The sequence below is a fragment of the Protomyctophum parallelum genome, assembly GCF_964188405.1.
Source record: "Protomyctophum parallelum genome assembly, chromosome: 5".
NCBI classification, from domain to species: Eukaryota; Metazoa; Chordata; class Actinopteri; order Myctophiformes; family Myctophidae; genus Protomyctophum; species Protomyctophum parallelum.
This window is the reverse complement of record NC_139702.1, coordinates 41,299,405-41,443,583: the sequence shown is the minus strand read 5'-3', so window position 1 is coordinate 41,443,583 and position 144,179 is coordinate 41,299,405. Positions and strand designations below refer to the sequence as shown.

Below are 144,179 nucleotides of genomic sequence, written 5' to 3'. Positions count from 1 at the left end.
CAAACATTGGTTTTTCAGAAGAACATCCAAACGGGAAGCACGCACATCTCAAAAATGTCGACGGGTGCAGGACAAAAATATACATACAGGAAGAAGGTAGGAAGTCCGCACACCGTTCTTTAAGCTCCCATCTATTTTATTAAGGGATCAGGAATTCCTGATCCCTTAATAAAATACTAAGAGTTACTTCCACCGTAGCTATAAAATCAAAGACAAAGACCAATCGAAAACTACATGCAAATCTCGGAACTGCTCCTCTCCGCCCCCAAAACAGTGGTAAAGTTTCAGAAAAAACAAGCCTACTTTGACTAAATGTATACATTTAATTTGCCCAAATGAATAATCTGTTGGAATGAAAACCTTCTTCAACATTCAAACTGTGTTAATATGAAAAAAACGAAAATCACACAAAAAAAGTTTATTTTGTGATTTTCTGCCATTTCATTCTAGGCGAGATGAGGACCATTTTGCCAGAGGCGGTCACATTTGTAGAATCGACCTCAGGTCTAAATGCGTTAAAAGTCCATAGACTTGGCTGCCTGGTGCCATATGACGTAATTTCAAAAGCCAGACAATGCGGCAATTGCACTGTAAGAAATGCTGGGATGACTGCACTGCACAGTTACATGGAAACAGCACGTACTCCATCAGTGAGAGGCCGCAGGTGTTGAGGTCCTATTCCATTAGTCACCTCCTACCATCCACGCACGCACACACGCACGCCCACAAACACACACGCACGTGCGCAAACGTTTCCTTTGAGTCACTCTAGCTGAGATCACTTCCCCTTGATGATCACGGTGATGAATGATTGATTGATGTTGGATGATGTCACCTCCATTGAGAAAAGCTGTCAGCTCTGGTCTGAACCAGCAGGTCTTGGGCCGTTGAACTGTGATGTAGACATAAACACATTATATATTAATCTTACTGAATATTTACAGAGTTAGTGTACTATACAGCCTCTCTTTTAGTTTTGGCATTATTTAAAGCACCACTGCTTCCCAACTCAAAGAGTGACCTCCACTCTTTGATTTATGTTTTTTTTTTTACTCGACTTCGCCTCATTCTCTCTCTCTCTCTCTCCGGTTTATGGCCCAGAAAACATCATTTCAAACATAAATAGCATTCACCATCACTTTTTCTTCATTCAGAAAAATCCATTCGCACAATGATAAACTTTCCACAGATTAACCAATTTGGCCGAAACAATTGCCGAAATACAAACTCACAACACGCCACATTGAATGCGTTTTAGATCAGCTAAATGTGCACTATTTAAAAAAATAATGTTGAACATTTTAATGTTTTGATATCTTTTCAACATTTTATTAGTATTATTTAAAATGTTTTGTCTATAATGTGCTAATGGAATGCCCAAAATAAGGGTTAGGGTAATGCCCCAAATTCCTTAATCAGTTTTACAAACACAGGATATGATGTTATTATCCAAAGTGCCTTGGACTCTGCATGGCAGGGGCGTCCTCCTCCCTGAGCCAAGCTTGCGCCTAACTCCATATGGTGATGTTGTTTTGGAATGGTCTTGGCCAAAGCAATAGGATTTATATTGATGTCTTGTTGGATTGCCACTGCCGGCTTAGTGGCTTGGCCCTCTGACAGTGTTCCAAATGAAAACGTGGTGAATCTGGGCAAGGACTTTGTTTTGAGTTTGTTTGAAGAAGGGAGCACCAACTGTCAATTCATGTTTCATCAGCTTTTAATTGCATGATGCTTGTTTACCTCCACTGAAATAGATGTGAGAGAGAGAGATGAAAAGAAAGACAAATAGAGTTGGAATTCAGTACCGCAAGCCTTAGCTGCGAAATCCAATTATATCCTTTCTTTCATCAGATTGTTCCTCTCTTGTCTTGGTGCCGTGTTCTACTCTCTTCATTTCCTCTCAGTCTGCAGCCATGTTCTTGTATCGTGAAAGCTTGAGTAAACCAAAACAAATGACGGCAGTTGGTCTTTCAAAAATAACTTCATAAGTGCCTCTGGACAGGCTGACTATAGAAACCAGTGGTAACCCGATCTTACCTGAGACCATGTTAAGGGGTATCAAATTGGGAATTCATGCCCAACAAGCAGAATAATTGTTTGTGAGATCAATCCCAATGGATCTTAATTATATTAGACTCCTTGCTGCTTTGGCCCAATTTCATAAACTTGACAGAAGCCATTTTAAATCCACTCTGGCTCCACTCAGCTCCAATGCCTCCATGGGGTAAAGTATAGTTGTCTGAGAGCTGGCAAGAGATGTGTTGTCCCATGATGTCCCTCAATCTTAACCCGATCCATTACAGGTCAATGGAAACAGTAAAATATGTATTTAGTATATAGAGAACTAAAAGAAAATCACGTTTCATCGAATTTTTCCTTTTTTGTTCTATGTGCCCTACTACAGGGGGCCCTCAGGGGGGTCCCAAAATTATAAAAAAATAAAAAAATATCTGTTTTAAGTATTTATTTATGATGTATTTTCTCTATTATTAAGGTTATTGTAGCGGTCAATTTGTATTGGTGTTGGGGAGGAGGGGGGGGGGAGGGGGTTGCAAGACATGGCCAAAGCATTTTCGGGGGTCCCCAGCCAAAAACGTTGAGAACCCCTGCCCTACTACTACTATAATATAAAGATAATAACAATAAGTGTCCTGCGACTGTTTGTTGATTTTATAATTTGCTGTTCTTGGTCGGCCGGCACATCAATAATGACAATTGTGGGTTGCATCTATTTGAACTGTGCTTAACTGCAAAAGGAGCAATCATGAATGAATATCATCCCCATTGCTTCTCAAAACAAATATATGGAGATAGAGAGATAGTTTTTGCCCAACACCAACGAAATGCTGAGTTATAGTCACTGCACGCACATTCTGGCAATTCATGAAAAGAAATCTATTCGTGCAAATACACAATCTGTCTTGAGAGATTACTGCATGCACAACACAAATGAAAGTGCAGTGATTTGTCCCGAAACGGATTCTATCTGTAAGACATTGTGTAATGTGAAAAACTGATCTAATCTGTCTGGTCTCACCTTTTCCCCTTTATTTGTCTCCCCTTCTCTCTATCCGCAGAAGGATCTGCCCCTGCCCCGCAAAAGTAGTGGGTGAGTTAACATTTTATATATTCTGTGTGTGTGTGTGTGTGTGTTTCAGTTATTTTTGAAAAATCGTGTCGCAAATCTTTGAATATTTATTCTTTCACAGCGTTTTTAACTCAAATCTTTGCTTCCGGGGGGTCCCTGGAACAACATATTTTCAGATGGGGGTCCACGACCAAATTTAGATCATTCTGGGGGTCCTTGACATGAAAAAGGTTGAGCACCACTGACATAGAAACATAGGTTTTTCAGAATTTATTTTTTTAGAAGACATTTTTTGAATCTGATCTCAGGTTTAAATGGGTTAAGGTGTCTCAGTACAGCACATTAACATTTATGAAATTGACTTGCAGCGTCACTGTCCATGGTGCTGAACGGCAGTGGTTGTTTTTCTCTCGCTTCTTTCTTTCTTTCTTTCTTTCTTTCTTTCTTTCTTTCTTTCTTTCTTTCTGTCTTTCTTTCTTTCTTTCTTTCTTTCTGTCTTTCTTTCTTTCTTTCTTCCTTCCTTCCTGCAAGATTGTTTTCAAGCAGTATAATTTATTCTTATTTATTCATAGTGCTAGATTTAAAAGAAATATGTTTTCCTGATTGTTGGCGCAAACACCTTCTTTAATCAGGCTGAATCCAGGTGCCTTTGAGCGTACTGGGAGATGAAATCATTCACAAAATACTCATAGATGCTGCTGTCATCGTTGAGCATTGCAATTTTCTCCCTGAAATTGCTGTAGCTGTCCACAGCCATCTATTTGTAGCTTGCGTGCCTGCCTTCACACCGTGTGAACTGAATGCCAACCACTATTTCTATGATATGTCCCCCAATCCCATATCATTTAATGCCTTATTGTTGCAACAGAAGGCCCTGCTATTGTTGTTCAGGGTAATTTGAAAGTGAAGAATTTGCATATAATCCCTCTAAATAGACTGAGGTATTGGTATTTTGTTGGCAGTAACCATATGTATGTGCCTGAGCAAGAGGGGGGAGGTGTGGCGGTGGAGAGAATATAGACAACGCATGTGCTTTCCTGCACGTGTGTAGGCTGCAGAATTTGTTGGAAATAATCGAAAAATCATGATTTTATGTTTCACAACTAGTTAATTGCAATTTGTTAACATTTCTTTGAACAATTTCAAAGCATAAAATATACTTTAACTTGATTAAAACTAGGAAAAGACAACGCGTATATGACCGTATGCAAAATCTAAGACAACGACATTTAGTCTCATATCATGATTATCAATATGGATATATTGCGCAGCCCTACTGTGTGTGTGTGTGTGTGTGTGTGTGTGTGTGTGTGTGTGTGCATGTGCGTGCGTGTGCGTAATGTATTCCAGCGTGCATATGGTGTGGGTGCCCACATCTAGAGGGGACTGTCCCCTGTGTGTGTTCTGCCCATGACCTTGGTCCTGTACCTCAGGGCAGCAGATGTCCCAGGCTGTCTGGACAGTCTGTAGGGAGGGGCTGCCCTTCTGTCTGCTCTGTTCTTTCATTACACATAATCTGTTACTTACATTACACATACTCTGTTACTTACATTACACATACTCTGTTACTTCCATTACACATACTCTGTTACTTCCATTACACATACTCTGTTACTTCCATTACACATACTGTTACTTCCATTACACATACTCTGTTACTTCCATTACACATAATCTGTTACTTCCATTACACATACTCTGTTACTTCCATTACACATACTCTGTTACTTCCATTACACATACTCTGTTACTTCCATTACACATACTCTGTTACTGCCATTACACATACTCTGTTACTTCCATTACACATACTCTGTTACTTCCATTACACATACACTGTTACTGCCATTACACATAATCTGTTACTTCCATTACACATACTCTGTTACTTCCATTACACATACTCTGTTACTTCCATTACACATACTCTGTTACTTCCATTACACATACTCTGTTACTTCCATTACACATACTCTGTTACTTCCATTACACATGTACTATCTATCTATAGCGCACTGGTGGTACCAAGATTTGGGACTTTAAAGTAAAAGTAGAAATACTACGATATAGAAAATACTCCGTTACAAGTAGGGACGCAAAAAACCTGATCGGTATCAGGTTTTTTGGGACCGATCCCAATCACTGATTGTTTTTCTCATGATCGGCCGATACTGATCGTAAGGGGAACATTTGAATATTTCCAAAATTATGTCAAAAACCCACGTCAAAACTGTTCCTGTGTGTGTGTGTGGAGAAAGGGGAGAATGTTTAGGCCTGTCACAAAGATGCAAAAATAATCTTATACTATATATCTGATTTTCTGACTTTTATACCACTTAAATGGTATAAGACGGTTTCTCCAGTAAATTTCCGATCACAGATAAGGTACATTTCCGATCACAGATAAGGTAAATTGCCGATCACCAATCGAGTGGCCGATTGATCGGAGCATCTCTAGTTACAAGTAAAAGGCCTGCATTCATAAGTTTAACTTAGCAACATGAATTGCTTCTGACGGAATTCTCCGTAATTTAAAATCCAACCGCACTCCAACTGACCCGGTTGCTTGGCAACGCCTCCGTCACTCCCAGCACAAGGACGAGTGTGCGTGCAGGCCATAGCGACCCATAGAAAGCAGAATCAGGGTTAAATTAACATTGATTTTACAATATAAATTGGGGCTCCCAGAGTCCCGGAGATAGAAATGCCATAAAATGGGGGTCCTTAGACTAATGCATGTCAAACTGGGGGTTCTTGAAATTAAACGGGTCCCTGGCATATATTTTCAAATGGGGGCTGATACGTGTGAATTTGGGGGTTCTTGACATGAAAAAGTTTGGGAACCACTGTTGTAGATGGTCTGACTGGTGTGATGAAGACAGTGGTTGAATGGGCCGTGACAGACAGAGGTATAAATGATACACTCTAGAAATGTAACTAGGGCATGTCACACTGTGTGCCCACGGGCTGACTATTACTGACTGCTCAGAAGAGACTGACTGGCAGCCAGGGGGTAAGAACACCTACTCTCTCTCTCTCTCTCTCTCTCTCTCTCTGCCTCTGCCTCTCTCTCTGCCTCTGTCTCTGCCTCTCTCTCTCTCTCTCTCTCTCTCTCTCTCTCTAAAAGAGAGAGAGATTCCCTAAAGCGACACATGCAAACTTATTCACAGTCAACATTGGTCACTTCAGTCTGACACACACACACACACACACACACACACACACACACACACACACACACACACACACACACACACACACACACACACACACACACACACACACACACACACTACTATACTTATATACCATAATAAATCAAACCTCTAAATGTCTAATCCTAACCCTAAATCCCCATCTAGAGATATCTTTTAACCATATATAGAACAACGATTTATATTGCGGAGAGCCTGAAAATAGTGTCTATTAGTCAAATTCCACTATGCTTGTTGGGTACATGTACATGTACACGCATGCACGCACGCACGTACGCACGCACGCACACATTGTCCCTAATCATATCAGCCTATCATGCCTCCTATGCCTGTTGAAGACCCCCCGCCGTATCTCGGTGATATATCTCCCCTTCCTCTCTCTCTCCTCTTCCTCCTCCATGTATATTTCATCCAGCCAGACTCCCCCATTAGAGACGGCATCCATTATTGAATTCCTAGCTCCTCTGCACCGCTGTGCAACTGTCACCTCGTGTCAGCTGTAACATTTGGTGGACTTGTCTCGCAGGGAGGGAGCAGAGCGTGTGCGCATGCATGCGTGCTCACACACATACGCACGCGCGCACACACACGCACCGCACACACACATGGACGGACGGACGGATGTGTGATGTGGACGTGCGCTGTTTGTGTGGCGATGCCGCACAGTTCTAGTGAAATAGCGATATGTAGGGCAACAGCAGGACACATTGAAATTGGACGTAAATTGAAAGGAGAGAGAGAAGGTGGAGAGCTAAATGATAGTTTGGAACCAAATGGACCCTTATGGGTCTGTAACTCTGAGAGTGTACAAATCAGAGTTAAACTAGAAAACGTGCCCTTCTGCACAGGTCTCCACCAGCCACCAGGAGGATAAGACTGTGTGTGATGTTTGAGTAATAAATATGTTTTTGAAAACTGTCAAGTGGCATTTCTTCCTCCTAGTGGGAATATGCATGCACAGTTTCAGTCTTTTCCAACAAGTTCCCCTGTCCTCCTGCTGGTCATATAGTGTCCCCCCTCCCCTCCCCCAGGGTGGGGGGTGTCATCACCATGTCTCACATTTATGCTGTGTAAAACACACACACACACACACACACACACACACACACACACACACACACATGCACAAGCACGCGCGCTCGCACACACAGACACGCAGACCAACTGTCCGTGGCTCTGCACCCCCCGCCGCCTCCTCTCTTGTCTTGTCATTCACACATACATCAGTCTACACTTCACTGATCTCCCATCTCTGCCTTTCACCCAGCCACCCTCACACCGTCTGTTTTTACACTCTGGAGTTAAATGAACACTCCGGATTCCACTGTGTGCAGATAGGCTTTCTCCACCCCCCTCCCCCTGTGCACCCTCCTCCCCCTCCCCTCTTTCCATCTCTCTCCCCCTCTCACTCTCTTGCTTGCTTTCTCTGCTTACACACGCACGCACGCAGGCACACACACACACACACACACACACACACACACACACACACACACACCCCCCTAGCCGTCTCTCTCTCTCTCCTCTCGCTCTGTCGCTCTACACTTCCTGGCTTGGCACAGTACCCTTGAGAGCAGCCCCAGAATCCTCTCTCTCCTTCCGAAAGGAAAGCTAAGCAGTCTGTTCATTCTGTCCTCTCCTCTCTCTGTCTCTGTCTGTCCTCTCTGTCTCTGTCTGTCCTCTCTCTGTCTCTCTCACTCACCTCCTTATCTCTACATTTCTCCCTGTCTTGTGTCACAGCTGACACCTTCTAATCTTCACAAGAATTTATTCTTCTCTCTCTCTCTCTTGCACACCGCTTCAAGCTGCGCGCAAACAGACTCACGGACAAACGCGTGCACCCGGACCCAGTGACGTATCGGGTGGGGGGGTGGGCGATGGGGGGCAGTGGGTCGCATGAGTGTGTGTGTGTGTTGTTTAAGTAACTCACCAGAAGAAGCTGTCATGCTGGCGTGGAGCGTGTTTGCTCCCTCTTGACTGCTTGGCTGACTGTGCGTGTGTGTGTGTGTGTGTGTGTGTGTGGGGGGGGGGGGGGGCACTCAGAGGTCTCGCGTCCATCTGCCAAGTCAGCCAACATGTTTCGACGAACCAAAAGGTAATTGCAGCGATCGATTGCTCTGTGTTTCTCGTCCTGATCGATGCGGACAGTGTTTATTGTTAATAGTAACAATGCTGTTTGATTCATTGTGTGACTCATTGCCGCTGTCGTGCAATGACAATTGATCTACACACTACACAGTACAAGCTCACAAGCTTGAGTGTGATGGTAGATCTGCTGTTCTTGGGCGAGTGCCACCTCAACTAAGTATATCAAGCCCTTAACAAGGTGCTGTTTTTGTGTAGTAGTAGTAGTGTTGTTGTTGTGTGGAAGGTGTTTTTCCACTGTGATGTACCGTCATTCCTGCCAGCGACCATGCTGTTCACACCATGCTGTCCCCATTTGGCAATTTGGCACTGATGGGCAATATATGGAATGTGTGCATGTGTTCTTTTGCATGATATGACAAATGCATTCACGTGTTTGTTGTGTTTCTTTTATACCATGGTTTGCTTTTCCTAAATACATATCTCTGTTTGTGAGCGATATATTCCAGCAATGCCTGCATGTAACAGCAATTTGGTCGAATGTGGCTTGTAAGCAGGTGATGTCAGGTTAGCTTACCCTAGTCAAGTGGAACGAATGGGAGCCTGTCATTGGATTATTATTCATTTTTGTTTTTTCATGTCATGTGAAAGCAGGGAATCATAGCTTCAAATTGACATATTGGTTGTTCAGTTTGACCCACCAGTTTTGGAGATATGGCTTGCCTTATAGAGTAATGTCTTGCAGAGAAACAGCGAGTTGAGAAAACAGGCTTGAAAGGTTCACTTCTGTGGACTCTAACATTACACCTAGCTACATGTTTAAGCATTTCTTTCGTATTTACATGTCGATTTCAGCTCTGAAACTTATTTCAGACATGCTCTAGTATGTGAAGAGTCTGCCTGTGCTATTACTGTAACTCATTTTGGACTAAAAAAAGCTGGAGGTTGCACCATGACAGGCTCTCAGTCAACTCCGGTCACATATGGCCGTCATGGGGTTGGTTGAAGGTTCAAGTGTTTTCCCACAGATAGCCGAAATGGTTACAAAAATCCCAAACTCCAAAACATATGACCTATAACGCAGGGATCCTTCAGGGAGTTCCAGGGGGTCCCCAGCTAAATAATAGTTTGGGACCAAATGGACCCTTATGGGTCTGTAACTCTGAGAGTGTACAAATGGAACCAAATGGACCCTAACGGTTAACTTTGATTTTACAATATAAATGTAGTGTCAATTTGGGGGTCTTTGACATGAACCACTGTTAGATATTAGACCTTTTTCGTGTGGGTTGAGTATCAGGATATAAATTAGTGGATGTTTTCGGGGGAGATGTCCTCCTAACAGAAAAATGGATCAGAGCTAATGTCAGGTCTGCACTCACTTTAGTTTACACCATATCCCCACGCATCTCTCCTCTCCTCTCCTCTCCTCTCCTCTCCTCTCCTCTCCTCTCCTCTCCTCTCCTCTCCTCTCCTCTCCTCTCCTCTCCTCTCCTCTCCTCTCCTCTCCTCTCCTCTCCTCTCCTCTCCTCTCCTCTCCTCTCCCTTGCACAAGCCCAGTGGTCTTCATTCCAGAGGACTTGATCTCCTGTGCTCACAAGAGGATTAGACTGAGTTTAAGGAATCAGCAGGGTATGTGATCAAGGATAATGCTTCCGTCACTGTTTGCCGTGTGTGTGTGTGTGTGTGTGTGTGTGTGTGTGTGTGTGTGTGTGTGTGCGTGTGTGCGTGCGTGCGTGCGTGCGTGCGTGCGTGCGTGCGTGCGTGCGTGCGTGCGTGTGTGCGTGAGTGTGTGCTTTCAAGCTGTGTTTTCTTGGATGCTTCCTGGGAATTATAGAGATGTTGCTTTTATCCTCCACCTAAGATATCGAAAATATATGTGTGTGTTCCCGCGTGCGTGTGTGTGTGTGTGTGTGGCTGAGGTAGTCTTCCAGCCTTATTTGGCACTCTCTTCTCTGAAGAATGTCCTGTGAGCCAGAAGTGATTTCAGAGAGAGAGAGAGAGAGAGAGAGAGAGATAACAATAAAGTGATATGCACGCATACAGTACATGTACTCTTGTGAACTCATATGAGGCCATTGAGTTGATCGTGAGGTTAAGTGAAGCAAAAGATCCTCAAGTTTAGGTATTATTAGACAGTCCGGTCATCATTGCTAAAGAAAAGTAATCATCATCATCATCAGATGTCCAGCTCAGTGGCGTGCAGCCACGCAGTGTTGATTTCGTCGGCTAAAACTTAGACGAAAAATGTACATTTTGTCAACAAATAAAAACTAGACTAAAATGTTAGGAAGGGACTAGTGGACAAGAGATCCAGTATAAGTCATTTTACAATTTGTTGCATGCTGAAAATAGCCGATCTACAAGCTCACAACGCATCACGCTGCGACGCGTTGTGAGCTTGTAGATCGGCTATTTTCAGCAAGTGAAAAAAACTGTCGTCAGTTTTGATACGACGTCATCAAGGCCCGCCAAAATACATTTTGTTCGGCTAAATCAACTGATATTTAGTCGACTAACAATAAAACATTCCAGGTGACTAAAATGTGACTAAAACTATTCAAGAGACTATGACTACAACTAAAATCAAATGTGACTAAAACTAAATTAAAACTATTCAAGAGACTATGACTAAAACTAAAATCAAATCTGACTAAAACTAAATTAAAACTATTCAAGAGACTATGACTAAAACTAAAATCAAATGTGACTAAAACTAAATTAAAACTATTCAAGAGACTATGACTAAAACTAAAATCAAATGTGACAATGTCTTTGTACACAACATCAAAGTTACTACAGTGCACAGTAAAATCCTCCTCTGGGTTCATTTCAAGCAGCACGACCTCTCTCCATAGCAACCGATTCAAGTGTGCAGTTTGTGGGCCAGTAAAGCATTGTAGGAAACGTCCAAACCAGTCATATTGCTTAGTCGGGGGGGCCACTTGTGCAGGGGTACATTTTGTAACTCTTGAAAGTGTACAAAAATGAATGTAACCCCTTACGGGGTCCATTTGGTTTAATAAACAGTGAGGATTTGATGGTGCATAGAGAAACAGCCAACGTAGGCACTGATCTCAAGGCTGTACTCATGTTGTGTGCCATCTGTTATTGGCTGCCGTTCAGGTTCTCCTCAGCAATAGCACAAAAGACTGTTTGTTGTTTATCTTTGATGTTGGGAGATGTAAGGCTGCAAGATACAGTATATAGATAATGTACCTTCATGGAGGCATCATCATGCGAGGTATATGTATCGCGAGAGACGGCATTTATCGAGGTAAATACATGGCATATTATTATGTCTATTGGCCAGATTGAGCACCGTGGAGTGGAGATCAAAGTATTGAGCACAGCTGCTCCTCCCCTGCCCCTCTCAACTGAACGTTTTCTGCATGTTTATATCCTACCAGTAGCCTCTCATAATAATAATATCACACACACACACACACACACACACACACACACACACACACACACACACACACACACACACACACACAGCGCTTTTCAAGGTACTCAAAGTTGTTTACAGGACAAATACATTTGCTTTATTAGAAAAAGGAACTAGTTCAAAGTTAAAAAGGTTAATAACTAATGGAAGGGTAGACTAACACAGAGGCGGGGGGGGGGGGGGTTGAAACTACTTCTCCCCAAATCCAAAAGGACCTAGTATTATTATTGCATTTAGGCTATATGTGCATTAATGCAACTGAAAGTCAATGTTCGCAGACGTATTTTTCATGTTGAATTAATGTCTTTAGTTTGCTAAACCTAACCTGAAGCAGTTTTCCTTGACTTAACGTGAGTCATATCGGTATCGAGGTATACAACAATATTATCGAATATTATATAAAAGCATGCAGCTTTTCTAATATTGTGCAGCCTTATAGTTTTGTTTTGGTTTATGTACAGTAATTACCAAGAGGCCTGGCTGTCTTTCGGATTTGGACATTGTGGATTTGTATGGATATCAAATGGATTATTGTTAGTGTTAGTGGTCGGGTGTCAATCCCTTGCTATAAGGCAGTGGTTTTCAACCCTTTTCAATTCATTTCAAGGCTCATTATTTGAGCCACGGACCACCATTTGATGACATTTAGCCTCTCAGACCCAAAACTAAAGAATATTTTGTTGTCGTTGGAACAAGATTTGGTCCACAATTCCATGCTGTACTGATGTTGGTAGTTGGTTCCATAGGAGAGATAACAGGCAAACGTTGAATTGTGTAGACTTCTTGTAAATGAAGCAATGCAGATGTTTAACAATAATGTAACTCTTGAGAGCGTAAAATGAAACAAAATGGAGGAGGGTCCCCGGACCACTGGTTGAAAACCACTGCTATAAGAGGAACATTGACAAACTAACCGCTAAATTGATTCCTAAGATAATAGCCTTTGCATTATTAGTTAAAGATGTAATGGAGAAAACCATGTAGAATGCTGGCTCATCATTGAGTACGCCTGCTGCTGATTCATATCCGTGGATATTAAATAAAAAGTAATTAATAAATCAATAAATAATGTATTAGGACCAACGATTTTCTTGACTCAAAGTTGCAAGGCTCAGCTACATTTTTTATTCATGTTGTAAGTAATCACTACTAGTCACAGTTTTTGTAGATGGGTTTTACATTGAGATGTACACAGTGACTATCTAATTTAAGTTATGTTAATGTACAGTCTATTTCTATTTCTATTTTTTCAAATCCAGATGGTTACATTGGGGGCTTGTCCGGGATGGGGTGGAGGGATACCTCTTTTCTTGGACGGAAGGTGGGGGAGGAGTTAGGTTTCTTTTAACCCATTTTGGGCGGGAACCCCTTTTGGTGTTTAAGCATTGTGTTATACTTTAGCTATTGAAAAATAGCAGATCTAGGTCTGCTATTTTTTAAAAATAGTGCAAATGTGGCGCAAATCTTTGAATACATTCTTTCAGAGCGAGCGTTTTGAACTCAAATCTTTGCTTCTGGGTGGTCACTGGAATAACATATTTCCAGATGGGGGTCGACGGCCAAATTACATACATCTTTGGGGGTCCTTGACATGAAAATGTTTGAGAACGATTGACATAGAAACATGGGTTTTTCAGAAACCTGTCAGGATTTAGAAGACATTTGTAGAATAGTTCCCAGGTCAAAATAGGTAGGTATAGCTGTGGGCGTGGTTTCTCCTCCATAAACACATTAACCAACCACAATCATAATAAATCATTTTAATGTCTGCTGGACATGCACTGATGAAAATGAGTATTACTCATCGAAGCGTAGACTCGTTTTGATCTTTATGAGGTGATACAGTATCTATGCTGTGAATACTGTAAGATAATTGTGGAATCACCATTCGCAGTCATTTCCATGTGTTACGATGGTTAACCTCTTTCAACCTGACATCCCGGGAAAAGAAGTGTTTTTAAAGTAGTATTAACAAAGTATAAAATATGAATTAACTGGTTAACAGTCCATAGACGGCAGATAGAAGGATTGATTATGTTGCTGTGTCATTCATCCTGGGGATACACTTTCACACCTTCAGTTGGAGAGCAGAGATGCACACACAGCAGTCTAATTTATATTTTATAACACCATCATTTGTCAAAGTGTAAATTGGCTTAAAATAGTGTTCTAGAATTTCAGTCAGGTTCTGATTGTGTTTTGTTTGAGACAAATATTTGTGACTGCCTTGTTGTTAGTGAAGATGAATATCTAGTATGGATGCTCCGATCAGGCTTTTTGGGGCCGATCCCGATCACCGGTTGTTTTTCTCATGATCGGCCGATACCGATATGGCCGATACCGGTCTTGTGCGTAAGAGGAATTTCCAAAATTATTATAATTATGTCAAAACCCACATCAAAACTGTTCCTGTGTGTGGGGAGGAAGGGGAGAATGTTTAGGTATGTCTTTGCTTGCGTGGTGCGCACAGTGCGCGCCACCTTTGCCTAACCCCTCCCTGTAGATCCGTCAGCGCACCCATTGGTGGGGAGCATTACCGTCGCTCAGCTGTTGGTCGCCCGCTCCGCACCTCGCTCCTCCAACCGGCTTCTGCACCTGCACCCACCTGACGGCATAAAGCCGTCCTGCAGCCTTCACTCACGGCCGCTGTCCAAACAGTCACTCCAGAGTGGAGCAAACTAGAGGCAGCGCGCCCTCCGTGCAGTGACAGAATGCACGGAGTAGTATTATGGAAACCTCACTACAGCAAGAGTTGCTATATGTGTGTGAACCGTTTATTGTGTAGTATTCCTACGTTCTGAGCACCGGGCCACGGAAGCCTGCTTTTTGTACAGTTTGTTAGAGTAGAGTAGGCAATAGTAGGGCACTGTTGTCACTTTATTTTCGGTTGTTAGGTTAGTGTGTCTAAAACTCAAGAGGTTAGTTTTAGTATGCTTTTGATTATTTCCTTAGTTGCTCCGTGTGTCATTTATGTGTTTGTAAAAGAGATGTATAGTAATTCATATTGAATACTTATGTATATTGTTTTCCACCATTTGTATGCCACAGCTGAGTAATAAAGAACTCTGGCATTTTACCACCTAGCCTTCTTTAACCGTCCTAGACTCGGTGAGTCGTAACAGCCTGTCACAAAAATGCAAAATTATATTATACTATATATCTGATTGACATTTATACCACTTAAATAGTATAAAAGATGGGTTTCTCTAGATAGGGTAAATTGTCGATCACCGATCGGAGTGAATATCGGCCGATATGGCCAATCTCTGATCGGTGGCAGATTATCGGAGCATCTCTAATATATAGGTTTAAAGAATATCTAGGGTGCCGTGATTTTTCCGATGATTATACTAAAAGGAAGATTTTTTGTATAATAATTAATGTTAACTCCATAGACACATACAAAACAGAAAATCACGGCACTCCATCTTTAATAATGCCATGACTTTTGTGACCCAGACAATTCTATGAAAAGGTTTCCAAGAAAATCGTATTTCTTATGGTGAGATGGTTCTCAAATGTATTATTTGCCACCAGTCTCATTGGATATCATGATGAGAAAAATAATTGAATAATCACACTCGTGTGAAGTGTGAAGCCTCACTCCTTCAAACATCGTACTCTAAACAAACATTAAAAGTCCATAGACTTGACTGCCACGTGACTCCACGTTCAGTGCTTTAGTCTAAACAAACATTAAAAGTCCATACACTTGGCTGCCACTCTGTTTAAAGTGCTCTAATCAAACATTTAAAAAGTCAATAGACTAGGCTGCCATATGAAGTCATTTCTGAAAGCCCGACGTTGACGGGGATAGAGCCCCTCAAACATCACACTGGGCCCATAAGCCTATACAACAGATAGGAAAATCAATGCTAAATAACCTGATCCTAGCTAAAATGGTGCATGTCAAGGTGGCAGATGGCATGCCAGATGTGAAGCCTAGCTGTCAGTGGGGTGTCTCTCCGAGCTTAGCTCCCCTGGGAGTCTATTGAGACAACCGCCCCAGGCCCAGAAAGACCCCAGTAACCAAGAATCAAGGGTTTATCTGTCACTCACACATACAGGTACAAGCAGTGATATGTTGGTGGGAGATCATGTTCCGCAGAATAACAATACAGAATAACAAGATGATAATGATACATAATAATACTTGATCTAATGAAGTAAATATAAAAATGAAACGAAAATAAGAATTACTATAGCGTAGATAAGATACAGATTAGTTAATGGTGTGAGCAGAATGGCAGGTATGCAATGGGGGATGTGCAAGAAGAAAATACTGTTAATCAAAATCACTTGTCTTGTCTAAGTATATTGTGCAAGTAACATTTTGAGCAGTTTTTTTGCTTGAGACTTACAGGTTTTGTTTATAGGGTTTTTCTACCAGTCAGGTATTGTGTTAGCTAGCCTCTTAGTCAGTTCTCCAGCCAATTACCCAGTGAGTCGGCCAAGTAATCAGTGTCACCTGCACACACCTTGCTGTCTAGTATCTAGTATCCATTCAACTTGTCGTCCTAACCAGCCCGACTATGACAAGCTCACCAGGCAGGCATGCAGGAAGCCACTTTCACTTTCACCAGCTACAGCATTGTGTAAACAGAGCTATGTCCCATTGCGTCGTTATATTCATACTTATCAATGGCTATAAAACCTCCCCTGTGAGCAGCAGACGGTTGCCACTGACGGAGCAGCGATGGCATGAGTCAGCAAAAATACATGATATTGATGATGTCTTTTCCATAAGAAAAACTTTTGTTAAACTCTGCAACTCTGTGTTTTTGTTTTTGAGGGGCCTATGCCCAGCTTTGTGTGTCTGTGTGTGCGGCCCATAGCGATGATTTGATTGGCCGAGGGCATAAAAAGTGAGGAAAGAAAATTGAGGACGCCAAAAGTGATTGGCCGGAATGTGATAATGTATGTATGATAAGAGCGCCCCTCACTTCACTCTTTACAATCTCTCATAGGCCAACATTCAGCCAAAATAGCCGATCTACAAACTGCATTGCGAGCTTAAAGGTCGGCTATTCTCTGCAAAGATATTTGCTGTGTGTGTGTGTGTGTGTGTGTGTGTGTGTGTGTGGGGGGGGGGGGGGGGGGGGGGGAGGGAACCAATTATAGAGGAAGCATTGCGTTGATTAGAGGGAAACTTTAATCAACTGCCATTGTTCTCCCACAAAATGTGGAAGTGTACGCCCGATGACGTGAAACGACACGTCAAACATCGTGGACGTGCAGTTCAGTCTCTGTGACACATCTAGGGGCCGCAATAAAAGGTCATTAAAATGTTGACATATTATTGCTTATAGCTGCTTTAAGGGCCGATTCATACTCCGAATAAAAGTCGGTTCGGCTCTGTAGAGCCTACAATGGGACGTCATTTGAGATTTGGGGGGGCGGGTACCGTCCTAAAGTCGGCTCTTCGGTGCTACTGAAAATTTCTGACGAGCCGAAATCATTTCGACACTACAGCGCCGAAACAGCGGTAAAATAGGAGTATGAATCGGCCCTAAGAAGTGACACGCATTGTGTGCTTGTGGTATGGATCTGCTATTTTCACTACTTTGGGTCCCAGACAAACGTCTAATCTCTCTTTTGGGTCTCGGCCTGAAAAGTTCGGGAACCACTGGTTTGTATGATCTCCTCACATCAGAACAGAACACCCGCCCAGCGAAGGTTCCCTTGAATGTATAAATGATACGTAGCTTGCGGAGTTAGTTCAGTCAGATATACTCGAGTGGTTTCATGCTGTGCTCAAGGGCGCATACATATACTCAAGGGGTTAATATGCTGCATTACTGTGTGGGTGTATTCAGTGTGTGCATGTCATTCGCTGATGTGGAAGTCAGCTGACCAATTGGGTGGAGTATTTAAGCTCACTAGACTGCATGCTTCTTCCTGTCTTCCTTCTGCTTATGTTATGGTTCCTGGTTGTTGTCTAGAAACATTAGGTTGTTGTCATGTGATGTTTGTTCCCACCGCCACCCCAGCACCACCGGTGGGCTCTGTTATTTCTGCTTGTTATTGTATATCTATCTCCCTGCTCTTAATGTTTAATGACGGTGTTTAATTGTGCCGAACAGGGAGAAAAATGTAGCAGAGCCGAACGCCAAGATAAAATATTATATTCATTATGCACACTTGTATTCTCATTCTATAATAAATATTGGTAAAATCTATTTGTGAGTTATCTGACTGAATTGTATATAACGAATGTCTGCCAGTCTTTCTATTGTCTGATCCCCGTAAACATCTGCCGCTTTGCCTTAAGTTGTATTTAATGTTGCGCCACCATGCCAGATAAAACGGTTTAATCAGCATAACAGTATGGCTCTATTTAGTAGAGTTAATGTGTCCAACTGAGGAAGAGATCAGAATCCCAACGGACGGTTTTGAAACGGGGGAGAAGAAATTAGATTTGTCCCACAATAACATGCACTCAAAGGCCTGCATGATACACTGTACAGTACAGTACCATGGCTGTTCCTTTTAAAGGCGCAGTGGCTCTTCACGCTGCCTCAGAAAAACTGTGTGCGTTTGCCTTTTGAGTCGAGGGAGTGGGAGTGGTCACGTGACAGGAAGTGAGGCCGGGCGGATCGATGGTGTAAACGATCAGAATGGCCCGGTGTCCTGTCTGACCTGTGAGTCAGCACTTAGAGACGAAGATGACACTGCACGCACGCACGCACGCACGCACGCACACACACACACACACACACACACACACACACACACACACACACACACACACACACACACACACACACACACACACACACGCACACTCAGTGTCACGAATCACTTTATCCATTTGTAACTCAGAGAGTGTACAAAATGTAACCAAATGCACCCTTACGGGTCCATTTGGTTTCATTTGTACAGTATACTCCCAGAGTTATACATTTACAGTGCAGGCTTGCCCAGTCATGAGGAAACATTGTACATGCAGAGGCACTCATGCACACCTGTCATACTGTAGGTGTAGGCATGCAGGCAAATATGGTGTCCCCGGCTTCCTTATCATTCCAGAATTTCCAGTGCTATACTGCTACACTGTGTCATGTGACCATGTATGTGAGTGTTCCAGTGCTATACTGCTACACTGTGTCATGTGACCATGTATGTGAGTGTTGTCAACTTGTCAAGCATTGCTGGTTTGGCTCTTCACTCTGTTATGTCTCTTGTTCCTTTAAGTGGTTTTCAACCTTTTTCATATCAAGGCCCATTGTGTATTTGGCATTTGAGCCACGGACCACCATTTGATGAGATTTAGCCTCTCAGACCCAAAACTTACAATATTTAGTTGTCCTTGAATAACACGTGGCTAGGGTGACTCTAACAAACTGGGGTAGATTTACGCATGCAAATTCTGATTTGAAATTCGGCTGTTTTTGTGGAATGTTCTTGCCAGAATAGGGAGGCTAGGCCGGGAGTGTTCATGTTTTTAATTGATGGTGCATGCTGTAACCTGGAGCCACCGCGCACTGTATGCCTACTTACCGACGTACTCGGCACATCATTTTGTGCTTGCCAGGTTCTTATGCCGTTCATTATGTTGAGTCTGCTCAGCTGTCTGGCCATAATGGAAACCGTCGGGGGCCTCTTTGTTGTGCGCATAGAGCTTCACAGGAGAGGACGGCCCCCGTTGACAAGTCATTTAGAGCATAATTGGGGAAGGCAGTAAAACACAACTCATTTAAAACACTATCTCAATGGTAAGGTAAAGTTTTTTCGATGTATTTAAAAGAACAAAGGGAGCACATAATACATACATATGCATATACATACAGTATATACATACATACATAAATCTACATACATGTACGTAGTTGGATCCACTTATAAAAGTGGCACCGAAAAGGTGTATGCTGAAGCTAAGGCTTATGCTGCCTACCCTTTATGAACGTGGCTAGGTTTTTTATAACAATACGTTTTTTTTCTCGTTTCTTTCTCCAGACATTGGTTTAAATAATAATAATAATAATAATAATGATAATGATAATGATAGCAATAATAAGCAATGCTGTATGCCTGTAGTTTCCCAAACAATGGTCCGGGTATACCCATTTAATTAGTGAAAATACTTAGATCTACAAGCTCACAATGTGTCGATTCGCTACATATTGTGAGCTTGTAGATCAGCTGTTTTATATTTTATTTTCTCAATTCCTTTATCCCGGGATTTTGTAACCGTTTTTTCACCCCGTGCTAATTGCCTGTAATCCTGGGCGCTACTCTCCCTCTGCCAACCTGAGGAGAGCCCCGAACTGAGCTCATGCTTCCTTCTATGCATGAGGAGTGAGCGGGTCGCTTCTTATCACCTGACAGGGGGAGTTTCCCCTGTTGGACGTATAGCATAATTATGTGGAAGGAACACGTTATCCCAATCAGTTCCTTCCCCCTCCATCAGGCACTCCGGCTGACCACAGGAGGCAGTATAGAGACCACGATTACTGCATGTTTTTTGTGAGGGTACCTGTTGTGTGTATGCTTATGCATGTGTGTGTGTGTGTGTGTGTGTGTGTGTGTGTGTGTGTGTGTGTGTGTGTGTGTGTGTGTGTCGGGGGTCAGTATTGTATAAAACAGAGAGGCTTGTAAATTGATGTTATTATGATGTGAATGAAGATAATGACAGATGGTGTGCAATTGAGTGATTACTGATTATGTAAAGAAAGAATCAAATTTGAACAGATTAGTAGCACGGCCACGGTGTGACATCATCGCAGATACTGTGGTCTAGTTTCACTGTTTCCCAAACAGTGGTTCGGGACCCATTTGTGCAGTGGCGTGCACAGACACTTTGAGGGGCAGGTGCTCAAGTGAAACAAAAGGGCACCTTAAATGTTTAAAAAAAACACTTCTCTAACACACACACACACACACACACACACACACACACACACACACACACACACACACACACACAGAGAGAGCCGTATCCAGTACTTCACAGATGGAGGGGTCCAATTGCTGCTCACATGCTTGGGCGCTAATTTCCGATTATAAAGTCGTTATTTTTGGGTCAAAAACGGGTCTGCACAGCAGAAATAGCCTAGTGCAAATCTTACATTTTTCTTAACTTTTTTCAATATTGGCATATTGCCAAATACCATAATAACATAAACACATCAATTTAACTTGAACAACCAATGTCAATTTGAAGCATTCCCTGCTGAGAGAGAGAGAGAGAGAGAGAGAGAGAGACGCGTCTCTATCACACGTTAAAGAGAGAGAGGGGGGGGGGGGTCGCGTTAGAATCAAGCTAAGCAACATCAACCGCCTCCGCCCTTCACTCACCCCCAACAACACTGCCATCCTAGTCCTTTCTCTGGTCATCTCCCGCCTCGATTACTGTAACTCCCTTCTCTTCGGTCTCCCCCACAAACTCCTCCATAAAATCCAACTGGTCCAGAACGCTGCAGCCCGCATCATCACCAAAACCCCTGCCATCTCCCACATCACCCCCGTTCTTCACCAACTCCACTGGCTACCCATCAAATACCGCATTGATTACAAGATCCTCCTCAACACATTCAATGCCATCCATAACTCCCCCCCATACCTGTCCCCCATACCTGTCTGATCTCATCCATATCAACACTCCCACCCAGTCACTCAGGTCTGCCTCCTCCACCAACCTCACTGTTCCCCCAGCTCGTTTGTCCACCATGGGGGTAGAGCTTTCAGCCGCTCTGCCCCTCGCCTTTGGAACAGCCTTCCCCCCGACATTCGCAACATGGACTCACTCCCCACCTTCAAATCCCACCTCAAAACTCACCTATTCAGACAAGCCTACTCCCACCTTGAGTAGAAGTCTGCTGCAGGCCTTTGTGTGTATTTTAAACTTGCTGTATTTTAAACTTGCTTTATTGTATTGTATTTCTTTTCTGTTTTGTTAGGCGACCTTGAGTGACCTGAAAGGCGCCATATAAATAAAATGTATTATTATTATTATTAAGCGTACTTTCGTTCCATATAAATGATAGATCCACATCGCTCATGGGGCTGCCAATGCCCCATGCGCCTAGTAGATCTCTCGTTTCGCTCACTTTCCCCTCCGAGTCAGCGGCCGCATGGACATGGTCCAAGTGCCTGGGTCATTTTATTTATTGTTACCTGGCTGGCTGCTTGTGGTCACGACCGTCCAACTTTTTGGACCGGGTCCGTCATTCGTGAGAATGTAAGAAGTCAGAAGCCCTTTCTGCGAAATGCTGCCCTGTGCAGAGTGTACGCGCGTTCACGTTGAGTGAGAGTGAACGGAGGCGGAGGGAGGGGCACGATGCCTCCGTGTGGGGGTGTGTGTGCGTGTGCACAGTCTCACACACAAATGTATAAATAAATATATTATAAGCTTTTAATCCAGAATTGATCGATGTCACCATGGGCCACATACTATACAGTATAATACACGTACAAATAATACAAAACAAGAAAAAAAGTGTACCAAATGCCTCTTGAAATGGACGTGACAAAAGGGCATGTTGGTCCAGAGAGGGCCACTAGGGGGTGCTCAAGCACCCCTTGGCGTCTACGTATGCACGCCCCTGCATTTGTGCACCGCAGAGCAATTCTTATGGGTCACGACTCGAGTAAAAATCCAGATAAAAATGCTTTTTATCTAGCAACGCGGAATGTGCGGGTGCTAATAGCGACCCAGGAAGATTCTACCACCCCTGTGGCACCTTTGGGTGAGCTTTATATTTGAAATATGAGCGTTTATGCACACGTTTGCTCTGTAAATGTAGCGGTCCCAAAAGGACCATGGCTACTGTACTGTAGTGTGTGTGTGTGTGTGTGTGTGTGTGTGACGCCAACTCTGCTTGTTCTTTAACATCTAACAACCGCACCCGTTCTAACTACGATCGTTAATGTAGTGGGTACAGCATTTGGAACTTCTGCAACTCCTGTGGCGGTGGCTGTGTGTCAGGATATCACGTCAAGATGTACCCAGCGACGTAGTCTACTACGCTGCCTGTTGGTCCCTCCCGTGAACAACAGGTGCCGGGAGGAGAGGCAGTGGCAGTGTGTCGGTCCGCCATCGGGGCAGCGGTGTGTGGACTTCCAGGCCCATGAGAGCGGCTAGGGAGTATGGGGGGTGCAGCGTCACCGGGAGAGACCCGGTGAGTCGGCAACTTCCCTACGGCAAGCGGACGCCGCGTGTTGTCACCAGGCGGCGGTGTGAGACGGCTCCGTTCTCTCTGATGGTCCAGCCTGGGACATGCCCACAGCGTGGGAGCGTTTGTGGGAGCGTTTCGAACTCTCGACAGCTTGGAGTGTCCATAGGATGAGGCAGAAGGACTTGCGAGGTGTTGTACTGTCCCTGTTGTACTGTCTATGCCACCATATGAGACTAAGCCTAGTCCTGAGCACCGTCGTGTGAACGAATATGGCTATCAGAGACGCTGCTGAGTGACATTCTTGCATGCTGTATCATGATTCCAAACATGTGTCATAGGCTTGTGATTGTAACATAACTGCACCCATACTGTTTGTGTCCTTATGCATTTTCCTTTTAAAGTGTGGACCAAATAAAATAATTCAAATGTGTGTGTGTGTGTGTGTGTGTGTGTATGCAGAGTAGACAGCTTGATGTTGTTGTTGTTGTTTTATGGTGTGTGTGTGTGTGTGTGTGTGTGTGTGTGTGTGTGTGGGTGTGTGTGTGTGTGTGTGTGTGTGTGCAGAGTAGACAGCTTGATGATGTTGTTGTTTTATGGTGTGTGTGTGTGTGTGTGTCTAAATAGAGACACAGAGAGAGAGTGACACATGGCTGTGCGCCAGCAGATGACCTGCAGGTATAATTGCTTGTCATTACGACAGATTTAACCCCTGATCTCCCCTCTGCCTCTCAGCAGGCAGACTGAAGCCTCGTAGCCACTGACAGAGACACAGACAGGCCAGGGATGTTTGTGTGTGTGTGTGTGTGTGTGTGTCATATATACAGTACAGTAGTATAAGCATTAACACATTGGATCCTAAGGACAGGTACAGTCGTCATATAAATTAATTATGCGGTGCACGCATCAGGAGTAGACTCGTCTTGAGGCGTTTGATATCGTTGTAAGATTGCCTCGCTGTGTTTCATTTTTGGAACCGTTCCGGTTGATATATGCACGGTAAGGTTGCTAGGGCCCCGCCCACACTGTTTCTTTCACCTTTGCAACGCTCTTTTCTCTGAAAACTAATGTGCTGTCCGTGGTTTTGAACAGATCGCAGATGTTCGGAGGTCTTTTCTGATTGTCCGGTGATCGCGATTGGAACATTGGCGTTTCCTAGAGCAAGGATGGCCTTATTTTAGCTCGCTAGCATTAACACACTGTGTGTACACACTGTGTATACAGAATTCACTGCAGGATTGGTTATTGTCGTGGACAGAAGTGATTCTTTCCTTTGTTTTCTTGTTTTCGATGGAACCAGCACCCTGCAGGCATCAGAGTTCAGTCTCATTAATTAACAAGCTCTGTGCAGCTATGACTCTGCCTTTGATGTCTGGCAAGATCCCCCCCGTCCCCCCCTGTCCCAGTCAATTTGATGACGTCATCGAATGAGTATCGACTCAACTTCAACTTTTACTGCCAGCAAGTCGACTTGCAAAAATCACAAACACTGGTGCGTGTGTGCGTGCGTGCCTGCCTGCCTGCCTGCCTGCCTGCCTGCGTGCCGGTTCGTCTTTTTGTCGATGGGTCCATGTATCTGCCTTTTTCTCTCCGTCTGAACCATGTGCATCCATGTTTGTATCTTGGCTGTCTCTCATCATCATCATCATCATCATCAGATGGAGCCCTGCATGGCAGTAGCAGGCAGCCAGCCAGCATGCCCCATCCATCGATCCCCATGGAGGATCACACTGTGTCTGAGGCATGTGGTTCTCAAACCTTTTCATGTCAAGGACCCCCAAAATGATTCTCATTAGCCTGCAGACCCCCATTTGAAAAGATATGCCATGCAGGGACCCTCCATAAGAGAAGATGTTTTACGGCTTTTTACGGTGATTTTCAACCATTTTCATTTCAAGGACCTCCAGTTTGACATGCATTAGGGCTACGGACCCCCATTTAATGGCATTTCTATCTCTGGGACCCACCATTTATATTGTAAAATGAATGTTAATTTAACTCTGATAGTGTACAAATGTAACCAGTGTACAAATGGTTCCATTTGTACACTCTCAGAGTTACAGACCCATATGGGTCCATTTGGTTCCATACTATCATTTAGCTGGGGACCCCCTGGATCTCTCTGAAGGACCACTGTGTCTGAGGGACAACATCACCCAGCTGCCCCGCGGCTGCTCTGTGGCACACAGTGCCACACGCACACACACACACACACACACACACACACACACACACAGATCTAATGAACGTGCACGATCAGAGTATTACACCGTGGAATGGATCATGACGGATTACCGAGCACACTTCATGTGCACACAACAGCAGCATGCTCATAAATACAGTACACAACAACCTCTCTCTCTCTCTCTCTCTCGCTCTCTCTCTCTCATATTTCATTTGCAGTTTGACATCATATCTTTCAGTTTCATGGCCATAGATCAGAGTCGATGCCCTCTGTTATGTTTAATCCCCCCCCCCCCTGTTTTTGTTTCCAGTAGTTATCAGTAATCATCCTGACAGGTTGTGGTGGTGTGCGTGCGGGGGTGACTCTGAATGCGTTGCCTTGGTAACACTCAAAATTCCTCTCCTCGTCTGCCTTCGTATACGCGTACCACCTCACGTCACTTCATTATGGACGGACGTATTCCATCAGGAAGCAATTCCTTCATGATTACTCTACCGTTTTGGAGATCTCTGGCTGTGCTTGGCTTTTTTTAAGTTTTTAAAGCTGAAACCCTGCCTCACCATAGTTACTTGAGCAATAAATAAAAATCACACTAGTGTGAAGTGAGGGGCGCCCACTGTGGCTGCCACACGATTGCAGATTCCCTGCCACTATATATGTTAAGAGACATGAATGCAGTGTGTTATTATTGTATATAAAACGAAATCAGTGTATGTTGTATTGGCCGTCTGGGACCTACAGGCTGCTGAGCCAGCCTGACAGCATGCCGCGGGCTCTATCCTGATCCCGACGGCCTTTGCCGTGTGTCACTCCCCATCTCTCTCTCCATTTCCTGTCAGTCCACTGTGAATCTGTCAATAAAGGCATATAAATAGCTTTTTGTGTATGAGGTTTTCAGTTTTGTGTGTGCAATTTTGAGAATGCTGTTAGGTTGTGAAAAACGTGTGTTAACAATCGTGAAAAACTGTAAACAGATCAACTTTAGGCATGTATGCGGGTAGCAGAGCTCTCATTAATATGTGCTCTGACACAGCATTATGGGACCTGGAGCAGGACTATATTATACACTATAAAGAACAGCACTTTTTATCACTGCAAAAAAGCTCCGGGCCAGATGCCCTCCTTGAGCATTTTGTTAAAAGTGTTGTGAAACATATAGTAGCTGACAGACCACGTCGTTATCATCGTTGTTTCTCTGTTTGTTACCACCCCTAACCCACAGGGTGTGTGTGTGTGTGTGTGTGTGTGTGTGTGTGTGTGTGTGTGTGTGTGTGTGTGGTCTTTTTTTGAAAGCCTGAATTTGTGAAAGTGGCCAAGAGTTGAAGGATAATTGAGCAGGATTTGAGAGGCAAACAGGGAGGAAGACAAGCCAGCCAGGAATGATTCAAGAGAGATCAAGTTGTTGCAAATGACTAAATTTTATTGCATGAAAGATTAGGCGATTAGACTCCATTTGCATTTATTGCATAAGATTAGCTTTTAATATGGAGAACCCTAGTGGAGTCTAGACGCTGGTGGTGGCAGAGCAGATGCACCTCCTTCCTTCTCAACACAAGGTGGAGTTGGGGATGGAGGTGGGTTGCAAACTGAAAAGAGGCAGTGACAGAGGCAGTGACATTTAAAGACGGATTCCAGTCGCCTGATTGGCTGACTGCAGATTGGCTAGATGTGCCGGCCTCTCAAGCTGTATGACAACAGAGATCTTCCTTATTGAAACTTCGCTAAAAGCTACATTTAATAGAAAGGCGGAGGAGGGGGATTAGTAGTAGGGATGCAAGCAGTTCTATGAGAAATATAGTACCGGAGTCTGACGTCAAAACATTAGCGCTTCATAATAAGAAGGAAAAAAAAGAAAAGAAAACAAGTCCAGGCTCTGTTCTGGCTCTCTGTATTGTTTATGAAAACTCAATTTATTCTGCCGTGGTACCCGGAGGAAGCATAATAGTTATTACCCAACAGGAAGTCACGGTCTACTTGTGATGCACGTCACTCACCACTAACCACCTACCATTCATCTGCAGGGACGTGCACACATAGACATCAGAGGGGGCTTCAGCCCCTGCCCTTTTACCCGTCTGTAAAACAACCGCCCTTTCCAGACCACGAATATATAACATTTACTACATGGTGAAAGAAATGCAAATGCCACTCCTTTCCATGCCATACCGGAAGGCAGCATTCAGGAGAATTGCTTTTGAAATCCATGTCGTTACACCGCATCTACACTAGCTCTGCTAAAGAGTGCTGGGTTGCGCCCCGAAAATAGCTGATCTACAAGCGCTGTGACGCGTTGTGAGCTTGTAGATCTGCTATTTTCGCTATTTTTGTCCAAAAGTTAATCTCTGCATGTCCCTGCTCCACTGAGTCCACTCCCTCATCTAACTGTAGTTCTTTCTCTCCTCACCTCACCTCACCCCCCCTCCCTCTCTCCCTCTCTGTGGAGTCTGTTCCTCACTTGTCGTGTGGGAGACTGCTGGAAGGAAGGGACGGCGTTAATCCGCTTCCAACCCTAATGCGTTTTCCCTGAATATTTCAGCATTCCCGCGTCTTCTTATGTTCCACAAGGCTGAGTACTCGTATACTCTGCACTCACTCCTCAGCGGGAGCTCACAGTAGAGGCTCCATGCATGCTGGACGTAGCCTCCGTCACCGATAGTGTTTTGGAACGACTGCTGCTGGAGACTGAGAGTGAGCAGGAGGAAAGAAACGGTGGGGGAGAGGGGATTAAGAGGAAGAGAAGATAGCGGGGATGTTGTTGAGCATGGAAAAGATTTGAACATGATGGGTTTTTGTACACAATAACAGTGGTGGAGAGCAGTGGCGTGCACAGACATTTAGAGGGGCAGGTGTTCAAGTGAAAAAAAAGGGCACCTTGTGCAGCGCGTGGAACCGGCCGGTTGCCTTAACCCATTCCTGGCGGGAACCCCTTTTGGTGAAGAACCACTGACATAGAAACAGCTTTTTCAGAAAACTGTCAGGATGTAGAAGACATTTTTTTAATCTGATCTCAGGTCAAAATGGGTTAATAGTGTGAGATTTATAGATTTTGGGGCATAAATAATATATTAGAAGCTTTTTATCAATAATTGATCAATGTCACCATGGTCCACATACTGTACACTGTACACTGTACAAAAAATAATAATAATAAAAAAAAATCTAAAGGGCACATTGCTGTCCAGAGGGCAAAGGGCAGGTGCTCTAGCACCACCTAGTGTATATCTGTGCACGGCACTGGTGGAGAGTAACTATTTACATTTGCTTTACATTTAACTTTACTTTACATTTTACTTTTTACTGTACATTTACATGTACTGTACTTAAGTACAATTTTGAGGTATTTGCACTTTATTCCAATTTCCAATACTTACTTACAATACTTCTACTCCACTACATCTCAGACGCAAATATTGTACTTTTACTAATTTATTTGAAAACGTTTGCTACTAGTTTTTTGTAGATTTGGATTATTATTACAAAACATGCATCACCCATTTCAGCCCTATACACATTTCGGCCATTTGAAATGAACCGATCTAGGCTATTGTCTTGTCTTGACTCCGAGAACTCGAGAAGGTACAAATCGCACACCAAATGGACCCCTGGCAGTGACCGCTCGGGACTTGCCAGCGTGGACCTATCGTTTACGTCTGTCTGCACAGCGCGTGGTTGGCTGATGCAACATGGAGAAAAGCTTTGCAGTGCCGGTTCATCAGGGCGCTCTTCATTACTCTGCTGTGACAGGAGCTCCTCTGTAGAGATGATGATGACACTCAGCCTGTAGGCTACTCAACCCTTTTCATATCAAGGCCCATTATTTTTCAGCATTTGAGCCACTTGAACCATTTGATGACATTTAGCCTCTCAGACCCAGAACTTCGAATATTTTGTTGATGTTGTCCACAATTAAATGCTGTTGACAAACGTTGATCAAAATAACATTATTGCTACATTCTCACATTTTGTAGACTACTTGTAAATTAAGTAATGCAGATGTTTAACAATAATGTAACTCTTGAGAGCGTAAAATGAAACCAAATGGACCCTTCATTTTACGCTCTCAAGAGTTAGAGATCTATAAGGGTCCTTTGGTTACCGACTCTCCATGATTCAGCTGGGGACCACTGTTTGAAAACCCCTGTAGGCTACTCCATTCAGAGATGGTTCACTGGCGCACATGCTTTAAAAGGACTGCACTGCACTGTCAGTGCACGTCATTATCGTCATTATTCACAGCTTTGGATATTATATTGTACTACTTTAAACCATTTGCTAATGGCTTTATTATTTTGGACTTTGTGTTTGTTTGCATTTTGTCCGAAAACGAAAAATGGCATTGGCAGATTTCTGGCCGACAGTATAAAGTATGTGAGCCACACTGCCAGAATGCGACACTCTGCACGCCTCTCTTGCAAACCTCAGTCCACGTATGAAAATCTTCCTCTTCACAATATTCTGACAACATGGGGCATGCCAATATGATCTGTGCTATAGGATCTGTGCTCAGATCGCCTTTTGATGCCTTTTTGAGTGGTGCAACCACTCCCTTATGGAGCGTGTGTGTGTCTCTGGCTGGCTGGCTGGCTGGCTAGGTCCATCCCTGGCTGCCTGCCTGGGTCTGTCCGAGCACGAAAATAGCATGGTTGTTTTTCACCACCAAGTCTCACTGTTGTGCAACCTAACACACGCACACATATTAAGTGTATATATGATGATTTTGGGTGTGCCAATACAGTACAGTGACAGTACAGTAGAGGGACCCCCACACTCTGTCATTTCTCAACCGTTTCGGACGTGGGGCGGCTCGCCAGAACCGGCCGACACCCTGGCACACCCACCCGACGTTCCTGTGGGTCTGGAACTTCCGGGAACCCCTCGGGGACCCCCACATGGAGTTGCACCACTCACTTCACACAGGTGTGATTTTTTAATATAAACTGTGTTCTCTACGCGCTCATAACACTCCAAACAAAAAACGAGAAAAAAACAAAACAAACGGAAGTGAAAATTCCGCTGGCTTATGCTGTCTATGGGAACACACTTTTTAGAATCGTAATATCTCAGATTCTTCTTTTTGGATCAAAACAAGTACACAATTCAGACACCAGATGGGGGTGTTGGCGGTAAAAGATTTAAATTGTCTACCATGATGGACAGGGTTATGCCTTTACGATTTATAGAGTTATAAAGGATAGAGGGCGGATGAATAGTCCCCTGCTATTCATTTCGATGGAAGTTGCTCAGTGGCGTTTTGAAGCACCCGGAATAACGCTCTACTTCCGCATTTTTCCGATTTGGGCACCAAAATTTGGTTTCCAAAATGCAGAAGTGATCATTCTTTCACTTGGTTTCCCTATCTTAGGTGTTTATGAGGAGTACTTCATTAGACCCCTTGGTGTGGTTGTTATGTGCAATGATGTCTTCCCTTTGTATTTTGGGGTTTCTTCCTGGAGGGAGAAACCTTGACCCACATAAAAACAACATTTGGCTTTTTGCTTTTATTGATAGGGTACAGTAGACACTAGACAGGCTCGGCAGCCTAGGTGCCCAGACGGTTGAGCTAACCGTTCTGCCAATTCAGCACACTTTTTGTGTGGTGCAGCCACTCCAATGACCAGCAATGTCTGTCCCTACTCCCTATGTCTCTATGTCCCTATGTTTAGGGTACCAACAACAGGTGACAAAGTGGCGCTGATGAGCTTCACACTGTGCACAGGTGCATGATGCAAAGCTGAGTTTTAGTGTAACAGTACAGAACAGACTACCAGACGCAATAGCATTTGTTGTTTGAAATAAATCTTCCTCCTAATATAATAATAATACCTGATGATCATGTTTTAGGGTGGAAAGAAATCACACTACATCTTTAAAAGGCTTTTTGCTGCCATTTGTCTCCTACTTGGGCGTCCGGTCTTCAATAAAGCCTTACATTGTGGCCTGTTGCAGACATCCTAATACGTGCACTACATGTCCCCTAGTTGTCGGACCTTTAACCGGAAAAGCATCATCCTGACCAGCACATCCCCTACTCTGCACGCACGCGCCCACGCACGCGCCCACACACACACACACACACACACACACACACACACACACACACACACACACACACACACACACACACACAAACAATGGCCTGAGAGTAGTGTCTGCCAGATGTCTTCTCTTTGATATTGATGGAGCTTTAAAGGTAGACGGATAATGATGTTTTCTTTTCTTTTCTTTGTGTGTGTGTGTGTGTGTGTGTGTGTGTGTGTGCGCTAGTTGTCGGACCAGTAACCGGAAAAGCCTCATTCTGACCAGCACATCTCCTACTCTGCCACGACCACACTCCCCACTGCCGGGACACATAGGTACGTAAATATGCATTGTGTTAATATATGGTATGTTGCAATATATTGTATCATAGGTAACTACAAATGCATTGTGATATTATATTGTATCATCTAATCTAACTATACTGTAAATGCACCAAGTCTCTGTGTGTGTGTGTGTGTGTGTGTGTGTGTGTGTCTGTGTACATACGCCTGTACGTCTGTAATCCACGTAACTCGAGAACCGCTCGCCCCACCGACTTCAAATTTGACACACACGTTCCGGGTGCAGTGCCCGGTGTCAAGTCGGTCGGACCCACGGTTGTCCAGAACCGCCCCAAAAAGGCCTCTGTGCTGGCCTGTTCTTACGTCACAAACACTTAATATTTGGGCATGCCTGACACAGAACTCCATAAAGGGACACAGAGAGACAGATACATTCATCTCCATAAATTATGGTCATAAAAGGGACACAGCCAGATGGGTGGAGCGGGCACTCTGACACGGGTACAACGGGTATTACATTCTGTAGCCGGGTGGGGCATGGATCTCCAACTTCCATCGTTATCGACTCGGTGCTCTACGGCCGGACACTGGTCTAGTGGATAACTAAAGACACATTGTGATATTATATTGTATCATACAGTAGGTGAGTAAAGATACATTGTAACATTGTATTGTTTCATAGGAAAACTAACCGGTTTCGTCAGTAGTGAAGTATAGGTTACTGAGAAGAATGACTTGTCTTTTAGTTTTCCTGGATGATCTCTTCTGCACTCATCCCTCCCCAACATTTTGGGGTCGTTTTTATTTGTTGGCAAAATTATCAACATATTTAGTCTTAGTTTTAGTCATCATAGCTTAGTTTTTATTTATGTAGTTATCGTCAGTGAAAAAGGGTAGTCGACGAACATTTTTCATCGTAATTTTAGTCGACGAACTCAACACTACTACGCTGTGCCTTTGATGTATTTGTTTTATTGTGTCTCAATAGGAAGCAGTCCTTTGGATAGTCCACGCAACTTCTCACCCAGCGGACCAGCTCATTTTTCCTTCGCTTCCTCTAGAAGGTCATTGTTTTCTCTTTATTCACACCCACATGCACACACTGAGAAGCACGTATGTAACAATGCAAGTACAACATTAGGGACCTAACAATAAAGTCTGTTTTTTGACAGAACACAATGCACAGTCAAATGTATGTTCATCCGAAATATATACTTTCAATGTTGTTTGTGTCTTGTGTACATTCACACAGAATGCAAATATTACACACTAACACACCGATAAAGCAACTTTTTTTGTTGTTGTTCAGAACGTTGATTTTCCTAAGCTTCCACATCGCGAATGAAGGCATCAACCTGTATGAATGAGTCATCAGCTATATATATTTATAGTTTTTGGTATGAAATATTTATATGAATATTTATTTATAATTTATAATATTTATAATTTATAATATGTGACCATACCATTAACACCAATCAAATCAAGTAGCATGTAAGTAGCATCACATGTGGCTATGGCCATTTTTAGCCCAACTTTTTTGCAAAACTAATGCTTGGAATGGATTCAGCATCATGAAAACCCCCTAGTTTGACACGTCACATGCTACATAAAGCATGATGAATTTTCATTACATATGCAAGTTAGCATCCGGCAGTTTCTACATTTCTAAAATAAAACCTTGGTATACTCAACATGTCCGGATTCACAATGGGACTCTATGGGCCCGGAAAAGTAGACTATAAGTAAAACATCCTAGTACTTCTTCTGCCACAGACATAGATGTCTGGAGATGCCCCGAGGAAAGGCAGGAGACAAGAGGAGCCAAGGCATAATCGCCTTGATGGAAGTGAAGAAGTGGAATTGCTGCCCTGACTGCCGCCACTGTCTCTGTTACGCAGAGAGTCTGTAATAGAGACTTAAAATAGGAGTCATTCTCACCGCAGAAAGTGATAGAGAGGAATAACCTTCAGGTCAACGTAATAAAACTTCCACCGTTATTTTTCATTTCTTTCCTTTTACAGGGCCGATGGTCGGAGGTGGTCCTTGGCCTCTCTGCCTTCTTCTGGATATGGCACCAACACACCTAGTTCAACGGTAGGTGTGTGTGTGTGTATACTCTAGAACAGGGGGTATTCAACTAGATTAGGCAGAGGGCCACAATTGTAGAATGATTGTGTGTGTGTGTGTGTGTGTGTGTGTTTGTGGGGGGGGGGGGAGGGGGGGCTCTTAGCTCTCCAAAAAATTAAAAAGATGTTAATTGTTTCAGGGACCACAAAGGGGTAGCCCCGCGGGCCACCAGTTGAATACCCCTACACTAGATGGTTGCACTCACGTATAACGCCACAAGGTTGTGTTTTTGTTTTGTTTGTGAATAGTCAGAGTGTGACACACACACACACACACACAAAGCGTACATTCTGAACGAAGGCAGACAGCGACGTTTCTTTCATGGCCACTGGCCGTGTTTTTTCTGTGCGTTCATTACGGTCCAGCGCATCAACGGGAACTCAAAAAGCTGAGTTGAAAACGCAGAGGCAAAACTATTTTTTGTGGCTTTCGCCTTTATTTTATATATTTTTTATAGAGGGATAGATAGTAGGCTGACAGGAAATGGGAAGAGAGATGGAGGGGTGACATGGAGTAAAGGCCGTCGGGATCGGGAGTCGAACCTGCGGCACACTGCCAGACTGGAGCACCAGCCAGGGTGCCTGGACCGCTGAGCCACGGCCCAGGCAGAAGTAAAGTCTGTGACGTATCACGGCACAGGTGTAAACGACACTTCCGCATACCTCACGGGCCACGGTCTATGACTTGGCTAACTGAAACCTGCACAAAGCTGTGCGCACACAAAGTGTGCTCTTCTTCTCAATTGTATATATAGATGACATGTGCAGTGTGCATTCGTTATTATTGGTTATTGTATGAACACAATACTTTAAAAAGGCAGTTGACTTAGTTGATCCTAGTCTCAATAAACATGCTGTAATGGACCAATTCTTGCTGTGCTGACAATTCTGACCAAATTCACAGACTAAAAGATGTTTTTTTTGTATATTTTTGTTATCTGTCTATAAATGCAGTCTCTGTACATGTGTGTGTACGTCTGTAATCCACGTAACTGGAGAACCGTTCGCCCCGCCGACTTCAAATTCGACAGTTCACGCCTTCACCATTAATTTCCCAGCATGTGACAAGTGAAAACGCATTAGTGTATGTTGAAAGCATCTGTTAATTAATGAATTATTCTTATGGGAAGGGAGATAAGTAATCTGGAATAGGCTTTTATCCTCCCTCGTGAATCTACTTAATAAATCTGCAGTCGCTGCATTAGTCATGAGAATGAAACACCAAATTTAATTTGAGATATTTGTGATTTGTCATTCATTTCTTCATACTATCCTGCACATGAATATGCATTTCGTTTTATGGATATATGTGCATATATTACCGTGTGTAGAATTAGTACGCATTGTGATATTAGGGAATTTGTTCTCCTCTTGTTTCATTCTGCTTTAAAATGATTAAATGGCACACTAGCAGCAAAATGTGATGCACATTGTACAGTTCACACATTAATTGTTTGTACATACACATACACATACACACACACACACACGTGCACTCACACTCTTCTGTTCTTTGTTCTTTATACTTTGCGCTATACTCAGTCTCAGTGGAATAGTTAAAGCACCCCAGTGCTTCTTAATCTATCCCATGGAAAGCAGACCTAAAAATAACCAGTTGGTTGCTAAGATATTCTCTTATCTGCGGCTGATGACTTGGCCTTTCTGAAGCAGAGAACGCAGTGAGAGAGTGGGTAATAGAGAATCTGCGTAACCAATTTGCAACGCTGCCCTGCAGTCACAATCTCTTATCTATTCCTCCAGACAGAGATGGATGATAGAAGCAAGGGATTAGAGCGTAGAAGACAGACAAACACATAGACGAGCGGAGGAGGACTAAACCACAGTGTGTTCTGTAGGTGCTCGGCTCCAAACTATCTCCCTCTCTCTTCTTCTTCCAGTGATGGAAAGTATTTACTAAGTATTGCACTTAAGTCCAGTTTAGAGGTACATAATACTTTATTTGAGTATTTAAAGAGGCACATTTTTTACTTTTGACTCCACTACAATTATATATCAGCACTAGTTTATTTGTTTCTTTATTAATACGGAACATGTATCAACCACTTAAGCCCTGTTTTTATACTTTGGCTATTTGAAAATAGCTGATCTACAAGCTAGCTCACAACACAGCACGATGCGTTTTGAACTTGAAGATCAGCTATTTGTGACAAAGTATTTAACGACAAGACTTCTTCCCCCTTTTCCTCCTGCGCTTTCCCCTCGTTGTCCGTGCTCTCTCTCTCTCTCTCTCAGCTCTAGCAACGGGCCATTACTCGCATGATTAGTTACGGCAGGACTGTCGCATGTGAGGCAGAACAGATGAAACGAGGAGCGGGGTGGAGGAAGTCGAGAGGGGGTTGGACATAATTTATGCACACAAAAAAAATAAGTTGCATAAAGGTTGTGAGGCAGGGCGCCGGTGCTGTGAAAATGGACAGACACAAAGTTAGGCAAAAGGTGCACTGCACACCGGTCCTTGTGAGGTGTCAGCCAACGGGAAAGATACTGAATGAAAAAAGAAAGTATCGCCACACGCTCGTAGCTTATTGAGGACTTTACAAGAACAGACATTTGCAGGCAGTGATTGCACTGTAAGTGACAATCCAGTGAAATATTTTGGCGATGAAGGCACATTCCTCCTCAGTAAACAGTGCACACGTTAAGAGAACCTCTCCCTGCTTTCTTTCTCTCTGTCTCTCTCTCTTCCCTCTTTTCTTGAAGTGTTTAATTGATGCCGTGGACTGGAATCAATGCTTTCGCAACAGTCAGTTCAGTGCATTTGTGGTGACTGTGACCTCCATTGGAAATATGGTGCGGCGTACTGTAGGCCAGCCCCAGTGCCTCCCCTTGAGATGACATTTTCATTGATCTGGGCTGGTTTCTTTCTTGTCCTGCTGTGATGAAGAAAAGGCTTGTTTAAAAGCACAGCCATAAACCTGCCCAAGGCGACACACGCACGCATGCACACGCGCACGCGCACACACACACACACACACACACACACACACACACACACACACACACACACACACACCCTCACACACACACACACACACACACACACACACACACACACACACACACACACACACACACACACACACACACACAAAAACATTTGTTGTAGTCTGGCAGCCGATAGGCTTCTTTTGTTTAAAGTGCTAAATTTGTTATGTAGTCTTTTTTATTGGCCTAAAATATTGTCTATATACATACATTCTAACCGGCTGTCGGCATTAGTTTTATAGGGGTTTATATGTGACTTACCATTCACATCCTATATAAGGCACAAATGTCAAACGTTCTGAATCCATTGCAAGCATTAGTTAGTTTTGCACAAAAAACACTCCTTGGGCTAAAAACGGCCATACACAACGACATACCAACGTCATCACAAATGTGATGAGGTCAGCACATTTTGGGCACATTTGGGCAAGTGGATATGGTCGTTTTTAGCCCAAGGAGTGTTTTTAGTGCAAAAATAATGCTTGGAATGGATTCAGAATCATGAAAACCCCCTAGTTTGCAGCAAGGGTGAAATCCAAAAGACCCCATCCTCTCACTTATTTATTCTTGTTCTTTCTCACACACACTTTCCTCCTTTCTCCTTCCTCCCCTTCCGTCTCTCTCTCTCTCGCCTGCTTCCCTGTCCTTTCCTCCTATCACCCCTTCACCCCCTTCACCCCGATTCGGCACAAACAAGGGACTAAATTAATTTCGCTCCTATGCCACCAAAATGTGGAACGCCCTACAGTACCAACAGTCATTAAGACATGGGAATCCCTTGACTCCTTCAAAACTGCTCTCAAAGGGCACGACGGCTGCAATTTGAAACTGCCCCCCGTAAAATCTGAATCCCCCCCCCACCCCTTTTTCCCCTCACTGTTTAGGCTCCATCTCGCGCCAGGAGCCCTATCTCCTTCATTTAATTTAATTAATTAATTAAATAGACTTGCACTGAACTATGGCGAAATCACATTGGAAATGACACCCATCTAGCATTTAATTGCTTTTCATTTGGTATCAGCACGTGTTACTGATTATGGGGAATTTTACATTATTTTAAATCCATTACATATTAGCTGCGTAATGGGGTGATGAGGTGATGAAACTGAACGAGGGAATGGCGCACAGTGCGCCTTGGTGCAAATCTAATAACTTATTTGACTAGACAATTAAACACGTGCACAAGGAATTGACACTCTGCTGATTAGAGGGAAATTACAATCACAGATTTGTGAAGAGACAGAACGAGACCTCTGAGCTGTGAATGTTTTGCAAAATGCATACATCAAGCCGAGGCAGCTCCAACTCAGGTCGCACCATCTGAGGAGCGCATTCCTTTATCAAAGGGATTGGCATTACGGGTGGTTTGAATAGGCACTTTCCGTTGTCCTAAACCTGTGTGCATATTGCATAAGATAGCAAATAATAGGGAAAGCACATCGACACGCCTGCAGACACACCTCCACCCGCAAATACAGGTGTCAGCAAAATGAATAGTGGGTTGTGTGGCCGCAAGATACTGTTTACGCACAGTGGAAGCTCCTAAATGCATAATTCACGGAAAATGTTTATTACTTGCGGATAAAGAATGGTGTACGATGGAGCCCTGTTTATGTTTTCTCCCTTTTTACCGCCTTTTATGATGATTTCCTGTTTTTGGCTATATAGAAGTGTCTCTAAATGTTCTGATGAATTGAAAATTGTGGACCCTGTTGTAAACAAGTGTACTGCTTTATGGTGTCGTCCAACAGTTTTTGTATTGAGTTGTGCTTGAAATGTACTGTAATTCTGCAAACTGTTAATCAATCAATCAATCAATCAATCAATCAATCAATCAATCCTTCTATCTCTCTCTGTCTCTCCTCAGTCGTCCAGCTCCTCACAGGAGCGGCTGCACCAGCTGCCCTTCCAGCCCACCATGGACGAACTCCACTTCCTGTCCAAGCACTTCGGCAGCACCGAGAGCATCACGGACGACGACGGGGGCCGCCGCTCGCCCCACGTCCGCCCTCGCTCTCGGAGTCTCAGGTCAGAGGGCGCGGTGTCAGGAGAGGAAAAACAATGGTGTATAAAGTAACTTTACTTAACACGTTTTTTGCCGCGGAATTCTTCAAAATAAAGGCGCTAGAGTGCCAGCAGATATGGTAGATTTTACTCTGAAGAGATTTTACTCTAGAGAGACGGAGTGTTCCAGCAGAGGTGCTAGATAGAAAGCTCAAACCTTGTAATGTAAATAATGAGATCCAGAACAGTTGAGAATTAAACAGCAACCCTTTTCCTTCCCTTTTCAAATGTTTTATATCATCCACAGCATTTGAATGAACAGTATCCATGTTCCTTTGTCATTTCGCAAGAATAAAAGTTTAACACATGTACAATCAAAGCGAGCATCAAAAGAAAAATATACAAAAACATTAACATTTAGTAAATGTACTTACTCTTTCAGTCTTATACACAAAAACAAATCCCACACAGTTATGAAATTGATATACTTTTAAAAATAAAAACAAAATCAACATTGTACTATTCTCTTTTTTTATATCCTTTTTATTATTTCAGTTCAGGGTCAGCAACTCTCATGCACCTCTAGCACCTCTGCTGGAACACTCAATCATCGCAGTTCCTGTTTACACTGAGCATGTGCAAACCTCCCGCAGGAGACTGGACTACACCTCTGTGCTTCCTCTTTATTTTTCCTAGCCGTAAACAAGGAAGTGAACGGCTGCGTGCATGTGCGAAACACAATGAGTACGGTGCAGAAGGAGAGGCCAACCAAAAAATAAAAATATCGAATTTATTTTGTATTTTTTGTATCAATAAAAAAGCTCTAAAGACACGTCCAACGTACTTTTACTCCACTGCATTTATTTGAAAACTTTAGTTACTATTTTGATTATTATTACAAAACATATAACCACTTCAGTCCTATATTCATTTTGGCCATTTGAGTTCACAATGCGCCGTGATGCTACACATTGTGAACTTGTAGATCTGCTATTTTTACTGTCCTTCCTGAGGGGAGGACAGTGCCTGGATGCCCTCTCAGCTCTTCTACTGTACCTCACTAGGTTTCAAAGTGGGGTCCCGGGACCCCCAGGGATCCTTGAGGGGATTCCAGCGACTATTCGAAAATCAGTTTTGTGAGGCATTGTTGTGAGCTTCTAGATCTGCTATTTAATTTTTTAATGTTGGCAAATCTTGGCAAAAACATTGCTCTACCTTTAGTTAGGGAATTTTAGCAATATAGTTGACCATCTGTGAAAAAAATTACCGCCAATAGCTTTCTTCACCAATGTGTTCTTATAGGTGTCTAGAATCACCTCTCAATTTTTTCAAACCCAATTCCTCGTGGAAAATTCTGGGGAGCCAATCAAAGTTGAGGAGTTAAGGAGGCTTGGGTGAAAAATATGAAAGTCTAAAATTAACTTGTGAGGTGTCTAACTAGGGGTTTTCAGGGGTGCTGAATCCATTCCAACCATTCTTTATTTTTTAGTAAAAATGTCTCCCTGGCCATATAATATTGGTATATTGGTTATTAAGCTGTAATGTACAGCACACAGTGTATAATCAATGGTAGGGGATTGGGGTGTTGTTGAATTGATTCTATTCTGAAAATAAAAGAAGAAAATATTGCTAAACACTTGATTAGAGTGTACACCTACTGTGCACATGCTCAGTGGATACACTGTCTGCTTAAGGAGCCCCGAGGGCTTGTTAAAACTCATTCCCTGCCAATTATGTCTTTTGACGACTGTTTTTAGTAAGCCCACAGCGCCAATGACGTCTTTTGACGTCTCTTTAAACAAATAAAATAAAAAAGATAAATACATATATAAATAATATATGATAATATATAAATAATAATATATAGATAATAATATAGATAATATATAAATTCGAATTCACAAAAAAACAGGAGATAATGCGATCCAAAGATTTACTGCTCCAGTCACTTCAATGTTAAATAATAAACGGAGAAAATAATCCCTGTTTTCCTCTGTTTTACCAAGTGTTTTTGAGTGAAACATGCTATTTTCAAACATCAAACAACAAATGTCAACGAGGTCGTGATGACCTCGTTGACATTTGTGAAACCACATCTGAAAAACCTCAGTGATTAGCGAAATGTACACCTACTGTGCACATGCTCAGTGGGATACACTGTCTGCATGTGGGGAAGGAGCAGGAGTGTTGCATCCTGGAAAACAACATGGAACAGGATTCTGTAGCTTGTGGCTTAAGGTGCTTCATCTGTGGTGGTCCTGATATTCAAAAGCTCTTAAAAGTCACCCATAAAGGCTATGCACATATTGCGTCTCTTTCTGAGAGTCTGGATGATGCAGCATTAATCAAAAGACTACATGAGGACTGGAACAACGGAGATGACCCCAAATTAAGATACCATTTGGAATGCAGAACCAAGCTATCCAATCCTGTAAGAAGCATATCTATATATAACTCTGCAAGACGGACCAAGCCGAGACAGCCATAGACGTTTTTCTTGACATCCAAGCCCAGAAAGATGCCATCATCACAGCCGGCTGTGAAATCTTCAAAATCATGTACCACGGGAAACCACCAAAGGACTTGGGGGACTTGAGATTTGAGACCTTCAGCAAGCATGCTGCTGCTGGGAAGATCATACCAGAGAAACTGCAGCTGCAGCACAACATTCTCTCCGGGCATATCTCCAAACCAGAGACTGGCTACTGCTACATAGTCCATCACTGGATGTCCTTGACTACGGGTGGAAACTGGGAGGAGAAGGCTATGCACCAGTCCTTACCACAGACCCCATTGCCCCAGACTATATACTGAAATTCATCAGCTGCAACTGTGAGGGAGACTGTAGTACACGCAGGTGCTGCTGTAAAAACCAGGGGGTCAAGTGTATATCTGCTTGTGGCAAGTGTAATGGAGGATGCAAGAACATCAACCAGGAAGACGAGATAAGGAGTGAGGAAGATGAGGAGTTGGCTGAGTAACACCCGGTTGACACCAGGTTTCATCAATACTGCACATTTCTGATTTACATTTTTCTTGCAGTATGTAATAAAATATGTTCTTATGGAAAATGAGTTGTTTTTTTTACTCAAAAATAATGGTTGCAATAGATTCAGCACCCCTGAAACCCCCTAGTTAGTCACAAGTAATCTTTAGACCCAAGCCGGGCTCCTTAAGTCCCCACATGCAGACAGTGTATCCACTGAGCATGTGCACAGTAGGTGTACACTCTTATCAAGTGTTTAGCAATATTTTCTTCTTTTATTTTCAGAATAGAATCAATTCAACAACACCCCAATCCCCTACCATTGATTATACACTGTGTGCTGTACATTACAGCTTAATAACCAATATACCAATATTATATGGCCAGGGAGAAATTTTTACTAAAAAATAATGGTTGGAATGGATTCAGCACCCCTGAAAACCCCTAGTTAGACACCTCACAAGTTAATTTTATACTTTCATATTTTTCACCCAAGCCTCCTTAACTCCTCAACTTTGATTGGCTCCCCAGAATTTTCCACGAGGAATTGGGTTTGAAAAAATTGAGAGGTGATTCTAGACACCTATAAGAACACATTGGTGAAGAAAGCTATTGGCGGTAAAATTTTTCACAGATGGTCCAACTATATTGCTAAAATTCCCTATGTACTTACAGGCATTTAGCAGACGCTCTTAATGCAGAATGCCTTAGTAAGCAAGAACAACACATGGTGTGTGCGTGCATGTGCGTGCGTGTGCGTGCGTGTGTGTGTTTGTGTGTGTTCCTCTCCCAGGCCCCTGACACACATTCAGTATCATACTCAGTACCCTCTTATACCTTCAGTGCTCGAGGTGTCTCCAGAGTGCAACTGTTTCTCCATTAGCAAACATCTCTGGGGCACTCTGCTCTCCACAAAGTTCCTCCTGCACTGCTTATTACAGCCACCCTGCTATCATAGGCACCCCCTCTGGATGCAGCACGCCCTGCCTTACAGGCTGCTATACCCACTGCACACTCTGTGCTCGTTAATATTCACTTCTCACATTGAGTGCATAAGAATGAGCTGGCCTACATATAGTACTCTCGCCTGTTACAGCGAGCTACTGAGTACTATAATCAACTCACTTCAGCAGCACTATATTCAACATGTCCTATTGTACCAGAGACGGCTCCATGTACAGTATGGAGGCGACACTGCAATCTATATGCGGTTCAAGGTTCTTGTATTTGTCTTCCGTAGGAAGCTGAAAGCTGCAGTACAATCACACAACGCAGTTCAAATACAATAAACTGTGGCAATAGATACATATACAATAGAATAGAATAGGAAAACCTTAATGCTAAAGACATTCGAATCTCACCAATTCAAGACGCAGTCCACCAGTGACATCACCGATGGGGAATCAAAGCTAATAGAAACTGCAGGCTTTCTATTCCTGTAAAGTTGCTGAAAATGGAAGCCAATGATGGCTTCCATTTTTCTCACGATAATTCAAATCTAAATATATTAAAAATAAATCTGCCTAGCGACGAAGTCACTGGTGGATGGGTTTCTGAACTGCCCACAGCCCTCCTATGAGACACAGACAGAGTAGAAACAAATTGTGGTATTTTATCATGAACATTAGAGAGGACCAATTATATGAAAATAGGTTGAAACGTGGCCTCTTAAACCCTCTATTCTTCATTGATGGGGTCCCCTCTATTTTCCCCTAGGAACGGTACAGTTCATGCTGTTAAGGATCATTTAGTTCTACAACTGTAGGCAAAAGAATTGCTGGCCCAGAAAGTATCCCCTAATAGCAGTGATTCCCAAAGTTTTATGACTTTTAGACCCTAAAGAGAATTCTGTCTCCCTGGACCCAAACGTACAAAAATACATTATGAATTAATAACTCATAACCTATTTGTTTATTTTATTGTGAAAATATCCAATCTACAAGCCCACAACACGTTGCACATTATTCTGTTCTTTGATGGAATCAAAACAAGGCAGCTTAGCTAGGGGTTGTATTCGCTCTGTTATGTAAAATATCTGTATTTAAATGTAATGTTTTTCTGCTCAGAATGTTTTTCTTTATGTTTTTCACTTTTTCTTCTTTACATCCTGACGTCTAGGTTTGTGGAATGATTGATCAAAGTCTGTGTATGGGAATCGTGGGTGCGTGCGTGCGTGCGTGCGTGCATGCATGCCTGCGTGCGTGCGTGCATACAGGTGTGCACAGCTTTACTGCTAGTGTCTGATGTCTCCATACCGACTCTTGTGACAAATGTGGTGCACTGAAACGCCAGCGGATCCATTAGGGATCGACGCAGGGCGCTGAATTTCTGATTGGTGAATCAGCATTTTTAAAGATAGTACAGCGGGGCTGCTGCGGGGCTGATGCCCTGCATGCATCCAAGTGAAAAATACTAAATTGACTCTTGTCTTACTTACTTTCTCGCGGCGCAAAGCGTCGCAAAGCGACGTGTTGTGAGCTTGTAGAGCTGCTATTTTACTACTACTATACTTCTTCGACATTGCTTTATTTATTAATTCCTGGAATTTCTTCGTTTTGTTTGTTTGTTTTAAAATGTATGTTAAGAAAAGAAAAAAAAAGTAGAAAAAAAAATGGGATTTTTACTCGAGTCGTGACCCCCCAAAAATTGGTCCGTGACCCACAAATGGGTCCCACGACTCCGAGCCACTGTTTGGGAACCGGTGCTCTGCAGCCTTCCAATGTATTCATCAGTCTATGACTCTTCTATACTTCTTTGTAACATATATTCCATGTTTTCCCTATGTCTCTCTAGCCCGGGGCGCTCTCCCTCCTGCTATGACAATGAAATAGTCATGATGAATCATGTCTACAAGGAGCGCTTCCCCAAGGTCAGTGTGACTTACACAAACTTACACGTATATGTATGTGTAGTGTCATCACATAACTATTGTACACACATTATGCACGCACGGCACGCACGCACACACACACGCACACACACATACACACACACACACACACACACACACACACACACACACACACACACACACACACACACACACACACTACCGACAACAATACCATGTATCCCATTAAAATCGAATCGGGAAAGCATCTGTGTAATTTTTTATTTTTGCCTTGGCTATTCAAAAATAGCAGATATACAAGCTTGTACATCTGCTATTTATTTTTCTATGTGTTTGGGGGTCCTTGGCACGAAAACATTTGAGAGCGATTCGTGGAATCGGCCTCAGCGGTCTAAATGGGTTAAGACATAGTGAAACAGAGCTAACCCCAGATTATTCCTCACACAACAAGACTGCTCCCAGCACTGCAAATGCAGACGCAGCACGACTGAGTCTTTATCATCATCACAATGAGAACGATTTGCTACAGCAGACCCGAAAATGGCACAATAAACACTTGAGTACTGAGCCTTGTATACTTTCTCCCAGACAAACATGTCTCGCCAATAACAGTGGCTTGTAACTATACTGCACACTACAAAGTAAAGTCCTCAGTGTTCATTTAACTGAGATGAGTTTACGAAATGGAACCCTTGCCATTTAATTTGTACTCCCTTTGGAGTTATTATGGGTCCATTTGGTTCCACTTTCTTACTGTGTTGTTGTGTAAAGCAGACAGGTAAACCCATGCAGACAAAGAGAAGGAAGAAACATCCGCACACTAGTTTAGAGCTTCCAGGACTTCTATCTATAAATGCACCAAGTTTCTGTGCGTGTGTACGTGTGTATGTCTGTAATCCACGTAACTCGAGAACCGTTCGCCCCACCGACTTCAAATTTGACACACGCGTTCCACAACCCCGCAGGGAGTGCAGTGCCCGGTGTCGATTCCGTCGGATAGACCTGATCACCCCTAGATCTCCATATAAGGAGCTGGCCTGTTCTGATATCACAATGATGTTCTGACATGAGATATATATATATATATATATATATATACTGTGTATATACTGTATATATATATTATATTTTTTTATGAAGTAAGTCTGTGGAGTTCGGATGTTTCTTCCTTCCTCTGGATTCTCGCCTTGATGCCTTGACGTCCAGCACCTGGCCTAAATACAGGCATAAGATGTGTGCACAATCCTCTGTAAACACTTGCAGACAAACAGAACAAAAACTCCGTACGGATACATACAGATTTCTGATAATGTCACACAGTGCACGTGTCATTCCGCAGGGCCGGTGTGCATTGCAGCACTCATATTGATCGTAAATAAACCTCTTGTCAGCAGGCCTGTGTCACATGGTCTCTAACAGAAAGCACATACTTGACAACATTTTACACATTTTACACATGGCTGAAGCAACACTCCAGAAATGATTAGGTTGCTAGTGGAAAGTAACTAAGTACATTTGCTTACAGTAAGTACTTTACTCTGAGGTGCTTGTATACTTTACTTGAGATCTCCAATTTCCAATACTTTTACTTCTACTCCACTACATCTCGGATCCAAATATTGTACATTCTTCTCCACTACATCTATTTGAAAACTTTAGTTGCTATAGTTACTTTTGTACTAGATTTAGATTATTATTACAAAACATACATCATCCACTCACAATGCGTTTTGGGTTTTGGGAATGTGTTTTGAATTTTATTTTTTAAATAATAATAATAATAATAAAATGTGTTTGGGAAACAGTGCTCTAGTCTATACTGTAGCAATGATTGCTATGGGAATATTTATTTATTTATCCATTTAACACGGGTATACAGGATCAGTCCATTAACCACCATCTGATCCCTGTGTCTCTACCCTATAGGCCACGGCGCAGATGGAGGAGAGGCTGGCGGAGTTCATCCACAGCTACACCCCGGAGAGCGTGCTGCCGCTGGGCGACGGCGTGCTCAGCTTCATCCACCACCAGATCGCAGAGCTGTCCCGCGACTGCCTGAGCAAGTCGCGCGAGGGCCTCATCACCTCCGTCTACTTCCTGGAGCTGCAGGAGAACCTGGAGAAACTGCTGCACGAAGTGAGTGAACCTCGTGTTGTTATTGGGTTCCCTCACACACCCCTCCACGTATGAGTGAACCACGTGTTGTTATTGGGTTCCCTCACACACACCCCTCCACGTATGAGTGAACCACGTGTTGTTATTGGGTTCCCTCACACACCCCGTCCACGTATGAGTGAACCACGTGTTGTTATTGGGTTCCCTCACACACCCCTCCACGTATGAGTGAACCACGTGTTGTTATTGGGTTCCCTCACACACACCCCTCCACGTATGAGTGAACCTCGTGTTGTTATTGGGTTCCCTCACACACCCCTCCACGTATGAGTGAACCTCGTGTTGTTATTGGGTTCCCTCACACACCCCTCCACGTATGAGTGAACCACGTGTTGTTATTGGGTTCCCTCACACACCCGTCCACGTATGAGTGAACCACGTGTTGTTATTGGGTTCCCTCACACACCCCTCCACGTATGAGTGAACCACGTGTTGTTATTGGGTTCCCTCACACACCCCTCCACGTATGAGTGAACCACGTGTTGTTATTGGGTTCCCTCACACACCCCTCCACGTATGAGTGAACCTCGTGTTGTTATTGGGTTCCCTCACACACCCCTCCACGTATGAGTGAACCACGTGTTGTTATTGGGTTCCCTCACACCCCTCTCCACATATGGAGGAATGTGCTCTGCTGAAAAACACAGCGGAAAAATAACAACACACATGCGTATGTAGGGCTGCGACTATCGATCTCAAGATCGATCTTCAATCGATCTTTCAATTCATCAGATGATCTTGAAGCTCTTATTTCCCAATAACGTACTACTGTACATAGGGAGTTAAGGGCGGTCCTTAAAGTTACTGGTGTTTCCCAAACACACCTGATTGCCTCTCTCAACACAGCGCTACGTCATACTTAACCTGTCGGAAGCTGACCAAACGACTGTTCCACACAACTTCCTTCAGTACAGTACATACTATATGCTCGCAAATGAAGTTTGGCTGTAACAAGTGCGATTGCACTCGCATTTTAATGATGAAAATTAACAAGCTTTAAGCGCCGTTGGTAACTGTGACTGCACGATACCCAGTTCAATTCCACACACTAATTTAATTTCTTGACTGGCAGTGACATTTGGTTTTTTGACTGACATCTCTGTCTGTCTGTGTCTGTCTCTCTCTCTCTCTCTCTCTCTCTCTCTCTCTCTCAGGCCCATGAGCGCTCAGAGAGTTCAGAGCTCACCTTCGTCACTGAGCTGGTGAAGAAGCTGTTCATCATCATATCTCGCCCAGCCAGGCTGCTAGAGTGCTTGGTGAGTTCCATCAGTGGTGGAAAGTACATTTATTACATGTCTTAGTTGAATGCTTGATTCTGATTGATCAATCGCTGAATTCAGAGGTGAGTTATGTGTTGATAACAGACCGCTCCGCTCTATAACAGACCTCTGCCTAATCAAACCCTCTGAGCACCAGCTGCGCGGCTGCGCCCGCTTGATTTACTGTTGTTTCCAACATGACAGCCATGTAAACACACACACACACTAGCTATACACAGTGTCATTTACAGCTAAACATTGCTTTCAAAATTGTTTTTGAAAACAATTGAGTGAGAAATAGACGAAGCAGTACCCAAAAATCAACTCACTTCCTTGTTTCCCGACAATGCAGCCCTGCAACTGGCCAGACGCAGTCAGCCCGAACTTATGGAATACCTTTTTTGTTGTGTGGGATTCGCCTCGGTGGTTAAACTCCCGGTGAATTATCTCCCGACAATGACCACCTAGCCAGATATTATCCCTTACTTACTCAACTACTTTCCATAATGTGATCATATGATTGTTTTCATTGAGTAAATCAAAATTATATATTTTCTTAAATTACAGTAGAATAATATTAAAATTGGCATAGCAAATAGTGGAAATAACAGATCTACAATTACAAACTCACAATGCGCCACACATTGTGCGGTGACATTTGGTTAATCAGACTAATCATCGTCTGTTATTAAAAAAATATATCCAGGTTGATTTGTTGAAAACACTCTTCTCGATCATTCGATTAATCGAAAAAGTTATCAATAGAATAATCAATTTGATTATTGACCCTGTTTTACCCTGTATTTCCCCAATTTAGTCGTGCCAATTGATATCTCCCCACACTGCTGTTGTCTCCTACTGAGCCCCCACTGGGAGGACGTAGTGCCTTCGTCCCACCCCTCCCGCCCCACTGGGAGGATGTAGTGCCTTCGTCCTACCCCTCCCGCCCCACTGGGAGGACGTAGTGCCTTCGTCCTACCCCTCCCGCCCCTCTGGGAGGATGTAGTGCCTTCGTCCCACCCCTCCCGCCCCACTGGGAGGACGTAGTGCCTTCGTCCTACCCCTCCCGCCCCTCTGGGAGGATGTAGTGCCTTCGTCCCACCCCTCCCGCCCCTCTGGGAGGATGTAGTGCCTTCGTCCCACCCCTCCCGCCCCACTGGGAGGACGTAGTGCCTTCGTCCCACCCCTCCCGCCCCTCTGGGAGGATGTAGTGCCTTCGTCCCACCCCTCCCGCCCCTCTGGGAGGATGTAGTGCCTTCGTCCCACCCCTCCCGCCCCACTGGGAGGACGTAGTGCCTTCGTCCCACCCCTCCCGCCCCTCTGGGAGGATGTAGTGCCTTCGTCCCACCCCTCCCCCCCCACTGGGAGGATGTAGTGCCTTCGTCCCACCCCTCCCCCCCCACTGGGAGGATGTAGTGCCTTCGTCCCACCCCTCCCCCCCCCACTGGGAGGATGTAGTGCCTTCGTCCCACCCCTCCCCCCCACTGGGAGGATGTAGTGCCTTCGTCCCACCCCTCCCCCCCCACTGGGAGGATGTAGTGCCTTCGTCCCACCCCTCCCCCCCCCACTGGGAGGATGTAGTGCCTTCGTCCCACCCCTCCCCCCCACTGGGAGGATGTAGTGCCTTCGTCCCACCCCTCCCCCCCACTGGGAGGATGTAGTGCCTTCGTCCCACCCCTCCCGCCCACTGGGAGGATGTAGTGCCTTCGTCCCACCCCTCCCCCCCACTGGGAGGATGTAGTGCCTTCGTCCCACCCCTCCCCCCCCCACTAGGAGGATGTAGTGCCTTCGTCCCACCCCTCCCCCCCCCACTAGGAGGATGTAGTGCCTTCGTCCCACCCCTCCCCCCCCACTGGGAGGATGTAGTGCCTTCGTCCCACCCCTCCCCCCCCCACTAGGAGGATGTAGTGCCTTCGTCCCACCCCTCCCCCCCCCCACTGGGAGGATGTAGTGCCTTCGTCCCACCCCTCCCCCCCCACTGGGAGGATGTAGTGCCTTCGTCCCACCCCTCCCGCCCAACATGCAGTGACAATATTATCATCTTCCGCATCCGACTTGCCTCCACTGAACACGGGCCAATTATCGTGTTCTTGTAATGTAGACGCTTGACAAAGCCGGTTGCACCACGGTGGATTTGCTCCCCGGTGGTTGGCAAGACACTTTGTTTCTGTCGAGTTGCAGCCTGTTGTAGATCAGCTGTTTTCAGTACGCCCGTGCACAACCAAGTATGAATCAGGCACAACACACTGTCTGACACACGCTCCAAATGTAATCAGGGAGACACAACACAGACACGGAGGAATTAAATGGCCATTTATTGAGTGAAAAGGTTTTTCAAAGCCTTTGCCAGCCTGGAAGATTATAGTCCTCTCTTTCTTCATCTTGTGGATATGAGGACACTCCTCTCTGCCCTCAAGGAGGAGGTGGAGGTATAGTGGTGGTGGTGTGGGTGGAGGTTGCAGGGGTGAAATTAGATTCCGTACTCCAACTGTGGCTGCTGCGGTGCTGAATTGAGCCTTCCTGCTCAACTTGTTATTGCTCTCAAAAAGGAGCATAAGAGTACCAGACCTGTAACTCATTTCATTCCCAGCTACAGTATCAATCCTTTACACGGGGGCAGGCACCCTTGTAAACCAGTGGTTTTCAACCATTTTCACATCAAGTTCCATTGTTTATTCGGCATTTGAGGCATGCAGCCACGGCCCAAAATTTGGTGAGATTTAGCCTCTCAGATCCAAAACAGAATATTTTAGTTGTCGTTGGATAAGATTTTGTCCACATTTCCATGCTGTATTGATGTTGGTACCATTAGGAGAGACAACAGGCAAACATTGATCAAAAATAACAATTCTTCTACATTCTCTAATTGTGTAGACTTCTTGTAAATTAAGTAATGCAGATGTTTAACAATAATTTAACTCTTGAGAGTGTAAAATGAAACCATGAAACCCCCAAAATGTTTACCCAAGAGTTAAAGATCTATAAGGGTCCATGTGGTTACCAACTCTCCATCATTTAGCTGGGGACCACCTGGAACCCCTCAAGGACCACTGGTGGTCCCCAGACCACAGTAGATTTTTGGGAACTTTCCGCTTGTGTTGGAAAATGACTACACACAAACTACTGAGTAGTAAATAAAAGAATAATAATTGCATGTGATTCCATACAGGTGTACTGCATTATATCTGTGGAATAATATAAATCAAGATGGCAAGAGGAGAAGATGTATGTTACGATGAAACAGGGTTTGTTATTGGGGGCACGAATGGTAGGAGCTTCACACAACGGTTGCTAACAACCAGTGTTTTCAGATCTATGAATTTATAATACCTCCGCGCTTGTCTATAGTATGACAGCATACTGTATGGGCTGCATAACGGATGCATGCCGTACTGCACCGCACATGAAACATAGGTTGTTGGAATCCTTTGAAGCTGCGACTGAATTAGCACATTCTGGACGGGAACCTCTTTTGGTGTTTGAAGCCTTATGTTATACTTTAGCTGATCTACATAGCGCGGAAAGTCTGGTGCAAATCTTTTAATATATTCTTATACGTTTTTAACTCAAATCGGCGGCCAATTACATATATTTTTGGGGGTCCTTCACATGAAACTGTTTGAGAACGACTGACATAGAAACATGGGATTTTCAGAAAACTGTCAGCATTTAGAAGGCATTTGTAGCATCGTCCTCAGATCCAAATGGGTTAGAATCCATCTTCTACACATACTGTACAGTAAACTACCGTGCGCTTTTCTGCTCTCTGCGGTGAAATATATGCAGGACCATTTTCCCCGAGTAAACATGTGGCAGTGAAAGATTCCTCTTCTCTCCCACACTGCTTGTCAGTCTGCACGGCCGTACATCAAGCCACTCGGGAGATGCATGCAGTTGCGTGTCCTTGCTCTGTTGATGCGTACATAACTCAACCGCTGCTCACTTAGTGGTAATAGCTTCTCTCCATACACGGGGCTGCAATGCTAGGCTTATGCCTGAGTTTGCGCTCCCTGATTGACAGTGATGTAAAGTAACGAAGTACATTTACTCCAAATACTGGTACTTTTAGTTTCACGGTACTTTATAGTTTACTTGTATTGCCTGAAAACCACACGAATCTGTCAGAGTATAAAAAAAACCCTGGGCAGTGATATTAACCCTTATTTCGGTGTCTTTTAATCGTTACCTTGTGTTTTTATTGAGAGAATAAATGAAACAAAACAAAAAGCAAGCTTAACCCATTCAGGCCTGACCTCAAAATTTAAACAAATTATTCTAAATCCTCCAGTTTTCTGAAATAAATATTTTCACAGCAGACCTAGCAGACCTACAAGCTCGTAGATCTGCTATTTTTCAATAGCTAAATTATAAGTTATAACATAACTAAATAATAACAAAAGGGGTTCCCGCCCAAAATGGGTTAAGTGGTTAATGATCAATAAATTAAATATGACATATTATTCTGAAGTGGCTAATACTTTGAATACAGGACTTCTACAAACTCACGCCCCCCCCCTCTCACGCAATAGAAGGACATTCTAATGCGTGAGGGAGGCGCGATTTTTCCATTGGAAAGTGAAATATCCCTTTAAGTACAAAAAACAAACAAAAAAACAAAGAAATCTGAATACTTCTTCCACCACTGCTGATTGATGGACTGTCTGTCACCGGCACAGCCCTGAGCCCCGCCCCCTACTTGCCTGCTCGTCTTTCCATTGCTATGGCGACCAGGAGGAGAGGTTGATAGGGTCAGGCAGAATGTACTGTAGACAGAGGGGACTTAACATCTTCATCTCGGACTACAACTAACTTAAGAGCCATCATTCTAGCGTTTGCTTTTTCAATGTATTGATGAATCGAGAAGCAGGCTGTTTTGAATACATAGATATTTATTTATATATATATATAGTATATGAATCAGTTACCAACTTAAGCCTATTTTATACTGCCGCTCATGTTGTGCAAAAATAGCCAATCTACTACTATTTTGGAAAGTTTTTCAAGTTTTAGAAAATGCTTGCCTATAATGACTGTGGCTAGAGCAGCCGGATGGGAACGATGAGGTTCCCAGTTCGATCCCTGTGGGCTCCCCCAGAGTTAGTGTCAAAGTGTCCTTGAGCAATTGGTGTATGAATGGTTGAATGTAAGGCACAATCTACTAGCGCTTTGGATTAAAGCACTATAATAAATGCACCATTTATGGCCAAAATAGGTATTGATTATTAATAGATTATTTTTTTAATATGATCGATTAACAGACAATTAAATTGTCTGTCGCACCGACTAACACACAGAAACACAACATGCTGTTATGTGGGAAGTCTGTGGACATTACTTAGCATTCATGTCTGATCTGGTCGGGATTGGGAGGCAGAGCAGAGAATGTTATCAGAGAGGGAAGGTTATTTCACCTCTGTATTCTCTCTCTATATATATCTCTTTCTGTCTCTTCCTCTCTCGTCTCGCTTTCTCTCTCTCCCTTTCTCTCTCGTCTCCCTCTGCCTCTCCACCCCCCCTCTCTTCCTCTGTCTCTCCATCTCCCCCCTCCCCCCCCCCCCCCTCTCTCTCTGTCTCTATCTGTCTCTCTGTCTGTCTCTCTCTCGCTTTCTCTCTCTCCCTCTCCAGGCGAGCAGATACGAGAGAGTAAACGTGTAGGAAGAAAATGACCCTGGCTGCTTGGGGCTCTGCTTTCTAATCAAAATGTTATTCCCCACCACCTCACTAGCGACACAGCGATGAGATGGAAACCCACAGGACAGCACTAAAGGGCAGCTTCATCAGGCAGAATGATGTTTTCAGGGGATCAATTTAATGTTAGCTGTGTGTTAGCGGGGATGGTGTTTATGTGGCAACCCCATAACTATAGTGGATTAAGCCGTGCCATACCATGGTAGGGAACACGATGAAATGTGGTTTCATGATGGAACGTTATCGGATTACGTGCCTTAAATGTACATACCTTTCTAGTTTGTCCAACCTTATTTGAATACATTTATGTCACAGCTTTATGTGAAAAATGAAAAATGAAATAAAAAAGGGTTATTAAAAAAAGAAGAAAGAAAGAACATGATGGGATTAGTGGGATTCCATTATGTTATGTTATGTACAAATGGTAAATGGTGCATTTATATAGCGCTTTTATCCAAAGCGCTTTACATAGATTGTATAGATTACATTCACCCATTCACACACATTCATACTGTACACGATGGCGGAGGAAACCATGCAAGGCACCAACCTGCACATCGGGAGCAATTAGAGGTTCAAGAGTCAAAGACACTTCGGGATCGAACAGGGAACCTCGTGGTACCCATCCGGCCACTCTACCCCTGAGCCACCGCCCCACCCCTTCCTGCTGTGAAGCGACAGTGCTAATCAGTGAACCACCATTAACAGTTTGACTGTTTTAAAACGTGTAACCCGCATTTTAATCAACCCCCCTTCACTGCCGAGATTGTTGTATTACCTTTAGAGCATACGCTGAATTATTTGGGCTTTTGATCCGTGAAAATCCGTCGAAAAAAGGTTGCTCCGCTTGTTATGAACGATCGCACCACCCGCCATCTTGGTGCGCCGCAAGACTGCCCCACAAGACCCTCCTCCATGAGGCGTTGTACCCCGTTCATTTGCATTGGCCTCAATTTCCCAGAAGCCCTAGCAGCCCACAACATGTGTTGATTTCCGGTTTCGTCATCAAAACGAAACCATCTCGTCTCCAGCTCCGCAGGAAAGACGGAGTTTCTTTTTAATTATTACAATACGGCGGATTAAACACATAAAACAAAAGGCGGGTATGTCGTATATCGCAGCGACAGTAACCTACAATTTACAATTTACAATTTAGGCATTTAGCAGACGCTCTTAATCCAGAGCGATTTACATTTAAGCAAGAACAAAAGCATGGGAATACATCACATAAAAGCATTTATCATGAAACATGCGTAAGCTAAGAAAGTAACAGTGGAATATCTATATAATGAAACTATACATACACTATACATATAAACTATACATATTTACTACTATGCTATACATATGTACTATGGCGTGCTATGACTATATACAATACAATTATAGTGCTGTCTACATAACATGCTATAAGTCTGTGTCAAATGCTATCTAAGCCAACAGAAATGCTATCTAAGGGGTTAGGGTAAGTGCTATGGGCCATGATGGAGTCTGAAAAGGTGGGTTTTCAGGCTACGGCGGAAGATTGGGAGTGATGCTGCAGTTCTGACTGCAATGGGAAGTGCATTCCACAGTTTTGGAGCCAGAAGGGAGAAGAGTTTGGGACGTGTGGAGCGTTGTCCCGGCGTTTTTAGTGAGGGTACTTCCAGTTTCCCTGCGTTGGCTGATCTGAGTGCGCGGGAGGGTTTGTAGGGTTCAATCATACTTGCAAGATATGGGGGAGCCATACCTTTGGTTGCTTTGAATGCCAGCATCAGAGTTTTGTATTCTGTGCGGGCAGCGACCGGGAGCCAGTGGAGGGAGCGGAGCAGGGGGAGACATGTGAGAATTTTGGCTGGTTGAAGACCAAGCGAGCTGCTGCATTTTGGATCAGCTGGAGAGGCTTAAGTGCACATGCTGGTAGGCCAGTAAGGAGGGAGTAATAGTAATAGTAGTAATAGTAATAGTCGAGTTTTGACAAGACTGTTGTCTGGATTAGGAGCTGGGCTGATTCCTGGGTGAGGAACGGTCTAATTCGTCGTATGTTATAGAGTGTGAACCTACATGATCGAGTGACAGCTGTGATGTGAGCTTTGAACGAGAGCTGACTGTCCAGGACAACACCAAGATTCCTGGCTGTAGGGACAGACGTTACCAGGGCGTTGTCTACGGAAATAGTTAGCTCCCGCATAGGGCAGGACTTAGCTGGGAAGAAGAGAAGCTCAGTCTTGTCTGGGTTCAGCTTGAGGTGGTTGGAGGACATCCACTGTGAGATGTCAGCCAGGCATGCGCTCTTCCACCTGAGTGGCAGAGGGGGGGAAGGATAGGAACAGTTGTGTGTCATCGGCGTAGCAGTGATAGGATATATTGTGAGCAGAGATGATAGTGCCAAGGGATTTAGTGTACAGTGAGAAAAGGAGGGGACCAAGTACAGATCCCTGTGGGACCCCAGTTTGGAGGGTTCGGGGGGATGATAACAGACCTTTCCAGGAAACCTGGAGTAAACCACACTTCAGTGCCTTGATTATCACTTGTTCCCTGCCAAGTGATTGCCCATACAATGTTATGTGAGTCAGTATGACCATTAAAGGTCGTTGTTATGTAGGTCACTGGTTCTCAAAGTAGGGTCCAGGGAACCCCAGGGGTCCTTGAGGGAGTTCCACTGGGTCCCCAGCAAAATTAATTATTAAGTAACTATTTTAAGACTTCGAAAATAGCCGATCTACAAGTCACAATGCATCGTATCATGATGTGTTCATGCGCTTGTAGATCTTCTTTTTTTTCTTTTTTTTATATCTTGGCACATTTTCTCTCATGGGAGTCCCTGGCACAAAATCAATTTGGGGGTCCTTGACATTAAATAGTTTGAAGTAGAACACAGCCAGTAAGTCTTCATTCCAATTCTGTGTCAACCTTTCCTTGTAACCTTTTGTTGACCTACCGAACATTTAGCCATTCTGTAAGTTACATGAGAGAGGGGGAAAGTTTCATCCTTCCATTCTACAGTACTAGCTCAACCAATGCTCATTGTCTCATTCCCTTTCTTTCCTATGGCCATCCATTTGTACACTCTCAGCGTTTCCGGGAATCTGGCCGTCGCAGCATTCAGCCGCGTGTGTGGAGCTTCATTTCCATCCACCAGCTGTCTAAAAAACAGGAAGAGACGCCTGCTCTGAGCGGAAAACTGCCGCGCCTAGATGCCTAAGTGTGGAAACAGCTTTAAGGAGTTTGTCTCATTGCCTTTGTTTCCTATGTGGCCATGCTAGGAGTTCAACCCAGAAGAGTTCTACCACCTCCTGGAGGCAGCAGAAGATCACGCCAAGGAGGGACAGCTGATGAAGACGGACATCCCTCGCTACATCATCAACCAGCTGGGACTGACCAGGGACCTACTGGAGGGTGAGAGGGATGGAGGGAATTGGGAATACGAAATAAATACATTTGAATCACCCGATATGCTTGGTTGACCGCGGGTCTGCTAGGGGCCTGTACTTGGTCCACTCCTTTTTCCAAAAATAGCCAATCTACAAAGAAAATGACCAAAAATACAAGCTCGCAACGTGTCGCAACACACCACATTGTGAGCTGTATATTACACCTACTGTATGTTTGCATTTTATGACATGCCCAGAATGGGGATTGTCACGAGACATGATGGCCAAAGGTTGAGAACCCCTGATGTATTGGATGAGCAACCATTGCAGATTCACCCAGACTAGACTGTCTGGCTGTGCAGTGGTGATCACTGTGTCTTTCATTAATCATCATGGCTCTAATTCACTCCCCCTCCCCACTCTAATCCATTCAGAGCTGTCCATTAGGTGATGGGCTAAATGGCATGGAATGACTGTTCACAAGAAACCCTTGCAGTTATTTTCCTCCCAGCTCGTTGACAGCTCACGGATGTGCACGCACGCACGCACGCACGCAAGCACGAACGAACGCACGCACACACACACACACACACACACACACACACACACACACACACACACACACACACACACACACACACACAGTTGTACTTGTTTCCCCGACGACAATGCTGATAATACCAGTTTTGTTCCTATTATTCAATGTAATGTCACGTTCAAAGCAAGCAAGATGTCTCTGCTAATTTCTCGGTTCAGCACCATCTGGTTCTTTATCCACTGAGGCTTTCAAGTGAACTCACTGCGATTGGCTAAACAACACTGCTCTCCGAAGATAATTAATATTCGATTGTCCTTGTGGAGAACAGAAATGTAATCAGTGCATTTCATAATAGCTGCTGTCACACCAATAAAGCTCTAGCTCACACCGAATTTCAAGACTTCAAGGATTTCTCAGAGAGGGAGGACATATGAAGCAAAGCAGATGGCAGAAAGAGACTCGAACAATTAACAGGGGGGAAGACAACTCAAACAGTCAGGACAACTCAAAAATGGATGGAATATATATTTATTGAACATAAAATGAGCAATAGGCTATATTTATTATGGTTTGGCAATGAATTGGATCTGCTTTTTAGGTACTCAGATCAAGCGCATCAGTCCCAACCATAGGAACTCCCCCATACCTAAACAGCAGATCCAAAACGACAGGTGGTAGCTGGGGTGGAGGAGGGTGAGCAGCAAAAGTTTAGGCAGACAGCAGCGCAGCAGTATTAGTGTATGGAGCAGCAAGCAAGCAAGCAGATTGAGCAGTGAAAACTTCCAGTTTAAATAGCCGGTATGAAGATGGAATGAGTCTGTGATTGGATGAAGTTAATCAAGTGAATGATAACGTGATGCTGAGGCGGCCCAATGAACGGCCGGCAGCAACGTTGCACTGAGTTTCCTGACTGAACTTGCTCTGTGCATGTCTGTGACAGGCGCCATGCTCATTCCTTTGTTTTTCTTTATCTGTTATTTGACATAATATTTGGCCCTTTGGCTGTTTTGAAATTTGAACGGTTGTTTTGCAAAGGATGTTTCCGCCGGTGCAAATTAAATTATATCTCACTGTAGCAGCTGTTGTGCTGCAAAGCATTTTATTGTGGAAAAAGTGAGAAAAATGTTTTAATCTGTTGTTTTCACCATGTTTTCATTCCAGATCTCGTGAGCCTTGAAGGCTATGATAGCGAAGGACCACATACCCCAGAGACCGACGACTCAGCAGAGGTAACACACACACTCACACACACACGCACACCAAAGTCAACCGATAAATAATCCACAAAACGTTCAAAAGTTCAAGCTAAAACGACTAAACTACTTTCATTTTTAACATATTTTAACGTTTGTTTTCTTCTTTTGGTTATTTGACCAGGGAAAGGGGAAAGCCATCAAGCCACCAAGTGAAGAAGACTTCCAGACCATCAAGTTGATTAGCAATGGAGCATATGGGTAAGACATGTGGGGCTGCCATATCTATACCCCTTATCCCTAAACCTATTTGGCATTTTTTACTATTTTGAACACTTTTTTTAAATAGTTCAAATAGCCGATCTACAAGCTCACTACGTGTCAATGTAGATCGGCTAGTTGAACTATCTTAAAATGTCAATGTTTCTACTGTACGATGAAAGAGTGTGTGTGTGAATGGGTGAATGTAATGCACATCTATGTAAAGCGCCTTGGATAAAGGCGCTATATAAATGCACCATAAATGCACCATTTACAGCCATTGCTAATGCAGCAATCTGAGACCCCTCTGCAAAGAATAAAGGAAAAACAGGACCCTCTTTTCCTTTGAATGTCAACAGCCAAATGGCCAAATGGAGTCAACTTGAATTACCCCTGTGTCACCCAGATGCGCCTTCTCTCTGGTTCTTGGTCTCTACATAACCTCTTTCTATCTGCATTTTATTTCTCTCTCTCTCTCTCTCTCTCTCTCTCTCTCGTCTGTCTCTGTCTCTCTATCTCTCCCTCCATGCAGGGCTGTCTACTTGGTGCGGCACCGGGAGACGCGTCAGCGTTTTGCCATGAAGAAGATCAACAAGCAGAACCTGATCCTCAGGAACCAGATCCAGCAGGCGTTCGTGGAGAGGGACATCCTCACCTTCGCCGAGAACCCCTTCGTTGTCTCCATGTTCTGCTCCTTTGAGACTCGCCGGCACCTCTGCATGGTCATGGAGTATGTGGAGGGTAAGTGGTTTGAAGGGGATTGCTATTTGGCGGATGCCCTCCGGCTTGGACTGAGATCTTATTTTTAGAGCGTTTGGTTTTCTTGATTTATTATTGTTATTTGTTTGCGGCATATATCTTGAGTCTTTTCGGTCTCATTTTCTTTCTGCTCTCCTTTGGTTGTAACGGATATTGTTGGATAGTCGTACTGGGTGTGCTTGGCACCCCATTCTGAAGATTCTTCTATGTATTACAATTAGACGGAGACTTTATTTTGTGGCGTTTCCTGTGTCCTTGCTCTGCTGTAACAGATTTGGCTTGTGATAACAGTCTAAAGATCTTTAGGTAAATTATTATTATTATTATCATTAATGGAATCACAACATCGTATCCCCCTTCATAACGCCGTACTTGATCATGCTGTTGTCGCAGGAAAATGACAAGAGATCCGTTTCACCTTTTTCATCAATCAAGTGTCTGTCACTGGTTCTCAAGGTGGGGTCCGGGGAGTCGGGACTCTCAGGGGTCCTTGGCGGGATTCCAGTGGTTCCCCAGCAATTTATTTATTTTTTATTTAACCTTTATTTAACCAGTAAAAACCACATTGAGACTGAAGTCTCTTTTACAAGTGTGAACTGGCCAAGAGAAGAGACACAGCTCTGCCAGTAACAATAAATACACGACAAAAAACAGGATTATTGATAAATTATTGATAATTTGGAACAAAATGGACCCTTTCAGGTCTGTGACTCAGAGAGATGGAACCATGTACCCAATGTATTGTACAAATTAGTTCTTCATGATCTGCCTGCATGGTTAAATAAGGGCTCAAATGAAATCATATGATTGCAAATTCATTGAGCCCTTACTATGGAAGCCAGGCAGAACATGTCTGTCTGTGTCTGTGTGTCACGGTGTGACACCACCCGCCGCCACCAGAGGGCGAAGTTACTATGGAATGTTAGGGATTCTATGCAGATTCTACTTTTGTGCTTTTTGAAGTGTCTTAAATATCCTTGTCCTTGTTTGACCCTCAGTATGATGGATGTCAGAGTATCAGATACATGAATGAAATCAATAGGGTGAAATATAGGGAGAGCAATTGCTCAGACTATCTTTGATCTTCAGAAGGTGACAGTTTGAACAACTCCTATTTCACTGAGAAAGTCAGTGTAGGAAGTCAAACCTCCTGTGGTCATAGTATTTCATGGCCGAAATAAGCTCAGTTGTTTCATCCACATCCTCTTCTCTGGTTGAACTCTATTTCCTCCAGGGCAGTTCCATGTAGCTACATGACTCCAAACTGCAGCCGCAACTCTGCTATTAGCTGCTACAGTATAGCTTAAAGACGCACTCAGGCATGAAGGGTGCCGTTTGTAACGTATGTGACTCATTCATGATGACACCGCCAGACGTGTGGGGGCCCTGGGGGGTATAGGAGCAGCCAGTCACTGAGGATAACAGGCCAGAACAAACAGACGTGTGGGGGTATAGGAGCAGCCAGTCACTGAGGAACAAACTGGAATAAACATTCACAAATGCCCTGAAATTCTTTTTAACTGCAATCTGTAAGATTTGAGCCCAGGTTTCCTGCGCATTAAACAAAATATCTATGTCGCTTGGGCATAGATATTGAGGTCTAGATTTGTCAGTTGCATTGCCAAAGCCAGTGTCAAAATATAACAAAAACTGTTGAAAATGGTGAAAGTATACAGTTGGAGGGGGTACAGCATTGTGTAGTAGTCCTTAGGGTCGTTGTATTTCATTAGCTAACCTTCTTTTATCGCAACTGTTCACAAATCTTGCTGCTGTGTTTGCACATTGTTGTATTTCTCCCAATAGGTATGGGAGTTTTTTGTCGTTGGTCATAGTTTATAGGTCACTTTCATCAATGGAAGGGCATGGGAGACCATGCACCTCCAACCACTGCACACGTGGTAGTTCTATAAACACACATACAGAATGGTTAAAGTAACGATTTACCCACAAAATAAGTTTGGGATTGCTGCGTTAACTCATGGGAGGGCCAGGTGTGCTTGATGTTGATGTAAATGTGCGTCACATCATCACCTATCATTCATTATACTGTAGCAGCGTTGTGACAGTCCAGTCCAGTCTTTCTGTACTGCAATCCATCTGTTCTTTCTTTACACAGTAAAAATCCTCACTGTTCATTTGCATAAACAAAAACGTACTCACATGTTTCACCACAGTTTATTTGAACTCTGAGAGTTACATTCAGGATGTACTGTGTATTCATGCTATCAAATAATGTCGCACAGAAGGATGCTTGCTGCCCAGTCTCCTGAAAGCAACTCAAATAACCTAAGGCTCTGACTTGGCAAAAGACCAGTTTAATGTTCTTTCATTTTCTCTTCTCTCAGGAGGTGATTGTGCCACTCTATTGAAGAACATTGGGGCACTACCTGTGGAGCTCACAAGGATGTACTTTGCTGAAACTGTTCTAGCTTTGGAGTACCTGCACAACTATGGCATCGTCCACAGAGACCTCAAACCTGACAAGTACGTATTATTTGCTATCAAGTCTCCACCGCCCTTTAGGGCAAGGTCGCCTCTCGCCCTCAGGGTGTCTTACTGGTGGTATCACTCTGGGTTCGATGAGCATAACCAGCCACATATACTTATTCGTATGACAAATTGTGAAAATCTGCTTTGTGAGCTTATAGATCTGCTACTTTCCCTATTTTTTAATTAAAAATGGAAAATAAAATAAATATTGAAATGGTGTGGTTAAGAGAATAATTAGACAGATCAGGAATATTGCGACAGACATTACATCTAAACCACTGAAGCTCGTTTGGAGCCGTTTTGGGGCAGTTTTATGCCGTTATATTGGCCTATTTCCGGTCGCCTACCCACCAGTAGTTGTAGTTTTGTAGTCTTTTTTAGTACTTTAATGTATTCCACATTTCCGGTTACAACTCTGTGAAGTTTCTCAGAAAGAGCTCAGGTTTTAGGGTGTCTTTAATAAAACTGCCGTAGGTTTTAGAAGGCCTTATAGGTCTAAATGAGTTAAAGTGCACCAGCATAATGATGTTGGTTTAGGAATGGTATGTTGGGCCTCATTCACACGTATCAAACACCAATCAAGCAAATGTTTGGTTGTTTTTTAGTTTTTTTAGGCCACCACAATGCTTTTCCAATGGGAGTCACATGGTTTGACCAAACATTTGTGTTTGATTGCTGATTGCTGGTGGTGTTCTGCCCCTCCACCCCCATCAAACAAAAAGGTTGATGAAGTATTTGGGTTCATATATATCTTCTTACCAAAAGGACTTTCAAACTCAGCCTGCAATAACATGCATAAGATCTGGTCAACCCAGCTTAGTAAGATGTTAAAAGTAAAAATATTTAGGACGACCGTTGAGCCGATTCTGATCTATGGCTCCGAGACATGGACACTTTCAAAGAAACGGTTGGATGGCACTTACACCCGCCTTCTAATGAGAGCGCAAAATCTGTCTTGGAAGAGCCACCCATCGACTAATCTAATATACAGCAACCTTCCCCGTGTTTCTTCACTAGTCCGATCCAGAAGAACACAGTTTGCCGGCCACTGCTACAGAGCTGACAATGAGGTTATATCTTCCCTTCTTCTCTGGAGTCCTGCCTCAAAGCAGACCAGAGGTAGAAAACTGTCGTTCCCTGATGTCATCGCTAGGGACACAGGCATCAGTAAGCAGGAACTGGGGTTGGCAATGAAGGACCGGGAAGTCTGGCGTGATATTGTGAAATCCACGGTCTCGACCGCGGTCGAAAGATGATGATGAGGCCTTGGTAACGTGTGTAAGTGTTGTGTCTGTCTTCTATCCAGTCTACTGATCACCTCCATGGGGCACATCAAGCTGACAGATTTTGGCCTGTCTAAGATGGGCCTTATGAGTCTCACCACCAACCTGTATGAGGGACACATAGAGAAAGATGCCAGGGAATTCCTGGACAAACAGGTAACGATCACAACAACACCACCAGAGTGAGTTCCACTAATCACGTTCAACCCAGATTCTGCTCAAACAAGGGTTTGCTCCTATATGCCACAAATGTGTGGATTGTGTGGAACACCCCTTTTTCCTCTCCACACCAAATGTCTTTGTTGTCTATTTTCGCAGGATCTACGCCTATTATGACATAATCGGTTAGTAGGGATACTAAGATGCATGCGGTTTACATAGATTATGAAAATACAGTATCATAATGTTTCCTGTAATTGATTAGTAAATCGTTATAATGTTCATTACGCCCCTCACACATTTTGCAATCACACTTTAGGATGTACGCACCGAAATTAATCTAGTCATAATTAATCAGGTCAACACATGTGTCCCCTCTGCCATCCAGCAGCGTCTGTTTGGCTTGTTTGTAAATCCGCTCACATCTGCGGTTGAAACAGTCCATGGCTTTGCTTTCATCATCATGTGAAATTAATGTTTGATTTGGGTCTCATTCAGACGATGTAGCCACACCAGCAGCCAGCAGGCACGCACATGCACGTCGCACTCACAGCACTTCAGTGATGATAATCAGTGAGCAGAATTTCTGATTATGGGAATAATCATCTTGGGACCCTGCATTATTTGTGAATGAAATGTAGGCATAAGGCATGAGCCTTAATGGAGAAGTGTTCATTCACTTCATTGCAAATTCAGAAACTCTAAAAACCCATTATTCAACCCAGTTGAATAATTAATATGGATATGCTTCGCCTTTGTAATCAGTTCTTAAACCCTATACTTAGTTGACCAGATTCACAACGGCTATTGTATGTACAAGGACCGCTCCCAGGGGCGTCAACTGGGTATGGCAAGGTATGGCAAGCTGCAGGAGGGGAAAAATAAATAAAATGAAGGGAAAAATGGAGGAAAATATGCCAAAAAGAGGCAAATAACTCCATATAACCACAAAAATGGAGGAAAATAGGCCTATAAAGAGGCAAATTACCACACCCCCTAACGCACGCATGCACACACGCTGTGCGTTGTGAACTTGCCATACCTTAGCTTTTGCTGAAATGATGCCACTGACCACTGTTTTCGCTCAACACTGAATATCTCAAATGTTAGCTCCACAATAGAGATGCCATGGTTCAAGTGGTTTTAAGGAGTTACTTTTACACTACCGATATTTATACATTGACATGCCTATACTGTAGTGATATAGCAGATCTTCTTTCCTACTTTGTCCAACACTCTGTAGGTGTGTGGCACTCCGGAGTACATTGCCCCGGAGGTGATCCTTCGTCAGGGCTACGGGAAGCCTGTGGACTGGTGGGCCATGGGCATCATCCTCTACGAGTTCCTGGTGGGCTGCGTGCCCTTTTTCGGTGACACTCCAGAAGAACTGTTTGGACAGGTCATCACAGGTTAGGAGATCAACTCAGTAATACATGTACATCATTTAGAATGATAATACATTGTTAAAAGGTCCTAAAAAAACAGTGTTAACAGGGAGACGCTTTGTACACTCAGATCAATTGACCATGTTCACGGCAGCTATCTCGCTCTGTTCTGTGTTGTTGTTTCGCATCGCGGCAGTGGAATATTTTTCGACTCTGCGCAGCGCCCTGTATATATATATTTTGTTCCCGCCACTAACAGGAGTTCATGTATACGTTATCATCAGAATTCAGTAAAAACTCGGTTGCGCAGAACTTTACTTTATTATCAGCAAAGAAGATGGTTGCTATGCGGTGGAAACCTCCTCATACTTTAACATTTCACCAATGGGCTCTAACCTTTTTAGATATAGTATATCTGGAAATGTCAACGGCGAGATTACAGTAGACATGGAGCGAGTGAGGAAAATGTTAACGTATGGTCTAGCATTGCTGATAATCTTAAGATTTAGGCTGTCCTTAGGTGACATCATTGGTGTGTTTGCTTTTTCTTCATCCTTTGTTGTGTTCGTTTTACGTGTATATATGTACATGTTGTATCTTGTTTCAGTTTATTTTATTTTATTTGTATTGGGATTGGGATTTCTTTTTTTTTTGTACAGTGTACAGTATGTGGACCATGGTGACATGATCATCGACCAATTCTTGATATAAAAAAGCTTCTAATATATTATTTATGCCCCAACATCTATAAATCTCACACTATTAAGGCAACCGGCCGGTTCCACGTGCTGCACAAGAGCACCTGCCCCTCTAAATGTCCGTTGCACGCCACTGCTCTCAAGGACTCCGAGTTCTGGAGGTCCCTGGACCCCTACATTACATTGAGAACCACTGCATTGCTCTATACATTGAACTGAGAAGGGCTTCATCCTTTTCACTCTGATCCTCTGCCCTCTTTTCTTCTATTTTCACCAGATGATATCGTTTGGCCAGATGGAGACGATGCGTTGCCTGCAGATGCTCAGGCCCTTATTTCCACTTTACTGCAGACCAACCCGCTCATGAGGCTGGGCACAGGTACAGTACGACTACAGTACAGTACTGGGCACAGGTACAGTACTACTACAGTACAGTACTGGGCACAGGTACAGTACTACACTCTGGAAACACAGACACAGTCTCATGAGGCTGGGCACAGGTACAGTACGAGACACAGACACAGACCAACCCGCTCATGAGGCTGGGCACAGGTACAGTACTACTCTCTGGAAACACAGGTGGCAGCAATGTCCCATTTTACTGCCCCCACACATTTTGTGTGTTCACTGCATGTTGTATGCTATTGATTCACCTGCCAGTGAGGAGGAGCCCCCGCCGGAATGACAGAGACTCCGTCCTACTCCAACTCCGCCCGAGACTCCCTGCTGACAGGTGCCGCCCCCCCAGCCCGTATAGTACCACCACCTGCAGTGACAAATATCACCCTCTCGTCCCGGCTTCCCTCCCCCAAACATGGGCCAATTGTGCTCACAAAAACGTTCGAGAAAGCCGGATGCACCGTGGTCGGTGGATTCGAACCCCCAGCCTTCGCAGTGGTGGGCAGGCACTTTACCACTGCGCCACCCCGAGCGCCCCACTTGTGTTCATTTTAACCACTTACACCCAGTTGTGTAGTGTAGTCCGCCGTTATACGCTATACGTATAGTATGCCGTGGCGAAGTTTTAGGGGGGAAAAGCGTATACCGTCTGCTAATCATTTCGCATGTCACGCAGGGAGTAATTATGGTATACCGTCTGAAAAGAACCTAGGCTACAGCACTGCTTACAGCCTATACTCTGTTGCCCGGGGACTCCTACCCGGGGAGCCTACATGTAGTACATGCCTTAACTACTCAGACATTGGCGCCCCAAGCTCACAATGCATTGCGTCACTCATGATGCATTGTGAGCTTGTACAGAGGACTGCAATTTTCACCCAATGTTTTCCTATTTTCACCGAACGTTCACCCATTATGATATGACCAGAAAATAGGGAATATTATAGAATATATATATATATAGAATATTTTTTTCTTTATTGAGACAGATCAGTGGGAAAGCATAGAGGGGCATAATGTATAGCCTAGGAGAGAAAACTCAGGGAGAATTGAATCATAGTAGCTCCAGGGACGAATGGCACAGCCACTATTCATTCATGAAAATGTATTAATGTATTTGCTTTGCCCAGATGTGTAATTATCATAGCATAATATACACAGTATGAGACATTGAAACCGTGTTTAAATGTTACCAGGGGGAGCGTTTGAGGTGAAGCAGCATCCGTTCTTCAGCGACTTGGACTGGAACAGCCTGCTGAGACAGAAAGCAGAGTTCATTCCGCACCTGGAGTCAGAAGAGGACACTAGCTACTTTGACAGTAAGTGACAGTGACGTGCGTGCGTGTGTGTGTTTATTTGAAATATCTTTAGAGGATAAGCCCCTTGAGATGCATCATCTCGTTTTTGAGGGGGTCCACTCCTGCAGGCACAACAGTGTGTGTGTGTGTGTGTGTGTGTGTCGTGCGTGCGTGCGTGCGTGCGTGCGTGCGTGCGCGGAGTCAGACAACGTACATTTCGTTCAACATTGTGCCGTCCAATGTCTGGCTTTCGGAAATTACGTCATATGGCAGCCTATGGACTGTTTAGAGAACTAAACGTGACATCATGTGGTAGTCAAGTCTATGGACATTTTAAATGTTTGTTTCACGGAGTGTCCCTCACTTTCAATTTCAATAGTGTTTAATACTGTCTGTCTGTCTGTCTGCCTGCCTGTCTGTCTGTCTGTCTGTCTGTCTGTCTGTCTGTCTGTCTGCCTGCCTGCCTGCCTGTCTGTCTGTCTGTCTGTCTGTCTGTCTGTCTGTCTGTCTGTCTGTCTGTCTGTCTGTCTGTCTGTCTGTCTGTCTGTCTGTGTGTGTGTCTCCTATACCATGGCAGCCCGTTCGGAGCGTTACCGCCACATCAACGTGTACGACGAGGATGACACGAACGACGACGAGCCAGTGGAGATCAGACAGTTCTCCTCCTGTTCTCCTCGCTTCAGTAAGGTCAGTCATTTTGTCTTCCTGACACCCTCTTCTTTGTTGTGTATACAGTACGTCACTCTTGCCCTTTCGCCTCTCTGCTTTTTCATCACGTTGGCAACCTGTTGTCTATGCTGTTTTTATTTGGTAATGGTTTGCCTTCTTCGCCTTATGAGTAAAGGGCAAAGCAGTCTTCACAACACATGTCAGGTTGTTTTGACAGTAGGAAGGAAGTAAAGCCTTGTAAAAGAAATAAGAAACTAGAAACTAATTAATCCTACTTTTTTTTTGTCTGCGGGCTCTCATTGTTTTCTTTAATGATTGGAGCACCTGAAGTGGTCAAACTAGCAATATGTTCAGAAGCATCTTCCATAAAATCTTAACAGTCTCGGATATTTCCTAAAAGCAAAGGTTAAAGCCTCAGTCTGTGATTTGATTTCCTCAGATTGTTGATCATATGTAGAAAACAACACAGCAGGAACCATATTACTAAAACATCATCATTTTATAAATTGTGTTAATTGTTTAGGAACGCTAGTGTGGGAACTTTGTGTGTGAACTACTAAAGTCACACACACTGAGAAGAGAGCATGACGACCTCCATGGCATTTCCTCTAGCACCACTTTTAGGCCAGAATGTCCACTCACACACAAACTATCTCAAAATTGAATGGGTGGATTGTGAGGATTGTCCTGAAATTTGAAATGACCTTTGAATATAATAGAAGATAATAGAAACATTCAGAAAACTTTTTCAGAAAACTCAGGATTTGGAAGACATTTGTAGAATCGTCCTCGTCCAGTCTAAATGGGTTAAGTGTCTTGCTCAGGGACACTTTGACGCGTCATCCCAAACCCTACACCACTTGTGCAAGACAATGCTGGCGTTGGACGGTGGCGTTGACTGTTTGCCGCTTCACCTCCCAATGTATGAATGAATAAACCACTGTAAGCGCTTTGAGTAAGCACTCTGTGCATAGAAAAGCGCTATAAAATGCAAACCATTATTGTTATTCTTATTATTATAATGCAAACCATTATTGTTATTCTTATTATTATAATGCAAACCATTATTGTTATTCTTATTATTATTACTGTGATACAGTTCTGTGTAACACATATATTTGTGTCTTTAAGACAGTTATTGCCCTCGTTGTTTGCTCTGTCTGGAAAAGCACTTGTAGGAAATGAATAATGAAATGATACCTACCCGTTCAAACATGGATGGCTGTTACAGTATGTAATCTAAATGCAATCTACCTGATCAAACATGGCTGTTATGTCTGTTGAATGGTTGACACGATGCCAGTGCCCTACCGTAGTGGAGCAAAACAAACACCCTAAAATCAACGTTTTATTGAGTAAAAGCCATAAAGTGCTTATTATGACCGCTATGAGGGCATCACTATCATTTAGGATTTTCAATTTAGGCATTTAGCAGACACTCTTTCTCCAGAGCGACTTGCAGTAAGCAAGGTAAATGCATACATCAATCACTGCTGTAAAGAATTAGGCACAGATGGACATTATCACAACAAGACCATGGCAGACACAGGACCATACGCATTGAGGGAGAAAGTTCTTATGTATTGTATTGTCTGATGCTATAGAACAGTGGTTTTCAACCTTTTCCATATCAAGCCTTGATATAAATAAATAATAAATAAATAATGGACCTTGATAATCAAGGTCCATTATTTATTCAGCATTTAGTCACCACCTTGATGATAAGATTTTGTCCACAATTCCATGCTGTATTGATGTTGGTACCATTAGGAGAGATAACAGTCAAACGTTGATCAAAATGACAATTCTTCTACATTCTCTATTTGTGTAGACCTCTTGTAAATTAAGCAATGCAGATGTTCAACAACAAAAAAGTACTCTTGAGAGTGTGGACCCGTACTGGTCCATTTGGTTTCATTTTACGGCCACCAGCTGGTGACCGTAACACTGAAGGCACGTGCACACATAGACTTCAAAGGGGGCTTGAGCCCCTGCCCTTTTACCTGTCTGTAAAAGGGCAGGGTCTGTACCTGCGTGGTCTCTCCAGACCACAAACACAGCATTTACTATGGTGAAAGAAATGCCCCCCCCTTTCTGCATGCCATATATACAGTAAGTTACGTTTGAAAGAATGTGTCCCCTGTGTAGAAATCCATGTTGTACACTGCGTCTTCCGAAAATCGCTGATCTACAAGCTCTCAACGCACCGCAGCGCGACCCTTTGAGAGCTTGTATATCAGCTATTTTCAGGAAGGGAATTTTATCTCCTGCCTCTCTAACATTCTCTGTGTGGTTAAGCTAAGCTTTAGTCTCAGTGCGACAGCAGAACACTTGTCTCAGGCAGGCCACCAGGGGGCAGGGACAGCAGAACACTTGTCTCAGGCAGGCCACCAGGGGGCAGGGACAGCAGAACACTTGTCTCAGGCAGGCCACCAGGGGGCAGGGACAGCAGAACACTTGTCTCAGGCAGGCCACCAGGGGGCAGGGACAGCAGAACACTTGTCTCAGGCAGGCCACCAGGGGGCAGGGACAGCAGAACACTTGTCTCAGGCAGGCCACCAGGGGGCGGCGACAATGGAACACTTGTGTGGCGCACGCCGCCAGCTCCTGTCGGAAGCGGCTCTGCGTGCAGACGTACAGCAGCATGTTGACCGCCGCGTTGCTCAGGCTCAGCATGCTGCCCACGTCCGCCGCCACGTTGATCGGCATGGCATAGTCGTAGCGGTCCGGGGCGCTGTCGTGCGGTCCCGTGGTCGCGGCGGTGCGCAGCACGATCTGCGTGACCGCACGGGTCACCGACAGCAGCACGAAGGTCATGGACACGGTGACCAGGAGGAGCGCGGACTTCCTCTTCCTGGACCGCAGCAGAGGCGTGATGATGACCCTGTGACCTCTGGAGGTGACCCCGACGTGACCTCTGGAGGCGGTGCTCCTCGCAGGCTGCACTCGGTTGTTGCTGAGAGAGATCTGCCGTAGGGTCAGCCTGTCCACAGGGGGGCGCCATGGCACTTTACTTCATGATTAACTGCGTTCACACTGGCATAATGTAAAAATCACACCTGTGTGAACCGAGTGGTGCAACTCCCCTCTCTCCCCCCCTCCTCTCTCTCTCTCTCTCTCTCTCTCTCTGCTCGTCAGATTAGCTTTATTATATGGATATCAATGAACCTAGACAGTCAGTAGTTGGATTTGCGTCCAGCAGGTGGCAGCCATGTCACATACTTCTCTCTTTCCAATTTCCGCATGCGCACACCACTCGTGCTCATGACGACGGTTGACGGATACCCACGGACATTCCTGATTGTAGGAGTGGTTGCACCACTCAAAAATTGTAGCTTTGTATCTTTGCTGAAGTTGAAACCACCTCAACATTTTGGTAGCTTTGTAGCTGCTTTTGCAGCAGCTACGAACGTCGGATGTATCTTTGTATCTCTGCTATCTTTGCATCTCGATGTCGCTGGCTGCCATTGAACATGAATGGTAGACTGTATCTTTGCATCTGCCTGTGTGAACGCAGCGTTACACAAATAATTGATGATTTAAAGGATTTTCAAACATGTTTGCAGTCATTTCATCGTCTACTCTGGCTTTTGTTAACACCCTGGACAGTTTTTAAGTTGCTTGATTGGGGTCATCCCTATGTTCCCCAGGTTCTATGTTCCCCAGGTTCTATGTTCCCCACTTACCTTAGGGTTTAGGGTTAGCGTAGGTTTCTGGTTTAAGGACTTCAGTGTTTTGTATACATACAATTGTATGTATAGGTACAGAACAAAGAACAACAAACTATTTAGATATTAATTGTAACAGACACGCCCCCTTCCTACACAAACACATTGTAACTTCAAAGGTCTGGTGACATGAAAAAAATGTTTTAGTAAATGTTCTTTCTTTTTGTTGTAGATTTTCTTACCTTGATTGCATCCACAAAACATTTGGACATTCAGTGGATTTTGTGTTCTGGGTTTTTTTTATCATTACGGTCAAGCAAGTGCTCTGATCTGCCTGTGGACGGTGATGTCACCATCCACAAATCCCGCCCCCTCTCCTCCCTCTCATGGGGGTCCTTGGCATATGTTTTCAAAAGGGGGTCCGTGGGCTAATTAGTGTCAATTTGGGGTCCTTGACATGAAAAGGTTTGGGAACCACTGGCCTACAGTAGTGACCAGATTTGACTGAGAGCCTGCCATCCAGCAACCTCCAGCTTTTCACCAGAGGAGTAAAACTGAATTTATTTATATTTTATCCACAATGAGTTAATAGCACAGGCAGACTCTTCACATACTGTACTAGAGCATGTCTGAAATAAATATCAGAGCAGAAATCGACATGTAAATATGAAATAAATGCTTAAACATGTAGCTTGGTGTAATGTTAGAAACCGCAGAAGTGAACCTTGAAGTTTTCTCAACTCAAACTGAACAACCAATATGTCAATTTGAAGCTATGATTCCCTGCTTTCATATGACAAAAATTAAAAAGAAATCCAATGGCAGTCCCTCAGTCAAATTTGGGCGCAATTTTATTTACCTGTTGAGCAGGAGGATGATGGTGAAGGGTAGGATGTAGGCCTGTATGGTCTGGGCCCACACCAGGCCGTGGATGAAACGGTCGTAGGGTCTGTCCTGGGCGTACACGCAGCTGCTCCGGTTGTTGACGACCACGGAGACGTTGGCCCAGTAATGAGGGACGGCCAACAAGACGCTGAGCAGGAAGACCGCAGCGATGGTCCGCGCCGCACATCTGGCCGTGCACACCCTGCTCTTCATCCTCCAGTTGTGGATGGCCACGAAACGCTCTGCTGTTAAACACACACATGGGGTGCAACCATGGAGTTATACAGGTATAAACTAGAGAGTGCTGGGCCATGGCTCAGCGGTCCAGGCACCTTGGCTGGTAATCCAGTTATAACGATTACAATAATAACAATTAAATAAATCAATTATAGCAAAAATGAGGGAGGTGGTGGGTCAGTTCAGAATAAAAATCACTATCGGAATCAGAAAATAAGCTTAACTGTGATTTAATAAACTTAAAACAAAATGAAAATTTCAATAACAATAGTCAACTTAAATGAAATCGGACAAAGCCAACTCGGATCGTGACAAATCATGACAATGAACACAACGTTTTGGGCCGATCAAATAATTTATAAGAAGAAAAACGAAACAAATAGTGTTGTCTCCTGCCTTTATTTTCTTCTTTCTAATGATTTGATCGGCCCAAAATATTGTGTTCATTGTCATGATTTGTCACGATCCGAGTTGGCTTTGTCCGCGGCGTAACCGTCTTTAAATAAATACTTAAAGAAAGTCCTATGGTCAGAATGCATTGCATTTCATTTCCTGGGCCGTTCGTTGTTCTGAAAGGGGGAGGGACTGCGCCGCTCTATAGCAAGACTTGGGATAAATCCTCTTGCTTCTCAGTATAGCCTGTGTGTCTGTCTCTCTCCACCTCCACCCTCGACTGCCAGACTCAATCTCTCCAGGTGGCCCAAACAATGTGATTGCCCTTTCACCCCATCAGCCAGGTGAGCTGTGGGCGGGGCTTCACAATCACTGCCTGTTCTGTTACCATAGCAACACATGTATCTAGCTGGTTTCTCATGGCATAGTCCAGCAGATAAGTAGAAAAACGCATAGCGTGGCAGATAGGTGGAAAATAATAACATACATGAAAATAGTGCATAGCAAACGAAAAAATGCATATAAACAATGTGACTCTGGGCACAGATGTTACACAGTCTGGCAGTGTGCCGTGGGTTCGAGTCCCGATCCCGACGGCCTTTTCTGCATGTCACCCCCCCCATCTATCTCCACATTTCCTGTCAGCCTACTGTCTATCCCTCTATAAGAACGCTCTACTAACGCATTTTCTCGATTTGGACGACAACATTTGGTGTGCGTCAGGGGACCACAGACGTGAATGTTGTAGACTATAGAGACCCGACTCCGGATAAGCGTTTGCAGATGGATGGATTAAAAAAAAATCAGCTGATTTGTTGATATATAGAAAAAGTAATTTCAAAAGATTTTTTTTTAACCGCTTCCCGATTAAATTGAATAACCTCTAAGAAGAAGACGGATGAGTATAGCAGTAGGCCTTATGGCGTAATACCTGTAAACGCCACCACCGGCCAGGCGGAGGTGTTGAGTATAGCAGCAGGCCTTATGGCGTAATACCTGTAAACGCCACTACCGGCCAGGCGGAGGTGTTGAGTATAGCAGCAGGCCTCACGGTATATACCTGTAAACGCCACCACCAGCCAGGTGGAGGCGTTGGCGGCTCCGTAGTTGGCCACGTCCCGGAGGCTGCACCAGGGGGCGTGGCTCCAGAAGGGCTCCGCCTGGAGGAACTTGAGGGAGAACTCCAGCACGACGATGGAGACCAGCACGGCGGTGTCGGCCACGGCCATGGCCATCAGGTACAACCTGCTGGACCTGGAGAGCGCGCAGGTCCTCCTCCAGATGACCAGGAAGGTCACCACGTTGGCTGGAACAAAGGATTTGTTTAAAAGGTCTATAGACCATTATTCACACGTTGGCCATGTTGGCATTGAAAAAGGAGGGTGGCAACGGCATAGACTTAGCTCGGATTCACATCAGGATGTTTTACTGCGATTAAAAGGAATCCTGCTGGGGGCCACTGGCCAAGTGGTCCAGGCTCATGCCACATAATAGCTCTTGCCTGACAGCGTGTCGTGTGTTCGAGTCGACCTTTGCTGCATGTCTCTCCCCTTCTCTCTCTCCCTCTTTCCTGTCTGTCTTCACTGTAACTATCAATAAAGTCACAAAAAAGCCATAAACAAATCTTAAAAAAAATGAATCCTGCTGCAAATTGTCGGAAAGTGCGCTTCGTGTGAAGGCTCATTGGAATTCTGGTGCGGATCAAACAAACGCTTCGCTTCCAGGCACACGAGAGGGCGGATTCATTTATTTGGTTTATTTATGTATGTAGGCTAGCCGCTACTTTTCAAAACACACATACTTTACAAGCGCAGCAAATAAAAAATGCAACGACAATGATGCAACTTCAAACCCCAATCATACTGAGTCTACCGGACTACAGGTGTATTCACACACACACACACACACACACACACACGTGACACACACACACACACACACACCCCTACTCACAGGGGATCCCCACGGTAGCCAGAGTGGGGTAGAAGACCTTTTGCAGGGTGACCATCCAGTGGTTGTTGGGGCTCATCTCCTCAGCCAGCGTAGATGTGGTGGTCCTCCTCCTCCTCATCATTATCATCATCATTGAGGACCGCCCTGAAAACAAGTTTCTGCATCTCAAGGGGCTTTGTCTTCTAGTGAAATTTATAATAAATAAGTCATCATCATTGTCTCTCAGAATCTAGGCAGAGTTAAGTTTCCTCCCTTTGATTTCCTCCTTTATCTTAATAATACGCCCACTGGAGCAAACCAAGTCTCGCACCGTGTTGACCAGTTGTATGTGGTGTATCTGCTGTGTGTCAAAATAAACAAAAGAGATAGAACAATATTTGGAGTTCATAAAAAATTAGATAAGGCAGTCGAGACCTACAGTAGAGGGAAAGTAGTTACAGCCCGAAAAATACAATGGACTGGACACGCTATAGACGGCAACAAGATCAAAGCAAAGACATCAAACAACAGCTATTTAAAATAAATGAACACAAACAGATAAGCTACCTAATCAACCTCATTAAGATTAGTTGATCAATCAGATTAGTAATTAGGCTTTGCACTTGCGGTATTAAAAGTGTGGTTTATAGCCGGTATAAACAAACACGGATATAGCAACACTTTAATGGTATACAACATAGCTGTGAGTTCACTGCAATCATAATGTGAGCCAGCAGATCAACAGAGAAAACACTGTCTCTGTTTATTATACTGTATTATACTTTGAACGGGCATAACTCATGCCTCGTATGGCCAAAATCCATGGACCTTGTTTACATGTGCCTAACTCATGCCTCGTCTGTCTGTCTGTCTGTCGGCCTATCTGTCTGTCTGTATGTTTGGGGTATGAACAGTTGCAATACCGCTGGGTGACCTAAAGTGGCACTGTTGAGCAGCCTAAAAGGGCCATTCACACTGAGCACAATATAAACTGCAGCCAGCCAGCGGTGTTGTTGAGCAGCCTGCACCACTCGGTTCACAGGGGTGTGATTTTTATACATCATCATGTCGATCCTATTTATTTAAGATTGTCATTGTCCACATATATCATATACTGTAAAATAAGTAGATGCACAGGGTTTCTCTCTTCCTTTAAGAATTGATTTATTATATATTAATTTGTTTTGTCAACGGTTTGCTACATATGCATTTCATCAGAAGTGATCCTGCAGGATTGCCTGCAATGCAGGTCCTCTTGGGTAGTCTTGTGTTTCAGTTTCAGTACCTTAGTCAAGGGCACTTTGACAGTGCCATGCCTGATGTATACTTGGCTGCACGCCGCGCCACGCCACAGATATGTATTATTAATTAATTGATTCTTCCAAAACCACCAGTGTTTTTCAGTGAAACCCTTATTTTGAAGGTCCACCGGAACCCGAGATGTGAATCGTATGTAGGAAAACGCTGTGTGTTGTGACAGACGATCGTCTTTTCTTTCACCCGGGAACATACATTTGTGCCCGTGATCGTCGGTGCTTTGGTTATGTGCCAGCAGGCAAATGTTTCACTCTGGTTCATTTCCTGTTGTATCCGTTGCCTAGCAACTTAGAACCATTCATACGTTGGCGAAGATCACAATCTAACGTAAACATCAATGAAAACATGGTTCTGACGTCTGGAGGCGTCAATGTGTTAATGAGTAGTATACTGTTGGGTGGTATCTGGCCACCCCACAGTACTCAACTGAAATATGCATTGCTGTTAGAATCTACTAGAACTAGTAACCTTCTCAACAATAGCTACCCTCTTTACGTCCAATCCAACCTTCCACCTCCAGATGAAAGATGCAAAGGTGTTGACATTTCAACGTGGTATATTTTCACTTTTTAACCACGTAAACGCCTACTTTATTATTCACCAGGGTCTATACTTGGTCCCCCTCTACACCAAATCTATATTTGCCGAAAAATGGGTCCCGAGTCCCAGTGTTTGGGAAACAGTGGGCTAAAATGACCATCTTTGTTTGTGTCTGTGTCCTCCTCTCTGTCTCCCCTTGTAGGTGTACAGCAGTATGGAGCAGTTGTCTCAGCTGGAACAGAAAGCTCCGTCCTCTGTGAACCGAAGGGAACACAAAGGACCCAGCAGGGAGGACAAGATGACCAAGAGGGAGAGTCTGGGAAGCCTCGGCATGAGAGATAAGAGCTGGAGGACTGGCTCACCTGAAATGTGAGTGCTGTTATTATGTGTTGAAAGGGTATGGTGTCATTGGCGCGTGTGCGTTAAAGATAATTATGTGCAGCAGAGTGTTTAGAAGAGTTACCATAATGGATTTCCTACAGAATCTCACCTCTAGAAATAAGCTGATGAGTGAGATTTCTCACTGTGAATCAAGCCAGGTATCACACACCATTATAGAATATGTATACGGTATCTCTGCTGTTGGGGTGAAACCAGCTAACCCCAAAATGTACATTTTTACAGGAAGTGAAAAATAGAAAATAAATGGAGTTGGGTGGTTTCCCCCCGACAATGACGATGTGAGAGTATATTAGTCAAATCCAGTGAGTAAAGGCCTATTATGATTAGTAGGAGGAGAGGTACTGTATTAGCTTACATGATGATGTGTCTCTTTAGTATTCTCCTTTTGGGAAACACTGGTTCTCATGGATAATGGATTATGGAAATTAGGATTTTACAGGAGCGTGCTTTAGTTTCGGGAAAATAATTTCATTAGTAACTGTAGGAGCTTTGAATGTACAGTAGATAGAACAATGTTACTTAAACTGTACCATACATAATGCCATAATACACCATTCCATGGGTTAAGATTAGTTGTTGTCATCTAGTTTTTAAATAGCAGGGATATCATTTGGCAAGAAGCACAATATTTTTGTTACAGCCACATTTGAATGCATCAACTAAATTATTTACAAAAATATTTTTTCCTTGGACCAAATAGGACACCCCAAGTCCTCTCTCAAAATATTATTAGAAAGAAAGAAACAAGAGTAGCAAATAAAAGTAAAATAAATAAATAACAAAGAAACATATATTTTAAAAAACAAATCTGAATGCATGGCCTGGGAAAACTAAAGCAATGGTATGGTGTTGCTGTCCCCTGTCCCTTGTAGAAAGCGTCTGCAGATGTCTGTTCTCGGTAAATTAATTTACCGGAATAATATGAAGTATTAATAAGAAATAAAAGATGTATCGTTAAACTTTCTTATCCCCAAACCTAAATAAGCATGCCTACTGTAGGTATAGCTAGTGTTTGACAGGTTTGTATAGTGTGTACATAAGGTGCTGCACATAAGGAATGCAGACAGTTCATTGCAAAGTGCAGATTGGGTCCTTCCTTGCTGACCATATAATGATGTTCCCTGGGTTTATGACTCAGGCCTCGCACCCACCCACCCACACTGCCTTCTATTCTTCGCCTGTCATACCAGCATAATAAAGCAGAAACAGATACAGCAACCGGAACTTGCAAAATGCGCTACCCAGAGAAAGAGATTAAACAGACAAAGTACAGTACAAAACTGTTTCCCTTTATTAAAACAAAAGGAAAAAGTAAATGCAATGTTTGTTTTTTTTTACTCATTTACTGCCAAGGACGAGTTTTACGATTTTTGTAATAATATTTTGATAAATGACTTTTGTTGCGTATATGGCTGTGTCTACGTCGTCCCTCTCTTGTAGGAAGCGTCTGTCGTGCTCAGAGTCCCTCTACACGGAAGGGGACTCCAGCCCTCCCCTCGGGGCTCGACGCAGATTCTCCGCCCTGATGGACACACATCGGTTCGCCTCGCCCCCGGAGGGAGACCCGGACCCGCTGTCTCGGCAGACCCCGGTGAAGGCCCGCGGGACGTCCCTGGACGGGTTCAACGTCCCCTCGCCCAGCCTGCTGGAGCAGAGGATCAGTCTGAAAGAGGCCAACGGAGTCGGTGAGAGAAGGAGGAGAGGAAGATGGGGTCGGTGGGGTTGGCATGGGGTTGGGGTTGGTCGGGGGAGAGCCATCTAATGTTGATTGTTCATGCAGCCTGAACTGAGACGAGCTGGAGTTTGAAATACATTGTTTTCAACGAGGGCGGTGCAAATAAGAGCTATTGCATGTGTGCGACATGACAACTGTTTTAAAGTATTGTACAGTAACAACTAAAGTCTCTTTAATGTTTATGTTGTACTATTACTACAAAACAATCTAAAGAATAAAGGAAGTCTATGTAGGAGAGCCGCCATTGGATTGGCCCCATGAAGTGAACGCAGTTTGCGTAACTCTGTCTATAAAAGGGTGTTAGTGACATAGAGTGGTTAAGGAAACGATGGAGTCAGAAAAGAGAAAGTAAACGAGAGAGAGAGAGAGAGAAAAGGTGGTAATAAGAGAAGGAAGTGACAAAGAGTGGAAGAGAGAGAAAGCAGTGGACTGGAGGAGGTGAGAAAGCATGCCATTATTAATAGCTCATTAGACTGTTACCGCTGAGCTAGTAGGCAGGCCACAGGTAAGAGTCATTTGTAACGTCTCAGGTTATAATGATTCAATGTGTTTTATTTCTCCACAGACAAGCCACCTAGAGCAGGGGACACGGTGGGAGCTGCCATAGCCTGCACCACGTTGGCCCCGGGCCCTGTGGTAGGCGCCAGTCATGACGTTGTGGCACCTCCGCACGACACCATGATGGGATCACGGGCCACAAACGACCTGGTCCTCCGGAGGGCGCGCCACCAGCAGCTTTCGGGAGGGGAGGGGGAAAAGCGTAACTCCAGAGCCAAGGTCATCAAGTCGGCCTCCGCCACCGCCCTGTCGGTCAGCATACCAGCAGGTACTGTATGTGGCGCTATAGTACAACACGCCTTCATGCCCAGTTGCCCACATACCTAGACTGGAACTCACCTATGTTTTCTATGGCATAGGCAGGGAGAAACTACACGCAGCTGCATGACATGAGACTAACTAATTAGAGCGACAGAGAGAGAGAGGAGTGTGTGTGTGTGTGTGTGTGTGTGTGTGTGTGTGTGTGTGTGTGTGTGTGTGTGTGTGTGTGTGTGTGTGTGTGTGTGTGTGTATGTGTGTGCGTCAATTTAACAATGGTGCAGATGATCAGAAATCAGCAGAGAGTGAGCGACGCTTGCGTTGCGCTACTCTATGCCGAATTGAAGTGGACTCGGCCCCAGACTTTTTTTTTCTCCCTGGAAATAAAAACGTCTGGGTTTCCGAGGCTACCACATACCTGACAAAAATGTACCTAAATAGTGAGCGACACCCACAGCCACAATACTAGAAGGAGCGAGAACAACAATCTTGCACTTATAAAACAAACATGGGTAAATTCTCCTTCTACACAGCACTGCATATCACTGGCTTCCTTTAAAAAAGAAAATAGTCATGTGATTACCTGTACATGATATGTACAGAGTGGAAGAAAAAAGAGAAAAGTGGTGGTAAAGACAAAGATATTGTTTTATATTTTGTGATGACATTGAATTTTGCTGTTATTTTTCATGTCATGTTTGTGAATTGAATACATCGCAATAACTTTGGTGCTATCCTTTTGCTCAAATGTTTGACTGTGTACTCTGTTGCTGTTTTCACATTTCCGTCTAATAAACTATTAAATCAATCAATCAATCAATCAATCAGTGTGATATTTCACTAATCTGTTGTGTCATGTCTTTCCTCTCTTTGTCCACGTCTTCTCTCCATCTCCCCTGTCTCTCCAGTGGAGCAACATGGTGGATACTCCCCGCTCGCGAGCCCCATGTCCCCCCGCTCCCTTTCCTCCAACCCCTCGTCCCGGGACTCGTCCCCCAGCCGGGACTTCTGCCCCTCCGTCAGCGTGCTGCGCTCCCCCATCACCATCCATCGCTCTGGGAAGAAGTACGGATTCACCCTCAGGGCCATCAGGGTCTACCTTGGAGACAGTGACATCTACAGTGTACATCACATTGTTTGGGTGAGAGGGCATTAATAATAATAATAATAATAAACTTTATTTATATATCGCCTTTTTAGACGATGTCACAAAGTGCTTAACAACATGAAATCGAACATGGATGAATCAACTGGACCCGTATTTTTACACTAGTATCATCTGTAACACGTGTGAATGAAGTAGGGAAGGGGCCCCAAGTTCTTTCCAAAATGGCGTGTATGCTTAGAGCCCATTCCTGTGTTGACACACTACAATGTTGTGCTTTATGAATCATATGAGATTTCGGATATCCGAAAAAAATCTGATAACAAGTTTATTGAGTACCCGTTATCCATAAGCTTTGGGCTTATCAAGCCTGTTATCGAGCATAGTGGCCCATGACGTCATGTTAAAACAATAAAGACAAGAGGCGATCAAATAAATGTAATCACCCATGCTGGCACAAACAAGGCCCTAGTAAAAGATATTGGTCCCGTCTTTCTACAAAATAACAGAAAATGCCTGATGGTGGGCTCGATAAGAACCCGTCTTGACAAGCCTGATCGATAAGGTGCCACGTTATCAATAAACATTAACGAGCTCAATCCCTATTTACTGTTGAATGACAGCATGTGGAGGACGGAGGCCCCGCCCAGGAGGCAGGGCTTTGTGCCGGTGACCTCATCACGCACGTCAACGGGGAGTCTGTCCACGGCCTGGTCCACACCGAAGTCGTAGAGCTCATTCTCAAGGTAAGGAATAACATACACATAGTATGAGGCGACGGTAACAGGACAACTCACCCCTTTTCTAACCATACATACAGTACACATTACTAGTACAGTACAGCTAGTAGTATCAGTGCATTATTGCCGTATGTTGTCGCAGTTATAAAATGCATGTGGACAGACCGTCCACATGGACAGTGTTATTATTAGACCCCGTCCCGGGTCTTGTTATTATTATTATATAATGTATTTTGTGTTATTATTCGTGTCTTACAGAGTGGGAACAAGGTGACAGTGACCACCACGCCTTTTGAGAACACGTCCATCAAGGTGGGTCCGGCCCGCAAGGCTAGCTACAAGGGTAAGATGGCTCGGCGAAACAAGAGGACCGTAGCCAAGGACGGACAGGAGAGGTACGATGATGTGTCCCACATTGTTATTTGTTGTCATTAGGCCCATTTATGACGGGAACCCCTTTTGGTGTCTTAAGCATCATGTTATACTTTAGCTGTTGAAAAACAGCAGATCTACAAGCTCATAGTGCGGCACTGCGCTACGAGCTCTTGTAGATCTACTATTTTTTTTTTATCGTGAAAATGTGGCACAAATCTTTGAATAATTATATTTTCTTTCAGAGAGAACATTTTTAACTAAAATCTTTGCTTCTGCGTGGGTCCCTGGAACAACATATTTTCAGATGGGGGTCGGCGGCCAATTACATATATTTTTGGGGGTCCTTGACATGTTTGAGACTGACAGGTCTCAAACATAGAACATAGACATAGAAACGACTGACATAGAAACATGAGGTTTTTCAGGATTTAGAAGGCATTTGTAGAATCGTCTAAATGGGTTAATGCAAATTATGTTATTTTTTATTTAACTGACAACATTGAAAGGTTTGAACAATCTCCTTTGTCTTCTTCCCATCGTCTCTCCCTTGGCAGTAAGAAGCGTAACTCCTTGTTCCGTAAAATCACAAAGCAGTCCAACTTGATCCACACCAGCCGCAGCCTGTCCTCCCTGAACCGCTCTCTCTCCTCCAGTGAGAGCCTGCCTGGCTCGCCCACACACAGCCTGTCAGCCCGATCCCCCACACAGGGCTATCGATCCACACCGGAGTCCTCATATCTAGGTAGGCACGGCTGGTGAAAATTGAAGGACCCCATAACCCAGAGAGTGTACAAATGGAACCAAATGGACTCGTATAAGGGTCCATTTGGTTCCATTTGAGTGTTGATAAATTGGCAAACAGTGCTGTAGGTACTTGTGCAGTAGCTGCTGATCATCTTTTTTGTGTTTTGTGTTTTTGTGTTCTCCTCCAGGTGCATCTTCCCAGAGCAGCTCCCCAGCCTCCAGCACCCCCAACTCCCCCGCTGCCTCCCAGCACATGAGGCCCAGCTCTCTCCATGGCCTTTCCCCTAAACTCCACCGCCAGTATCGCTCGGCCCGCTGCAAGTCTGCCGGCAACATCCCCCTGTCCCCTCTGGCACACACCCCCTCTCCCACCCAGGCCTCTCCTCCGCCGCTACCAGGCCATACAGTAGGGAGCTGCAACACCACCCAGACCTTCCCTGCTAAGCTCCACTCCTCACCCCCTGTGGTCCATTCCAGGCCCAAGAGCGCCGAGCCCCCTCGCTCCCCTCTGCTCAAGCGGGTCCAGTCGGCGGAGAAACTGGGCTCGCCGCTGACTCAGTCCAGTTCCACGGGGGGACTGGGGGGACCACTGAGGAAGCACAGCCTGGAGATGCAACACGCCGACTACCGTAAAGACGCCTTCCTCTGCGAGATGGGGCTCCAGAGCCTGCTTGAGACTGATGGGGAAAACCTGCCATCTAACCCCCCACCGCTGCACTTCTCCCTGGCCTCCCCATCCCACTCAGCCTCCCCAGAGACTGGTGTGCTCAAACCTGTGAGGAGGCTTGGCAGGCAGGAGTCGCCTCTAAGCAGGGAAGCGCTTCTGGCTGGAAGAGAAAGGGAGAAGGAGAGAGAGAGGGAGAAGGAAAGGGGGAGAGAGAGGGAGAAGGAAAGGGAGAGAGTGAGGGAGAAGGAAATGGAGAGAGAGAGGGAGAAAGACACAGAATATAAAGCAGCAGGCGCAGAGAAATCCCCAAGTCGAGGCGGAGCCGCAGAGATCCAGTCTTCCTTACCTGGGAAATCTCTTAGAAGTGACCCGTTGACTTCCCAGCTTGGTCAAACCTTCAGACTTCAGTCCCCAAGTAAGGACACCATGAGAACTACAACCCAGAGCACGGCCACCAAGACAACGGGGAATGTTGGTGGCCTGAAAGGGCCTGACAACATCCCCCAAGTTCAAACAGTCTCCTCTCCTAAACATCAGGAACCCAAAACAGTCTGGAGTATGTTTTCTAATATGATAGATCCTCAGGACAACCTAGGGGGCAAAAATGAACCAAAGCAGGTAGGGGACAGTAAGAGTTGTACAAGTAAGACATGCCTGCCCTATGGTGACGTAGGCAAAGGCACAACCCCTGTACTTGATAGAGGTACCGTACAGGGCCTGGCAATGAGCATAAACAAATCATTTAAACCATCGGTTATGGGGGAGAGTCTGAGGAAGAGTGGTATTGTGAGCAATGATGCGAGAACTTCAGACCTCGGCTCCAAAAGCCCTAAGCTCCCGCCCAGGGTCCTTCCACCTGTTGTCCCTCCCCATGGACAGCCTCTCTCCCTCGGAAAGGTCAGGCAGGGCCTGGGGCCTGTTAACTGCTACCGAGGCACTCTGGACTGGGAGGACAAGTGTCGACTGGAAGTGGTGGAGGAGCACTCGCCTTCCCCGTCTCCATCGCCCACCGGAGTCACCCCATCGCTCTGCGGACCCTCCCTCTGTAAGTCCCGCCCCATCTCACCCGGCGACAAGACGAGCTTTGTCACCCAGCTAACGGCTGTGGCCAAGACTGTCCTTGGGCCAATGAAACTGGGATACCAGGACGGAGCAAAGAACAAAGAGCAGCAGGCCAAGACGGTGGAGGAGAAGCAGGGTAGTTCGGCAGGAAGGGGAGAGTCTCCCTCCGGAGGCCGGGCGGTTTGTGGGCCTGCAGTCGTAACCCAAAGTCCTGTTAGCTCGATGCGAGAGAAGGCTGCCACAGGTAGTAGCCACCAGAAGATGTGACCCCATGTAGATATGGGATACAAAATTGGGAATAAAAATGCCTTTCAGGAGAACAATGCAGCATTATGTGAAGCACTTAAAAAAGAGCATGAACATTCCAAATGTATAAGAAATAAGGTGAAATGAATACGTTCTGTAAAGGTGTGCTTATTGTTGTTTTCTAATGTAAAGTACTATTTAATAAGAAGGCACCCCATGTTATGTAAAAGTCTATATCAGATGGATGTATGTATGTGTGTGGGTGTATGTGGGAATGCGTGTCATGGTATGTATGTAATTTATGTATAATAGATACAAAACGGTCAACAAGTGCTTTACTGATCAAAACATGCTGAATACTGTGAATACCAAATCCAGTCACTCAATTTAGAATTTCAGACACTCATTTATGTTTCCTGTCAATCAGAGGAAGCCATTTAAACCTTTCACTTACAGCCAATGATTTAAATGCAGATGATCCACTGATTCTCAACGCAATCTAGCATTCACACAACACAAAAACGGACACAGTACAAAATGTGATGAGTTTGGCCAACGGGTGAGTAAAATCATTGTTTATTTTCCATCCAGCAGTTATCTTTCTGCGAGTTGCTTTGTCTAGCCAGCCGAGGCGTTCCGTTCGGCGAATGTCCAGCCATCGAGTAAAGTCTTACAGCCTTGTCTGTCATTCTTGGTGCATGATGACTCGGAGCGGCTGTAAGCCACCAAAATGGGTCTATTTCTGGTGGCTATTTGAAGGCCATGGCCTAAAGCTTGGCTGACTGAGGCTTGTGCTCAGCCCTTATCTCTGCAACGCAGGAGAGCCACCAGAGGCCTGCTCTCTCACTCTGCTTTTTCCTTCCTGCAGCTTTTACACACAAACAGGCACACACCCACTCACCCGGCCCGTGTACAGTGTAATAGGAGGTAGTGATGTTGGTATGCAATGATTTTGATGATTTGGTGTGCGTCTGTCTGTGCGTGCATGCGTGCGTGCGTGTGTGTATATGTGCTAGTATGTCTGTGTGCACCATACGTGTGCTTTTGGGATTAGCATACTTCGTCAAATCAGCATATGGAGTTACAATAAAAAATAGACTGGAAATAAATGGACAGCATTCAGTGTCTAATAGCATTTACATATTTTGCCACATGGAAGAAAATCCTCCGCTACTCTTATTATCACTGGCACAGCAAATACTGCTAGGATAGATACTTGTAAAAACTCGAGTTGTATACATAACATAGATATTTGTCCTTGTCCTTTGAAGGCAGGCTTGTGTACAGGAACCCTGTGTATTGATCTGAACCTAAAGGGGAAAGCAGGCAGTCATGGATGTAGCATAGCTTGTTTATAAAAGGGCTGAGTGGATAAGATAGGGCGGTAGAGTCAGGTCTGTTTTAGTGCTGTTATTCTGTATCACAATAAACCTGCTAATCTGTAATCAAACTGTGTTGTCAGGCACTATACAGTGGATATAGATCATAATCATAATATATATTTTATGCTCTCATTTGTGAACATCAGTAAACCTTTAAATTGAAATTAAAGGAAAGACAGGCCTACAGTGAATTTCACATTCATCTCAGTTCACAGTTACACTATCCAATATGCATAATCTCTTATGCAAGGCATTTACAGTTGTTGGCAGGTATGGACTGCTTGTCCATTATTGTAGCCTAGTTACTGCTACTGTATGAATTAGAGGGTCGTTTTGTGTGAAGATCTGCAAGGAAGTGCTCATGGAGTCTGTTATATAAGGCATGTTACACTGCCCTCTCCTGGTTCACAATTGCCTCAACATAATGCTTTGTTATCTCCAATAAGTTGGTTGGCTAGCTTCAGATAACCACAGATATATTACAGAAGGGACATAAGAAATAGGCTTAGTGAATATGCATTTTTTTCCTGATTATGCAGAATATTGCAGTAATTAATTAAATGTACTGTACACGTGACACATGAATCATTCCTTTTATGTTGCTGTCTCTCCATATAGGACTGTTAATTCTACATTTCTTTGAATAGGGCATACAGTTTTATAAAGATTTTCCTTAAATTCTAGTGACAAGAACACCTTATGTTGGTGTAAAAACAAATCAGGTCAGCTCAAATCAGTCAATGAAAAACAATTATTAATTAATACTTAATCTTGTACAAATCTTGCACCCACTTGCAGGCATTTTACTAATCAGAGGAATCTGTCCCAGACTTTTGTGCTTTTAGTCAGTTCTGGTTCTGACTAATGAAAAGAGTAGTGTGAGATGCACTTTATTTTAAATAGTATGTGTATGAAGTTACTTTGGAGAACTATATACAGTACGGTATTCACGTACAAGCATAATTACATTCCACTTATCTGTTAACTGAAAGTGTATTTATTTGTATGATTGTATCATATGGGGCACTTTGTTTGTGATAGATGTCATTTAAAATGCAGACACCTGAAGTGCAGTATGTGTAATAAAATTCAGATATTTGATCCAAATGTTGCCATATCGTTTATTTGTGACTCCCAAAAACAAATTTCTAAATTCTGAATATCAAATTAAATACAAAATGGTGCTCAGACAATTCAGAATAGACCACATTACAACATATAATAGAGGAGATCCAAAACGAGAAGAAATATACATTGAACCGAACATATATTATTATTATATCACATCATTGAGGTATAACACAATTATAACAGAGGGATTATTATTATTATGCAGTGTTACAATGATGTAAAGTTCCAACAAATTAATGAAATGTGTAGTAGTGTAACATTTCAAGTACCATTTCATTTATAGGCTACTTCAGAAATTACATAACTGTCAGTCAGCGTAAAATGTTACACCTGACTCCTATTGAATGCCATACATCCAATCAGATGTGCTACATCTGACGTTTAACCAATCGCGTGCTCCCGGGGGGTGCGACACAGGAAGTAAATGTTCTCTGCTTGCTTGGGCTGTCAAACGGAGAACCAGATCAGAAGAAGAACCCGTTGATCCGCGAAAGCAGCAGAATAATTATTTATTTACGAGTTATCATCATGTCTGTCCTCTCAATTTGAGAGCGACCAATACGACCTTTGTTGAAGAAAGCAAACCTTACACGACTGTACGAACATCTGCTGTTGGGAATGCCCGTCTGCGTTGACAGCTAAGCTACCAGGCTAATGTAAACTCTATGTTAGCTAACCTTATCGAGCTATGCAGACAGTGCTTTCACTGAAGATTGGATTACATTGAAGCATAAAGGATCGAAACCCGGAGATGACAGCGTGCCCTGCCAGGTATGCACTCTTAATAACGTGTATTTGACAACACACTGGTGAAAGTTACCTATATATTGACATACAAATGATCAGTATTTGTTTTAGAGTGCATTGCAGTTGATGCTGTGTGTTGGTTTTGCATTGTTACAGTACAGTACTAGTAGCCATTTAATTAAAACCAGCACCAATTACAGTACATTTTAAGCACAAACTCGATACAAATACTGTTAACTGTGAGTGGACGACCCAATTGCCTGTATTTTCAATCTGCCGAGCTTTTATTTCATAAAAATCCACCGTAGAGGTAGACATGATATGAGCTACTTTCTGTCAAGAAATTCTGTGCAGATGATTCTTTTTCTAATTTTGGAAACACTCGTTTTTATTAAGGAGTCGCGCTGATACCTCCTGCATTATGTGCAAATTCGAAACTGGTGGTACGCAGGGCCGTTCATAGCCCCTCTCGGAACCCTCCATAAAGCTTTTCTGAAATGTTGATGTCGCTTTGTGTAGGGTCCCTGTTCATATTTATATTTTCGTATGGGAATTTTGGAACGCGGACATAAATATGCTCACTAACATCGTATCTGGGCCGTTTGACGGCCTGTTTTCCTTTGAGGGCTTCTGAAATCGTGAACTATAAGTACCTATACAAACCGCTGCGAATATCTCCTGTGGCGCGGAAGCCGTTAAGTATTTTTAATCTTTGTTTGGCCCGATTTGGTCGCTTTATTTCTTCTTGTTTGTTTACCGTTTATTGTACCGCCTCCCGGTGTGCGGTTGGCTTGTGCGGCTACGTCCCTGCCTCTGATCTGCTCTGTCATAGCTATAGCGCCACTAGCTAGCCAGATAGGCGGTACAATGAGGTGTCAATAAACAAGGAAGGAAGAGAAGAATCAAAGCGACCAAATCGGTCAAACAAAGATTAAAAATACTTAACGGCTTCCGCGCCACAGGAGATATTCGCAGCGGCATGTATAGGTACTTATAGTTCACAGATTCAGAAGCCCTCACACGAAAAAAAGTCGTCAAAGAGCGCAGACAGGCCGTAAACACGGTGTTTATGTTTTATTATGTCCGCGTACCAGGTGGCAGGATACTGCTGGAACAGGACCCCATGGTCTGTGTCGTCAAAAATGTCAGAAACTTCAGTACCATTGGGTTCTGCTTGGAGGGCTAGGCCGTTCAGTGACTTACGACGAGTGGTTCCAAACTCCAGCACTTAGAAAAAGAATCACCTGCACAGAATTTCTTGGCAGAAAGTAGCTCATATAACATGTCTACGGGGGATTTTTCTGAAACAAAAGCTTGGCAGATTGAAAGAGGATAATTCAAGCTTGGCCTAGAGCTGCAATGTTGGTGAGTTTAACGTCGTTTAAGACAAGCAACGCAATTTGGATGAGTGGGGAGTCAATGGAGAGTATTGCAACTCTAGATTCATCCCATTATTAAAAAAAATCTAGAATTGCAAATTGCGGCAAAGTAACGTGGTCATTCCCAGAATCATAATAGACAGCCGCCCAGTGCCCACGCAGGCTAGAGGGATATTTGTTGTCTGTCTCCATTGACATTATGAGAAGCCAAACAGACTCACGTCACGTTGCCCAACCTTTACTTTATTATGGAATGGATCCCCAGTAGCACTTGCCTAAGCATGGCCAGACAATTCAGTAATAGTCAGACCACACAGAATAGGAAAGAGGAGGTCCTAAATGAAGGGAAGAAATAACATTGAAGTTGAACTAAATACAGAACATATAATATTGTTAAGAGGCACATATAGTATCATGTTATACCTCAATGATGTATGTGCCACATACATCATTGAGGTATAACACAATTATACCAGATTATTATGATGTGTAAAAAACCTATGGGACATTCTTAGTGTTTAATTCAGTCGCAGAGCGTGCCAAAATAGGCTATTGTTTTTACAGAGACCCAAGTTGACACTGACAGAAGTAGATTAAATAGATTCAGTCCAGCAGTGAGCAGTTTGATAAAACAAACGAGGACATATTATAATGCCGTATCACAGCACTTGCTTATATTTCTACGTTAATAGGAATTTAATTAGCTGCTTTTAATTTTTTAATTATGTATGATCGCCTGTGTATAGTTGCCTGCCTCAGATTCTGTGATAGAGGTTCACAGGCTGCTTAGCCCACTGTTGTCACATGACAAATTTGACTTTAATTGAACTGACTTCCCATTGGAGATGAAATTATACTGTTCTAGACAGTGTTCCTTGTTCCAGCTACACAACTCTTTTGTGCAAGTGAGAGAAAAGTCACATGTCACATGATCCTTTGTGGCGATATGTTTCTGTTTCATGTATTGTGTAACTCATTCCTCTTTGTAAATTCACAGAGTAATGAAATCGCTGTACACTTCACTGTTTTCAAACGTTTGGAATGCAAGTGTGCGGAATCTGCAAATGCATACCATGTGATGTGACTGTTTCATGGAATATGCACATCTAAAGTGCTGTCAGATTATAGTCCCCCCCCCACCTCTATGAAATATCCTTGGACACTCCCACACTAGTTATTCTGTCACTTATAAGTCAGTAAACAGCAAACGGTTTGAGGATAAACAGAAATAGAATAGAGCTTTTGCACAATATTGAATCGGCGTAACCGTGGGCAAGAAGAAGCAGGGTTTTTTTTTGTTATTTTATATAATTTTATATCTAACGGATTTTCACAATCAAGTAAATCTATTAGTCTGATTAATCTCTATTCTACACTTCGTCTAACAGCGTCACAGAGAAATAGCAAAATGGCAAGCTCACAGCGAATTGCGGTGCAACACATCGATTGACTATTTTCATAACACAAAAGAAAAATAACACAAAAGAAAACATCATGTACAATACTACAACATAGCAACAGCCATGTGGCCCACGTCCTTGCACAGACACCTGATGACCTATTTTACTACTATAGAGTACTAGAATTTCGCAGAGTGACGTTGCCGCGCACTATGGGAAGAAGGAAATTGCGGGAGTTGACTCCACATGTAGTAACGGATGGGTTATTAGTTATTATTATGTGTCCTTATTAGTGTAGTGTAGTGTAGTGTAGTCAACACGTTATGGCTCATACACACTGCCCGGTATTTGCTCCGATTATGCTGTCGGGGAGCATTTTTGGCGCTGGCCGACAAAACCCCTGATCTGACGTTAAGCGGTGCCCAATTATTATTGTTATTATGCTTTAACTGTGTTGTATTCTATGTATGTGGGTTTGTATGTGGGGAGGGGGGAGGGCTGTGGACGAGTGTTCTGTGTATTTTGTGAAAATTTGAAAATAAAAACAGAATATAAAAAATAAAATAAAAAACGCTGCCCAAAAGGTAGATCACGATCTAGCAGTATAGAATCTAAACTGGTAGATCGTGATCTACCTTTTGGGCACCGCTTAACTCAACCTTTTTTGTCCCAGGGCACACTTTTCATAGCCTAAAAATCTCGGGGCACACCTAGATATACGGTTTGTGTACACTGTATATATACCGGTGTGTGTGTGTATTATATATAGTATATATAATATATATATAATATATATATATATATATAAATATATATATGTAGAATATTAGTGGTCCATGACATGAAAATGTTTGAGAACCACTGCTCTAAAACAACACTGGACAATGATGTTTGACAGTCAGCAATATTGTTGCTTATTCTAGATTTATTTTCTGACTTGATCTGGCCTGTTAACATTTTCATAGACCTGGTTGCTTGTTTCCCTCTCAGTCAATGTGGCAACCCTGGTCAATGCCGTGTTGACTGTTGTGGTTCTGTATGATGATTTAGCTTAGCACACAAGTTCAGCTAGGAGGATGCAGCAGGCTGATGCCGTCATGTTTAACAGTATTTTGCGCAATTTATGTCCCTGAATTTATGGATATGGACTTATGGCTCCATCGCTGCCTCTTTCTTTAGTAGAAGTAGAAATTTAACGTGTTGCTGACTGTTTACCTCCCTCTCACACACGCACACACACACACACACACAGCTGACGTCCTCTCCCACCGACGTCAGCTGTTCATTTATCTCCTTATTCATACACGCTTTGAGCTGAGAGAAGCTATAAAGCGCCTTTTAATTATGACAATGCTGTATATATATCAGCTGCACAGTTCAGGCAAGTGTCTGTGGCATATGTAACTTTAACAAAATAGGTTTGACAGCTTAAATCCGCGCGGCAGTGTTGTGTGTGTGGGACACGGGGTAGTGTTGTGTGTGTGTGTGTGTGTGCGTGCAATCAGAAGTACTGGCAGTAGCGAAATAACAAACGCGATCTGTCTAATCGTAGTAGTTAGGCACAAACCAAGTACCTTCTAAGAACAATGTTAATGTAACTAAGACATTCGCTGAGCCAGCTATATTTTAAATACAGAGATTTAGAAGGAATAAGCGAAATGGTGAGGTAAGGTTTCTCTGCGGAGTGCGGAGAGGGAGATCCATAGGGGCGATCACATTACAGCAGCCAAAGAGGGAGGGGGGGGGGGGGGGGGGGGGGCTGAGAGCTAGTGACGGCTGCGCAGATGTTGGTATGGGGGGCACATCTTTTATGGGCACATCTTTTCATTGGCTAGTGCCACATCTCATCTTTTCATTGGCTAGTGCCACATCTTTTGCGCCACGTGACAACTTCTCACTTGTTAATATAGACGCACCTGTTTGGCGATTTTGCATCAAACACAGTCCAAGCTCGCTGTGGTTTGCTCTTCCGTGCTCCAAAATACAGCATTGTCTTGAATGGAAAATGTCCTGTCTGTGACCTGAAAACAAATATGTTACCCCTGTATGCCTGTCCACAATTCTTAGTTTATTACATAATCGTCTAATCATAATTCTTTGAGATAATCACAATTCTTTGAGGAAATCGCAATTATTCAAGATAATGGCAATTATTCTTGCATAATCGTCAATCGTTTCCATGTTAAAAAATGTCCATATATTTTCCAGAAATAGCAGTGGCGTGTTGTAAGCTTGTAGATCCACCATTTCTGTAAATATTATATTTATATATTAAATGTGTCAGTGATTTCTTTGTATATTTAAGTTATTTGTCATATCCGCCCTGTGCAATTTGTGATTCCGAAGCCTTAAAGACAAACGGAAACACAAATTTTAATGCTCCAATGTTCAACACAATTAAATCCTATATCACAATTAATTGAGTGACAATTAATCGTCAACTTAAATTTGTAATGGTGACAGCCCTACCTGTCTGTGACCTGACAAACAAATAATATGTTACCCTCGCTCCCCCTTCAACTCAGCTGTTCAGTGCAATGAGGACTGCATCTCGGCTCTAAGAGCAAGGAGCCATGAATTCCATCTCTCCCAGTGCGGCTCAGTACGTTGGGGGAGTGGTGATGCAGGATGAGCTGCTGGAGACCCGGAGGCACCAGACCCCGGAGCGGCAGGGCAGACTGTTTGGCCTCGGTCAAGGCCAGAGTCCAGACACAAACAACAGAGATGCAGCCGGGGAGCCGGACGAAGTGGACAAGCTGAAAGCCAAGCTGATGTCGGCGTGGAACAATGTCAAATATGGTTAGTTGTTTGTGTGTTGCTCTGTAGGGAACAGTGTATTTGTGCATGATGTGTCCATTCATGTATTTTATACAAATATTTTGCCTTTGGAAAAAGACCTTTTCAAAATGCAACAATTACATTAAAGTGTAAGTGTTCTCAATAAATGAGAAATTACATCTGAGCCGCATATTCCACTTTGGTTTCCCTGCTTGCCATCTTTTGGAATTTTTCTCTCCAACTTCTCTTTTCCCTGCTTCTTCTCTCTCTCTCTCTTCCTCAGGCTGGTCAGTCAAGCTTAAGACCTCCTTCAATAAGACTTCTCCAGTCACAATCTTGGGACACACCTATCTGCTCAACAGTGAAGGTAAGATGGACACAGGTGCTGATAGATATGGAGCTGTTGACGTCATGTTTTAAAAGGGAAACTCGCTACATTTCCGTTTTTCTTCTCTTAATTAATTCCTCTATCTATCTATCTCTCTCTCTCTCTCTCTCTCTCAGATGAGGTGGAACGTTTCCGTCTGGCATTTGTCTCCAGGTTGTGGATGACTTACAGGAGAGAGTTTCCTCAGCTGGAGGGTTCCAGCTTGACCACGGACTGTGGCTGGGGCTGCATGCTACGCAGCGGGCAGATGCTGCTGGCACAGGGCCTGCTGGTCCATTTCATGCCCACAGGTTTGTCTCGTTTGTCCATACACTCCCAGTTTCTGAAACTGAAAATCTGGTAGGGCAAATACTAAAAACAATAGTGCTACACGAGTGGAATGTCATTACTATATTAGTAATTGTTTTGTTGCTTGGCACACAGCACTCATTGAAAACAAATCACCGTGTGCAAACCTCACCCATCCGTCCAGTCGCCCATATCACTAACATTCCCATGAATCCGGTAATAGTCTCGAGACTGACAAGCTGACCTCATTGTACCTTTTCTTGTCGGACTCGTTCTTTCATTCTCTAGTCCCTCGGTTCGTCCCTTGTTCTTCTGCTGGCGCAAGCCTGTCAGCTCAGTGTCTATTGTTTCTCTGGATAGTTGGCCCGTGTCTCTTTCTTTTATATATATATATATATTCTTTTGGCTTTTGCCTTTATTGATCGGGTACAGTAATCTTTGGACAGGAAAGGAGGAGAGAGATGGGGGGGGAAGACATGTGGCAAAGGCAGATGGGCTCGCGACTCGAACCCGCGTTCCAGGTGCCTGGACCGCTCAGCCACGGCCCAGAGCCGTTTTGTCTTCCTCAGCTCCTCAGCTACTCTAGATTCTGTTTTCCACTGCTGTTTGACCAATGTCTTTCTCATTCTGTCTGGCCCAGTTTATTTCTTTCAGCAGCTGTTTTTTTCTTTTCTTTTTTTTCTTCCTTGCGTCACTTCTCTACTTTTTTGTGTTTCTTTCTCTCTTCCTGTCTATATTTTTCTTGTCTACTTTATGTCTGTCTGTTACTTACCGCTTTTTAGAAATGCGGCCATGTTTCAAAATCTCAAGCATTTTTTTTATGTTCTCTAGATTGGGCTTGGCCAGACGCACAGCAACTGGCCGATGTGGACTTTGAGGTGTTTCGACCACGCTCCCCAGCCCGTGCCGGGGGGGTTCCTATACCCTCCTTTGGCTCCCCTCGAGGTCCCAGAAACCCCCAGAAGTCCCTGGCAGGCGAGCAAGCACCCAACTCTACCCAAAAGAAGAGACCAGAGTCTGTGAGGGACAGGCAGGCAGAGCCCATCCATCGCAGGCTGGTGACCTGGTTTGGGGACCAGCCCTCCGCACCCTTTGGGGTTCACCAGCTGGTGGAGCTTGGCAAGAGTTCAGGAAAGAAAGCAGGAGACTGGTACGGCCCATCTGTAGTAGCACATATACTACGGTAAGCACTGATGCTTTACTAGATTCTGGAAATGGTTTACTAATTATTTACACTTGATGGTAAACATTAAAGGGAGTTAAAATGGATGAAACACACACCTATATTGATGACGTGCTGGAGTCTGATTTACCTCCCTCTCTGTGTCTTCAGCGTCAATTCGATTCTATATTCCTTATGGTTTATCTAGGTTATAATCTGTAGTTTCTGTGCCCAGTGTAATGGCACTTACTAATGTCATAATTTCATGCTCCTTCTGGTAAAATCATATCCTTATTACACGTATATTTATTATTTAGAGATAATAATATTGTTTTAAATGTATATCTGAACAATGGAACAATATGAACAAAGGGTATTGAAAAGGTTTCTGTGCCAAGAGGAGAGGAAACATAGGATTAAAGAATGTAGAATACACAATGTTTACTGTCCTGGTCCTCTTGTGTTTGTAGGAAAGCAGTGGCCAGAGCCTCGACGGATGTCCCCAATCTGGCTGTTTATGTGGCTCAGGATTGTACTGGTGAGTTTGACAACACACTGATCTTGAATATGCTCCCATTGTGTAATGTGTGTGTGTCAGTGAATTTGATATGCTAGCATAGCATTGTATGTGAGCATATCAAACGTAATAATAAGTGTGTATAATTACGTGTAACGTAATGTAGACGCTCATGACTTCTGATGCGCAGTCAGTGGTGAGTTAGCAGCCTCTGAATTTGTGCCGCAGTATAAGTATGTGTTCTGTGTGCGTCTCACATGATAAGTTACTCAGTAAGTCTCTGATGTACTGTCTTTGCCATCAAGCAAGCAACCTTATTTTTGTGTGTGTGTGTGTGTGTGTGTGTGTGTGTGTGTGTGTGTGTGTGTGTGTGTGTGTGTGTGTGTGTGTGTGTGTGTGTGTGTGTGTGTGTGTGTGTGTGTGTGTGTGTGTGTGTGTGTGTGTGCGCCAGTGTACAAAGAGGATGTGGTACGCCTTTGTGACCTTTCTCTGAACCAGAATGTCCCTGAGCTGCCCGGTCAGTCTTGGAAGTCGGTCATTATCCTGGTACCTGTGCGACTGGGCGGAGAAACACTCAACCCCTCCTACATTGAATGTGTCAAGGTCGGCATGCCCTTTCACATACAGTACATAAACACTCGTTAATTTATTTTGACACTTTTTGTCTTTTACCCACTGCACAAAAGAAAAATAAAGTTTGTTGAAGTTAGAAGTTGAAGTGAAGACACTTAAAATTGCTATGGATCCACTGTATAACAAACGTGACAGGACACCCAAAATCACTTTTTCTTAGATTTTTAACAAAGAATAATTGCGTCCCTGTGTGTGATAGGGAGCAATGATATCTCTGCCACCTAACCACCTAACTCCAACATGTTAATCTTTCAGGAAAAGAAAAATATCACATTTTCAGGAAATTTACTTTATTGTATAGTGTGTGTAATCTTGCACACCACTAGGCATTAGGCAGCATCATATTTATCGTGAGCACATATTTAATATAACAAACTCTGTAATCTTTATTCTGTTAATAATTGCGGCGCAATCGGCCGTTTGGGATAAGTGACCTGGGGCCGCCAGGCTAGCCAATTACAACACATCAGTCCCTCAGTTAGACAATTGGGATGTACTGTACTGGAACTAGCTAATTGCAGTTTGCCCGTACAGGCCAACATCAAACTGTAATACATTCATGAATGTGACACTATATCCCAAAACCCAAATTATTACAAGTCTCGTAAATTTGTCCACACACATTCTTTTGCTCCTTTCACAGAGTTTAAAGTGCTAATAACACTCTGCAAAGCTTGCACCAAGATGGATACAATTCTAATGCGGTCTTGAGATGTGATCAGGACATGGCCGGGAGGAAGACAGTAGATATGATGTACAACTGGTGATCATATCTTGCATGGCCACAGATAGTTATTTAACTGCATACATCGCTATTATTATTAGAACATGCCCCCTGGGCTGGCACTGGCAGAGAATTGCATTCTACTGAGCGCACATTTCTAGTTACATTTATTCATCTGGTGATGGGTAATCTAAGATTGGATTATATTTAGTAATACTAGTAATCTAGTATTCTTCTCAGTTCCACCTCTGAATGATAATCTCTATATATTCCACTCCAGAACATCCTCAATTTGGAATGCTGTATTGGAATCATTGGAGGCAAACCCAAACATTCACTGTATTTCATTGGCTTTCAAGGTAAGTTGATTTATTCTTTATTTTTATTATTATTTAAAAAGGAAGATGTTATTAGCACATAAGAGTCTTTATAGTAGATACACTTATCCACTTGATATTACGTATTTTGAGTGGCTGGATGGTAACCACAAGGTTGCCAGTTCGAACCCGGGCTCCCCCAGAGTTGGTGTCGAAGTGTCCTTGAGCAAGACTCTGAACCCCTAATTGCTCCTGATGTGGTGGTTGGTGCCTTGCATGGTTTCCGCTGCCATCGGTGTATGAATGTGCGTGTGTCGTGTGAATGGGGGATCTATGTAAAGCGCCTTGGATAAAGTAAGTAAGTAGCCTTGCCGAGCCATGACATGAGGCCCATAGGGCAGGAGCCTATCTCCTGTTTCTGTAGCGTGAGGCTTTATGTAGAATTACACCCTCTGGACATGACGCTAGTATGTCGCAGGGACTTACCTGTTGAGTGTCAAGCAGGGAGGCACTGGGTCCCATTTTTAGAGTCTTTGGTATGACCCGGCCAGGGATTGAACCCCGACTTCCCAGTTGCAGGGCGGACACTCTAACACTCTAAGGCCACTGAGCTGGTCAAAGGCGCAATATAAAGGATAAAGGCGCTATATAAATGCACCATTTACCATGGAGCCTAAACTTGACACCTGGGCTCAACCAATGCCTTTTTGTTTGTCCTCACCATTCCATTCCTACAACCTCCAATGAAGCTTTCCACTCCTTGTCCAGAGTTGTAGTGGTTTCTAATCATTGGGTGCTAATTGTACCTTTCTGTTTGTTACTGTAGATGAGCAGCTACTCTATCTGGACCCTCACTACTGTCAGCCTGTGGTTGATGCTTCGCAAGTCAACTTTCCACTGGAGGTTAGTGTCTCTCTGTCTGTCTCTCTCTCTATCGTTGAGTTGATCTCTTCTTCTCTCTCCGGTGCTGTCGCTTCTCTCTGTAATATTGAAGTGGCATCCTTATTTTGGGCATCAGCTATTTTGCTGGCCTAAGTGGTTAAAGATCCTCTCTCTCTCTGTCTCTCTCTCTCTCCCCCTAGTCATTCCACTGTAGCTCACCCAGAAAGATGCCCTTCTGTCGTATGGATCCAAGCTGCACCATTGGCTTCTATGCCAAGAGTCAAAAGGACTTTGAGTCTCTCTGCTCTGCTGTCAGTGTGGTGAGTGTTTAGTCTCCTAGTGCCTCATAGAACATATTCACCCCTTGGGCTTAATCCACATTGTATTTGCATACCACTTTTGCATTTAATAAAATAACTTCTCTTTCCTGCTTCAATCATATCAAGATTAGTTTAACAATCATAATTTTCACACATTTTGTTGCCACACAGGATGAAATGAAAGAAGATAAAAAGAATACATTTTCATGATAATCTATTAAGTAATAACAGTAACATAAGAATCTTTATTTGTATAGCACCATTCATAACAATGTTACTACTGTATGTCCTTACAAGTAGAATCTAGTGAGATATTCTGGCGAATGTAAGCCAGTCCATGTATGAATACAGCTGTGCTTTGAGATTTTGACTCGCCCATTGGTGAGAACAGCTAAATGCATTTTCAGTATCTGTAACGGTCTGTGTGGCATAGAGACTGACACTCGTCTCATTCCACTCCCACAGAAAAATAATAATAAATCCCATCCCGTCTCAATAAATTTGTCATTAGGAAAGGCAATGTATTTTGTGTTCTTTTTAGATCACTGTGTTTCCTGCAGTTTAAATTCTAAATATATGGTACCAGGGACAGTTCATCTGAGGTAATATAATGAGACTAATTGATGTCATTCCCTTTCTCGCTCCTGCCAATCAGCCTAATTAATTGGACACTGGGAAGGCTGCTGCACCAGACGCTCTCCCTGTGCAGCCGACACCAAGGCGCGCCTCCCTCACAATAAATACTGTTTAATCACTTACCGGATATACTGTAGTTTGGGTTTATACGCTCTAACCCACTTACCTCTGCTCAGTGCTCATGTCTTTTAGGAATGCTTGTTTTGGTCCTCTTACTAAAGCTAAAGGACAGATTGTGTACATGGTTCATATTGTAAGCAGTCTGCATGCTACGACTACTAGTTCTGACATTGACACAAGAATGACTCATGGCCATATTAACTGCCAGGTGCAGCAAGCTCTCGTTTATGAACATCTACAATCAGTTTGTGTGCCGCAGCCTCTGCCTCACCACAGCTCACAGCATCACGTTGTGGTGTTCAGAGTATGCAGCCAATATGGCCTCATGTTGCGGCGTTCAGATTATGGGTTTTATGCCGTTCAGACTATAGGTTTTATGGGTATGTCTCCCATTGGCTTAGGGTCTTAGCCAATCATGAAAAAGTGTCTACTACGGTCGTCTTTACGGTCGCTAATAGAGAAGTAGCAAATGTAGTCCTGACGCTTTTCAAGCACTTGGCAAAAAGAAAGTCCATACCCTGCCAGTGTGCAGACTTATTTCACTATTGATCTGCTGTCCAGCACCTCCTGCACTTTCGATTGGGATATGTATGCACTATCCCCTTTTTTTAAATCAAAACTAGTGCTCCCTTATGGGGAGGGATGACTGTATCAAATGGTCCTGATGAGGAACGAGTACTGAGGATTGTGAGGCAGTCTGAGCCTGTTTCAGTTGAATGTGCAGGTTTGAATCCTGACAGGCAGGCTGGGATCCAAAAGGTAATTCTGTGCAAGATGGTTAGAAACAACCTTTTTCTCAAAAGGGAAAGGAGCGATACCGCTCTGTAGTTCTTGACATCGGTCCGTTTCTTGAGGTGGCAAAGGAACTCTGGATGACTTCACGGATGAGTTGATGATGGTTGTATGGTAGATCAGTAGCAATGGTGTGGAAGATCTGATTACTCGGTCGGAGCTAATATTATATGTTAATATTATAGAGTGCCAAAGTCCTGACATCACTTGCTCATCCCCTGGTTCTGCCTGGTTCATAGAAGTAATTTCTCTATGGAGAATAACATGGGGTCATCTTAAAATCGTTTCATATATGCATTGTGGTCCAAAAATAAACAAACTGTCTCTGTGTTATTGTCAGGGAGGTGTCTCTGTATTGTTTACGACCGTCAGTCACTCATATATAATAGTCTGTTTCTTGCGAAAATGTAACTAATTCAGTAGCAATAACAATAGCGTTTTCTCTGTCCGTTGATTCTTCATATCCATATGTATGAGTGTAACGGCCCGGGATGACATGTTTATTTTTCAAACACAGTTCTTATATGAGGCGATCTAAAATCATCCTATGGGCATTACAATGCAAATAAAAAGTACATGAACCCGTGGATTTGTGCCCTCTACCGATATTGACGTCAGACTTCTATGTCTATTAGAATAGACAGGCTAAGATAATATCTGATAGATAATATAACCACACATCTCTGTATAATGCAGTATTATTTTCAAAAACAAAAATGTTTGGTTTAACCATTTCAAAAATGCATGTCCATCCTTTTCCCTAATAATTTCTCAGTTTTCTACATCTGCTCAGTATCTGATTTTGTTTTTGTCCCCCAGGCTCTGTCATCGTCCACAGAGAGGTATCCCATCTTTACGTTTGTGGAGGGTCAGGGTCAGGACTATGGACTAGAGGCTCAAAGCAGCAATCACACTAGCCCTGCGACTCACATTCTGCCCCCACTAGGCATACTGAGCAGGAGTAACATGGGGAGTACTGATGAATTTGTATTCCTGTGAGAGACAATAATGCACTGAACCATGCTAACCATGCTATGGAAGCCATTCCACCATTGACCCCTAGGGGGAAGAAGAGGGAGCTGCTCTTTTTGGTTTGTTACTTTGTTTCAAAGGAAGGAGTAGACTCACTCTTGTTGGTGCAACTTCAAGGTGGATTGTTGCTTTAATTTACACTATATCACTCACCCTGGCCCATGGCAAAAGAAACGTATGTCTATTGTCACCCTTTAATGCATATATCATTTTTTCTTATACATCAATTAAGTGCAACGCTATTTTGCAAATGAACAAAATCACAACCTAAACATGAAATATGTCTTCAAATCTTTGAAGTACTCAAGCAGTGCTTGATTTACCATCCAGACATGTTTACCGTAGCTTATTGTGCGTATTGTAAGACGAGATATATCAAGCACTCATTTGTTTTGTTTTTCTTTTTAGTATTCCAAATGTACAGTGTGCAGCTACTGTTGACCCTGGCTTGAACTGGAGACACTGAGGTGGATGTTTGGTGTGCATGGTATTTAAGGAACAGACTAGTTGGTGATATATTGTAAATATTGGAGAAGAACTCCTGTAAAGATTAGTATCACTGTTGCAATGTCTGCTGTACTTTCCCGAATGGAATTTTATTCTTCACCATCGCGTGTGTGTGACTGTGTGTGTGTGTGTGTGTGTGTGTGTGTGTGTGTGTACGTACGTATACGCACACGTCATCGGGGGCATTTGATAAAAGTGTACTGTTGGATTTGATCATACTTCCGTCCAGGTTTTGAGTTCTTCAACATCTTAAACGGCTGACTTGTTAGTATAATAATTATGTTCTTAAAATAAGGCTATAGTAATATAGCCTTTTGACACTTATAATCAATTATGTCTACTATGAGTTGCTAGGTCTTTAATCTATCGTACCTTCACACCATTATTACAGCACTTGCATTGACTTGTTATCGGGTATAAATATAAGATCAGAAATATTTTGTAACAAAGTTCATATTGTAACAGGAGTTACAGTAGCTACCAGTTGGGTGAGTAGATAACCCGTGTACAGTACCAGAAGATATGGTAGTAGGAATGTACGAATATCTTGCTCTGATGTCTCCTTGAATGAAGTTTTGTTGGAAGGATTTTGTTTGTCTTCATTGTAGTGGTTCTCACACTTTTTCCATGTCAAAGACCCCCAAATGAATGTGTTTGGCTGTGGATCCCCATGGCATCTGAAAAGATTGTGCAAGGGAATGGATTACACGATTTGGGTACAATATTTAAAAAAACGTTTTCTTTTTTCAAGATTTGAAAATAGCCAAAACCATTGCAATATGCAAATACGTAGGTTTAAAGCGTTTGATGATGATGGAACCCCCTCGGGGACCCCACTTTGAGAACCACTGTTGTATTGTCAAATTTGTCATTGGGTTTTGTTTTCTTTAAAGGCTACCATTGTTGCACTCATCAGTCTATCACAGTGGAAGATACTGATTAAAATGCACACTGAAATCCTGATGTCGTGTATCTCGAAACTTATAGTGACTGTCTGTCACTGCATTAAACAGAAATGCAGGTCAAACTACAATACTGAATGAGCTCAGCAATATTATGTAATTTAATTTGTGTGTAATGATTTGATATTGAGATAAATTATTGCACTAATCTTGAAATGTAGCACTAGTACCCTGCCGTCTTAAAGGCCTAGGCTACACAGAACAGGGAGGCTTAATGCGAGATGACTAGACATTTGGTCATAGAAGGGAGGATATTTGATATGGGTCAATATCAAATTGCGGGACCTTTTGAGTTTAACATTTTCTGGAAAAAGTTATTATTTTCTAATATATTATTATCTTACAGAGTATTCCTTAGAGATTATGTTTTCAGTAATTGCCAAGCTCAGGCATGTTCTGATTTTAGATATTTAATCAAAAAACAGAGATGGTAACTCATTTTTGGTCAACTATGTTGCGGACAAAAACTGTAATTGTCTGTAATGGATAAATATCAGATTTTTAAACAAATCATTGTTCTTGGAAGAATATGCGTCCGCTTACCTACATTTTCAATTATAATCTCCAATTATTAAAGGAAATGTGTTTTTTTTTGCATTAAACCTCCTAATTTCACAGAATGCTGAAAAAAAAAACTCCTGAAATTCATGATAATTTTATTGAAAAAAAATATACTGAGCTACATATTTCACTGCTACTAAGTTGCTAAGTTATTTACTTAGAGTTTATGGAACAACTATATATATTTTTTCTTTAAAAACCTAATGGTAACTTAGTTGACAGCGTGGTAACATAGTTGACTAAAGTAACAGTTGACTGGACATGAAAAAGTATAATGATTTATTTATCAAATAACCTAATCATGAATAAAATGAATTCATGATTATTATTGTATGTTAGCAAACTGCATATTCCACCTCTTAGTGTATTTAATTAAGACCATTTTATATAATTGACAAACAAATACAGATAGTTAACATGGAACACTTGCCAGTTTATTAACACAGATTTTACACACATTGTAAAATGAAACAGTGCTCCTAACCTGCAAAAAGAAAACACACCGTGTGAAGTGAGTGGTGCAACTCCGTGTGGTGGTCCCCGGAAGTTTTCGTGCTCAGACGGACACAGACAGCTAGCCAGCCAGCCAGGGACTGACACAGCCAGAGACACACATAGCTGTTATAGGAGTGGTTGCACCACTAGATGACTGTCATTCTATGCTTTCACATCGAATGACAGTGACTGCAGACTACACACTTGTAGACAGATGATTCCTCATGGGAATGAGGTCCCCCTGGGATTGGCCCTAGCCAGGAAAGTCACCAGCCTGACAGGGTGGGGGGTGGGGCCCATCCTGACAGGGTGGGGGGTGGGGCCCACCCATGATGGCAGGATGACCAGGGGTGTGTAGGACGGAGCCCTGAGGCTTGCCCACATCAACTTTGACATTTTTTCTTGCCCTAAGCATTTCAAACCATTCATATACAAGTTTGCCATGTTCTGGTAAGAATCGAGAACACTACGACCATGTGCTACATCAACAGGAAAGGGGGACTGAAGTCTCTACGCATGCACATGTTTGGCACACAGGCTGTTGACGTGGTGCGACAAGCGCCTCTTGTCACTCACGGCCTGTCACGTCCGGGACTCCTGAATACAGGGACTGGGGTGCATTCCGTTACCACAACTGGTCCTTAGACGCAGAGGTGGCCCAGATATGGGACAGGTTCGGGGCACCCGAGGTGGACCAGAAAAAAAGTGTTGACTTTATCTCCCTGGCAGGATCACCAACCCTAGGCCTGGATGCCATGGAACAGGCACTGGCCCAAGGGTCTGCTCTACGCATTCACTCTATTGGACCTGATTCCTCCCTTTCTGGCCAGTGTGAGGACTCCAGCCTGGGGGTCCTGGAGGCAAGAAATATTTCCCCTCCTTTACGACCAGCCTTGGTGGCTCCTCCTATGGAGGGACCTGCTCACGCAGGCAGGGCACAAGATCTTCCACCCACATCCACAGGACCTGGGCCTCTGGGTCTGGCCCGTGAGGGGTCAAACCTGAACGCAGAGGGCCTGCCCCTGAATGTCGTCGCGATGATTCTGGGCGCCAGGGCCCTGTCGACTATAGACAACGGTACAGCATTGCTTGGAACATGTTTGAACGTTGGTGCTTGGCTAGACCTCATCGGGTGGTCCCGTTCCAGGCCTCGGTGGTGCACATTCTGACCTTCCTGCAGGAGATCCTGGATAGAGGCCTGGAAGGCCTCCGTTAAGGTCAACTTGGCAGCTATTTCGGCATACCACGTCGGCATAAAGCAAGACAGTGGGAGAACACCTACTGGTTCGACAGTTCAAGAGAGGCGTCAAGCGTGCCTTGTATTAATTAATGATACAATTTGTATAAACATGATCATAATGATTTTTTTAATTTGACTAAAAGTACATACAAGTTACATCCCTCGGACTTCAAAACTCCCGCAATTTGATATTGACCCTAATATAACTTGAAGATAACAGGTTTGGTGATATTTTTACGGTCTTTTTTTATGGGTGAGTTGTGTCTAAAATATTACTTTTTAACCTGATTTTGGCGGAGCTCATCAAACACACAACCTACTCCATGCTTGCTCGTTAGCGCCCCCTCTCAATATGTATAGTTTAATTGTCACCCCTTCACATACCATGCTCTCAATGCTTTTGTCTTCAGCATCCCTATTCTTCTCAGAGCCTTGTCCACACTGGCGATCAGCTTTTCACCAAAATGCCACAGCCTGGTGTCAATGTGCCGCTGCCCTTTGCAGATCTGCCCTTTGCAACTCCGGACATGAATAATCCGAGCCATATCTGGACGGACGACAAGAGTATTCCCGAGGTGTTTGACCACAAAGTGCACTGATGTCTCTTCCACCATCCTTGGCTGAACTATCATCTTGCTGTTGGCCCATTTCACCATTGGTTTGTTTATTCTATCGATGTGCTCCAGAATATTTATTCCTGGCACACCTTCCCACTGGGGAGGGCGGGAGGCTTTGACATGCTCAGTCGGAAATAAATCCATCTGGAATAGGAACACCCCTGCCTTCGGATCCTGCTTTTGGAGCTGGCTCATCAGAGCAGTCAGGTTGTCGTGGTGGTACGGTAGGATAATCTCGTCTATGTCGTGCAACAAGACATAGCGAGAGCTCTCCATATTTCGGTACATGCAGTCGTGGAGTGTCGCCATCTGGCCATAGTAGTGCAGGTCCCCCGGTCCGTCCACGCGATACCTCCATCCCCTCGACGGTGTGAGGTGTTTGTCTATGGGCCATGGAACCACCTCTACGAAGCCCTCCTGGCTGTAGCTATGCAGCAAGCGGTCGAGGTCCGGACCACAGCTGGTGTTGTAGACCACCACCCTGTCCACTCCCAGCACTCTGTACATCTCCAGGGACTGTGTGAACTGGAGCACGTTGTTGTAGCCTCCGTACAGGGTGGCGATGCACACCGTAAAGTCAACCTGGGGCGCCGTCACCTCCTCCGTAGCGCCCGTCTTCTTCCGGTTGCGTATGGGGAGGAAGCTCTCCTGCCGCGCTTCTCCGCCGCCCGGGTGAACCGAGAGGGTGACGTTCGTGGGATCGACGCAAGTCGTCGGGATCCGACACATGACAAACTTGGCCTCGAAGGGGAAACCAAAACCCATGTCTCCCTGTAAGCCAGCAGGGGTGCTGCCGTGGTCCGACAAATGCCCGCCACAGCGGAACACGCAGTGGAGAGGCACCATGGCGTCTTTCCGGAGTATGGCGATGATGCGCACGTCCCAGCCCTCCACCCTGTCGTCCATGTAGGCTGAAACCATGAGGTGCGGGGTGTCTCAGAGCGGGGTGATGCTCGCGGTGGAGGAGTGGGGGATCGTGGGGGATTCGTACGCAGCTGTGTAGTTAGCCATGACAATGACGATGACTACGGCCACAGTAGAGGGGAGGAAGAACCGCCGTCTTATCATAGCGCCGCAGTAGTACTAGTAACCCTTAACTTAAGACCTGAATGAAGTCAAGTTTGAAGTCAGATGAAAAATGTGCTTTGCCCTTTTAAATAGGGTCTGCTGAATGCTTGTCACCATGATGCTCATGAATGATCGTCGTCTCCATATGTGGAGTTCTGCGTTAGCACTAGATGTCTCTGTCTATATGTGGAGATCTAGGTCGGCCCGGGCCAAATATGGAGATTGTAACGTGGGTTAGTAAGACTAGAACGGTGCACGTTGGGCAGTTATGTATAGAATTCACACTGGCACATTTACTATGACATGTGTCAAGTGTGTCTAAGTGAAAGAAGAGACATTTTGTGTTGAACGAACCTGCCATCCAGATAAATGTATAGCAACAGAAACTAATGCGTACAGTGTTTTCCCTGGTTTTATTTCACACCTGCATGCTTTATATTGTGATTTGCTTTCTTTAATGCTTTCTGATATTGTGAACAATAAGAAACAAACATTGTAGAATTAACACAAAGTATTCATTATTTATACTGATTGATTATACAGTTGATTAGACAGACAAGCAATATTTATAGTGCTGGATCACATGGCAACGTACTGGCATGTCATGTGTGGTATGGTACAGAAACGAAGAGGTTTCTTTATAAACCAAGGTTTTGTAAGTAGAGTGAGCGAAATACTTCACTCTATGGGATGTTTCCCTTTGCGGAGCAAAAGGGCAGAAACTTCATTCATGAACTCCCACAGCGCATATTGCTCCTAAAATATGTGCCTGTGGGTTTAAGAGTGATGACGTAGATGCCCTGCTTCTCGAAGCATCTAGGCTGCGTCTACGTCACAGCGTGCTCATTCGAACACTTTTTCCTTCTGCCGGGCCAAGACAGAAGGGTGTTTCGAGTGAAGTATTTCGCTCACTATACTTACAAAACCTTGGTTTCTAAAGAAACCTCTTCGTTTTGTTAAGTATTCGTTCACGAAATACTTCACTCTATGGGACCTTATGATCTCCCGGGTCTTGAAATTAGTCAAGTGTGTTCAGGGCTATATGGTAACCTAATGAGGGCTGTGCAACCTCTGGTTGATAGCCCGGTCCCGGTGGAGAATGGTAGTAGCCTCGGACTGATATATACATTCTCAGTGTAGATGCTTCATGTAGGCCTGGTATATCCAGGGCATCTAGACTTATGTGATTACACATGGTTTAATGGCCTAATAGGTCCATTATGGTGCGGCAGCCCCCAACACTGCGTGCGCCACCGAGGGCGCTGCCACGTCTAGGTTATAGTATGTGGCAAATGTTGAGGGAGAGGACCAGCTCGCTGCGGTACAGACCTCTTGGATTGGGACACCCTTACAGAGTGCCCAGGATGCTGCCATACCTCTTGTGGAGTGAGCTCTCAGCGCTTGTGGGGGCTCCACTCCCTGACTAGTATAAGCCAGGCGGATGGTCTGCACTATCCAATTGGAGATGCTGACCGTTGTGACAGGCTTTCCTTTGGTCCTGGTACCCCAGGATACGAATAGTTGGTTCCCTATCCTGAAGGGAGCCGTCCTGTCCACGTATGCGCGTAAAGCTCTTACTGGACAGAGACAGTTTAACCTCCTGTCTTCGTTGGAAGCAAAAGGAGGGGGGTGGAAAGCCTGTAGGTCCACTGGAACGCACACAGAGAGAGATCGTTCTTTTGGGGATGAAGGCTGGGTTGGGTTTGATAGTGACCTTGGTTGACCTGTCATCGAACCTCATGCACTCTGGCGAGGCCGAGAGGGCGTGTAGGTCGCTGACCCTTTTAGCAGTTGTCAAGGCAACTAGGAGGGCTACCTTCAGTGTCAGGTTCTTCAAACTAACTGTCGTCAGTGGTTCGAAGGGATCCCTGGTTAAGGCCTCCAGGACTAGGGTTAGATCCCAGGAGGGGACCAGGGATCTGTTGACCCTGTGTTCCCTTCGTACGCCCTTAACGAACTGTCTAACTAGAGGGTGTTTCCATACCGTCTCGTTTTCAAACCCCACATGGCAGACTGAGATTGCTACCAAGTTATTTTTGACCGAGGAGAGACCTAGTCCCCTGTCTAGGAACTCTTGTAGGAAGGTCAAAATGTCCACTACTGACGCTTGGTAGGGGACCACTTGGGTAGGCCGTGTTGAGCACCACTGCTCAAAGACGCGCCATGCCGTATCGTAGCGCCCTTGTTGATGGAGCCCTTGCCCTCTGAATTGTGGCTATGACATTCGGAGGGAGGCCTACGTCGGACAACATCACCCTCTCACGGGCCAAACCCATAGGTCTAGGTCCTGGGGGCGAGGGTGAAAAATCTCCCGACCTGCTTGAGTGAGGAGATCCACTCGTAGAGGGATTTGCCACGGTTGGTCGTAGAGGAGGTGAGTTATTTCCGACCTCCAGACCCCCCAGGCTGGGGCTACTAGGAGCATTTTCAGACCCTGAGTCCTCACTCTGTCCAGAGTGGGGGGAATGAGGGTCAGTGGGGGAAATGCGTAGAGTAGGCCTTTGGGCCATCGGTGTGACAGGGCGTCTAGTCCCAGCGTCGATGGCCCCTCTATCGAGAAGAAGAGGGGGCACGTCGTGTTCCCTTCTGTGGCGAATAGGTCCACTTCGGGTGTCCCGTACTTGCTCCAGATCTGTGTGACTACCTGTGGGTGTAGAGACCAGTCTGAGTAGCGGAGAGGTCCTCTGGACAACAGGTCTGCTCCTGTGTTCAGAATGCCGGGGACGTGACATGCTGTGATGGACAGAAGCCGAGAGTCGCTCCATAGAATGAGCTCTCGAGCTAACTGATGAAGACGGGGGGACCTGAGACCGCCTTGTTTGTTTATGTAACACATCGTCGTTGTGTTGTCTGTTCTCACCAGCACGTGACAACCCTGTATGAGCGGTTCGAATTGCCTCAGAGCGAGGAAAACCGCCATCAGTTCCAAATAGTTGATGTGGGAGGAGCGTAGGTGCTCTGACCACACCCCCGGCCCCTGGTTGTGGCACCCTCCAGCGTGGCTCCCCAGCCTGTCATGCTTGCGTCTGTGGTGACCACTTTCCTGATCAGAGGTCTCCCCATGGGGACTCCTTCTGAAAGGATCCGTCTGTTTATCCACCATTGTAGGGCTAGTATGCAGTGTGACGTCACTTCTACCCGTTGGTGGCGACGGTACATAGGTACACGCAGAGAGTTCATCCATTGCTGGAATGGTCTCATGTGTAGCCTGGCCAGGCGGATTAAATGGATTGAGGAAGCCATTAGCCCCGCCATCCTGAGACATACGTGGAAAGGAATCGAGCGTCCTTTCTTGAAAGACGTTGCAGATTGTATCATTGCGTCTATTCTCTCTCGACTCAGGCGAGCTCTGTAAGAGACTGAGTCTAGCGTTATACCGATGAAGTCTATTGACTGTGTCGGCGTTAACATGCTCTTCTCGTAATTGATTTGAAATCCGAGAGAGCGGAGGTGGCTGAGCACTATGTGTGTGTGTGACAGCGCCTCTTGTTGAGAGTCTGCAGATAGGATCCAATCGTCTATGTAGGTTGCTAGACGAAGACCCTGTTGTCGCAGTGGGGCTATCGCCGCTGCTGTACATTTCACAAAGACTCTCGGACTCAGGGACATTCCGAAGGGAACATATATGATTTAATTCGTTGGAAATGCAGGCTTGAACAATGACGTCTCCAGCTGGAGAGGGAGGTGTGAGTGAAGATCTTTAGACGAGTGGGGGAGGTTTGGCCGAAAAAGCCAGACCTAGTAGGTATATCTATGCCTAAAATCATATTTACAAAACGTTTCAGATGGAGAAAAAAAACAGAGATGATTTCAATCTAATATTTAGACAAAGTCATGCAAGGGGAACTTTCTCTGGACTTCATGGGCTAAGAAAATCAACTTTAAAATCTCAAAATCAGTCAGAACGGCTGCTCCCACGTGCTAGTGTTAAAGCAAAAAGCACAGTACTGTAGTACTGTATACATGTAGGCTATAGTCGTTACATGACCTGATGAAGATCAAATAGATCGAAACGTTGTAGGAGGCATTTTCAATAAATCAAATCAAATCAAATGTATTTATATAGCACATTTAAAAACAACTCTCATTGTACCAAAGTGCTTCACAAATGCATTTTCCTGAAAACCACGTTTGTCTTTTATAATATTTATTTATTTAATATTTAAAACAGTGTTTTTATTTACTGTACAGTTAGAATAGTAAATTAACTGCGGAGAACTATAAGAACATGTCATGAGTGTCAACTATGTTACTCTTAGTCCACTAAGTTACCTATAGGCTACAAGGGTAACATAGTTGACAGTAACATGGCTGCCTATCACCAAACACCACATGGCATTTTTACAGAAAGATTCTTCTAAATATTAGATCCACGTTTGAGAAAAGTTGAAATTGAAAGTTATTTATACCAATATTGTAGTAACACTGTTGACATGCGATAAATCCTAAGTTACATCCCTCGGACTTCAAAACTCCCGCAATTTGATATTGACCCATATACAGTACAAGCCATAGATACAAACTCATCAAGTTTTCCTGAATTATCATCTAGCATCCGGTTGGTGATCTTCAAAACAAAAGTGCACCGAATAACGTATTTAATAAATATCACTGAATAACATTTGAGTAAAAAACAAAAACTCTTATTTTGAAGTCCGTCCACAAGAAGTGAAACGCATACCTCGGCATGACTCGACGAGCGTGCTGAAACGATGTAACTTGACGGATCGCTGTGGTGGTGGAGCGGTGAAGAGACTAGAGAGAACTAAGGGGGGCGCTCGAGACACGTCTGTGAGCAAATCAACGCTTCAAGGGAAGGCACACATTACAAAGCGGTGAGTAACTAATTGCGCCGACAACCCGCTGCGTCTTTATCGTAGCCTACTCCAGTAGGCCTGCAAACAGCAGGGACGCAGAATATATGTTCATGATGGACTCGTACGTGTTGCCTTCAATGAATGCGGGTAGGTACAGTCGCACAAGCAGACAGTCCGCCATTCCCACATATATTTAACTATAAACATCCTTTTCATGTTCTGTGCAAGGAGGGATTTTCTTTTTTTTGCAGAGTAGTATATCCCTGTCTCAAGTTCAAGTGCAGGCTTTTATATATACCTTGCAGCGGGAATAGCATGTTCTGCGCGCAGGCGGATAGGTGTGCTGTGTGTGCAGGCATCAATGATATACGTGATAGGCGTTGTGCAAATTATTAAACCATATTCTGCAAAATATTTGGCATCCCCTCCATTTATAGAAAGGCATGTCAGAAAATTGCTTTGTTGTTGTGATAGCAATTGTGTTCATTTAGGAATGTATTGTATCTTTAATAATGCACCAAATACGTAACAGATTTTTTTCACTGGTAATATATCAAAGGCATACTTTTGAGTGCAGTAGAGGCTGCATCCGTTATTATTATCACCCCCTTCTCTCTCACAGTGTCTCTCTCGCTCATCTCTCTCACGCCCCCTCATTCACTCCTCTCTTGTCACCCAAGAAGCTGCTGCTTATTAGCCAAGAGCAGATCAAGGCCATCATGTCGACACCGGACCCTCCCATGGGAGGAACTCCGAGACCGGGTCCTTCACCCGGTCGGGGGCCCTCCCCTGGTGCCATGTTGGGCCCTAGTCCTGGCCCTTCTTCTACAGGGTCCTCTCACAGTATGATGGGTCCTAGCCCTGGGCCCCCATCATCTGGAGGACACTCCCAGCCGGGACCCTCTGGATACAGCCAAGATAACATGCACCCGCTGCACAAAGTAAGGACAATCCTCCCATGAATTACATTCCCTCTGAAGCCTTTAGTTTTCATATAGTGGTCTGTTGACACACCTGCACTATCATTCCTCCTGTAACAGCTTGCTTTGGGGGATTCAGTAATTCAAATTACATCTTGATATGAGAAATGCAGTAAATCCTGGAAGCATTATTATGCAAGCGCACGGCCATCAAATGTGGTGTGACTTACAGGTGTTGACACTATAGGGTTGGGTTGCTCACCTGCCCGTGGCAGGTAAATTAAACTTTCGGGCAGATGGAGTTTGCTTTCAGGTTACCCAACCGGACATGGCGGACAAGTGCTCGTTTGAGAGGGGACGCAACCATCTAAACCCAACACGAGATATCTGTCTAAACACCTGAACGTGGCCAGAGCGATTATCTTCTGGTCTGTGGAATGTAAAATAAGAGCACTGTTGAGCAATGTGCCGTTGCTACACACTGTTGCTACACATAAAATAGCAAGTGTGAACCCATAGTCATATTCATAGCTATATAGGTATTTGGCATAAATTGTGGTATGACATTTTTTTATCGCACCCCTAGAAAGTAAAAAAAAGTGTTAAATTGAAGAATGGTAATTCAAATTTGACCTATCGATTTATAATGGACTGTTTAATTTTCAGGCAAGTGGGCAAGACCTGCGGGCATGCAAGTAGTCAACCCCTGGACTACCAAATGCAAATTTTGAACATGTTGTTGCACAGTATCTATGCATTCAGATTGCACTACACATCACATGTTTTCCTTTTCCCGTATAGCCCATGGAGAGCATGCATGAGAAGAGTATGAGTGAGGAGGGGCGGTTCAGCCAGATGAAAGGCCTGTCCATGAGGCAGGGTGCACATAGTGGGATGGGTCCCCCACCCAGCCCTCTTGATCAACACTCACAAGGTAGACGTTTGGTGGTTTGGTGGGTCACCTAAAACAAATTCCAGCATTGTGAAAGACTAAAACAAAATAATATATGTACAGTGAAGTGATGTCATGATGAACATATTGGCTGTGGCTTTGGTTGCTCATAGGGTGTGTGTGCCTCTACTGTTTTCACACCCTTGCACAATGTTCAGTAATAGACATAATAAAGGCTATGCGCATGACACCATCGTAGCCGGAAGTTATGCAGGAACGCCTACGGAGTGGCAAAAAACTACTTTCTGGGCTTGACAGCCCATACATCCAAACAGAAAAGTCCTATCTGGTTGTATTAAACAAGTATTTGTTTCATAAAAAGCCACCATAGTCCATAGACATGTTATGAGCTACTTTCTGTCAAGAACTGCAATAACGCAACATCCTGCTGCCTCCTGCATTATGTGCATTATGTGCTTTAATGATTGATGAATGGTTCACTTCTTAGTGAATCTAAACATAATTAGATTCTAAACATAATATGTTTAGATTCACTAAGAACCATTCATACATATTACTGTATGTATCCTCAATGTCAAACCAACCATATCATTCTATGCTTACTCCAACCATGCAGAAAGAGTAGCTAAGACAGACTCGGTGTGTGTAGCAATGTCATTGTTTTATTATCATATTGTGACATGTGTGAACATGTACATACATACAGTATGGTAAAGAATGCAGTGGCATTGCCACCATCAGTGTGTGGGAAGAACACCAACTCCTCTGGTTATAAAGTCGGATTTGGTTTTAATCCAAGGATGATCTGTTAGTTGTCTGAGTGAGTGTCTGTATGGGTGGAGTTCACCTCTGTCTGTCTGTCTGTCTGTCTGTCTGACTCCAGGTTACCACTCTCCATTGGGTGGAGGTTCTGACCACTCCAGCCCTGTCCCATCAAATGGTCCGCCCTCTGGGCCCCTAATGCCATCTTCTTCCTCGTCCTCCTCATCCTCCTCTTCCTCTGGGGGGCCTGGCCCTGGCACGACGCCTCTCGATGGCTCCAGTGGAGACCCGCAGGCTCTGGGGGGTCCCGCCGTGAACCGACCCGGTCCTGCAGGCAGCGCTGGGCCCGGCCCCGGCCCTGGGCCCGGGCCCGGTCTTGGGTCTCAGGGCGGCGGTCCCAGCAGCCTCGTAACGAGCCTTGGATCCGGTGGCCCTGGCGGCCCCGGAGGTCCCACCCCGTTCAACCAGAACCAGCTCCACCAGCTCAGGGCCCAGATCATGGCCTACAAGATGCTGGCCCGTGGGCAGCCCCTTCCGGACCACCTCCAGATGGCCGTCCAGGGCAAGAGGCCCATGCCTGGCATGCAGCAGCAGCCCATGCCCAGCTTGGCTCCTGGAGCCGCGGGCGCAGTGGGAGGGCCAGCAGGACCAGGTCCGATGGGCCCGGGCTACAGCAGAACCCACGGTGAGGAGGACATTAAGCCAGAGTTATACCAACCTAAGCTTGGCTATTTTAGGTGTGCGACACCCACCTACAACTAAAGTATATATCAGCCGTTGGAGGAATTAGACAGGGTGGAAGGGTTTCCTTCCCAGAGTATGATGTAAGAACAAAATGGCCATTGTGTAATGATGGTTCTGTTTCATATGTAGGGATGATGGGTCCCAACCTGCCTCCGCCTGGCCCAGCAGGAGTTCCAACGGGGATGCAGGGACAGAACCACAATGGACCACCAAAGTCCTGGCCTGAGGGTATGTGCTTTCCGTTTTGCAAAGATGTATTTGTCTGTATATAGCATCCGGTACAAATTCATTGAAATACTTTGTCGGTTTCCGTTCTGTAGGTCCCATGATAAATGCCGCCGCCCCGTCCAACACGCCCCAGAAGCTGATCCCCCCTCAGCCCACCGGGCGCCCCTCTCCCGCTCCCCTCTCGGGGCCCCCCGCAGCCTCCCCGGTGATACCTCTGCACACCCAGTCCCCCGGCCAGCCTGCGCAGCCCGTGCCCATGATGCCTCACCACGTCAAGCAGAACCGGATCACCCCCATTCAGAAACCGTGCGGTCTGGACCCGGTGGAGATCCTACAGGAGAGGGAGTACAGGTACTGAGAGAAACACTGAGCATTTGTTCGTCCATGTCAATCGATTGATCACGCATCATTCATGGCAATGAAAACTCTAATGTTTTCATTGTAAATGTATCCACATGAACCCTAGCATCCCTATTCTGGGCATGTCATTTGGCAATAATATACTACAAGTTGTCAAGTTCTCTCAGCAAAGAGATTTGGCGTAGAGGGACAATAGGAGGGGGCGAAGTAGGGATCCCTGGGGCGCCCCGGTCAGTGAACTAGACACTCTAGGACAGGTGGTTAAAGCTAGCTCTCATACAAAGATGGGATGGTGTTTTAACATGGACATTCAAGTATAACTAGTCTGTGGCTGTCCCGTGGCTCTCTCAGGTTGCAGTCTCGTATCGGCCATCGTATTGCTGAACTGGAGAACCTGCCGGGGTCTCTGGCTGGTGACCTGCGCACTAAAGCAACAATCGAGCTCAAAGCCCTCCGACTGCTCAACTTCCAGAGACAGGTACTGTAAGGCACACCATCACACCGTTGTAGATCAGTTATTTTGGCCATGCGACATGGTCGTATGACGGAGCATGGAATTCCTCCCACTACACCGGCCGGCTTTGACAGCTCAGCTGTGTTAATTGGTGAGACGGAGCCTCTGTAATAGAGCGCTGCTACTTTGAATCAACATAGACTATTTAATGACTCGGTCAAATGAACTCTTCTATTTACAGGGAAAGTTGGAAACCGACAGCCAGGAATAGCAAAACATTATTTTTATTTTAATATTTCATTGCTTTGTTTGGTTGGTAACTGACAATGTTGTATAATCACAATATTACACAGGGTGTGCTTTACCTACATTATTGGCACTTCAGTGATGCTTGCGGAACTCACATCACATCACCACATTTAACTACATCAACTTTTAAGATTTTTGTCACATCAAACGTTTACAGGTGTAAAGGAGTGGGTGAAAGTATGTACGTGCCTGCATGTGCCTTCCTGCAGCTGCGCCAAGACGTGGTGGTGTGCATGCGTCGTGACACGGCTCTGGAGACCGCCTTGGATTCAAAGGCCTACAAGCGCAGTAAGCGCCAGTCCTTAAGAGAGGCCCGAATCACAGAGAAACTGGAGAAGCAGCAGAAGATTGAACAAGAGCGCAAACGCAGACAGAAACATCAGGTGAGCAAAATTGCTGTGCACTTGCAAGTTAACGGAAAAATTCAAAGTACACTTCTGAGGGACGAGAGACCATGAAGTGCTCTCTTCCTACTCTCCCCTCTATAGGAGGGTATGCGTGTGACATCATCGTACCTGGAAGTTATGCGGGAACACCCACTGAGTGGCAAAACACTACTTTCTGGCCTTGACAGCCCATTTATCCAAACAGGAAAGTCCTGTCTGATTGCATTAAACAATGTTAAACTCACCAACATTGCAGCTGTACGAAAAGCTTGAATTATCCTCTTTCTATCTGCAAGTTTTTGTTTCATAAAAATCCACCATAGAAACGTTATGAGCTACTTTCTGTCAAGAAACATTTAGCTGCCTCCTGCATTATGTTCCAACGAGCGCTTCCAAACTCCAACGCTCCATGCTGCTCAATGTTTTGCCACTCAGTCTAGATGAGGGGCGCGTGTCCTGATGGCAAAAGCATGCCTGTTCATACTCTCTATTGCTCTCACTCTTTATTTCAGGAGTATCTCAACTTCATTCTTGCGCATGCCAAAGACTTCAAGGAGTACCACCGCTCCATCACAGGCAAGATTCAGAAACTGACCAAATCCGTGGCCACGTACCATGCCAACACAGAGCGTGAGCAGAAGAAGGAGAATGAACGCATTGAGAAGGAGAGGATGAGGAGACTCATGGTAAGGGAAGAACTTTGAGCTTTAAGCTATTACACGCTGCGTAACTACTGTAGGTACAACCAGTAAGACACCTGAGGGCAAGAAGCGAGCACTGGCCATATATGGAGCGTGTCTTGAGTGTACACTGTACAGGGTGCGATGAGGTCAGATCAACATATGTATGTATGTCAGAACAGGTCAGCTCCATATATGGAGATCTAAGGGTGGCAGCGGTGTCTTGAATGTACAGGGTTTGATGAGGGCCCAGGTAGGGCCGGGCCTTAATTTTTGCCAGGATGACGGCAGACTGCTGGGAGAGTGCTGTCGCTTTGGCATGGGTTCAACTTTGACCAAGAGATGCACAATGAAAAACAGGTATGGACAAGGGTTCATGGCCATGGCCATTTATACATGTAATTTTGTCATCTGAAATGCTCAATTTTGGTGTGAAAAAGAACCACTGAATTGTACGTGGCTTTGTGTGTTCCCACTAGGCTGAGGATGAGGAGGGCTACCGTAAGCTGATCGACCAGAAGAAGGACAAGCGTCTGGCCTACCTGCTGCAGCAGACCGACGAGTACGTGGCCAACCTCACAGAGCTGGTCCGAGCGCACAAGGCCGTGCAGGCTCTCAAGGAGAAGAAGAAGAAGAAGAAGAAAAAGAAGAAGGTACGGGCGGGAGAGAGAATACTTTGTTGTGTGTGGGCTTTGTTTAAAGTGAGAGGTGTGGATTGCTTTTACAGTTATGTAGTGCCGAGTTGACCAATGCCAGGGGCCTTGGTCCGACCTTGACCACCACAATTTAAGGTTTAATTGGTGATTAATCGGTTAAAACATTAGTAAAGTTTCCTTTTAAGAACATATTACGCAAACATACTTACATAAAAATATACTTTAAAAGTTATATTATTTGAAAAGAACATTTTTGAACAACAAGCAAACAAGTAAATATTATATACACATACAGTACAAATTTGAAAAGGTCGGATGCATAAATTGCTGATTTCGTCAAAAAATTGCCTACTCGGGAACGATGCAAGTTGGGAATGTATGGCCCACCCGTTTATGCCAGTGGTCTTCAACCCTTTTCATATCAATGTCCATTATTCATTTGTCATTTGAGCCATGGATCACCATTTGATGAGATTTAGCCTCTCAGACCCCAAACTTTGAATATGGTGCTGTCATTGGATAAGATTTTGTCCACAATTCCATGCTGTATTGATGTTGGTACCACAGGAGAGACAACAGGCAAACATTGATCAAAATAACAATTTGTCTATGCTCTAATTGTGTAGACTTCTTGTAAATTATGTAATGCAGATAATTTAACTCTTGAGAGCGTAAAATGTTATGCTCTCAAGAGTTAAATATCTATAAGGGTCCATTTGGTTACCAACTCTCCATCATTTAGCTGGAGACCACCTGGAACCCCCTCAAGGACCACTGGTTGTCTCCGGACCACTGGTTGAAAATCACTGACTACTGGTTTATGCAATAAAGTTGTACTTGTCAGAGTAGCCCACTAGGGCTGAAACCAACACACGCTGTGTTGTTACTGTACGTCTTCCTGGGTCACCACTTAGTCACCTGGTCTGGTCAAATCAATATATGGGTCGAACTCTACATGTAAGAGAGTGTGTAACGGTAATACATGTTATGCCTTACATTATATTGCCATACCACTGGCATACTGTTTAGTTATGTCTCCGTTTGCCAATTTAAGTTTTTTATTCTGACATTCTATGATGTGTTATCTGAATTGTGAATTAATTTGGGCTGCATTTTATGTATGAAAGGTGGTATACAATTACAGTTGCTATTATTATAATTTTTGTGTCCAGCAGCTGGAGAATGTTGAGGGCCAGCCTCCTGCACTGGGGCCTGATGGAGAGGTGAGTAAATACCATAGTAGTCTAGTCATAGTACAACCTACAAACATCTCTCTGCCTGGGGACCATTTAGTCACATCTGTACACTCTGAGAGTACATTGGTCCTATATTGAAAGGAGGCTTGATTGTCTATTATGTTGCCTTCTTCTTTCAAATAAAGCACAGCCGTTTCATTGGGTTGCTGGTGAATTCTGAACAGCTTCAGTGTCCCAACTGACCACGAATGACTCCACTACTAGTATCTCTTACTACTACTAGAATTAAGTAAGAGATACTGTACATTCATGCCGTGTCAAATGACACGGCATTTACTGTAAATGTAATTGGTTACTTGTTGCATTTAAATGAGCCCTGTGGCTCAAACTGTTTGTAAGTTAGCTTTGTCTCTTTCTGTCTACAAACTCCATTCAAATAGTATCAAGATACATATATGTATATTTTCATGTCACCTCAATTTAAACTGGGGTGGGGTCAGCTGTTCTATTAATTTTTGAGTATTCATACAATTATTTATATAATGTGGAACTGTGATCACAGCAATTGAGTTACAATATACTACAACAGCTAACTGTACTTTTTCATGATTATTCCTTCTTTTGTTATTTTCCTAGATGTACTGTATATCATTATGTTTAATTAATACTATTACTACGACTACTTAGCCTCACATAGCCAGACTTATCTTTGCAATGCAAATTGCCCTGAGACTACTACTACTACTACTGTTGTCGTTCTTATTAATCATTTTGCTACAATGTCCGAGGAACCACAACAGTTTTATTTAAATCTTATCTCAACAAACACCTTGAACCTTGAACAATTATACTGTATAAGTGTATATTGTCCAAAGATGGAGATGAAGGCATCAGCCAAGTGAGGCTATCTGCTCACTTGGCTAATGATTACAATCTGACTCGAGCTCAGCCTAAGAGTATATTAATCACATGGTCTTCTTTGACCATAGCCTTGTGTTGTGTTGTGTCCTTCCAGCCTCTGGATGAGAGCAGCCAGATGAGTGACCTGCCGGTGAAGGTCATCCACGTGGACAGTGGTAACATTCTGTCAGGACTGGACGCTCCCAAAGCTGGACAGCTGGACACCTGGCTGGAGATGAACCCTGGGTGAGACACATTGTCACATGGTCTTAAATTATGTTTTCATTTAACCACTTTCAATCTAACACCCCGATCTACTAGAAAAGTATGCTTAAATTTGGGTCATGACCGAAAACCAAGCTCGCAGATACAAGCGGACAACGGTGGCTGTCATCAGTGAGAAGCTCAGTCATCTGTGAGAGACTCGGAGTAGAGCTGCTGTCCCTTTATGTAGAAAGGAGCCAGCTGAGGTGGCTTCAGGCACAGAGTAAGTAGGATGCCTCCTTGGCAGCTCCCTGTGGAGGTTTTTCAGCCACAGGGCAGACCGAGGACCAGGTGGGGGGGATTATATTATATATCCAAGTCCACACCGGCCTCAAAACGCCTCAGGAATCACCCAGTTCTGACTGGGTGGTGTAGCCAGGGAAAGGGAAGTCTGGTCTGGTATTCTTTGCTGGAACTGCTACCTCCCGATAACCGGACAAAGATGGATATTGTTTAATGTATGTTTTTTGGGGTATGTTTTTTTCCTGTCCGCTGAAGACGGCCCTTAACACTTTTGATTATGTACACATACACTATCCCTTCGTGTGTGTGTGTGTGTGTGTGTGTGTGTGTGTGTGTGTGTGTGTAGCTATGAGGTGGCTCCTCGTTCAGACAGTGAAGACAGTGAGGAGGAGGAAGATGTGAGTTGTGTTTTTGTTGTTTGTCTCAAGCACCTTTGCATCTCAATCTCCCATTCCCTGCTCCATCGCCTGCTTTCAGTTGTCTGCTGGTGTCACACAAGCTGTGTGGTCGTTTAAGACAATTAGGAACCAAATGGACCCTTACGGGTCTGTAACTCTGCGATGGACCCTAACGACCTTAAAGGGGTCCATTTGTTTCCATTTGTACACTCTCAGAGTTAAATTTACTTTGATTTTACAATATCTATTGGGGTCCCAGAGATAGAAATGCCATTAAATAGGGGGCCGTAACCTAATTCAGGTCAAACCGTGGGCCCTAGAGCCATAAACATCTTCTCTCGGGGTCCTCTGCATATATTTTCTAATGGGGGGTCCGGAGGCTAATGAGTATCATTTTGGGGGTCCTTGACATGAAAAGGTTTGGGAAACACTGCCTTAAGAGTCTCCATCTAACAAGGGTCAGTGAGTGATGATTCAGTTGAGACGCATGCATGGAGAACATGATAACACCAGGCAGTATTACACGACACATTCTGAAGTTTAATAGATATATATATACTGTATACACTGTGGCAACCGAGGGGAGAATAGGTACAGATTCACAATAAAATAAGAGGCTCAGAGTCAGCGTCAACATAAACTTAAATTGTCTTTTATTTAAAGTGTCCGGGAAAAGGTAAAATGGGGCAAAACATCAACAAAGGGTCCTCTTGTCAGGGGCTTAGGCTTCTAGTCACTTGCCGTCCTGTGGGTAGAGCAGAGAGAGAGCCAGTGACTATTTTAGTTGGGGGAGAGTGCTGTAGGCTCTCCAGTTCAGTTGGCTTGAGAGATCTCCCTCATCCCAGCCTCCTCATGAACAGAGATTCCTCCTTTCTCACTCCTCCATTAGTTCACACTGACTCCCCAGACAGCTTGGGCGTCGGCTCTTTAACAGCTTCTGGTGATTGCCTTACTGGCTGCAGGTGCGTCCATGTCCAGACTCCCATTGGCTGCAATATCTGTACAGGGTGATATACTCCCTCTATCACCTCCCCCAGCCTCATTCTAGTCCAGTAATAATGTAATTTGACCTCAAACTAATTGCAAAAAAACCAAACTCAGCTGATTTTGTATCTTACATATGTCCTGAATAACATACAAAAAGTCCCCTGAAATTGTCTGAGGGGAAAGGGTTGAAAATGACCTGTACAGTATGGCCACCATAGACATCCAATATAAGGCAAATAATTTCAAGATTTCCTTTTGCTTTAAGTAGCATGTGACATGTCAAACTAGGGTGTTTTCACGATGCTGAGTCCATTCCAAGCATTAGTTTTGCATAAAAACAGTCCTTGGGCTAATACCGGCCATAGCCACTTGCCCAAATGTGCTGACCTCATCACATTTGTGATGACGGCTATGACCGTTATTAGCCCAAGGAGTGTTTTTATGCAAAACTAATGCTTGGAATGGACTCAGCATCGTGAAAACACCCTAGTTTGACATGTCACATGCTACTTAAAGCAAAAGGACATTTTGAAATTATTTGCCTTATATTGGATGTCTATGGTGGCCATACTGTACAGGTCATTTTCAACACTTTCCCCTCAGACAATTTCAGGGGACTTTTTGTATGTTATTCAGGACATATGTAAGATACAAAATCAGCTGAGTTTGTTTTTTTTGCAATTAGTTGGAGGTTGACCCCTTTTTTCCCATATAATGCCTGTACTATTCTGTGGGGAATAGGCCTGGCTGTTTCCCCTGGTTTGCCACAACACACTATTGGACACTTGACAGTTGACACATGACGTGCCTATAGCAGGTATAAAAACAAGGATAAGAAGAACAGAATGAACAGGAACAGAACATGCATCTCATATATGAGATACGATACGACAATATTATCATTGTCGTATCGTTGTGCACAGACGTCAGCGGCTCTGATACAGTATAGTTGATGGTCATCGTATCCTGGATATCAATATGCTTACGTATAGATGAGTGTTTCGCCACTGGGTCAAGCAGATAAGGTCATAATTCACGACAGTTGTGAGCTTGTATAGAGTTCAGTGCGCGACTTAACGCGCAAACCAAGTATAAATCGGGCATAAGATGTACGTTTTGACTGACACGCTGACGCTCCCGTCACCTGCAAGGAGGAAGAGGAGGAGCCTCCGCTGCTGCCGCCAATAATGGCTCCAGTGGACGAGACGAAGAAGATCCCAGACCCCGACAGCGAGGAGGCGTCCGACGTGACCGAAGTGGATGTACGCCACATCATAGAGTGAGTCCTCACGCCACTAGCATCGTTGTGTCAATTATAAAGCACATTGAATACTATTATACCTTTGTTGTGATCCTAAAGACTGATTTATTCTTAGTTGTGTGTCAATCAGGAAGGCTAATTTGACCTTTGGGATGCTTAAATAAGTCTGTGTGTCAAAATAGACGTAGTTACTGCACTCATGTAGGGCAAAGTAGGCTGGGCATGCAGTCATCATGTGCTGAAGGGAAAGATGACGCATTACACACATTATTTGAGAGATGTCGTGGTGTGATCGGTCCACAGGCACGCTAAGCAGGATGTGGACGATGAGTACGGCAGCGCGGCATTCGCCTCCACCCTCCAGTCGTACTACTCGGTGGCCCACGCCGTCACAGAGAGGGTGGACAAGCAGTCCAGTCTACTGATCAACGGTCAACTCAAACAGTACCAGGTACTGTCTCTGTGTCACTGACTGGCTAGGAGAGCAAAGACATACAGGGGATTATTATTATTATTCCCGTGTGTGTGTGTTGTATTTGTGGTCCAAATAAATGGCAAATCAATCATTTGATGTCAAAGAGGACATACCGTGTACACACACACACAATACAAATGGATAAATTAACACTTGAACTGAACGGTGTCTCTTTCTGTGTCTGTCTGTCTGTCTGTCTGTCTGTCTGTCTGTCTGTCTGTCTGTCTGTCTGTCTGTCTGTCTGTCTGTCTGTCTGTCTGTCTGTCTGTCTGTCTGTCTGTCTGTCTGTCTCTGTCTCTGTCTCTCTCTCTCTGTCTCTGTCTGTCTGTCTGTCTCTCTCTCTCTCTCTCTCTCTCTCTGTCTCTGTCTCTGTCTCTGTCTCTGTCTCTGTCTCTGTCTCTCTCTCTCTGTCTGTCTGTCTGTCTGTCTCTCTCTCTCTGTCTGTCTCTGTCTCTCTCTCTCTGTCTGTCTCTGTCTCTGTCTCTGTCTCTGTCTCTGTCTCTGTCTCTGTCTCTGTCTCTGTCTCTGTCTCTCTCTCTCTCTCTGTCTGTCTCTCTCTCTGTTGTGTGTGTGCGTGTCAGGTTAAAGGTCTAGAGTGGCTGGTGTCCCTGTACAACAACAACTTGAACGGGATCCTGGCCGATGAGATGGGTCTGGGAAAGACCATCCAGACCATCGCCCTCATCACGTACCTCATGGAGATGAAACGCCTCAACGGACCCTACCTCATCATCGTACCACTCTCGTGAGCTAAAACCTCATTTGTCAGCCGAGGAATTCAGCCGGAGTGTGGTGGGAGACATTTTTTATTGCAGTTTGATCTCCTGTTTTTCGAGACTTTCTAGGCATATTTTCTATATAAACACATCAGGTACCACACACAGGCACAGACACACAACATACTCAGACATGCATGAATAGCAAACCAACTTGGTTGTGCTTCCTGAATCAGCAATTTTAGTCAGAAGAAATAGCGAATGACGGATTTGTTTTTTCTTTGATTGACAGAACTCTCTCCAACTGGGTGTATGAATTTGACAAATGGGCGCCAACTGTTGTGAAAGTCTCCTACAAAGTGAGTGTTTGACCCAAATATGCCAACGTTTTAATTTACTGACTTGTATTATCCAGTGAGAACTACTGCAGAACCTGGAAGTGGATGTACAGTAGAATTGCACAAATGCATTATTCACTTTTCTCAATGACTAATTATCTAATCTAATGACTTACTGGTTACCCACTTAACCACGTTTATACATTTTTTAAGAGAGAGAAATGTTGGAAACATTTGAAAGTGTTTCTTTGAAAGAAGGGGGGGACGGTGGTGGCTCAGGGGTAGAGTGGCTTGATGGTAAGTGCAAGGGTGCCTGTTCGAACCCGGGCTCCCCCAGAGTTAGTGTCGAAGTGTCATCTTGTAGATCTGCTGTAGTTTTCTGCAAAGATATTTAATGTAGAGCAAAAACATGAAAGTCATTGGTATATAGAGAGCCCTGGGGGATTCGCCATGTTGAGTTGTGGTGGACAAAATTAAATTTTCGCCACGGACATACAAAATGAGCGGACAATAATATCACTAGAAACAGACGAAGAGATAGTCTGCCCTGAGTGACCATAACAGGTCTGTAACTATGAGAGTATACAAAAGCTCCATTCCTGTGTGGAGTTTGCATGTTCTCCCCGTGTCCCCTAGGGTAGGTACCCTCACACAAAACATGCATTAATCCTGGTCTCTAAACTGCCTCCCCCTGGCCAGCCGGGGCGCCTGATGGAGGGGAAAGGAACTGGTTGGAATAACGTGTTCCTTCCACGCGCTACGTCCAACCAGGGAAACTCCCCCCTGTCAGGTGTAAAGGAGCAACTTGGACACTCAGGCATGAAGGAAGCATGAGTTCAAGTCTGTTGCTCTCCCCATGTCCCCCATATATGGGGACTAGGTTGGCGGAGGGTGTGTAGAGCCCAGGATCACATTAGATAATTGACACAGGGGTGAAAAATGGGGTCCTTGCAAATAAAACTAGTGGACTCATAATGTGCCGTAGTGTCGTAGTAAATCAGTGTCATAGTATATTCTGAAGAAAACCTGGAGACTTGACATTCAGTAATTAGTATTTTGATCAAAATAAGAACATTATAGTGGTATGTCAAAGTCAAAGTCGTATGATTTGTCACACACGTTACCGCAGTGAAATTTGTTCTCCGCATTTGACCCGTCTCTTGGAGCGGTGAGCCGCAGCCAAGGAGCGCTGAGCTGCAGCCGTGGAGCTGCAGCCAAGGAGCGCTGAGCTGCAGCCGTGGAGCTACAGCCAAGGAGCTGCAGCCGTGCCGCACTCGGGAATCATTTGATCAGTTGATTAGTTGAAATGGAGAGAATAAAAAAATGTCCACGGACAAGAACAAGTCTTTACTCTTTACCACAGACACATGTTTCTGTGTATGCTGACATATAAATGAGCCCTGGACTCTGGTCAACCATGTAGGGTTTAAGTGGTTAAATGTGTATTATCTCTCTCCTCAGGGTTCCCCTCAAGCCAGACGAGCCTTCGTCCCTCAGCTGCGTAGCGGCAAGTTCAACGTTCTGCTCACCACCTACGAGTACATCATCAAGGACAAGCAAATACTGGCCAAGGTGCAAGCGTACAGCTAGGCACCTTCACACACATACTGTACAGTACACGCACGCACACGCACGCACACACACACACACACACACACACACACACACACACACACCGCTCTCCCTAATTGCTCCTTTTCTCTCACACACACATAAATACCTATTGCTTTTTTATAATATATGTTTTAATCATGTTCATTTCACCATGCTTATATGATGTTTTTGCATTGTATTGTGTCTGTCACAATGTTTTCAATGAATTGAATGCATTTTAAGTACATTTTGATGCCAATACTTTTGTACTTTTACTCAAGTTTACATTTTGTATTTCGGACTTTTACTTGTAACGGAGTAGTTCTATATTGCAGTATTGATACTTTTACATTCAGGATGGGAACCCCTTTTGGGATTCTTGTTGCTATCTACAGTCTACATTATATAGCAAAAATCGGCCTCAGTGCTAAATGGGTTAACCCATTCTGGGCGGGAACCCCTTTTGGTGTTTCAAGCAACTTTAGCTATATCTATAGCAGATCTACAAGCTCATAGCGCGGCACTCTGTGCTGAGCTTGTAGGTCTGCTATTTTTCAAAAAATTCGAAAATGTGGCACAAATCTTTGAATATATTATTCTTTCAGCACAAATGTTTTCAACTCAAATCTTTGCTTCCTGGAACAACATATGTTCAGATGGGGGTCGGCGGTCCAATTACATATAATTCTGGGGGTCCTTGACAGGAAATAGTTTGAGAACCACTGATATGGAAACATGACATTTTCAGAAAATTGTGATTTAGAAGACATTTTGTGGAATCGAGCTCAGGCCTAAATGGGTTTGAAGTAAAAACTTTGAGTACTTATTTTCCACCACTGACTGTCCCCCCTTCATTCCACCTCTCCAACCCGTCCAGATCCGCTGGAAGTACATGATTGTGGACGAGGGCCATCGTATGAAGAACCACCACTGTAAGCTGACCCAGATCCTCAACACCCACTACCTGGCCCCGCGCAGGGTGCTGCTGACGGGCACCCCTCTGCAGAACAAACTGCCTGAGCTGTGGGCGCTGCTCAACTTCCTCCTGCCCACCATCTTCAAGAGCTGCATCACCTTCGAACAGTGGTTCAACGCCCCTTTTGCCATGACCGGAGAGAAGGTATGTATAGCATGGTATCACCAGTTGGTTTGGAAACCTAACTGTAAAGTACAAATCTGAGATCCTTAGATTAGCCAAAATGGCAGGGAAGATCATGGGTATGTCTACACCTCCGATCACCCCGCCCAGGTCATCTTTGAGCAGGCCACCATTGGACAGGTTAAGAAAATTGCGTCTGACCCCTCCCATGTATTATACCCTGAGACTGAGTATCGGCTAATGCCATCAGGTAGGAGGTACGAGGTTCATGCGTGCAAATATAATAGGTACAAGCATTCCTTTGTCCCTTTGTCAATCACACTCCTTAACAGAGTCCTTGCAGAGAGCAGACAGGGTAGGGGTTGAAGGTTATGAGGTGATGATGTTCTTCCCCTGTTTTGCACGAGGTATGTTGGTGTGTGGTATATAAATGTTGTACGGTTACTGTGTACCTGTATTGTATTGTGTTGTGTTGTATTGTATTGTATTGTATTGTATTGTATTGTATTGTATTGTATTGTATTGTATTGTATTGTATTGTATTGTATTGTATGCTGCAACAGATTTTATTTGAACATTCATTAAGTTGTCACTGGCCTTGCTGAAAAATGAAAACAATCAGATTCAGTGTTGAATGGTAAATGGAGGGGGAGGAAACCCTGTGTATATAGTTATATTATATACACATACTAACTCAACCTCCATCCAGGTGGACCTGAATGAAGAAGAGACCATTCTGATTATCCGCCGTCTTCACAAAGTCCTGCGGCCCTTCCTGCTGCGCAGGCTGAAGAAGGAGGTGGAGGCTCAGCTTCCAGAGAAGGTTTGACTCACAAACACCTGATGACAGTTTTTTATTTTATGTTATTGATTGATTGAAGACAGGCACAATACAGTACGATACAAGGTCTGCTAAAAGGATGAAACCAAGAAAAGCCTTTCGGCTTGGTGTCCTCACGTACTCAATTCATTGAAAACATTTAAACGAGCTGTGAACAAAAGGAAAGGAATATGTACAGTAACCAAGTCGGGGAGGTGGGTTAGTCATAATGAAACATCTCTGAAGGTGGACAAAGTGTTTCTACTGCCGGTATTTATGCTTTATACCCAGAGAATCAGAAATGAGAAAGAATACGTTCGTTCAGGCATTTACTCTTTTAGTCCTGCTTTCATTTTCTCTCTCTCTTTCTCTCAGGTGGAGTACGTGATCAAGTGTGACATGTCCTCTCTTCAGAGGGTTCTCTACAGACACATGCAGGCCAAGGGAGTCCTGCTGACAGACGGATCGGAGAAAGACAAGAAGGTGAGGACATGGAAACATATGTACTATAGTTACATTGTAAACGACATACTCTGGCATGCTGTAGATTAAAATAGAATTTTATTCATTCAAATGACTTCCGGATTGAAGCTTTTAGTCAGTGTCTTTCGTTCTTTGCTTGCCCAAAAGGCATTTATTCACCACTTACTATCTAAAACCTTTTTCAAAAGATGTTCAAGAATAGCTGTTCTACAACCTCACAATGCATTGTGAACTTGTAGATCTGCTGTTTTGGGGGGGGGGGGGGTTGCCTATAATGGGTTGCCTATAATGACACGCACAAATTAGGTCTCTGGTCTTCCCATAGCATAAAGTTACGTATTATAATAGGATGTAATTCAACCAGATACATACTATCACTATGCATGGTGTGACATCATCATCATGTGTTTTTGTTTGTGATGCTATGCGATGCAATACGATACAAATGCAACACAATATGTTATGTAATGTCGTGCATGTTTTGTGTTTCAGGGTAAAGGCGGCACCAAGACTCTGATGAATACCATTATGCAACTGAGGAAGATCTGCAACCACCCTTACATGTTCCAACAAATAGAGGTATCCTGCAGCCAGCTGACAGTTTATCTACAAACTCACAACTTGTAGATCTGCTGTTTTTGGCACACAGCTGAGTATAAATCAGGCATTTCAGTGCCATCACGGCCCAACAAAATACATTTTTTGTCGACTAAATCAACTGTAGATTTAGTCGACTAAAATCTTACTAGTCAACTAAAACTAGATTCAAACTAAAAAACTAAAATAAGTAGGGGTGTAACGATACTTAACAGCGATGTGATACGTCTCACAAACACTTCAGAACCGTAGTTTTGAGTGACTGCATGTGTCAGTCATAATTCTTGCTAAACAATTTCATAGGCTATAGTTCAAGGCACCCGGGGGGGTTACAGGCACACCGTTGCTCCAATCTGGGCACTACAACAGTATTTAACACTTCAAATGGCCATAGCTTAGTGACCATTGCTCTGATCTGCACAATATACTATAGGGCTGGATTTGAGAATTTACTGTAGTTGTGAAAATAGGTTTAAGTTTATTTGACAATAACATTTCAAAGCTACACAGTCACTGAACAATTTGTGATTTTTTCTTTTTTTTTCTTTCAGGAATCCTTTTCTGAGCATTTGGGTTTTACTGGTGGGATAGTCAGTGGGTAAGAACACATTTGACTTGTATTCCTCGTCCTTTACACACACACACACACACACACACACACACACAGTATCCATAACCCCCTCGTATATACTGTAACTCCTCCCGTTAGCCCTGACCTGTATCGAGCGTCGGGGAAGTTCGAGGTGTTGGACCGCATCCTGCCCAAGCTGAACGCCACCAACCACAGGGTGCTGCTCTTCTGTCAGATGACCACTCTGATGACCATCATGGAGGACTACTTCGCCTACCGTAGCTTCAAGTACCTGCGCCTCGACGGTGAGACCGTTTGTGCAGTCTCGTTTCGTCAACAAATAAATCTGTGCTTCACGTCATCAGTGCCCATACCCGAGGTGGGGTTGGCGAAAGGGCCTTTCTGTGTGGAGTTTGCATGTCCACTAGGGTAGGTACCCTCACAAAAAACATGCAGTAATCCTGGTCTCTAAACTACCTCCCCCTGGCGAGCCGTGGCGCCTGATGGAGGGGAAAGGAACTGGTCGGAATAACGTGTTCTTCCACGTGCTACTTCCGGAAACTCCCCCCTGTCAGGTGTAAAGAAGCAGCTTGGACTCCTCATGCATAGAAGGAAGCATGAGGTCAGTCCGCTGCCCCCCCCAGGTTGGCAGAGGAAGTGTAGCGCCCAGGATTACATTAAATAATTGACACTGGGTTGCAAAATTGTGGGATAAAAATGTAGTTAAAAAAAACAAATAAAAACTATACTAAAATGTTATGGAGGGACTATAGTGGAGAAGAGGTCCAGTTCAAATAAGAAAATAGCTGATCTACAAGCTCACAACGCATCGCACCGTGATGCGTTGTGAGCTTGTAGATCAATTTCAAATCAAATCTCTTTTTTTAAATCGACTAAATTGATTTGTTTAACTACATGCTTGTCATGTTATTCTAACATTGCTGTACAGGGGAAGGCTGTCGCACAAAAAAAATTACAAAACGGATCTACAAGCTCACAACATATCGCAAATCTGCTCGTGTACCTGCTATTTTCACTTTTTTGGATATTGTGACTTTCTCGATCAGTTTTTTTGTTTTTTGTAAATTGTGAGCTTCTAGATCTGTCATTTCTATAACATTTTGCCTTTAACTCATCCATCGCCACCAGGGGGTGCCAAAAGGCCCTGACATTATTTTATTTTTATTTATTTCACCTATGTATGAGTACCAGTAGGGCCAGTAGGGGCGCCAGAACCAGAGAGAGAGAGAGAGAGAGACAGTGCTGCTGTTGCTTGCTAATGACAGAGAGAGAGAGAGAGAGAGGAGGGGGGGGGAGTTGCACCACTCGGTTCACATGGGTGTGATTTTAATGACATATTGCCAACCCCCTCGCAATTATTTTATATTAAAATCTCTCTATATATTTTATAATCCCTTTAGTTCGATTAAGCTCTCTCTCTCTCTCTCTCCTTCAGGCACCACTAAGGCTGAAGACAGAGGGATGCTGTTGAAGAGCTTCAACGACCCAGAGTCTCCGTACTTCATCTTCCTCCTGAGCACCAGAGCCGGTGGCCTGGGCCTCAACCTGCAGTCTGCAGACACTGTGGTCATCTTTGACTCTGACTGGAACCCTCACCAGGTAGGTGGCCTGGGCCTCAACCAGCAGTCTGCAGACACTGTGGTCATCTTTGATCACATTCTCACCCAATACTTCGGTAGACTCATGCGTATGGGCGGAGATTTTGGGATTCTTGCATATTTAATTTGCTGCGGTTTGCCTTCACACTGTCATCCGTAGCAATTGGAAACGCAGCAGGGGGGACCTTTATCAATGTGTTCCATTCATAAACCTAGCCTACAACACAGCCTACAACACAGTGAAATCTATTGTGATAAAATTATACTCATAACGTGCATGTGTCGTGCCATCTGGGACTGGACCCCCCCCCCCCCCCCCCTCTCTCTCACTATACGCACGCAGCCACAGTGCCACACACTGTTCTTTTGGGCATGCAGGCACAGCGCTGAGCGCACTGATATAACAGACAGCAGCGCAAAATGTTTACACGTTTATTGAGATGAAAGTTCCAGTCCCCACTAGTCCCCACACAGTGACAGCACTCCATGTTTACGGCACGCACAGACAGACAGAATATTCTGTAGGCTATAATACTATTACACTGCACTGCAGTGTTCTTCTTTCTTAAGCAATTGATTAATGTACTCGTCCTCATTTCGATCAGGGCTTCAGTCTCCTCATTCGACCACGTCTATCCACGGTAACGGGACATCTTTGCGCTGCGTAAAATATGCTTTCTCCGTCTCCAACTGTGTTCAGCTCCTCACCCGCCACATTGTTTGCTTCATTTCCTTTATTTACTGCGGATTGCATTCACACCTGCACCGAATCGTAATCAAGTGCGATTGGAAGCGAAGCGAAACACCCGTTTTTGCTCGGAGTATAATGCGGTTCTTTGATACGATTCGAATGAGCCTTCACACCTGCCAAACGAAGTGCACTTTCTGAAAATGCGCAGCAGAATTCGTTTTAATCACAGCAAAGCTCTCTGGTATGAATGTGACCTTTGACTCTGACTGGAACCCTCACCAGGTATACATACATACCACCATTCTTCCCCATGATATGTATTCTTTATGTAACCATTAAAAAAACCCACATTGGGACAAAATCTCTTTTTCAAGTCTGAACTGCATGGTCAAGAGGCAGAAATCAAAATTGCACAACTTTGCTACGTCATACATTACAAAACAGACAACAATAGTACATCCATGATACCCCGCAAAGAAACACCTAAAAATACATACAACATCTCCGAAGTGATACACTTGAAAATCAGTGGTTCCCAAAGTGGGGTCCGGGGACCCCCAGGGGTCCTTGAGAGAGTTCCAGGGGCTCCCCAGTTAAATTATAGTATGGAACCTTATGGGTCTATAACTCAGAGAGTGTACAAATGGAAATAGACCCGTCAGGGTCTATTTCTGGGAAATTAAGAGTTGACATAGTGCATGCATAAAGTTTCCAGAATGATTATATCTGGTTTCATTAAGGTTATTGTAGCGGTCAAATTGTATTGAGGGTGGGAGGGGGGCGGGGGTCGCGAGACATGGCCAAAGCATTTACGGGAGTCCCCAGACAAAAACGTTGAGAACCCCTGCACTACACAACGTAGCCAGGTATTTGATCTTGAGATCTAGACCATCATTTACCAAATTGAATCAGGAGGACAACGCTAACACCTGAACCTCTCCAAAAAACTCAACGGCCGTCTCTCTTCCAGGACCTGCAGGCCCAGGACAGAGCCCACCGCATCGGGCAGACGAACGAGGTCCGCGTGCTGCGTCTGTGCACCGTCAACAGCGTGGAGGAAAAGATCTTGGCCGCCGCCAAGTACAAACTGAACGTGGACCAGAAGGTCATTCAGGCAGGCATGTTTGACCAGAAGTCCTCCAGCCACGAGCGCAGGGCTTTCCTGCAGGCTATCCTAGAGCACGAGGAGGAGCAAGAGGTCGGCACCCAGGCGCAGAAAGTCGAGGAGGGAATGGTGTGTATGCACTTTATGAGCTGTGTGTGTGTCGGCCACAGTCACACACACCATTCATTCATTTTGAGAAAAAGACGAGAAAAAAAATGTGATTAAAAGTTAGTAGAGTGTTTGTGTTCAGGAGGAGGACGAGGTGCCGGACGACGAGACGGTCAACCAGATGATCGCTCGCAGCGAGGAGGAGTTTGAACACTTCATGGTTAGTGGAACTGATTTCTAGAATGAACATATGAACTCATAACATAATGCTTACTGTAAATCGCCCTGGATTAAGAGCGCCTCAGTGTCTGCTAAATGCCTAAATTGTAACATACATGAGCACAATGAGACTCTCATCTCATCTCTCTCTCGCTCCCCCCTCTCTCTTTGACTGACACTACAATTTAGAAATTTAGCAAACGCTGAATTCGAGCATGTTCGAGCAGAAGTCCGACCGTTGTTCCCGCATGTCGGATTAATGCTCTGTTGGAATTGTGTCCGGATCCCGTAAAACTGACGTGACAATTAATCTGATCCCGATTCTGGTCTCTCTCTCTCTCTCTCTCCGTATACTAGCGCATGGACCTGGACCGGCGTCGCGAGGACGCGCGCAACCCGCGGCGCAAGCCCCGCCTGATGGAGGAGGACGAGCTGCCCATGTGGATCATGAAGGACGACGCCGAGGTGGAGCGGCTCACCTGCGAGGAGGAGGAGGAGAAGCTGTTCGGACGAGGCTCCCGCCAGCGCAAGGAGGTGGACTACAGCGACTCACTGACTGAGAAGCAGTGGCTCAAGGTCGGTCAGGAGGAATGTACCGTGTCAGTGGTGCTGTATATATTTGGCCGCCGACCCCCATCTCAAAATATTTTGTTCCAGGGACCCCCAGATATATATATATATATTCAAAGATTTGCACACATTTTTACGATTTCTTTTGAATAGCCAAAGTTTAAAATAATCGTTAAAGTGGTTAAAAGTTAAAGTGTACAGTGTACTGTATCAGTAGTTTTACCAGAGGATGTGGTTGAGTAACACAGATTCAGAGTAGAAATGACATAAAAAACAAGACAACGTTGGGCCACTAGATGTCGCACTACACTCCATATCACAACACAACACATCTGTTTGATGAACTACTCCCTGATAGTCTGGCAGCGACAGGCTTCTTTTGTTTAAAGTGGGAAATTTGGTATAATATACCAAATTTCCCACTTTAAACAAATAAGCCTGTCGCTTCTTTTGACTATATTATAGTCTTTTTTTATTGGCCTAAAATATTGTCTATATACATACATTCATCAATCCACTTGCTGACCGGCTGTTAGTATTGGGCATTTTTTATAGGTGTTTCTTGTGACCCTACCATTAACATCCTATGGCTGGCAAAAATGTCAAACTTTCCTTTTGCTTTAAGTAGCATGTGACATGTCAAACTAGGGTTGTTTCATGATTCTGAATCCATTCCAAGCATTAGTTTTGCACAAAATACATTCCTTGGGCTAAAAGCAGCCATAGGCACTTGCCCAAGTTTGCCCAAAATGTGCTGACCTCATCACATTTGTCATGATGTCTTTGGCCGTTTTTAGCCTAGACATTAGTTTGACATTTTTGCCTGCCATAGGATGTTTATGGTAGGGTCACAAGCCCAATACTTTCAGCCGGTCAGTAAGTGGATTCATGAATGTATGTATATAGACAATATTTTAGGCCAATAAAAAAGACTATATACCAAATTTCTCAAACGTCCACCTCGACTGCCGGATTGTGAGCTTGTAGACTGACCATTTAAAAAAATGTTTTGCCTTTTTTTACTAATTTGCAAAACATTTTTTTAAATGGTCAGTCTACAAGCTCACAACGTGTCAATGTAGATTGGCTAGTTGAACTATTAAAAAATGTTTTTCAAAATAGTAGAAAAGGTTTATGGATAAGGGGTTTAGCGGTGAAAATGGAGCCCTATAACTCTTTCCCAGAGCTTTGTACCTGATGGAAGGTTATATGCCTAAACCTTACCCTAACCTTAACCTCACAAAAACTATGCCTAAACCTCACAGAATAACCTCACCCATCACGTAGAAAGCTCTGGGAAAGAGTGAATCCCTTTGCACCAGCACCTGCCTCCAAGTCTGTCATCAGTATATTAGAAAAAGTACCTTCGCCAATGAAAACGGAAGCAACATGCCGCCGTCGGCTTACAGAAAAATATTTAGATGATTGTTTTCGCAATCATAATATTTGTGAAATAACCATGGTGTCTCTGCCTCCATGCTGTCCGCTAGGCAATAGAGGAAGGCACGCTGGAGGAAATCGAGGAGGAGGTGCGTCACAAAAAGACGACACGCAAGAGGAGGCGGGACCGCGACCAGGACCTGCCCGGCCCCTCCTCGTCCTCGTCGGGGGGGCGCACGCGGGCCGACAAAGACGAGGACGGGAAGAGGCAGAGGAAGAGGGGGCGACCCCCCTCGGAGAAGCTGTCCCCCAACCCCCCGACCCTCACTAAGAAGATGAAAAAGATCGTGGATGCCGTCATCAAGTACAAAGACAGGTTTGTCGACGTGAACTTTCTTAATCTGGTGCTGTAACCTGTGTGTAATCATAAAGTACTGTAGACTGTTCCACAAATTAGTTTAACCCAGATTCGGCTCAAACAAGGGGTTATATTACGCTCCCATGCCACAAAAAATGTGGAATGCCCTACCAACAGTCTGGAATGTAAATAAATCCCTACTCAGTCTCCTTCAAACCCCCCTCTACTGTACATATTTTTCGTTTAATTTCTTTATATGATGTTTTTTTGAGGGGCACTAGCCCCTCCTATATACAGTTTAATGTTTGTTTTTAGTTCAATGTTTGTTTTTAAAACGCCATTGACAATGAATGGGAGAATTTACGTCATATTGTCCCTCATTACATCACCTAATCAACATGAGTTAGACTTTAATATATTAGTGCCCCTCACTTCACACGGGTGTGATTTTTTCTTTTGCATAGTACTGTATATTTGTACATGATTAAATGCCCCGATGAATTGAAAATGGAGGACCCCAATGTAATAGTGCTTTTACGTGTATTTCTTAGCAGAACTTGTATCTAACTGTGCTGTCCTCGACCTGTGCTTATTATTCTACAAACTGTTAATACCATTTTCAATCAATCAATCAATAATGTCACCCTCTGCAGCGCTAGCGGGCGCCAGCTGAGCGAGGTCTTCATCCAGCTGCCGTCTCGCAAAGAACTACCAGAGTACTATGAGCTGATCCGCAAGCCTGTTGACTTCAGGAAAATCAAGGTACGAACACACCAGTGTTGATTTTGGCAGCATATTTCTATTTTAGTTTTAGTCATATAGTCTCTTCAATGGTTTTCATTTAGTTTCAGTCACATTTTAGTCACCCGGAATGTTTTAGTGTTAGTCTGGTTTTAGTCGACTAAATATCATAAGATTTTAGTCGACTAAATCTACAGGTGATTTAGTCAACTAATTTTGGCGGGCCTTGATGCCGTCGTAGTGGCTGATTTTACTCTAGCTGAAAATAGCAGATCTACAAGCTTGATCTTGTAGATCAGCTATTTTCAGCATGCAACCAAGTGTAAAAGGACTTTTCTTTTTTTAATTAAATTTTTATCCCACGATTTTGTAACCCAGTTTTCTTTTCACCCAGTGCCAATTATCTAATGTAATCCTTGGCGCTACACTTCCTCTGCAAACCTGGGGGGGCAGCGGACTGACCTCATGCCTCCTTGTATGCATGAGGAGTCCAAGCTGCCAGTGGGAGGTAGTTTTAGAGACCAGGATTACGGCATGTTTTTGTGAGGGTATCTACCCTAGGGGACACGGGGAGAACATGCAAACTCCACACAGAAAGGCCCTATCGCCAACCCCCGCCTCGGGTATGGGCACTGATGACGCGGAGGAGGGAACACGCCGCCAGTGCCCACAGCGTCCCCAGCGGGAATCGAACCCAGGACCTTCTAGCTGTGAGGCGACAGCACTACCAACTGTGCCACCGTGCCCACTAGTCCCTTCCTAACATTTTAGTCTAGTTTTTATTTGTTGACGAAATTGTCAGTATATTTAGTCTTAGTTTTAGTCGTCATAGCTTAGTTTTTATTTAGTTTCCATTTAGTTTTCGTCAGTGAAAAAAGGTAGTCGACAAACATTTTTCGTCTTAGTTTTAGGCGACGAAATCAACACTGGAACACACACACACACACACAAAATTTCGACGTGAGACATCATCTGGCCATTATAAATAAACTCTTATGTCTATATCAAAATAACGGCAGTGGGTCGCACACACCAAGACTTCAGTTCAAAATATTGATTACATTTTTGAACAGGATGAATGGGTAGTGCACCTACAGTCAGAGAGCAGTGGTCACATTATTAAGAGTGATCTTATGTCTATTATATGAAACCCCAAAGTAAAGATCAGTCAATCGATCCCCACCTCGTGAATAAAAACATGCAGATTCAAAGTGATCCCCACATAGTCTTTAGCACCGTTGTGTGGTTGGTGGTTGCAGGAGAGGATCCGTGGTCACCGCTACCGTAGTTTTGGTGACCTAGAGAGAGACGTCATGCTGCTGTTCCAGAACGCTCAGACCTTCAACCTGGAGGGATCGCTGGTGAGAAGCACGCACGCACACACACACAGTCACACACACAGCCACACACACACACACACACACACACACACACACACACACAACCACACACGCAGACACACACACACACACACACACACACACACACACACACACACACACACACACACACACACACACACACACACAGCCCCACACACACACACACACACACACACACACACACACACACACACACACACACACACACACACACACACACAGACACACACACACAGCCACACACACGCACACAGTCACACACATGCAGACACACACACAGCCACACACAGTCACACACACACACACACACACACACACACACACACACACACACACACACACACGCAGACACACACACACACACACAGCCACACACACACACACACACACACACACACACACACACACAGTCACACACACACACACACACACACACACACACACACACACACACACACATACACACACTGTGTGGTCCTTGGGGTGGTTCCAAGGGGGTCCCCAGTAAAATATGTTAATGCAGCATATCAATCATTTTAACCATTTCATCCATTTATTAGTAGGCTATTAAAAAATAGCAGATCACTGTGCGTCACAGTGCTATTTTGGAAAATGTTGGAATAATGATTTTTACGCAAATCTCTCCTGGCACAAGCATTTTGATGCCAATACTTTTAATTGTAACAGAGTATTCCTATATTACAGTATAAAGCATTTGACTACTTCTTCCACCACTGTTGATATGAAAAGGTTTGTCTTGTATGTGTGCAGATCTATGAGGACTCCATCGTACTGCAGTCGGTGTTCACCAGCCTGAGGCAGAAGGTGGAGAAGGAGGAGGAGGAGAGCGAGGGAGAGGAGAGCGAGGAAGAGGAGGAGGAGCCAGAGGAAGGCTCGGAGTCGGAATGTGAGTATGCATGTACGTCCGGAGCGAGTGAAGAGGGGGAAAAACATCGAGGGTTCGTTCGAATCGTTCATTGCTAGGTTGATTTGGGCTGCAGCTATTGATCGACATGAGTCAGGGGAGGATACAGCAGGAGATCAGCCAGGGAATCAGAGCAGCAGGGGCGGTATTGCAGTCGCTGTACCGGACTGTTGTGACAAAAAGGGAGCTGAGCCAGAAGGCAAAGCTCTCTCTCTACCGAGTAGTCGAATCTTTGTTCCTACTCTCACCTATGGTCATGAAGTGTGGGTGACCGAAAGAATGTCGAAGAAGGTGGAGGATACAGGCGGCCAAAATGAGTTTTCCCAGACGGGTGACTGGCATCTCCCTTAGAGATAGGTTGAGAAGTTCAGTCACGCGAGAGAGACTTGGGTAGAGTCGCTGCTTGTTCGCCTGGAAAGGAGCCAGCTTAGGTGGTTCGGGCATCTGGTTAGGATGCCTCTCTGCGGCGTCTCACTAGGGAGGTCCTTGAAGCACGTCCCACTGAGGAGACCCCGGGGCAGACCAAGGCGCAGTTGGAGCAAACACATCGACTCACTGGCCTTGGAACGTCTCGGGATCCCCCAGGAGGAAGTCACTAATGTTGCCCTGGAGAGGGAAGTCTGGAGCTCTCTGGTGGAGCTGTTGCCCCTGTGACCCAACTACAGATAAGCAGTTGAAGATGGATGGATGGGTGGCTGGCATCTCCCTTAGAGATAGGGTGAGAAGTTCAGTCACCCGAGAGAGACTTGGAGTAGAGTCGCTGCTTCTTCGCTTGGAAAGGAGCCAGTTTAGGTGGTTCGGGCATCTAGTAAGGATGTCTCCCGAGCCACCGGGAAGAGACCACATGGCAGACCAAGGACCAGATGGGGGAATTATATCTCCATACTGGCCTGGGAATGCCTCGGGATCCTCCAGGAGGAAGTTGCTAATGTTGCTCGAGAAAGGGGAGTATGGAAATCTCAGCTGGAACCGTTACCCCCGCGGCCCGATTCCGGTTAAGCGGTTGAAGATGAATGGATGTTCCACACAGTAAACAGTAATGTGTGATGCCATGTGTTCTCCTCTCCAGCACGTTCTGTGAAGGTGAAGATCCGTTTGGGTCGGAGAGAAAAGGAGAAGGAGAAGGGCGGAGAGCGTGGGAAGGTCCGGAGCAGACGCACGGGACGCACAAGAGCCAAGCCTGTCGTCAGTGACGACGACACAGAGGAGGAACAGGAAGAGGTGTGTGTACGTATACGTGCATTTGCAAGTATTTGTCAGTGAACAGAGTGTGATGTCTTTTTATACTGGCGATCTACAGACACAGGTACACAGTAGCAGGCCTGCAGGTGATTGATGCCATATACAGTACCATACATGGGCAAACTGATTGCCCATGGGCCACATGCAGCCGATATATTATTGATTTCAGCTGTTACAATTCCAAACATGCAAACATGACCCACTTGAATTATTTCAGTCTATGTAGCTTAAAGACTAGTATTAAAATAAACATATTTTTTGTGTCCAATGTATTTGGATTTAGTTCATAAAGTTAACATACTTACTTACTTACGCCTACTACCCCTTCTGGGGCATAGGCTGTCAACAAAGTTAACATAACTATAACTAAATGCATTTGAAATACTTACTTTTCAGGATTCCAATTAAAAAACGGCAAGTAATATGCAATGTGGCCCTCTGGAGTGAGTGTGGAAATATAGTGGACCTCTACATCGTCAACGTTCCCCATCCCTGCTGTGTGTGAAATTAAATTAATTTGTCTCATCTCCCTTCCTCTTATCCAGGAGCGTTCCCCGAGTGCCACTGACGAAGAGTCCTAAACTGAAAGAAGCACAAAAGGAGCAATGAAGGAAGGGATGTTCCACAAAAACTACATGCAGCAAATACCCCCCATCCCCCCTCTTGTCAGCTTCATCTACCCTTGGTCATTGGCAGGAAAACGATGCACTCTTACCTGAATAATCGTGTCTATTACGTGACGTAATGAGGAAGACATGGTGTGCAGATATAGAAGGCGTTTTCTGGACCTGGAACATGTGATATATCATGACATCATGCTAATACCTACTTCTGAACTGAATTGCACTTTAAATGGAGCAGATATTGGATTAATAAAGACTCAATCTCTGATACAAAGTAAACAAACGGCATGCCCTGCCACCAAAAATGAAAAAGTGGACATGATTTAGGTAATGGACTCAGCTGTAGTCATACATTTTATAGTTTTAAATTATATTTGCTGTGTTTAGAAGGCTTTAATAAGTTTGTTTACATTTGGTAATGAGAGCAAACATTAAAGTAAAGCTGATCGATCTATATTTTGATTGATGATGGGATAAGAATGTTCCAAATAGCATATTTTTCCATCTACAAATTCAACTATTTAAGAATGTATGTGAATATAATCCTAATTTATATGATCCCAACAATCCCAGATTTAATTTTTAGACGAGGAACTCCAACTCGGTTATAGTTCATCTGTTCAACTGTCTACCTGCTGTTGTATTTAGGTTGACGCAAACATTTTCTTTCTCTAGGTACTAGGTCTGAAACACAGACTTGTGAAATTAGAATTGACGGAAACAACTTGTTTTTCCCCTCCTTATCGTAAACAACAATGTTGTTTTTCCTTAAGACGGAGGCAGGTCCCTCACCTGACTTGACCTTTATGGCTGCAGATGTAAACAACTCTGATATTTCTGGGTAACTGGGGCAAAATGTTGTCAACAGAATGCTCTCATCAGCCACTGTGGAGACTTAGGTGTTTGTACATCGCATAGGTCTGACACAGCCTCTCTGTTTGACTTGGAAATATAGCATCCTGTGGTTGGAGGCCGGTGTCCAAACTTCTCAGAATGTGTTTTTATCAACTCCCTGTATTTATTTGACTGAGCCTTAATGGAGCTGACCTCACTTCACTCTCATATCTCATATATATATATATATATATATATATATATATATTAACCGTACAATACTATACATATTCCACCTGGCTGCTGCGTACCTATGTTACTCTTCTAATATAAAGCACTTGTAATTGTTTACTGTAAAAAGGGAAAATCCTTCATGGGGTTGTAATTCATTGTTAAGTACTGTTAACTTCAAACGCTTCTATTTCAGTGTTGTGTTGTGTTCAGTTTTGACTTTCCAAATGGCTGACAGTTGATCTACATAATTATACTAGGCACTTTTTATGTTTTTAATTTTAAGACAAAGGACCAGAGGGACAGTTGTTCTTCTGTTTGTGAAAGCCTTATGGTGTTGGATATGCTGTATAGTTTTTATTTTGTTTATCAAGAATGTCTATGCATGGGTGTGCGTGTGTGTGTGTGTGTGTGTGTGTGTGTGTGTGTGTGTGTGTGTGTGTGTGTGTGTGTGTGTGTGTGTGTGTGTGTGTGTGTGTGAGTGAGTGTGTAGAATGCCATTCTAGTACTGTACTTTTTTCATCATGAGGAACTCGAATTTGGAAGATATGGTGGACTTTGTCACTTGAAGGGGAAACAAAAGAACCAACAATAAATTTCAGTATTATTCCTGTGTGATTTGTTTATAGTTTATACATTTGTATGTTTTTTTTAAGTGCTGAAGTTAAGGGAGCTCTAGGTTATTTGGCTTAAATGGAGTCGTTTAGGCCAGGTGATTGACACAGGTCATGTTTAGTCCATTGTGCAGCAACAGTTAATGAGTGATTGATTGATTGAAGTATTTATTAGCAGTTTGCAGAATTACAGTACATTTCAAGCACAACTCAATACAAAAACTGTTAACTGTGGCATAAAGCATTACACTTGTTTACAACAGGGACTCTTTTCAATTCATCAGAACATTTAGAGACGTACAAATATACACTTCTATATAATCAAAAAAAGAGGTGGGGAAAATAATTAACACTGGGGGAAAAGGGGTGGGGAGGAGGGTTCAGATTTACGGAGGCCAGTTTCGAATTGTAGCTGTCCGTAGGTGCCCTTTGAGAACAGTTTTGAAGGAGTCAAGGGATTCACATGTCTTACATTTTGGTGGCATAGGAGCGAAATGAATTTGGGAGATGTAATGTCCTGGCCTGTCCACTAGGAGGTAATATCAGACAATTACAACAATAGTATTGTTGTGGTAAAAGGAAAGATTACATACAGATTTTCGTTTGAGATTTATATGGAAGGTAAAAGAGAGACGTCACGTCATGCTACTGTTCCAAAATGCTCAGACCTTCAACCTGGAGGGATCACAGTATTGTTTTTATTATTATTATTATTATTATTAATAATAATAATAATAGTTTAAGATTTGCGTTTAGTTCAGTTTGACCTCAGTAGCCTATAGGCCTATGTATCTTGGCCAGTGCAGCTCTATATGCCTACCCTTTGACATACATATTTCTTTGCCAATAAATAGTCCTTTACCCAGGTGATATAAACAGCCTTGCTATACCATATTAGGCTACCACTAAATATTTCTATTTATTTTGTCAGAATGTTTGCGGGCACAGAAGGAACCAGTGTACAGTCTCCCTTTGGGAGATGTCATGGGGTGTGTGTGTGTGTGTGTGTGTGTGTGTGTGTGTGTGTGTGCACGTGCGTGTCTCACACGTGTATGTGTGAGCAAGTGGGAGTGTGTATAACTTGGAAGTGTTTTCTTCAGACAGCACTGTAAACTCCTGAGCGTCAATTCAACCCTGAGAGTGTACAAATTACCCTTTCAGGTCCATTTGTACACTCAGGGTTAAATTGACTTTGTAGGAGAGTGTGGGAGGCGGGTGGAATGTTTCCTTACTTCTAGGAACCCTGAGGTTTGAAACTCAAACCCAGCTGTTGACATCTGTGAGAGGGGGAGAGGGGTGGGGCGGCAGGGCACTTTAGGTGATAAGAGGCCCGACCCTGGCAACCCAAAACAAGACACATGTAGAAGTAATAGTAGTCACTTCA

The 144,179-nt window shown here is 44.1% G+C and overlaps 4 protein-coding genes across 14 annotated transcripts; 3 read left to right on the top strand and 1 right to left on the bottom strand.

The window, feature by feature from the left end:
• Nucleotides 1–23,602: 23,602 nt before the first annotated feature.
• Nucleotides 23,603–85,039, top strand: mast1a (microtubule associated serine/threonine kinase 1a; the record flags this gene model as incomplete). Its single annotated transcript, XM_083764485.1, has 26 exons — nt 23,603–23,631; nt 31,403–31,491; nt 32,447–32,522; nt 33,483–33,555; nt 38,461–38,621; nt 44,377–44,452; nt 46,361–46,570; nt 47,764–47,865; nt 56,802–56,934; nt 58,609–58,676; nt 58,825–58,901; nt 59,434–59,642; nt 62,006–62,144; nt 63,457–63,589; nt 64,836–65,001; nt 65,953–66,054; nt 67,271–67,393; nt 67,950–68,059; nt 77,216–77,382; nt 78,856–79,100; nt 79,716–79,976; nt 80,875–81,107; nt 81,695–81,817; nt 82,070–82,206; nt 82,741–82,928; nt 83,119–85,039. The coding sequence occupies 26 exons, from the start codon at nt 23,603–23,605 to the stop codon at nt 84,924–84,926; spliced, it is 5,238 nt and encodes a 1,745-aa protein (XP_083620611.1). The 3' UTR covers nt 84,927–85,039.
• Nucleotides 85,040–87,865: 2,826 nt separating this feature from the next.
• On the top strand, nt 87,866–103,001 carry atg4da (autophagy related 4D, cysteine peptidase a). Its single transcript, XM_083765204.1, has 11 exons — nt 87,866–88,189; nt 93,470–93,743; nt 94,006–94,089; nt 94,227–94,400; nt 95,230–95,581; nt 96,031–96,098; nt 96,529–96,680; nt 97,715–97,793; nt 98,578–98,654; nt 98,834–98,953; nt 101,321–103,001. Exons 2-11 carry the CDS (start codon nt 93,518–93,520, stop codon nt 101,498–101,500), a joined length of 1,512 nt encoding a protein of 503 aa, XP_083621330.1. The 5' UTR covers nt 87,866–88,189; nt 93,470–93,517; the 3' UTR covers nt 101,501–103,001.
• Nucleotides 103,002–105,666: 2,665 nt separating this feature from the next.
• On the bottom strand, nt 105,667–106,836 carry LOC310858375 (glycosyltransferase family 92 protein F13G3.3-like; the record flags this gene model as incomplete). Its single annotated transcript, XM_083764484.1, has 1 exon — nt 105,667–106,836. One exon carries the CDS (start codon nt 106,834–106,836, stop codon nt 105,667–105,669), a length of 1,170 nt encoding a protein of 389 aa, XP_083620610.1.
• A 5,683-nt stretch (nt 106,837–112,519) lies between these two features.
• Nucleotides 112,520–142,642, top strand: smarca4b (SWI/SNF related BAF chromatin remodeling complex subunit ATPase 4b; the record flags this gene model as incomplete). Of its 11 annotated transcripts, none has more annotated exons than XM_083764937.1 (33): nt 112,520–112,741; nt 113,522–113,654; nt 114,517–115,080; nt 115,269–115,367; nt 115,460–115,718; nt 116,079–116,205; nt 116,700–116,873; nt 117,389–117,562; nt 118,036–118,209; nt 119,388–119,435; nt 120,424–120,554; nt 121,162–121,213; nt 123,352–123,479; nt 123,765–123,912; nt 124,518–124,681; nt 124,945–125,011; nt 126,452–126,562; nt 127,461–127,703; nt 128,392–128,505; nt 128,878–128,985; nt 129,478–129,564; nt 130,134–130,180; nt 130,292–130,458; nt 131,610–131,773; nt 133,434–133,697; nt 133,804–133,896; nt 134,253–134,471; nt 135,956–136,221; nt 136,857–136,965; nt 138,204–138,305; nt 139,098–139,233; nt 140,321–140,472; nt 141,039–142,642. In XM_083764937.1, 33 exons carry the CDS (start codon nt 112,520–112,522, stop codon nt 141,072–141,074), a joined length of 5,082 nt encoding a protein of 1,693 aa, XP_083621063.1. In that variant the 3' UTR covers nt 141,075–142,642. The 11 variants fall into 11 exon arrangements, with proteins under 11 accessions (XP_083621063.1, XP_083621062.1, XP_083621064.1 ...); XM_083764936.1 differs by having other exon boundaries at nt 139,098–139,245; XM_083764938.1 differs by having other exon boundaries at nt 139,098–139,245; nt 140,321–140,478.
• Between the last annotated feature and the right edge of the window lie 1,537 nt (nt 142,643–144,179).

Excerpts from the sequence above, each read along its gene's own strand:
- atg4da (XM_083765204.1), top strand. The coding sequence starts at position 93,518 with ATGAATTCCATCTCTCCCAGTGCGGCTCAGTACGTTGGGGGAGTGGTG. Across the intron at positions 95,582-96,030 it reads GTAGTAGCACATATACTACG|GAAAGCAGTGGCCAGAGCCT; the intron begins GTAAGCACTGAT and ends TTGTGTTTGTAG. Across the intron at positions 98,954-101,320 it reads TCTGCTCTGCTGTCAGTGTG|GCTCTGTCATCGTCCACAGA; the intron begins GTGAGTGTTTAG and ends TTTGTCCCCCAG.